Source organism: Mycena indigotica (assembly GCF_014461135.1).
Source record: "Mycena indigotica strain 171206Taipei chromosome Unknown Mind.scaff0005, whole genome shotgun sequence".
NCBI classification, from domain to species: domain Eukaryota; kingdom Fungi; phylum Basidiomycota; class Agaricomycetes; order Agaricales; family Mycenaceae; genus Mycena; species Mycena indigotica.
Window position 1 is genome coordinate 4,271,974 of NW_023503004.1, and position 120,332 is coordinate 4,392,305.

At 50.5% G+C, this 120,332-nt stretch overlaps 31 protein-coding genes across 31 annotated transcripts; 15 read left to right on the forward strand and 16 right to left on the reverse strand.

Annotated features, from left to right (window-relative positions):
* Positions 1–8,292: 8,292 nt before the first annotated feature.
* On the reverse strand, positions 8,293–9,915 carry MIND_00637500 (Glycoside hydrolase family 31 protein; the record flags this gene model as incomplete). The annotated part of the gene is made up of 5 exons (XM_037363112.1): positions 8,293–8,388; positions 8,436–8,464; positions 8,510–8,646; positions 9,591–9,676; positions 9,730–9,915. 5 exons carry the CDS (start codon positions 9,913–9,915, stop codon positions 8,293–8,295), a joined length of 534 nt encoding a protein of 177 aa, XP_037221033.1.
* A 2,047-nt stretch (positions 9,916–11,962) lies between these two features.
* Positions 11,963–14,062, forward strand: MIND_00637600 (Phosphoglycerate mutase-like protein; the record flags this gene model as incomplete). Its single annotated transcript, XM_037363113.1, has 9 exons — positions 11,963–12,152; positions 12,206–12,611; positions 12,661–12,695; positions 12,743–12,796; positions 12,852–13,168; positions 13,223–13,298; positions 13,349–13,567; positions 13,618–13,691; positions 13,739–14,062. The coding sequence occupies 9 exons, from the start codon at positions 11,963–11,965 to the stop codon at positions 14,060–14,062; spliced, it is 1,695 nt and encodes a 564-aa protein (XP_037221034.1).
* Positions 14,063–24,196: 10,134 nt separating this feature from the next.
* On the forward strand, positions 24,197–24,990 carry MIND_00637800 (uncharacterized protein; the record flags this gene model as incomplete). Its single annotated transcript, XM_037363114.1, has 2 exons — positions 24,197–24,737; positions 24,791–24,990. The coding sequence occupies exons 1-2, from the start codon at positions 24,203–24,205 to the stop codon at positions 24,988–24,990; spliced, it is 735 nt and encodes a 244-aa protein (XP_037221035.1). The 5' UTR covers positions 24,197–24,202.
* A 1,608-nt stretch (positions 24,991–26,598) lies between these two features.
* MIND_00637900 (uncharacterized protein) lies at positions 26,599–27,941 on the forward strand (the record flags this gene model as incomplete). The annotated part of the gene is made up of 4 exons (XM_037363115.1): positions 26,599–26,761; positions 26,816–26,881; positions 26,939–26,962; positions 27,010–27,941. 4 exons carry the CDS (start codon positions 26,599–26,601, stop codon positions 27,939–27,941), a joined length of 1,185 nt encoding a protein of 394 aa, XP_037221036.1.
* A 479-nt stretch (positions 27,942–28,420) lies between these two features.
* Positions 28,421–29,762, forward strand: MIND_00638000 (uncharacterized protein; the record flags this gene model as incomplete). The annotated part of the gene is made up of 4 exons (XM_037363116.1): positions 28,421–28,676; positions 28,718–28,985; positions 29,046–29,404; positions 29,458–29,762. 4 exons carry the CDS (start codon positions 28,421–28,423, stop codon positions 29,760–29,762), a joined length of 1,188 nt encoding a protein of 395 aa, XP_037221037.1.
* A 660-nt stretch (positions 29,763–30,422) lies between these two features.
* Positions 30,423–31,982, forward strand: MIND_00638100 (uncharacterized protein; the record flags this gene model as incomplete). Its single annotated transcript, XM_037363117.1, has 7 exons — positions 30,423–30,451; positions 30,503–30,733; positions 30,785–30,817; positions 30,872–31,012; positions 31,063–31,200; positions 31,254–31,292; positions 31,349–31,982. 7 exons carry the CDS (start codon positions 30,423–30,425, stop codon positions 31,980–31,982), a joined length of 1,245 nt encoding a protein of 414 aa, XP_037221038.1.
* Positions 31,983–32,112: 130 nt separating this feature from the next.
* MIND_00638200 (CBP domain-containing protein) lies at positions 32,113–32,556 on the reverse strand (the record flags this gene model as incomplete). Its single annotated transcript, XM_037363118.1, has 3 exons — positions 32,113–32,288; positions 32,342–32,407; positions 32,457–32,556. 3 exons carry the CDS (start codon positions 32,554–32,556, stop codon positions 32,113–32,115), a joined length of 342 nt encoding a protein of 113 aa, XP_037221039.1.
* A 492-nt stretch (positions 32,557–33,048) lies between these two features.
* Positions 33,049–33,732, forward strand: MIND_00638300 (uncharacterized protein; the record flags this gene model as incomplete). Its single annotated transcript, XM_037363119.1, has 3 exons — positions 33,049–33,348; positions 33,409–33,581; positions 33,642–33,732. The coding sequence occupies exons 1-3, from the start codon at positions 33,064–33,066 to the stop codon at positions 33,730–33,732; spliced, it is 549 nt and encodes a 182-aa protein (XP_037221040.1). The 5' UTR covers positions 33,049–33,063.
* Positions 33,733–33,934: 202 nt separating this feature from the next.
* MIND_00638400 (D-lactaldehyde dehydrogenase) lies at positions 33,935–35,413 on the reverse strand (the record flags this gene model as incomplete). Its single annotated transcript, XM_037363120.1, has 8 exons — positions 33,935–34,122; positions 34,176–34,389; positions 34,448–34,527; positions 34,581–34,762; positions 34,818–34,878; positions 34,930–35,017; positions 35,067–35,207; positions 35,267–35,413. 8 exons carry the CDS (start codon positions 35,411–35,413, stop codon positions 33,935–33,937), a joined length of 1,101 nt encoding a protein of 366 aa, XP_037221041.1.
* A 1,725-nt stretch (positions 35,414–37,138) lies between these two features.
* Positions 37,139–37,804, forward strand: MIND_00638500 (uncharacterized protein; the record flags this gene model as incomplete). The annotated part of the gene is made up of 1 exon (XM_037363121.1): positions 37,139–37,804. One exon carries the CDS (start codon positions 37,139–37,141, stop codon positions 37,802–37,804), a length of 666 nt encoding a protein of 221 aa, XP_037221042.1.
* A 229-nt stretch (positions 37,805–38,033) lies between these two features.
* Positions 38,034–41,486, reverse strand: MIND_00638600 (uncharacterized protein; the record flags this gene model as incomplete). The annotated part of the gene is made up of 21 exons (XM_037363122.1): positions 38,034–38,047; positions 38,097–38,220; positions 38,270–38,480; positions 38,535–38,670; positions 38,726–38,752; positions 38,808–38,874; positions 38,923–39,054; positions 39,119–39,230; positions 39,290–39,408; positions 39,465–39,515; positions 39,568–39,702; positions 39,985–40,140; positions 40,189–40,414; positions 40,482–40,617; positions 40,663–40,689; positions 40,746–40,791; positions 40,841–40,972; positions 41,023–41,125; positions 41,178–41,287; positions 41,336–41,386; positions 41,451–41,486. 21 exons carry the CDS (start codon positions 41,484–41,486, stop codon positions 38,034–38,036), a joined length of 2,151 nt encoding a protein of 716 aa, XP_037221043.1.
* Positions 41,487–42,169: 683 nt separating this feature from the next.
* On the forward strand, positions 42,170–45,540 carry MIND_00638700 (uncharacterized protein; the record flags this gene model as incomplete). The annotated part of the gene is made up of 14 exons (XM_037363123.1): positions 42,170–42,352; positions 42,399–42,575; positions 42,628–42,736; positions 42,789–42,937; positions 42,988–43,278; positions 43,327–43,559; positions 43,610–43,749; positions 43,794–43,853; positions 43,906–43,979; positions 44,025–44,228; positions 44,274–44,466; positions 44,518–44,574; positions 44,622–44,843; positions 44,891–45,540. 14 exons carry the CDS (start codon positions 42,170–42,172, stop codon positions 45,538–45,540), a joined length of 2,742 nt encoding a protein of 913 aa, XP_037221044.1.
* Positions 45,541–48,259: 2,719 nt separating this feature from the next.
* Positions 48,260–49,187, reverse strand: MIND_00638800 (uncharacterized protein; the record flags this gene model as incomplete). Its single annotated transcript, XM_037363124.1, has 5 exons — positions 48,260–48,290; positions 48,339–48,389; positions 48,443–48,553; positions 48,603–49,016; positions 49,057–49,187. The coding sequence occupies 5 exons, from the start codon at positions 49,185–49,187 to the stop codon at positions 48,260–48,262; spliced, it is 738 nt and encodes a 245-aa protein (XP_037221045.1).
* A 2,601-nt stretch (positions 49,188–51,788) lies between these two features.
* MIND_00638900 (uncharacterized protein) lies at positions 51,789–53,484 on the forward strand (the record flags this gene model as incomplete). The annotated part of the gene is made up of 9 exons (XM_037363125.1): positions 51,789–51,790; positions 51,842–52,106; positions 52,161–52,183; positions 52,232–52,383; positions 52,434–52,701; positions 52,760–52,800; positions 52,849–52,871; positions 52,913–52,940; positions 52,991–53,484. Coding segments are annotated over 9 exons (912 nt in total). The 3' UTR covers positions 53,101–53,484.
* Positions 53,485–53,655: 171 nt separating this feature from the next.
* Positions 53,656–54,260, reverse strand: MIND_00639000 (uncharacterized protein; the record flags this gene model as incomplete). The annotated part of the gene is made up of 3 exons (XM_037363126.1): positions 53,656–53,841; positions 53,892–53,958; positions 54,007–54,260. 3 exons carry the CDS (start codon positions 54,258–54,260, stop codon positions 53,656–53,658), a joined length of 507 nt encoding a protein of 168 aa, XP_037221047.1.
* Positions 54,261–54,735: 475 nt separating this feature from the next.
* MIND_00639100 (uncharacterized protein) lies at positions 54,736–55,859 on the reverse strand (the record flags this gene model as incomplete). The annotated part of the gene is made up of 2 exons (XM_037363127.1): positions 54,736–55,178; positions 55,223–55,859. 2 exons carry the CDS (start codon positions 55,857–55,859, stop codon positions 54,736–54,738), a joined length of 1,080 nt encoding a protein of 359 aa, XP_037221048.1.
* Positions 55,860–56,232: 373 nt separating this feature from the next.
* MIND_00639200 (uncharacterized protein) lies at positions 56,233–57,716 on the forward strand (the record flags this gene model as incomplete). Its single annotated transcript, XM_037363128.1, has 7 exons — positions 56,233–56,371; positions 56,426–56,526; positions 56,584–56,657; positions 56,713–56,794; positions 56,848–56,963; positions 57,014–57,082; positions 57,137–57,716. The coding sequence occupies 7 exons, from the start codon at positions 56,233–56,235 to the stop codon at positions 57,714–57,716; spliced, it is 1,161 nt and encodes a 386-aa protein (XP_037221049.1).
* Positions 57,717–58,167: 451 nt separating this feature from the next.
* On the reverse strand, positions 58,168–59,848 carry MIND_00639300 (F-box domain-containing protein; the record flags this gene model as incomplete). The annotated part of the gene is made up of 4 exons (XM_037363129.1): positions 58,168–58,896; positions 58,943–59,159; positions 59,211–59,710; positions 59,762–59,848. 4 exons carry the CDS (start codon positions 59,846–59,848, stop codon positions 58,168–58,170), a joined length of 1,533 nt encoding a protein of 510 aa, XP_037221050.1.
* Positions 59,849–60,363: 515 nt separating this feature from the next.
* Positions 60,364–62,607, reverse strand: MIND_00639400 (alpha-1,2-Mannosidase; the record flags this gene model as incomplete). The annotated part of the gene is made up of 10 exons (XM_037363130.1): positions 60,364–60,766; positions 60,813–60,905; positions 60,953–61,067; positions 61,115–61,215; positions 61,258–61,400; positions 61,444–61,462; positions 61,508–61,582; positions 61,627–62,177; positions 62,230–62,493; positions 62,545–62,607. The coding sequence occupies 10 exons, from the start codon at positions 62,605–62,607 to the stop codon at positions 60,364–60,366; spliced, it is 1,827 nt and encodes a 608-aa protein (XP_037221051.1).
* A 7,488-nt stretch (positions 62,608–70,095) lies between these two features.
* Positions 70,096–72,465, forward strand: MIND_00639500 (Glycoside hydrolase family 30 protein; the record flags this gene model as incomplete). The annotated part of the gene is made up of 14 exons (XM_037363131.1): positions 70,096–70,179; positions 70,226–70,379; positions 70,436–70,470; positions 70,521–70,644; positions 70,732–70,841; positions 70,887–70,919; positions 70,966–71,032; positions 71,088–71,161; positions 71,219–71,270; positions 71,321–71,403; positions 71,459–71,837; positions 71,892–72,071; positions 72,122–72,219; positions 72,280–72,465. 14 exons carry the CDS (start codon positions 70,096–70,098, stop codon positions 72,463–72,465), a joined length of 1,659 nt encoding a protein of 552 aa, XP_037221052.1.
* Positions 72,466–72,642: 177 nt separating this feature from the next.
* MIND_00639600 (uncharacterized protein) lies at positions 72,643–73,756 on the reverse strand (the record flags this gene model as incomplete). The annotated part of the gene is made up of 2 exons (XM_037363132.1): positions 73,629–73,756; positions 72,643–73,570 (listed from the first exon to the last, which is right to left on the reverse strand). Exons 1-2 carry the CDS (start codon positions 73,736–73,738, stop codon positions 72,643–72,645), a joined length of 1,038 nt encoding a protein of 345 aa, XP_037221053.1. The 5' UTR covers positions 73,739–73,756.
* An 8,466-nt stretch (positions 73,757–82,222) lies between these two features.
* Positions 82,223–82,817, reverse strand: MIND_00639700 (Heat shock protein 70; the record flags this gene model as incomplete). Its single annotated transcript, XM_037363133.1, has 2 exons — positions 82,223–82,410; positions 82,568–82,817. The coding sequence occupies 2 exons, from the start codon at positions 82,815–82,817 to the stop codon at positions 82,223–82,225; spliced, it is 438 nt and encodes a 145-aa protein (XP_037221054.1).
* A 112-nt stretch (positions 82,818–82,929) lies between these two features.
* MIND_00639800 (putative SSC1-mitochondrial HSP70 member) lies at positions 82,930–83,430 on the reverse strand (the record flags this gene model as incomplete). The annotated part of the gene is made up of 1 exon (XM_037363134.1): positions 82,930–83,430. The coding sequence occupies one exon, from the start codon at positions 83,428–83,430 to the stop codon at positions 82,930–82,932; it is 501 nt and encodes a 166-aa protein (XP_037221055.1).
* An 8,409-nt stretch (positions 83,431–91,839) lies between these two features.
* MIND_00639900 (uncharacterized protein) lies at positions 91,840–95,654 on the reverse strand (the record flags this gene model as incomplete). Its single annotated transcript, XM_037363135.1, has 10 exons — positions 91,840–92,422; positions 92,475–93,047; positions 93,110–93,570; positions 93,622–93,762; positions 93,806–94,750; positions 94,807–94,813; positions 94,866–94,897; positions 94,950–95,442; positions 95,489–95,576; positions 95,624–95,654. The coding sequence occupies 10 exons, from the start codon at positions 95,652–95,654 to the stop codon at positions 91,840–91,842; spliced, it is 3,354 nt and encodes a 1,117-aa protein (XP_037221056.1).
* Positions 95,655–102,015: 6,361 nt separating this feature from the next.
* MIND_00640000 (5'-3' exoribonuclease 1) lies at positions 102,016–107,057 on the forward strand (the record flags this gene model as incomplete). Its single annotated transcript, XM_037363136.1, has 16 exons — positions 102,016–102,019; positions 102,066–102,076; positions 102,130–102,146; positions 102,207–102,262; positions 102,317–102,355; positions 102,406–103,428; positions 103,481–103,944; positions 103,991–104,144; positions 104,192–104,313; positions 104,365–104,509; positions 104,557–105,201; positions 105,247–105,791; positions 105,839–105,884; positions 105,944–106,370; positions 106,423–106,650; positions 106,697–107,057. 16 exons carry the CDS (start codon positions 102,016–102,018, stop codon positions 107,055–107,057), a joined length of 4,287 nt encoding a protein of 1,428 aa, XP_037221057.1.
* Positions 107,058–107,574: 517 nt separating this feature from the next.
* MIND_00640100 (uncharacterized protein) lies at positions 107,575–108,104 on the forward strand (the record flags this gene model as incomplete). The annotated part of the gene is made up of 2 exons (XM_037363137.1): positions 107,575–107,971; positions 108,022–108,104. 2 exons carry the CDS (start codon positions 107,575–107,577, stop codon positions 108,102–108,104), a joined length of 480 nt encoding a protein of 159 aa, XP_037221058.1.
* A 651-nt stretch (positions 108,105–108,755) lies between these two features.
* MIND_00640200 (uncharacterized protein) lies at positions 108,756–110,151 on the reverse strand (the record flags this gene model as incomplete). The annotated part of the gene is made up of 9 exons (XM_037363138.1): positions 108,756–108,782; positions 108,831–109,086; positions 109,141–109,276; positions 109,332–109,358; positions 109,456–109,645; positions 109,696–109,807; positions 109,857–109,960; positions 110,009–110,059; positions 110,107–110,151. The coding sequence occupies 9 exons, from the start codon at positions 110,149–110,151 to the stop codon at positions 108,756–108,758; spliced, it is 948 nt and encodes a 315-aa protein (XP_037221059.1).
* Positions 110,152–110,536: 385 nt separating this feature from the next.
* Positions 110,537–111,749, reverse strand: MIND_00640300 (uncharacterized protein; the record flags this gene model as incomplete). Its single annotated transcript, XM_037363139.1, has 4 exons — positions 111,703–111,749; positions 111,366–111,633; positions 110,864–111,304; positions 110,537–110,815 (listed from the first exon to the last, which is right to left on the reverse strand). Exons 1-4 carry the CDS (start codon positions 111,708–111,710, stop codon positions 110,537–110,539), a joined length of 996 nt encoding a protein of 331 aa, XP_037221060.1. The 5' UTR covers positions 111,711–111,749.
* A 206-nt stretch (positions 111,750–111,955) lies between these two features.
* On the forward strand, positions 111,956–113,661 carry MIND_00640400 (uncharacterized protein; the record flags this gene model as incomplete). The annotated part of the gene is made up of 10 exons (XM_037363140.1): positions 111,956–112,024; positions 112,075–112,125; positions 112,178–112,281; positions 112,342–112,429; positions 112,481–112,612; positions 112,661–112,715; positions 112,767–112,793; positions 112,838–112,979; positions 113,032–113,317; positions 113,362–113,661. The coding sequence occupies 10 exons, from the start codon at positions 111,956–111,958 to the stop codon at positions 113,659–113,661; spliced, it is 1,254 nt and encodes a 417-aa protein (XP_037221061.1).
* A 49-nt stretch (positions 113,662–113,710) lies between these two features.
* MIND_00640500 (uncharacterized protein) lies at positions 113,711–116,387 on the reverse strand (the record flags this gene model as incomplete). The annotated part of the gene is made up of 16 exons (XM_037363141.1): positions 113,711–113,822; positions 113,873–113,911; positions 113,947–114,120; positions 114,177–114,197; positions 114,275–114,309; positions 114,368–114,502; positions 114,642–114,719; positions 114,768–115,206; positions 115,253–115,296; positions 115,356–115,484; positions 115,537–115,704; positions 115,758–115,925; positions 115,978–116,042; positions 116,092–116,142; positions 116,188–116,255; positions 116,311–116,387. The coding sequence occupies 16 exons, from the start codon at positions 116,385–116,387 to the stop codon at positions 113,711–113,713; spliced, it is 1,803 nt and encodes a 600-aa protein (XP_037221062.1).
* A 732-nt stretch (positions 116,388–117,119) lies between these two features.
* Positions 117,120–119,212, forward strand: MIND_00640600 (uncharacterized protein; the record flags this gene model as incomplete). The annotated part of the gene is made up of 8 exons (XM_037363142.1): positions 117,120–117,190; positions 117,247–117,259; positions 117,316–117,330; positions 117,381–117,603; positions 117,654–117,726; positions 117,773–118,551; positions 118,601–119,113; positions 119,169–119,212. The coding sequence occupies 8 exons, from the start codon at positions 117,120–117,122 to the stop codon at positions 119,210–119,212; spliced, it is 1,731 nt and encodes a 576-aa protein (XP_037221063.1).
* Between the last annotated feature and the right edge of the window lie 1,120 nt (positions 119,213–120,332).

The following is a 120,332-nucleotide window of genomic DNA, read 5'->3' on the forward strand; positions in this document are numbered from 1 at the left end:
CCTTGAACGGTCCGAGGCGCTTGTGGGAGAACTTCTCGGAGGGCCGAGTCGTTCTAATGTCAGAAGCGTCCAACCAAACCTTATCACCAACTTGAATATTCGGAGCGTCCGAACGTTTCCGATCGTAGTACCGTTTATACTCGTCTTTGGCTTTAACGAGCACGGCCTTTGCCTCAGAGACGCCGTTGGCTATCCGATCGCGAAACTCGTTCACCGACGGCTCGAAACCCATTCGGGGGAGCCGACCAGTGTCCGTCATAAAGGGTACCTGTTGAGTGGAGAAGTGAACGTGGTTGTTATAGGCGAACTCAGCGGCAGGGATGAGCTCGTCCCAGTCATCTTGTTGGTAGTTGGTGAAGATCCGGATGTACTGTTCGAGCTCTTGGTTAACGCGTTCGGTTTGTCCGTCGGTTTGCGGGTGGTAAGCCGTAGAGGTGGCCGGTTTGACGCCAATTAAGCGCCAGAGTTCGCGCGTGAAGTCAGCGATGAACTGCGAACCACGGTCCGAAATGTACTTCTGGGGGGTTCCGTGGTGCCTCCAGACATTCCGATAGTACAACCGGGTGGCTCCGACCGCGTCTATTGTCGTATGGCACTCAGTGAAGTGAGCGCGTTTGCCAAGAGCGTCGACGACTACCATGACCGCGTCGTACCCGTGAGCCTCGGGGAGCTCGACAATGAAGTCCACCGTGACGGTGTGCCAGCGTTCGGGGGGACTTCGGTCGGGTGTAGCTCTCCGTGCGGGAGCCTTCGGAGGGCCTTCGTGCGGCAGCACAAGTCGCAGGTCACGACGTAGCGTCCGATATGGCGGGACATCTGTGGCCACCAGTAGTTGCGCGAAACCAGCTCTAGGGTTTTGAACGACCGGCGTGTCCGGCGACCCGCGTGTCGTGGCAGAGCTCGATGATGCGCCTCCTTAGGTCCTTGTCTTTGGGGACTACGACCTTGCCGCGGAAGTACAAGAGATCGCCCGAGACGGCCCACTCGTCCGAACGTGATGAGCGGGGGCCCCGGACTTGACCTCGGACCTTCAAGAGTTGCCGGGCCGCAAGCGCGACGGGCTCCTCTAGGTCAGGCTCACCGGACCCCGGCCCAGAGACAGTGACGGCCTCAAGCGCGCGAACGTGGAAAAGCTCAGGGCACAAGAGGGTGACATCCGAGTTGTCTTCGGAGATGCCGTGGTCAGGCCGGCGGGAGAGAGCATCGGGGCGGCCCATCTGGCGACCTGGGACGTGGTGCAGCGTGAAGTCAAACCTAGAAAGGTACAACGACCATCGGGCTTGCCGACGGTTAAGGTGCTGTGCCTTTCGGAAATACTCCAAATTCTTATGGTCAGTCCAGATCTCGACCGGATGCACGGCGCCCTCGAGGAAATGCCGATACTCCTCGAGTGCGCGGATGATCGTGAGCATCTCCTTGTCGTGAATCTCGTAGTTGCGCTGGACATCATTTAAGCTTTTGGAATAGAACGCTACAGGGTGCCACTTCCCGTCCGGGGCGGATTGTTGTGAAAGAACCGCCCCCGTCGCATAATCTGAGCTGTCTGCTTCAAGTCGGAAAGGCTGGGAGTCGTCCGGGATCGCTAAGACGGGCTCTGAGACGACCGCGTCTTTGATAGCTTGAAAGGCGGCGGCTTCGGCGTCTCCCCAGGTCCATTTCTGGTCTTTCTTGGTGAGCGCAAAGAGAGGCTGCGTGAGGGCCGAGAAATCCCGAATGAACCTGCGGTAGAAATTAGCAAACCCCAGAAACTGCTGGACATCCTTCTTGTTTTCGGGCGGAGGCCATGCGGAGACTCCAGCGACCTTAACGGGATCCATTTCGACGTGGTTGTGAGAGATGATAACCCCCAGGTACTCGATCGACGATTTCTCGAAGACGGACTCGGAAGTCGCACTTCTCCTTGCGAAGGTACAGCTTGTGCATTCGGAGTCTCCGAAGGACTTCGCGGACGATCTCGCGGTGCTTACGGAGGTCCGAATGTGCAATAAGGATATTGTTGAGGTAGATCATAACGTCTCCTGAAAGAATGAGATCCTGGAAAATGTCATTCATCATCGTCTGGAAAGTCGCGGGGGAGTTCGTCAGGCCAAAATACATCACCAAAGGTTCGAACAACCCTCGGTTAGTCCGAAAGGCCGCCTTCCACTCGTCTCCTTCTTTAATCCGGATGTTATTGAAGCCCCAACGAACATCGAGTTTAGTGAAATAACGGGCACCCTTGAGCCTGTGGATAAGGTCATTAATCAACGGGAGGGGGTACCGGTTCTTAATTGTCATTGCGTTGAGGGCGCAGTAGTCCTGGACAAACCGAAGTCCTCCGTCCTTTTTCTTAACGAAGAAGATGGGGGAAGCCATCGGAGATTTCGAAGGGCGGATACGGCCGGTAGCAAGTCCCTCCTCGATGAACTCGTCAAGTTCGCGCTGTTCGAGGGGGGAGATCGGATACACCTTGCAATTAGCGGGCTTTGCATCGGGAACAAGTTCGATAGCGTGGTCCCAAGCCCTGCGCTCTGGTAACGTGTCGAAGGACTCCTTGTCAAAGACGTCTTGGAACTCCTTGGCCCAGTCCGGAATTTCCGAAGGCGGGGGGGCCGAGTTACGGGCGAAGGCCTCTGCAAGGCGTTGGGACACGGTGCTCCCAGCGCGAATCTCCTCGATTGGGCGAAAGGAGGTGTAGAAGATGCGGTCGCCGTCTTCAAGATGCTCGTCGTCGTCGAGGTCTGGCGAGGGACTCGGAGGGTCTGAATTAGCTCCGAGTTCGTCGTCAGCATTGTCTGGACCGGCAATATCGATAGTGCAAACGGTGGGGAAGGCGCCCGAGAGCAAACACGATTTGAGGAGTCGGAGGCGCCGAACCTCAGCGCGCTCGGTCCGTTCCTCGTCGCGGCAAGTGGAGCAGCTTCGGGGGCATCGACTCATTTTCACCTCTTTCGTTTCCCAGTTGATCTCGGGGTTGTGTTTCTTGAGCCAGGAGTATCCGAGTATCAAGTCCTGTTTCCCAAGGTGGGTTACAGCCAGCTGAACACGTTCGGAGTGTCCGTTGTACCGTAGAACGAGGTCCGCGATTTGGCGAATAGACCCAGCATCATTGGGGGTACCGTCGACATTGTAGACCGGTATGGGTACTGAGAGATTTCGGACTGGCATGTTGTTTCGGTTGACGTATTCTGTGTCGATAAAGTCCGAAGTGGCTCCGCAGTCGACCAGACCTGAGAGGGAGAGCTTGAGCGCGTTCACAGTGGACTCGAGTTCGAGAGGGAGGTGGAGCGAGTTAACCCCAGGAGCGGCAGAGATGGTATAGCTGCCAGGTAACTTTTTCTCCCAGGCAAGTCGGCGAACCCGAACGGGGGCTTCGGAGGGGGCAGGGGGTGCGTCTTTCGTTTCAGGCTCGTTGTAGGGCAAGGGAGTTGATTCATCATACAAACAAGTGAAACGATTTATGGACGCGCACACCAGTCACTCGTCGCGGGGGACAAAATCCTCTGCCGGAGCCTCCGAATGCGCCTCCGCTAAGGCCGCGGTATCGGACAACCGCGCAAGCAGCTCTCCCAGCATCTCGTCGCCAAGTTGCTGGATTACCTCGTCAAGGATGTCCGGTTGGGGTCGCCACATCTGAAGCAGCCGAGCCAAGTGGTTGGGGTCGCCACATCTGAAGCAGGCTCGACGAGGGGCGCCCCGAGCCCTAGTACGATCCAACTCCATAGGGACGGGAGCCGGAGGTACCGAGACGGGGCCGCGGGCCGCGGGTGGCGCGGGTGCGGCCACCGGGCGGATGGGGAACGGAGTTGCCGAACGGGCGATAGGGAATGCGCCACGCGGAGCCCCCGAAGACGTCCGCAGGGTGGTCCCTTTGATGAGCTTCGCCCGTACCAAGGCTTCGTATTGGCGGAAAGCCCGAGTGCGCCAGCCCAGATAGTCACGGAGGTCTGGGGGGTCGTTCGAGGACGTGATGCCATTGTTGATCAGGGGGTCAAGTCCATGGCGGTACTTGGTCACCTTAACCAACGTGTCTTCGAATCCGGCAAGGTCCATTAGGTCCTCGAAGTCATCGGTGTATCCGTAGACGTCCCGCGTTCCCATGTGATAACCCGCCGCTTTCCAACTTGGCGAGCGCGAGGTCTTGCTCATTCTCCTCAACAAACCGAAGGCAAAACTCGGAGAGGAATAGGTTCCACCGAGGGAAGGGGAACGGGGTTTTACTTCCATGACGCTCTGCCCACTGCTGGGCAGGTCCCTCCGCCATATAGGACATGGCCTAGCGGACGGCCTTTTCTTCGCTCGGCTCTCCGTTGACCACGAAGGCCTCCGGGGCAAGCCGGGCGTAAGTCTTGACCGCGTATAGGAAGGTGCGGCCACGTTTGCGATCTCCGTTAAACGCAAACGGGGGGTTTGGCCGTAAGACCAGTTTTGAGGCGACAGTAATATCACCAAATAACGCATCCGCGTCGGGGGCATTCGGAGATGCCGAAGGCGGTTCGGGAGCTGCCGAAGGTGGTGCGGCAGCAGAAGCCTGGGAAGCAAGGTGGGTGAGGATATTGGTGAGGTTGTCTAGTTTCGCCTCAAGTGCGTCCATGCGCGCGTCAGTGTCCGGAGCAGCTCCGGTAGACATAGCGGGCGTAAAGACGACAAGAGCAGAGGAGGAGGGGTCAAGTGGCAGGGGCGGTGACGAGGGGGGTACGGACTTGTACTCCGAGCCTGAATCAGCGCCAAACCTGGCAATCTTGACCGGTTAATCCCGTAGAGAGTTTCTTCTGCTGTAAGGGCAACCCTGGAGACTCCGACGAAAGCCTAGCAGGGGAGGATCCAAAGTGTGAATAGAAGCTACGGGAAATACACGGAGGGACCGACCTAGCAGGGGAGGATCCAAAGAGAAGAAACTCTAAGGGTCCGCCTGCTAGGGCGCCAACTATATACTGGTCGTCCGTAACTGCCGACGTAGAGCGCAGAAGGCCTGAGCGGCGTCGCGGGCTCTGTCCCAAGGTGATCGTTGGGAGGGTCTTGACGGATCGGTGATTGTGCGGGCAAAGGAGGCCGTGGACGATGGTCGGGGTGGGTCGGAGCGTCCGAGGGGGCGCCGGTCGGATGCACCTCGGATGCGTTCGGAGGGTCCGAAGGAGGCCGAAGCGGGGGTTCCCCTGACACTTACCATGATTGTAGATCAAATTGATGGATATGATTGAATATTATCTTATATAGTTATCTAAAACCATCTTTCAGAAATTCCTGGTTTCTGCCTGTCAAAAAGTTGCATAATACTTGTTGAAAGTTGCATTATAAGAGATTGTCAGTTGCTAAAAGTAAGTTACAAATTGCAGATACTGAGTTGCAAGTTGCACATGCATGTGTAAAGTTACAAGTTGCATGTTAAAAGTTGCAACAAGTAGTTCTAAGTTGGAGCATCTTCCTATGAACTTGCTGATGAGAGGAATAGTTGTCAGCCATGAAGTTGTGCATAAAAAGTTGCAAGTTGCACCTGTAAAAATAAGTTGTATCATTGAATTTAGGGTAAAATCAAAGTTGTACCTAAATTTTGACTGTTTTTGGGAAGAGTTGTTGTAAAACTTTTGATACAATATACTGCCCATAATACAACAAGAAATATGGTACAACTTCATATTGACTACAACTCCATGTTTGTCAAATGCAACTTTACCATTCACATGTACAACTTGTCTAAGTACAACTTTCCAACATGAGACAACTTTTTTGAGGGCATTTACAACTTTAGGGGATGCAACTTTCTTGGAAGCATGTATAACTTTCAGAATCACAACTTGTCCAGAAACAACTTTTCATTTAGCCAAAGACAACTACAACTTCTAATAAGACATCTTTGGCCCTAATTCAGGTACAACTTTTTCCTGGGTGGGGCAACTTGAGTCTGGCTGTGACAAGTCCAACTTGGGCAAAGACAACCTGACATTGCATACAACTTTCCAAAATACAACTTTTTCTCAGTACAACTTTTTTGGGGTACAACTAGCCAGTTAGACAACTTTTTCTAGTACACCTTTAATTCTGTATACAGCTTATTTGGATGCAACTTGGACCTTTTTGGCAAGCCATCACTGACATCATCAGATATCATCAGTGGATCAGAGAAACAGATTAAATATGCTTTACTCTACCTATGTTGGCTAGCAAGTTTACATTGTGATGTAGTATGTAAGGGCAACCTCGCGAGGCTCGAAATCAGAGTCCTGAGCAGAGGGGGAATCCTTAGTGAACTACTACAACAGGAAGGGACGCTACAGACTCACCTGAGCAGAGGGGGAATCCTTAGAGAACAAGCCAAGGAGCCCTCTGCTCAGGTGCACTACTATATACTAGTGACCGGAGTAATGATAGAGTGACTGCATAGCGACGAACGACGCATGGGAGAAGTCAGGTGTCGCTAATGGACCCTAGGTGAGTGTCGAGTAGCCCTCGAAGCTCCGGAGAGGCAGGTTTGGGACCGTGATGCCAAGGGAGGAGCCCAGGCATCCTTAGAAGGCCTAAGAAGGGCTTCGGGAGGTCCAGGCTGCCTCTGAGCGTCTCCGCTTGTGACCGTGACCGTGACAACCCGAATCGGAACCGGAATCGGAATCGACTCCGGGTGTGTGACCGTGACGTGACGGCCGGAAACGGAGAGGGAAGGCGTGGAGCGGAAAGGGAAGGAGTCTGGTCCAGCCCCAAGGGCTGGGGAGTGTCGGAGAGGACCAATGGGAATGGCGGCCAGCCATGACCACTGGAGGGTAGCGACAGGAGGGTCACTCGGAGACGTCCCCGGACGTCTCCAGAGAGGTGGGTGTGAGGGCGTGCAGCCTGGGGCGCTGCGGTAGGCACGAGCCTTAACGGCAGTAGGCCTCACCCAAAGGGAGACCCGATGACGGGGGCCGTGGTGGCGGAGTGGGAAGCGGAGCCATGGCGAGGCTCAGCCATCCGAACGTAAGCCCGAACGCTGACATAGGTTGGAGACACCTAAGAGGTCCAGCAGGTAGAGATCGTAGGGAGACCTTGATAAGTGACAGCCCAGAGAGGCTGGCAGGCCATAGGCTCAAGGTCTAGAGGGAAGTGGTGCATCCACATCCGGAGAGGTCTCCGATGGCATTAGTGATCCCTGATGGTGACTCCGGAGAGGCTCCCGGAAAGGGGTGGCCAGGGAAGTCGAAGACTAGGGATTACTGGATGTGGGATGTGGTGCGGGCAGTGGAGGGAGAGCGTCAGGGTGTGGAGACACGGAAACACGAGCGGAGACGTGGAGACGCGAGCGGAGACGCGGCGCTTGATGGGATCAAGTGACGGCATCAGGGTTTCCCCTGACATAGTACTACAATACAACCATGCCAAATGATTTCTGCATAGATTATGTATTTTTTCAAAAATTGATTGCTGTCGATGGCCGCTGATGGCAAGTGATGGAGGAACGGAAGTTGTACATTGCCTGAAAAAAGTTGTATCTAGGCCCACAAAAGTTGTACCAGAGGCCTTGACAACATGTATCTTGGAAAGTTGTGATTTACAAAGTTGTTGCATTCTAAGTTGAAGTAGCTCTTGAAAAAGTTGTACCTCAGAAAGAAAGTTGTACTTGAAAAAGTTGTACTCAAAATGAAAAACCAAGTTGTATCCAAGAAAGTTGAAGATGTTGCTGGAAAAGTTGTCTGTTGATTATAAGTTGTAAATAGTCAGAAAAGTTGGACTTGCTAAAGTTGAACATGTCTCCAGAAAAGTTGTCATCAAGTATAAACATGTCTCCAGCCAGAGTAAAACATGTCACTAGAAAAGTTGTCTTTGGGGTTGACTTGCACATGTCCACAGGGTGAAAAGTTGTATCTAATTTTTAAAGTTGTATGTAGAAATTGTAAAAAAGGCAAGTTGTATCTCCAGAAAGTTGTATTCATTTCAAAACATGTATCAAATACTTTTTTTACAGTATGTCCCCCATATATTTGATACATGTTTAAAAGGGAAAAGAATTTTTTGAATTTCCTGTATGACAATAAACTTGAAAGCACTCACAGAGATGTATTGCAGGTTTTATGTTACCTCCTCAAAATAAAGAAAAACCATTTAGAAACATCAGGTACCTGGTACCATTTTCTTTTTAAAAACAGCAATAATAACAATGATAATGGCATGATATAGAACAGTTGTGTAATATAGTATCTAATACATGCTTTACCACTCAAAAGGAGCCACCCTTCACAGGTGCATTTTTTACTGCACCTGTTGAGCCACCAGTCACTGTCAAACCTGCAAAATTCCATGTTCTATATTGCCATTGAAAAGAATATCCACTTATGTCATTAGTACTTACCCAGTACAGCTGCTTGTGCTTCCACAGTTAACCTCCACACGCTTAGCTGAGGAACCAACAGCAATGGTGTTGGTGCCACTGAATGTCACTCCCTATTAAAATGTGAGTAATACATGGTCAGATAAATTATATCACAAACATTAATTATGACACCAGTACCAGGAGTTCCTAAGCATATGAGATATCATTAGAGATGACTAGTGTGTCTCATACCAAGTGTTGAAGGATAGCTCTGATCAATGAGTACCCCATATCCAGTGATTCCAGAGAGTTTATTATTTGAATAAACCACATTGCTAACAGTAGAGCCAGTTGCAGTAGCATCTGTTTTGATCCGCAAGCCATTGACACTAAAATGTTTAATCAGTAATAGTTGCAGTTTTGATACATATAGATATACTTATTAGTAACTGTATTGCCTGTGATTTGTATGTTGTTAACAGTTACACTGCTGGAAATAGATCCCTGGGCATCATACTTCAATATAGAAGATCCGAAAAACCAGAGGATTCATACAATGGAAATTCCATGGCCTCCACTACAAGTATTTCCTGTGAATGTGATGTTGCTGCCTTTATTAATTGCAAGACAGTCATCTAGGTGGGTGAGATAGAGGTATAGGTGAGCATATGAAATGACCTTGATTTTTAACAGTACTGCTCTGAACAATAACATTATTGGCAGAGATGTCAAAACCATCAGTATTGTGGCCTTTGAAATGGGTAGTATCAATGAATTCCAGGAAGATGGGAAGTACCAGCTGCAGAGCTTCCTGACTTGCTGTTTGGTGCATCACCAGCCGCTAAGTATTCATATTGTCAGATATCATGATCGATATCAACTTGATGATTAAAAGGAATCAGCTCACAATTATCGATATTTAACCCGCTAACAGTCAAAGATGAACCACCAATCGCAACAGCACGTGCAGGTGTGTTCACAATCTTAAGATTGGAAAATGTTCCACCCATATTGATACGCAAAAGTGGAGCTGGCTTGGTGACACCACCATTCCCACCTTGCTATGAATATTTTAGTAAACTTAGGACATAACAATTAAAAGGATTTAAAGCATACACCATCCCAGTATAATTCTCCTTGTCCAATCAGCTCATGGCCATTGCCATTGACTTTTTGAATTAGTCTCATACGCCATCATAAGAGCCGGGTGAAATGTACATACAATTGATATTGTTTCCTTTGATAACCATGAGAGGACCTGCCCAGTTCTGCCCCACAATTTTAAACAAAATAAGTAAGGCTGAGCTTGTTTCCACTCGCCGCAAAGCCGAACGTTAGGGCACCAGTCAAAGAAATGCTTGCGCCATCAGGCGGAGTGAGGGTAAAAGTCTGGCCTGCCGGCACAGTAAACCCGCCAATCTACACATATGAGTTGCAGTCCAAGAATTTTCGAAATGACATCGTCGGCGCACCACAATGGTTGTGCATTGTTGAGCGGCATCCACATCAGCTAGACTGGAGATCTGTCCAGTACAGCGCTTTCCGATCTTTCGGGGACCATTGAGGCCGTGCGTGGTGTTGCCAAGAAACTCCGTTTCCGAAGCCTGAAGAGCCACAGCAGAAGCGAGGAAAGCAGAGAGAACAGTCAAGACGAGCATTCTAGTGAGTATAACTCAGACGCCAAGTGATCAAGGGCAAGCCAAGACGTCGACAGCTTATAAGCCCTGCGACGGTCGCCCGCTGTGGGGTGCTCGGGAAATTCTCGAACCCACCTGACAAAATATTTTCCCGTTGACGCGTCTCGGGCCGCCATATCCATTTGAACATCAATCCGATCCAGAATTTGCCGGAAGATTCACATCTTGTTTCTACAAGTTACGGAGTCGGAGTTGAAAGATGGCTGGGTCCGCTGGCTGTCGTGGGGATCTGCTGGAGCTAGCGCGCTCAAGGTCTGCTGCACTGCTAACACAGTAAGTAGTGGTAACCCGGTGCTGTAGCGGCCCGCGTCTTTCGGGTAAAAAGCCTCATGACGCCCGGTCATGACTAGTGCCAGTGGCATGAGAATCCGGAGAGAAAGCAGTCAAGCGCGAGATAACCTGCTTGTGGGAGGGTGTATGGAACAATATAGTCATGATGTTAGCTGCTGGCCCATTGGTTCCGAGGCAAATCGGAAACGAGTCGGGATTGTAATCATTTGCACTTGTTATATGTCACTTATTGTCAGAGCACTACAAAGCTAGTGTAAAAACAAACACAACGATAGACCCAAAGAATATATGGGGATAGACATGCGTGATATCCGCAGCATTTGGTTTGTTTGAATTGCTGGTCGAATTGGAAGAGCCCGAGGGCCCCGATCCAGAGCCACCAGATAACGATGAGCCGGAGCGTGTCACACTATCGTTCTGTTCAGTATAGGTAAAAGCCCAATCTGACACTTACACGACACTCTCAACCTCGAGCGACCAAGGAGCATTCAGTACAGCATTAGCCCGCTTGCGTGCACTACTTAGGACACCGACACTAATGACCAAGGAGTGCATTGCCTTTTCTGAGAGCCCCGTTCTGGAATAGCCAAATGTGCAGTTGTCAGGGGGGGCGGGGTCGAAGTCGAAGCCGTAAAACGTCGATTTCCCATCGAGATTAATGACGTACTAGTAGACAGCATTATTTGTGGCCAGAGATACATAAACGGCGGACCCTGGTCAATATTCATGCATCAGCGGAAAGTCATAAGCAATGAGCACCCACCAGTAAAGTTGTGCGTCATCTTAAAGGTGCCGAAAGGAACTGATGAGTTTCCAGAGCTGCGCTGCACATCGGCAGCGGTACTCGTAGAACACGTTGAAGACGGGGTTGTCTGCCAGGCGCCGGTGTACGTGACATCTTTTGACGATGAAGAGACGTCCACGACTGTGTTTGTTGAGCCCGAGGGCGGGTCTGGCACAGACGTGGGACCGGCGGCAGCGACAAGTAGGAAAGACAGGAATAAAGCGAGCGCAATTAATCGTTGCATTGCGGTGGGTCGGAGCTTAAGAGGGGTGTAAATCGTCGTGGCCTTTATACAGGAAACTCGAGCAGCGTAATATATCACACCACAGGTGATGCCCGGAAGCAGAAAAGACGATTTGTCCAGAGATTGAGTTGATACAGACGAAAATGGGTGCAGATCCTGGAAACCTAGACATGGTAAGCATCGGAATTGAGGTGGATCCAAGGAGAGAATTACGCTAGTTAGAGCGCGACCACGTGAGTCCTCTTCGTCGACGCCGAGTTGACAACACAGCAAAGTGAATGTACATACTGGCCAATTGGCCCGACCCGGCGAACCTTTATGATACTTTGTAATAGCATCTGAAATAAATAGGATTCCTGTGCTGGTAAGACCAGCTCGCGCAAATAGTCCGGTTCCCCGTCCGATTTGGCATTCCGGTCAACAGGACTTGTCTGAAGAATCGAAAACGAACCTGTGGACCATCATTGTTTCTTCCCAGGATCCCGCTGGTCTATTCTGTATCTGGACGTTGACAATTCAGTTTGATGATTGTTCATCCTTGAACCCTCGCCCAGGTCTGCGAGGAAGGCGAATATATTGAAGCATCGCTTGCCCTGGGTCATTGAGAGCCTATTAATATTTGAGACAGTCTTCATTTAAAACGGTGGGGAGAACTTGAAGGTGGGACAACTGCAAACTCACGAGTCGCGATGCGAGTCAGCTCGATCCTCTTCGTCTTCATCGTGGAAACGAGCGTCAAAGCAGCCAAGACTGCAACACGCGCCTCGTCATTTGCAGGCTCTACTACCGCAGCGATCTTTCCGCCAGTTGGAGCCGGCACCACGGCGAACTCGCTATTCCCCGATCCCACCGTCGTAGGCTACGCTGGACCAACAATCAGTGAGTACCATTCAGGACAGACAACTTACGCATGGTAACTGACTACGCCAAAGCGGGGGACGAGGCTGCGGTATTGCAGACCGCACCAGCTGCCCCGTTTGTTGATTCCATCGTTCCGCTCGTTGAACCGCAACCGCTAGAGGCAGCGCCGACTTCCTCGTTCGACATCTTGACACATCTCGGGTCATTGTCACCGTTTCGGTCCCTCCCGCCAGCCACGTTCGGTGTCATAAACGCCTCTTCAGTGGTGCCGGACGACTGCACACTGACACAGGTCCATTTACTCCATCGCCATGGAGCGCGTTACCCAACCATCGGCGCGAACGAGGTTGCCGCAGCCGTGCATGCAGCGGCAACAAGCGAAGAAGGCTTTGAAGCAACGGGACCCCTCAAGTTCTTGAACACATGGACATACAAACTCGGAGCTGAGATCTTGACGCCATTCGGGCGGTCACAAATGTGCGCAAAGTCGACTATTTCGCGAATGCGAGGAGCTTAAATGCGATAGGTTCAACCTAGGCATGGGATTCCGTGTTAAATATGGTGCGTAAAAAGAGCAAGCCCACTTACAGAGCATGATACCTTCGTAGGCGAATTGCTAAAAGAGGCGACGGAGCTGCCTGTGTTTCGAACACTTTCTGAAGGTTTCAATAAGTTTCCGCTATCCTACTCGTCAAAGAACTTACCATGATGAACTAGAACGTATGGTTGACTCCAGCCTTCATTTCGCTGCAGGGTTTTTTGGTGTCCAATCTTACTCGACATCCTACCACCAGCTCATCGAGATAGAAGACGATTCGGGTTCCCCGGACTCGTTCATCGGCAACAGTACACTCTCGCCCTTCAATTGTCCGATCCTCGATTCAGATGTCGGCAGTTTCGGGGGGCAGCAGGCAGAGATATGGGGACTGAAGTATCTGAATGCGACCCAAAAGCGTCTGCAGAAGTTCATTAAGGGTAACTTGACATTGGACGCCAGCACAATCTTCGCAATGCAGAGCCTTTGCGCATATGAGGTATGTAGATAAAAACAAAATAAGCGACTCACCTATGATTGACACTCGGAGTAGACAGTGGCGCTGGGGTATTCTTCATTTTGTGGTCTTTTCACCGAAGAGGAGTGGAGGGGATATAACTACTTCTTCGGTTAATACGTGCCTTTGCACATCCACAGATCGACACTCACCCTATCGTAGACCTCGACTTTTGGTACTCGTATGGCCCAGGCTCACCCTACTCAGCGGCGCTCGGTATCGGGTGGGTCCAAGAGCTCGTGTCTCGCTTGACAGAGACCCGTCTCGGCCCTGCCAACTTCACCACCTCCCTCAACGCCTCAATCGTCACCAATCCGACTCTTTTCCCCTTCGCTCAACCAATCTACGTGGATGCGACCCATGACACAGTTGTTGCTGCGGGTAAAGTCGATGTATTGATGATCTCTTGAAGCGCTGACCAGCATATGAAGTCGTCACTGCCCTCAATTTCACCAGTCTTGCGGGAAATGGGCCGCTTCCGACAGACCACATCCCTAAGAATCAGGTCAGCACATTTGTTCATGTACAGAACACTTACTGAGCCATGGACAGACGTACTTTGCGCAACAAATATCCCCCTTTGGCGCAAACCTAGTGGGCCAGGTCCTCTCTTGCCCCAGCCGAAGTCCTGCTTCCTCTTCAAGTTCCGCGTCGGCTTCCACCCACATCCGTTGGTTGTTGAATGATGCAGTGGTGCCCCTAACGGGTCTTTCTGGCTGTGCATCCAACGAAGCCGATGACGGACTCTGTCCGCTGATGAATTTCGTGGCCGGGCTCGAGCAGCGCATTGCTGAGGTGGACTTCGGGTTTGCTTGTTTCGGGAACTACGGTGTTCCGACGCCGGATAACATTATCGATGGCCGTTATCCTCAGTAGAGTGAAGACTTACTGGTAGTTGTGCTGTATTTCCTGGCCTTCCCCCACAAGGTTCTTGCTGAGTATCCCTTGGCTTACGTGATCGCACGTGATTATCTCGGCCTGACCTCCGCCATCATCATGATCAACAAACATTCGGAAAGCGAAAACACACGACCTGTAGCCAAAACATCGCTCTCGATTGCACTCTTCCTGGTGGATCCTCGAACAGGGGCGCCTAGACGCGACCGCGCCGAGCTAGGCGGCGCTCGCTGCCCTGAAGCGTCAAGGCAAAGAAACCCCGTTATGAGAGAGCTGCGTTCTTATCGTTCCCTAAGGCTGGAGGATCCTCTTGACTTCCTGTTGGTCTGCTCGGCGCCTTGCATGCAAGCTTGACTCTCAAGTACTACAGCGTTTGCCAGTGGCGTCGGGGGTTGGGAAAACCCGATGTGCGCGGGACCGCAAATAGTGTTAATCAGGACTGCAAGCTCCGTCACTTGCTTTCCTAACCCACCCCTTGCTCAGCGGGTGACTCGGGCTTGTGTTTTATTCGTATTTGCTGCTGCTCATGCTCAGGAGGGCCAGGGAGGCGGACTCGGACTGCAACTGAGGTCCGAGCTGGGAAATAAGACTCGCCAAACTCATGGAAGCGCGTCCATCTCCGCTGCAGCTCTTCATGACGCTCTACTGGCCATGATATCTCAGCTGCCGTGTCACGATCTGCGCTTCTCCCCCGAGCTCCCCACCCCAACAAATTGCTGTCACATCGACCGACAATGAGTAGGACTCTATTCAGCATGTGACTCCGGCAGGCACTGGTCATGGCTGTCGTGCGGAGGTGCGTGTTCCGGTGGGTGCAGACTTGCGGACTTCGCACTGACTCGACACTGAAAAGCAAACAGGACGTCAATTAAGTAACGCGTATCATGAGAGGATGATCGGCGCCCAGGCTCCGTCGCTGAAATGCCGACGTGCTGAGCAAAGAACTCCCTCATTGTGTGTATGTCCTTGGAGGTGCAAGGCGCTTCAGGCGCGTCACTGAGTGGAGGTATTAAAGCGAGGCAAGCGTTCCTTTTCACTGTGCCTCGTCTCCTCAATACCGGTTAATTTGGATCACAATGTCGACAGCCTCGTCTTCAAGTAACAGATATCGGCGCACAATAATGCCCTGCTCCAACTGTCGCGAGCAAAAGATCAAGGTGCGCTAGCAGCCCCGCCTTGTTACTTCAATACTAATTGATGGCCGTTTTCCGTAGTGCGTGACCTCTGAACACCCGCCCGTCAACCCCTGTGCGCGCTGCAAGAAGAAGAACCTCGTCTGTGAATATCCGATTCCTGCCCGGCTCGAGCACGAATACGCGAGCATGAGCCGCCAGTCAAGTCACAGCCCCAGCAGTTCCCAGTCCAACACGCCCGCCGCCAATGCACCGACATTTCCGGTGCCACCCGGCTGGCCTGCTCACAATACCCAATTCAACCCGACTATACACTCGGCTCCGCCCCTCCCGTACACCGGCCCGCCTGCCGGCCGCCCGCGCTACTCCGGCAACGCGTATCCCGATTTGGGGTTGCACGCACCGAACATGACGACCCCCCAGTACCATGCGTATCTCCAGGCATACTCCAACAGCCAGCAGCAGCAACAACAGCCGACGTATCCTTATCAATATAACCCGTCATATGGAGGGTACGCGGCGGAGTACGACGCACAAAATGTCTATAACCTCGATGAATGGGCGGACGGGCCAACTGGGGAGGGCCATGGGCAGACTCCAGGGTCCGTTGAGTTCAATCTGCTTTCTTTCTCCGGTTTCACCTCAGTTGCTAGATCGTCGCATCGACATAATCCGCAGCATTAGAATGCATGGATTGGTGCCAATGACTACACCACCCGGGCCGTGAGGACGTGGGTGGCTGCGGACTGCGCTCAGCTTGCAGCCAGCCGTGAGTTGTGCATGCTCTCCTCGTCCGCTTACCGATTCCCCACATTGATGCTTTCGACAGATGAAATCTTGCCTGGAGGGGATACTGTAGTAAATATGGACTACTACTTGTTGTTTAGATGTAGCTTTGTTGTTGTTATTATATTTAATAGATATGTTCCTCTCCTCATGTTTCTCAGCTGGGAGTGTGAGACAAGCTACCGTCTAGAGCTGAATTTACTGTAAGGCTTGAATCCCATTGCAAACTCAGTACTCGTACACTTCAGTCAATTTTCAAGTTCTCACTCATCCATATCTGCCTCAGTCGCGCGAATCCACATCCCCGCCTGAAGCGATTAATCAGCACAACACCCACGCCGGACGATGCGCTAGAACTGACCGTATACATGGTCAAATGCATCTTCGGTCTAAACCGATCGACGCCCTTTCTTCCTTTTCCCTGAGCCTCCGTCGCCCACCGCTCCGGCGCCAGCGTCCCCGGAGAGAATGCCGCCTCCTCCAGCGTGAACGCCGAAAACGACTGCAGAAGCCGGATGAGAACGAACGACATCTCGTTGTACGCGAACTGCTGGCCGAGGCAAATACGTGGCCCCGCGTTGAATCTGACAAATATTATAACCACGGAATAGAACACGGGAGAGCAGAAGGAAACACACGGGAGGAAAGCGAACGCATTGCTGACGAGGTATTTCTTGACGCGCTCGTCGATAAAGCGGTCAGGGTCAAACTCCTCCGCTACACCAATAAGTAAAATTCGTGTAGAACCAGAGAAAAATAGACGCACCGTCCTCGCCCCATAGATCCTTGCGTCTTTGCATCAGCATTACGCTATAAGGCACCTTCGCGCCGGCGGGAACGTATATGGGCTTCTGGGCCGGGTCAGGCGAGGCGAAGGTGGTCGACTCAACGCATTCCCGGACATTGAACGGTCTGACAAGGAAATTATACATGCTGAAAGCCTAAAGCGCGAGGTGCTTGCAGCTTACACGGAAGGGTAGAGTCGCATCGCCTCTAGACATTCATCAGTGTCAGTCAGGCTGAATGAGGAACAATGAAAGCAATAGACGCGCCATTGATAACTGCCCGTAGGTATTTCATATCTTTGATATCATCGTAGGTCGGTCGGCGAGCAGCTCCGACATGCGATAGAACCTCGGAGCGGAGGCGAGTGCAGATGTTCGGGTAGGTAGCCAGGCTGAGTCGCGTTGTTATCTCATGAGCGCGGGAAGTAAAAAAATAAAACTGACAAATAAATGACGACAGTAAGGATGTGCATTGTCGTGTCGCGACCAGCTGGGGAACATGAGCTTTTGACGGAAACAGAAATAGAGAATGGACTAGCCTAGAAGAATATTTAGTCTATGGCGAAGTTAGATACATATGGACACAAAAGGAGCAACACCTACGTCTCATCCTTCAGTACCTTAGGATCTACAAGTACAGTCAGTTGTCAAGGATTGGTCGATGGGTATGCGCATACCATCGGTCGATCTCAACAACTCTTCCAGTAGCGACTGCGCCTCTTCTTCTTGCGCCGCTTTCTCTTCTTCGGCCACACGTTTACTCCTTTTCTGTTCAATCCCCGCCTGAACGATGGGCTCGATAAAGGCGTTGACGACCTCCATCGGCTTCCGCGTCTTATCCTCCCAAATTTCGAATAACGGCCATATATCTCCCAAATACTCTCGTTTTGCAACGACCTGCATGCTCTCGTTGAAGGCCTGCACGAACTTATTCGCCGTTTCGGCTTGGGCGGAGGACGACTGCGGCGGCGGGAATGCGACGTTGTGTCCGTAAGGAATGTTGGCTTGTAGACTGTTGACACAAACACCGAATAGGAACTCGGTTGCCGAGTCCATCGTGAAGCGCCCAATCAGGTCCTGAAAATCGACAGCAACGCCGGTGCGAGTGCGTGACCGGAGAATCGAGACGAGCGTGTCGGCGTGGTGGTCAAAGATATCGAAGTGTGAGATTTTGTCTTTAGAGAAGAATGGGCGCGTCATGGCACGGTGGAATTTCCACATTTCACCTGTGTGAATCAGTGTCCGGGCAACTGAGAAGTAGAACGCAGACGCACCATCAGAATTGAAGACGCCCGTCCCAAGAACGCTGTCCATCTCCGCTTGGAATCGCTTCCCTATGTGGTCGTAAGGATCAGGCTTATGGTGTGATTGTTCGGAAGAGACCTTTCTCGAAGTGGTTGAATCCGGTCGCGAGAATATGCTTAATGTGGTCTGGTGAAATCTGTGTGCCAATCAACAGGTGATAAGTTTCCATTTCAGCAGTGCAACAACGCACGGTGAACAATGCATCCACGCTGAGGACGCGGAAGTTGAAGACTGGGCCATAAACCTCGACCATCTCCCGCAATCCATCACCTGGATAGCCGTGGACACGATTATGCAGCATAGTCTGCAGCCAATCGATATTCCCGAATTTCTTACCCTCCAGCCTCGGCGCTAAACGAGCACCGAGCATTGAGGCCTCGGCACGATGACGGCGGTTCTTCGCGTGGATTTGATAAGCAATGGAAAGCGGGATGGTTAGCAGGGCGGCGATGAGGGTTGCCCATGGCGGAAGTGGGAGGCCCCTGGTACGGGCGGCGTAATGCGTTGCAAGGCCCACGATGAGGGGTTTACTGAGGACGCGTAGAGTCAGACGAATAAGGAAAGGGACCCCGGGGCCAAGCAGCATTTTGACGCGCTGAATGTGGGGAGGGTGAAAACCATAGCCGTTTCTCAGCAAGAAGATGACGGCGGTCGGCAACACGGGTGCGTCGATCCGTCCAGGTTGTCAGCAGCGATGACATGAATATCAATTACGCCCGAGCCATTGATCTAATCAATTATCAACGGTTTCTCCACATATCTGGATTTATTCGAGTTGGTAATAAATGGTACTTACTACTTAGTCGCGGCAACTCTCGGCAACCGTTTCATCAGCCAGCATTAGTCATTGCGCCATTGGCGATAAATTTCGAAGCCAAGCATTGGAAAAGGATCCTCGGTCCCTAAACCACGACCAAGCCGTGGCGGGTGCTCAAGCTTGTGTATTGCAACAGAAACCATTCAGTCACATTTTTGACGTGTGTCGAGCGTTGCCGAGTGTTAGGCGATGCATGTGTGATAATAAGCCAAGCCATCAGGCCCCCAAAGTTGCCCCACCCGCCAGCGGAACTCACAAGTTTTTGGGCACTGCGACTTCTCATGGCCGCAATCAACTGAGAGCCTGCCCGGGTGCTAGGCCAGCAAACGAACAACCGCGCCGGTCCGCGCGCAGCTATTTGCGGAACTCACCGCTGTCGCCAAGGGCCTAAGATGAAAGCCCACGCCGGCAATGCTTGGAACAATGCGGCCGCGGCGGATGCGCTGACAAAAACTACAGCACACAACTTGAAGTGCTCAGCAGCTCCCCGTTGCCGAGCCCAAAACGTGGCGATTCCGCGCTGGGTCCGCAAGTGCCACCTACTGGTGGCGCGTGTCGTAATCCTGGCTTGGGAATCAATGAAGCGAAGCAGCAGTCTGCCAGCAGATATAGCTGACGCACCTGGGGAAGCCCGAGACGTTTTCAGGTCCCATAGAACAGCTTCGCTCAGGCTGGAGCCGAATTCCGAGCAATTCAATGAGCTGAAACAGTTTTGGCAATTCGGCACACTCACCACTGGCATTGGCAACATATATATGTGTTCGCGGACCGCCGGACTAAAACATGTCCCAGGGTACTCAGGCTGAACAGGCCAGGACACGCGCCAAGCACAAGCCCCGATAACACAAGGGGCGAAACCTGGTGCCGTGCCGGTATGAAATTGGGCCAGACAGAGGGTGAGGTCATCTGGCAAGCGCGGCAGTGCTTCCTACTACCTGCGCATGTCCGAGTCGCTTAACGGAAAAACATAAACTGAATACACTCACTGGTTTACCGTTCTTGAATCTTGTTGAGATATGTGAGATATTCAGGGGAATGCACCAGAGGTTACAGCCCGCTCGTCTGCGCTGTCCAGCTGACCATGGTACCGGCTCACGATCTCAACGCTAATAGTGACTCGTGAGTGTGTCGGTGACTAGAGACAATGATTAGTAGTATTGAAATGGGTGCGCATCAAAATCCTTACCTGTTCTCCACACTTGATAATGTGTTCCCTGCGCCGCTCGCAGCGGAGCCATCACGCCCGGTAAACCGTCCGACTTTCGTGAGCGCTCACATCTGCTGGCCTGGGTGCCAGTTCCCGCACTGCCAGAAGGTCGGCCCACTTCATCAGTAAAAGTGTCAAAAAGTCTTTTAGATCTTTAGTCTTTACAGAGAGTCTTTGGTCTTGGGGAACAGATCTTTTCAATCTTTGGTCTTTGGCCAGCAGTCTTTGGTCTTGGAAGGCAATCTTTGGTCTTATTCTACAATGATCTTTGCAGTCAACAAACCCAAATTTTTTTGCATAGGTGTGAGAAGGTGAGGAGTATATCATAAGTCAATAGGTTTGGAAGGTCTGCAGTTTTACACAGAATTAAAAGGCTTTATTGCAACTATTGAGCTGTAAACTGTTTTCACGAGTCCCAAGTCATCCATCAAAATAAGGCCCTAATGTTCCATCATGTTGCCATGTGAATGACAGATGGCTGATTGCTGTCGGCGACTCATCACCGTGTTTCTTCCTTCCTTTTCCCCTCATCTCCCGCCCCCATAGGCACCCTCCCATGGCCTCAATTCCGCTCCTCAACGCTCGAAAACCTCAATTCCATCAATACACAAGGCCTTCCCCCCTCAATGGCAAGTTTTCATGCCTGACAGAGCAAGGAAGGCTGCGAATGCACTCTCAAGCCCTTCGTTCAAGTCTGAATGGCCACCACGACGGCGAAACAACTTGAAACCTAGACAGCAACATTCCACACCTTCCGAACTCGCTCTAGGTGTTCCACTGATGGTTAAGGCCATGCTCGACGTCGAAGGTGCTGTCAAGAGGTATGCATCTCTGAAACTCCCGACATCAGGTCAGAAAAGTGGATTAGCAACTGCTGGACACCCCCCTCCCTGTGTGACATCACGCCACGTGATCGCACGTGATGTCCCAGAAAGGGAACTTCTTGATGGGCACCGGAAACTGGTGAGAATCTCATGCAGTACTACTAATTGGCTCTATATATATTGTCCCTTCTTGTGCCCTCCACCAACATTCACCCTGCCGGCATCATCGCAAGACCAATTTTGGCCATGGGCAGGTGTGACTTGGGTGTGAGGTGGCCAAGGCATCACCACCCAAATAGGAAATTCTCATCAAAATAATTGTACATGTCTCAGAACAACCCCAAAATCTGCTTTCAATAAGAATTATATATATTCTGAGACCATTAATAGCATTCCCAGCCACCTGTACCATACAAAAAAAAAGTGAATTAAGGCCACCAGACCACCCCCCTCCCCTCCCCCCTGACGTCTCGGCTTGGACCGGTGCATACCCCTTGGGTGCTGTAGCTTAGCTGGAGGGGATTGCGGCTTGTTGTATGGTCGAGCCTTGGCTCTGTACGTCGTCGGTGTTCTCCTACAACATCCTCTGACTGCCTCCCAGACCTTTGTCGCCTACCGATCACTATATCATCATCGTTGCTCTGAACGCCATCGCTCAGCCAAGACTTGTTCCCCACCTACCGCAAGCGATTCTTGCCCGTTTCGCGCCATCTTCGGAGGAGCGTCCGGGACGCCCCTCCGCTTCCCGAGGACCGAAGACCGAGCTCGTCACTCCCGCCGTTCCCGCTCGTCGGCCGATGTACCAGTCAGACTGGACCGAAACCTGTCCCGCTCACCCTGCGCTCGTTCCTGGGCCAAATCCCGCCAAATTCTACCCACCTCTCCGCCTCTCCCTCCGTTCCCAACGACGTGAAAACGGCGGCCAACGACCGACGCGTTCCCGCCCGCCACAACTTCCTATTCCTGCCTTCCCTGCCTTACCATGCCACCAATTTTCGGTCCTTTTGCGCCAGAATGCAGGATTTGGCGCAGACGGGTTGCTCCTGCAATCCGTGAAGGTTTCAGCCCACACGGGCCAGCGCTTGTCTCCCGCTGACCCGCCCGCCTCTTCTGTGTCCCTCACGTTCGGGGTTGGACTGGCCGAAGCGCTTGCGTTTCGGTCAACGATTCCCGGCCCTGGCCCGGTAGAGCGGTAGTGTGAGCGTAGTTATCAAATTGTATTAGCTATATTGAATTTATTACTTTTATTCACTCTTTGCATTGCATCTTTAAGAGTCTTAGCAGGTCTTAAAGCAGGTCTTAATTGTGTCTTTTGGGATCTTTGGGAAAGATCTCAAGTCTTTCCCAAGACCAGGACGCTGCTGGAATAAGACCCAGCATCTTTTGAGTCTTTCAGGTCTTTCAGGTCTTTTTGGTCTTGCCCAAAGACCTAAAAGACCTGAAAGACTTTTGTGCACTTTTACTGATGTTGCTGCTGCTACTTAAGCTGAGACAGCGCGTGGGCCGCGGTAAAGTCGCCAAACGGGCAGTGCTATAAACCTAAGATTGAAGCGGCGGTCATCGTCCAGGTTATGACCGATCCGAGTTAGGAGCAAGCGGCGGCGATCGTTAGCAGGGCGGGACACGGAGGCACCAGAGAGGCGTAAAGGCCGTGTTGGACCACACCAGTCAGCTTTACTTAGATGAAACGGTAAAAAAAAGTAAGATTTGCATGCTCACCTATCGTCAATAGTATTAGTGACTCGATACCTTGTCTGACTCTCCATACAGCGTCAATTGGGGCCATGGAGAGATATGATTGTAGAGCGCACAGAGGGTTCCAGTTTGTCCGAGTCATTGCATGTAGTGTCTTTGTTAGGGTCGCCAGAGATCGCAGCACCAGAAAAGCCAAGTGCCTTGACTATTGTAAAATCATCGGCGGCAAACGAGCGAAGAGCCTGAGTGCCAGTGGACTCTTGACGTCAAGTTCTCACCTGGCAGTGACCAGTAGCGCTACAATCGAACGCGCGAGATTGAGCCAGAGGTCGGAGTCCATCTTACATCGCGTTGGAGCATCCAAGACTACTTCCGAAGCTCGTTGACGGGCGGGCCAAACATCGCGGCATCAAGAGAAGGCGAGACATGAGCGGCGAGCAAAGTTTGCCGGCGGGTTGGTGAGTAAGGATAGAACACCGTCAAGGCGGCGCACTCGCAGCACAGGCCGCTCTTGTATCGTTGATGCCGGGAGCCCAGTTGCGGGCCGGAACGTGGTGCTGAGAGAAGGTGTGCGCTGGCAGGATCGGTGACGTGTAGTGTCACGTGCTGTCGGCACGGACGCCGAAGGTACCACGGTGGCCTGGGGTCCCTGCTTGGCAGTCGGCAATCGTCGCCACACGTCAAAAGTGTGACTGAATGGTTTCTGTTGCAATACTTGTGATCGGATGCCGGGTGTAGCCAAGCATGGATGTGCTGCTTTCGATCTTCCGCAAGTCGGGACCTTGAGGCTCGTCACCATCATCAATTGCTCCGATGATTGAGGACCGGGCCGCGACCGTGGTCACTGATAGTATTGATTGCTAAACACAGATCCGCACGGCATCGGATCGGGATCGGCCTGCGACACGTTTGGCTCGGCCGAAGGGCGTACTAAGAGTGGGATGTGGAGAGGGCGGTCAATGCCCAGACGGCCGCCCAGAGCCAGACAGCCAGAATAATTTACCTTGCGCCGGCCACCGATGACTTACTCGGCCCTGAGGATCGATGTGGATGTGATCATCGATATCCGAGGGGACGGAGAAACTGGTCACCGCAGATCTTAAAGCAACGCGTAATCCGCAGTTGTCATTGTGATCGGCGAGCGAAAAAGAGAGCAAAAAGAGGGGGAAACGGGTCGCTGCTGCGGCCGGTGGCTGCATTGAGCAGGGAGCTCGAGGGACTACCGCGCCCGTGAGGGCGGAGAAACGATCAGGCAAGTAAAGGGCCAAACACAGAACGCGCCGCCGAAGAAAGGCGCCATTGCTGAGCTTATGATTGACGGGTAGCGTGCCATGTCAATCACTTTGGCGTACGTCGATCCTCCGTTTGGTTCTGCGGGCTGGGCGCCAAATCTAACCCCATTTCGGCGATCGTTGTTGCCGCAGAGGAAATCGGCTGCTGTCCGGGAATAACAATCAGCGGGTGTTGGCTGGTCCGTGGTAAGCAAAGGGTCAGAGGCCGCTTTATAACCGTCCGTGCGAACACAGGCTGACAGTTTGCACCCTTGTCCGCTTCTTTCATCCTGACCATGACCACCTCTGCACCAGTTTCGACGAACCTAGTTTCGCTCCCCAGCATCCATGAGATGTTTCCCGAACATCTAATGCATCTCCAGCGACCATATACCCACAACATCCAGACGCCGCAGACGGCGCCACTCAAGCCATACACACGCCCACACCCTTACTCCACTAACGCACAACGCCCCACAATCGCCTTGCTGGATGTTCTGAGCAACAGCAACGAGAGGACAAATTTCCATGCGCATTCGCCCTCTCTATCGCCCCCAATGACCATGGCCGATTTGCGCCGCGACCCTGAGCGGTCACGGTCTTCGCGGCGTTCGCCTTCCCGCGGGTTGTCATCAAGCTCACGCTCCCAGTCCCCTCTGCACTCGGAAACCAGCTTGGATGCGGAAGATGGCTCACTTGACCTCGCTGATGGGGACATCGACGATGAGGCTGGCATGTCCGCTCGGAAACACATTTGCCCGACCTGCCAGAAACGCTTCAACCGTCCCAGCAGTCTGCGCATTCACATCAACACACACACGGGCGCGACTCGTCAGTCTTTCTTGCCAACTGTCTTTCTTTGTTCAAGCTGACTGATCTCACAGCCTTTCGCTGTCCACACCCAGGCTGCGGGCGAGCCTTCAATGTCAACTCGAACATGCGCCGACATCTCCGGAATCATGTTGGCTCTCCAACGTCCCCTGGGACGTCGACAGACGCAGAGATGTCGCCCACCAGAGACAAAGACAGTTCTCTCCTTGCAGCGACGTCTGGCAAGCCTTCGCGTCCACGTGCCCGGCGATAAGGCCATTTTCTTGAACGTGACTAGACGGCCCGGGGAACTGCAATACCCCCGACCGGCGCCCGTATCCACTCACATCACGGCCATGCTCCGATCTACAGCGGGATTCGCAGGAATTCGCGGTTGATTCTAAGTTGATTCACAGTTGATTCGCAGGTTCACTGAAAGAGAATCTGATGTCTACACCCACGGCGCCGCCGCATTTCACCGCGACCTCGCTCAATTTGCGCTCAATATCGAAGGATTTTCGGCGGGTCAACAGGGGTGTCCTTGCCGTATTTAGTTTGTTAGATTGAATAGAGATTGAATAGTACTATATCATCGACAGCGGAACGTGCACACGATGTAGATATATTCGGGATCTGAACGACGTATAATTGTGTCGATCATTTTGCGATCATGGTGACAGGCCGCACCGGGGACCTCGGGGATCTGAAAAAGTAGCGTCATTCAGGCGCTGTTTCAATCCATGCGGATGTCGATATCGATATCGGTGATGCACATCGCTCGTGCTATGCCCACCGTATATAAGCGAGGATAACCTATACAGAGTGAACATAGCTTGCGGAACAGTGCACCATCGCCATCGTCGTTACCACCGGGGGTGCGCAGTTGGCATCCGACGGCTTGCGGAGTGTGATCCGTGTGAGAGGGCGCGGAATGCATGCTGAGTTGGAAAGAACTGCCGTCGGAACAGTCGGTCAAGAGCAACGCTCAAACCCGGGTCTGCCGCACCGTGTCTCGTTGTGTTTTCTAGCAGGCAGCGCAGATGCTGATCGATGGCATTCCATAGACACAATCGCGCCTACTTATGACGACCGAACGTATAACGTTCACGGAAGGCCTTGAAATCCCTGTGCGAGAGCGAGTTATGGATTTATCAGAAGCTCGCAACTTATTGAGATTACTGCTTTTCCGAAAGGTCAATCAGCGCAAGATAGGCAGGCCACAGAAAACCAACTACCGAGTAGACCAAGGGAGTGGCGGAGGCGCCTGCATGTGCCCGCATGGCCCTTCGATCCAACAGCACCCTCAGCGGCATTTTACGTCAAACGAAAACCTCAGCAAGTAAAGGGTGTTGACAGGATCACTTCTCTGAGATCGAAGAGCGTCTTGTGCCATTTTCTCTTCGATTTCCTGTGCAGAGATATCAGTGCAAGGCCCAGGAGTCTTCGGCGTTGACTCTTTCACGTGGAGTGGTAGCTCGACTTTGAGGGTTCCCGAGATGTGCGATTGGTATACAGCGTACGCGTAATATTCATATCCAATGGTCTACATTGACAACGTCGCATCTGCTGGTCATATTTAACAAAAAAAAAAAAACGGGTGCCACCTATCTCCTCAGATCGTGGAGCAGGTGGGATTCAGAAACCACAAGTATTGAAGCTTGGAGACTGATACTTACAGTAAAGGATTTTACGCACCAAGTTTTTTGAAAACAGAGAAGAACAGAGATTGGTTGTGTGACAGCGTCGTCATCGTCGTCGTCACGTCACACTACGCCATCCGTTTTGCCAACAGCAATGGAGGCGCGTATGAGACATTCACCCGCGACGGGCCTTGCCTCCATCCTCCATCTCGTCAAACCTACCCCCCTTCTTTAGCTCGCAAATGGACACTCCTACGCGTCCTCGCATCAATTGCCCCGAAAGCTCTGCCCGCGAGGCGTTGGAGTCGCCAGGTCCAAAGGTTCCTGGGGCCTTCCCGCTTGACGCTGAGGGTGCAGGAGGCATGAGCAAGACTCGCTACAATGATGATTTCCCCATCGATGAAGGTATATCTCCTGTCGTGCCTGCACGCCATTCATCTGACCTCGCTCTTTTTGCAGCGTCCATTTCGGCGCGATTATTCGCAGTGGGGCTCGATGGTCACGGTACAGGCGACCTAGATTCCTGTGCGTATATACCGTCTACCTTTCACTCTTCTTCTCTGAAAAAACTTTGTGCTCAAGGTGCCGACAACGCAAGCGACGTTGGTGCGTTGTCCAAATCATATCACTTCACCAACTTGAATACCTTTTAGAATCATCTGTTACTCCTCCAGCCTTGGAAGCCCCGAATCCCAACGCCGCCAGTGTCGAATCCACAATGTCTCTCTTTCTTGTTGCTCCCAACAACACGCCCGCAACTTCGAGCATGGGAGAGCCTTCGGATAGTACCTCCCCTTCTCGTCAACCAACCTCGTCTTCCCTCGCCCCAAGCGAGTTGTCTAGCGACACCGATAGTCAGTCCATGAAACAGCCTGCCGAACTTGGCTACTCGCCCCTCGGTTCTCCTCCATCCATTCATTCCACAAACAACGACCAGCCGCCCATCACAAACGAATCCATTCATGACGGTCAAGCCCCTCCGCCATTCACACCCATTCCACCAGTCACTCATGCTGGAGCTTATTTTCCTGTAAAAATGGACGAGGGAGTCACGATGTCGCCTGAGAATGAGCTTGAGAGATCATCCGGGACATTGTGGATGCATGCCAGAGAGAAGGAGTTCGTTCTGGATGGGGACAAACAGGAAGTGAAGGAGGAAAACGTGGTGGCTCAGATTCCGACAAAGCCAGCGAAATTCCGACGGGGGTCCGTTCGCTTCGACACCTCGTCTCTTGATGATTCTGCCGATGGAGAAGCCAAGGACAAGTCGACTGCCAAATCCCATTCGCATCGTTCTTCCGCAGACCTTGGTCAAGCCATTGATCTTGAGCAGCCAAAAACCCCTCTAACGCCCGTTCCCGTTCCTGTCATTGCCGAGGAGCATCCGATCAAGCCCTCAGCGGAGAAGACTGCTTTCGATTCTGCGTCGACTTCAATTTCTGCGGAAGAACTTGATGGAAAGCACGGCTCGGAGCGGAACCGCGATGGTTTCTTGGGTGGAAAGGGATCGAGACTAGTCCAAAAGGTCAAAGAAAAAATGCACTTGTCGACGGGAGGAGGCCACGTTGCAGCGAACGATGGATGAATAGACAGACACCGATCCTATCTTACCAGTTTTGACGTTGACGATTTGTAGTTATAACAGACACCGTACGCATTTCAGGACGAAATTGTAGAGTATGATAAAGATCTTCGAGACTCTAGTGACACGTGTGTCTTTGCTCTTGCCCTTCCTTCATCCTCTAGTCAGCTCTAGTCCACATGGCCATGCTCAGCTATGACGCAGAGAGTCTTCGTCGGGTTAGGTACTGGAATTGACCAATCCTCAAGCACGATTGAAGGCGTAGATACAAACCGTACCTCGTTCTTGCCGCTTTCGTTCGCAATCCGATCGACCCGACACGTCCGAGTCCCCTGGATCGCCTTGGGATCGCCCGGCATTTTCGATGACGGCGCATTTTGGAATTAGTCCATCAAATCCAGCACACGGACGGACCCTTGCTTTCAAAATATATTCGTTCTTGTTTGTGCTGGCTCTGCTCTCTTCTTCACCATCGTTTTCCTATGCGCGTCCCCGTCCTCGCCCCCACGCTCCTTTTCCCTTCGGTCATGGCGGTGACGCTGACCAACTTGACCGTCGACGACACGGACCTGAACTACTTCTGGTGGAGCGATGCTGTCGCCAATACGCCAGCGTGGACTGCGATAACGCCGGAAACGCCCTGTAATTTCTGCTCCGCGCAGCCTCAACCGAAAAGCATCCACAACAGAACGTGGCATGACGGGACACAGGGTGGCGTAGGGCAGTTAACTTTCATTGGTGGGTCTGGTATATCGCCCATAACGCACGCTAATCTGTAGGCACTGCCGCGTGGATATACGGGATCGACCTAGCCAACGGCGGGAATATATCGTTCAGCGTCTCTGGCGTCAACAAAACGGACTCCCATTATTACAACGGAGACGAACAGTTTGTATTCAACTCCCTGTTGTTTTCCGTCACGGATTTGCCCACCGACCCCGACGGGAACCCCAGAAATCATACTATCTCGTGGCTTGTGGAAAAGAGTAGTCGCAATGGGACGACAGCGTTGTTTGACTATGCGGTGATCAGAGTCGCGGCGCAAATGTGTGTGTTTACACCCCATAACTATTACTGAAAGGTTTTGCCTGACAAGGAGCTCAATAGGCCATCTAACTCTTCTAGCTCAACAACTCCCGACTCCGGGCATTCGAAACCCAATGCTGGGGCTATTGCAGGCGGTGTCATTGGAGGATTATTTGGCGTCCTCCTAGCTATATTGGCGCTCTTCTTCTGCAGGCGGCGACAACAGGCATTGACGCGAGATATGCCGAGCAAGGAAGATGTCCGGCCCTACGTCGATGAGCCTAGCGAGCTTGGAGCTCCGAGCGTCTCGCTCGCAGCGAGAACCAGGCCACTCTCCACCCCCACACAAGGATCTTCCACGTTCGCTGGAAGCTCATTTCTCTCTGCTGCCACTATAGGGAAATCAGCGCTGCCGGGAACCGTAGGCAGGACCAAAATGTGTATGTCCCATCGTCTCCCTTCGTTTGAGTCGGGATCCTTATTCTTGCTCCAGTCGATACGAGCTCTACGTCGCCTTCGGAATCCCTGCCTTCAACTTTCGTCGCTTCGGCATCTACTAGTACTTCCGCCAACGTGACGCCTTCGACACCAACGGCCCCGCCCTCAGCCTTAAGCTTCCTAATATCGCCGACTGACGAGGGCGATCATGAGCGGCGGACGATCGCGCCAACAGTTGTGTCCGCTCGGGAGCAGTTCCTGGAGCAGAGACTCGCGGTCTTGGAGGAACATGTTAGAGAGTTGAACAGCGCCCAGCCTCCTCCGGCGTATGAGAACCAAAGTAGTCCAAGTTCTGCTTAGGCTGCTTAGGAGTAATGGTTTATATGCCACAGTGTACATAATATATGTCCTTGACTCGGACAAACTCACGGACCGCTACAAGGCTGCAATGTGCAAGTTGTCCCAGGTTCAATCGAGGATTTGATTGTGAGCTTGTGAGATGGGCAAATTGGAGGTAAATTAGTCTAGGTCAGGGCCTGGCGCCCGGCCAACGCCGTTACGCCCAGTGCCCGAAGTCGTCGGCCGGTCACGGTATTCTTCCACTTTTCTGGATTCCGGTTGAGAAGCTATGTAAAGCATACTCAGATTATTTCCTTCCTCGATTCCGAAGGTCTTTGGAAGTTCAAATAGCTGAGGAGGTTTTCGCGGTATCGACCAGCGAGTGATCCGCAGACCAAACAGTCCTCAACAACCTTTCTTGACATGTCCCTGATTTCCACACCCCAGGATCTACAACGGTCGCGACTCATCTGCCACAGCGCCAAGCACACTGGTTTCCATGCACCTCATTCACTGCACGCGTTCAGATCAGCAAGTCCATTTGCTCTTCATACGAACACGTCGAAAGCGTTGAACGCCCTAGCCCGTGTTCCTTCCCTCCTACCCCCACCGTCTACCCTCCCCGCTCTAGTCATTCCCAACCTCAAAGCGTAGCTGGTGTACAGCAGCGGGCTGCTTTCGATGCCCACCCTTCTTCGGACATTGCTTTTGTGCGTTGCGGATTGTCCACTTGTGCCCTTATTGAAGGATCTACACTTTAGCGTGCTCTCTGCCTGTGCTCAAAGCCATGCACTAACGCTGACTCTGACTGGGGACCGTTTTCCCGTCGGCAACATCGTTCTTGTCCAATGGTCACGCGACGCTAGCGACCCCCAGTCGTTTGGCGTCATGCAACGAAGTTTGCAAACCGACAGTGTTCTTGCGGTCACCCCTATAGCAAACCCCAGCGGCGAGAGCAGTGGGACGGTTGGAGTAGTCTTCAGGACGGCTGGGTGCGTGCTTCCACTCTCTTCACCAATCACCTGTGTTAAAAGCTACTGCAGCCAAGTGTTGCTCGCGCCGATCTCCCAGCTATCGTGCGTTATTCTACTAGTTCTTCTGTGCTCAATATACCTATTCCAACGCTACAGACTCTCGCCTGGAGACACTATCACTCAGCTAGAAGCGGGGAAGCAGCTGACAATCGTCGATTCGGGCTCTGGTAACTCGGACCACCAGGATTCGAAGCCGGGGCCTCCACCAGAGGAAACGACGACGGAAAAGAGGCCGCCGTATGTCTATTTGCATGCATCATGAATTCCAGCAACCTCATATCCGTTAGAACAACGACAACGACGTTGTTGGTCACGACGACAACAACAACCAAAAATACCTTAAGTGCTATTCCGACATCTAACACGGGTGCAGCTGGCACAGCTGGAAATGAAAATACGACCCTCATAGATGGCATAGTCACCGAGTACGTCGCAGTCCACCAACACAGACTGCATTTACTGATGACTAATTTTATAGCACTAAATCGACGACGACTTCAAATCGCGGCTTATTCAAGTTCGTTTATTACAATTCTTGCAACTCGCTACAAGAAGACTTAACTCCCCTCGCAGCTCCTTCGTTCTTTCTGTAATCCCCGAAGCCTCGACCACCCGAAGCAACTCTCTCCCCGCCTTCAAAACTCTCCCTGCATCACCATCTTCTTCACCCAGCAATGAATCTCCTTCCACGGAGTCCAATTCAAATGCCACATCTGGTTCGAACACTACAGGTCGCAATCGGGGGCTTATTGGACTTGCTGTCATCTTGTCCCTCGTTTTTGCCGCCCTTGTCGGTCTCTTCATCCTTCGCTTTATTCTTCGCCGTCGCCGGGAAGCCCAGCGAGCTGCCCGCATGTCGCGTTTTGGCGGGTGGAACACAAGCGATCCATATACCAGCCCGAATCGGGGCAGTTGGAGTAGTAGTGGCGGCGGAAGCAGACGAGAACGGGCGACGATTGCGTCGTTTGGCTTTGGGACAAGCAGTGGCCAAATCCAAACACAAATGACCCAAGTTTCGCAACCAGAAACAACGTATGGGCATCGGCCTATGGACTCCGGCGCGTGGTTCTACACGGACAACGCTCCTCTCCAACTTGGGCCAGGAGAACTTGCCAGTCCAGGCCGGGGACCTGCATTCGACACAGGCTTTGCAGGAGGCGAAGGGCAGGGGGCCTATGCCTGGGATGCCGCCCCAGGTCATCGATGATCTGTTTTCTCGCGTGGCCCATCCTTTTAATACGTCGACTGACTCTTCCCTTTCTGTATTCAGCCGACCATGTACACTACATGATTAGATTTGTTTGTATCATCGCCCTCCAACGATACTTTGTCATACACTAGAACAGTCCAGCAATGTCCCCGCCAATGCTTTCGAGGCCACTTTCGACGGAGGAGGCGGCCTTGCCGATGGCCTCCGTGACGCCGAACTGCTCAGCGCATCCGTTGCAGGATGGTGGAAACTGCTTCACATCCTTGGCCGCAGCGATGAGGCAGCCGGCGTCGGAGAACGGGTCTGTTGGTGTCGAGTTAGAGAATCGGGCGGCGGGTGGCGTTTTCGTCACGCACCGGCACCAAGCTGAGCAATAGCAGAGGCGCAGCCAAGGACGCTGGGTCCAAGATCAAGGACACAACCTGGATTAAGTGAGCTTTGGCCATCGAGAGGTGACCAAATATCACTCACTCTTGATATCGCATGTCCCGTCCCGCAAAAACAGAGGCGCAGGTCCGGCAACAACGGTCGCAGCAAGGCTAAGAATGGCAGCAACAATTGAAAATTTCATGTTTGATTGAGGAACGATTCAGAACGAAAGGTAGGAAAGCACGTCAAGTTCTGGTGGAGAAAGATAAACGGCTCTGCCGGATGAAGGGAAGAATGGAGGGTCCGTGGAAGCTGACTGTGAGCATTTATACTTGTGCGTGGGCGGTGGCCTTGTGGTGGCCCGTGTGGCACTACTTAGTGGCAGTCTGGTGCCGGACGAGATGAGGACGCAACAACAATCATTGATGGACGGTAAAAATGGACCATGGCTGCAAGAAAAGTATATTTAGGAGGCAATAGTCGGGAGCATGTGTCTATAGTAGGCAACAATGGAATAAGTACCATCTGCCAGTGTTTTTTCTTTTGTGGGGGTCACGGACCGAATCTGAATCTGGCGCTCGCATCCGGTTCCCCGACAGAGCTGTCATGGGAACGGGGGTGAAATTTGAATTCGAGGACACAACCGCGACCCTGACCACCGTGACAGTGACAGTGACACCACGCGTTTTTTACTCTTTCACTTGACTCTATGGCTGGTACGAAACGCGCTTCAGAAGAAGGCACAGGCCCACGCAAGCGTGCCAGATCTAATACCGACTTTACCGACGCAAAAGAGCTTGTCGAGGCCGTGCTTGACGGCGATGCCTCTGACGGTCTTGGCGCCGCTGACGCTCTTAAAGTGGCGAAATATGTTCGATGGTTGGAAAGCGCTGTTGAACAGAGCAAGCCAGAGGAGCAGAGTCCTGCTGAAGTTGCTGGACGGGCGGAAAAGCTACAGAGTGCTTGTGTGTCGGGGATCAAGAAACAGATGTCGGTGTGTGCTCTCCTCAGGCTCGCACTGTTCCCTACGTTTTGCTAACCCCGATGTTCTTAGTGGAAGCCCTCTTGCAAGACCGGCACCGCCAAGTGGTCGTATGATGGCGTATGTCCAGATGCCGCTGTTTTTGCTGCACTGCTCGGTCTTTCTGCCCCACCCAAATGGAAAATGCACAAATACACCGTCGCGGAATTTGAAGATATTATCGGCAGAATCAAGGCCTCCGCTCGGTACGGCTTTCCTCAACTTCCTGGACCCTGCGACTGACAGAGGCTCTTCACGAATCACAGCTACAGCTCACTCTACCTTCGAGGCTCCGTTAACGTACGCTACCAGCCGGACGAAGGGACCTTCAAGATGAGCGGCTCATATGGATGCTAATAAGTAAGAAGCTCTGAGTTCGTCCATCGCTTCACGTCAATATGATTATCCTCCATTCGAGTACTACTCCTCATTATCATAATGAAGTACTTATTCATGTCCATACTTACTTATTCATGTTCATACTTACTAGCAGCTTACTGGTTGTTCTACTGTACATACCTAGTATAGGTATTACTACCTACTGCATACTGCACTACGATTATGCAATCCACCCCTTCTGCTCATAGTCCTCCAACGTATCCTTGGCTGTTTGCTCCATCGTGCGATAATCCAGACCCAGCAGCTTCTTTGCCTTTCCATTTTCAAAAATGATCAAGTGGACAAAACTTTTCCCTGCCCCAGGTGTTCCTTTCTCGTAGTTGGTGTTCGAAGCAGGGACAACGTCCACTGTGGAACCTCTTTAGCGAATGAACCTTCGAAGCACAATTGCAAGTACATACGCCAGTCTTGCCAGCAGAATGGCCCTGCGCACACAATAATGCGTTCTCCCCCAGCCGGCTCGTTCATGAGCGCTTGCACGTGAGCCGTGGCTAGATCGCGGACGTCCACAAATGACCCGCTGCCGACAGCTTTTCCGGGCTTCGTGAAGGCCTCCCACATCATCAATGCAGATGTGTTGAGCGCGTCAGGGGAGGATACGGCGTGGATGACGGGCTATAGCAGCGTATTTAACGTCTTTATGTCTCCATACAAACGTTCGAATGGAACATACACCGAGGACCAGTGGCGGGTTTAGACAGACGAGGTCCCACCCAATTTGTGACTTGTGTTCTTCCATAAACTTCCAAGCCGCTACCAGAACGTTGGCATTCATCGTTCATTGTTGACAAGAGCAAATTACTTACCGCGCTCGGCCAGTGTCTTTGACGCTCGATATTTCGATCCATTATTGGCCTCCTTTCCCTTTTCTGCCACCTCGGCGACCGCTTGGTCATTCCAGTCGCGCTCGTCAAACACCTTTGGCTTATCGAGCATGCTTAAGACAGCTGCAACAGAGGACGTGACCACAACACGCCTCACAGTGGGTCTGTGAGCAACCAATCCCATGTAAATCAGTAGTAGATGCAGCAGGATGAACATACGCGTGCTTCATGATGCTATAAAGGATTCCCTCTGTTCCCTTGATCGCAGGCTCAAGCAGTTCTAGAGCCGAAGCTTGTCAGAGCGAAACAACCCGGTAAACGATTCACTTGCCCGCCGGGTCATCCGCATTCATATGAAACGGCGATGCAGTGTGCTCAACAGCATCCACCCCTTTGACCGCCTCGTCAAAAGCGCCTTCCTGAATTGCAATAACATTAGCCTGCGACGAGGGTGGTCAACAACCGCACCTTGGTAATATCCGGCACTATAACCAGCTCAAATTTTTCGCCATACGACGCAAACAATTGCTTCAAATGGGCGCCCTTATCCGCAGACCGTACAGCCCCACGAACTGAGAAACCGGCTTCAAGCAGCGAACGGACCACCCACTGTCAGGAACCGTGAGCCATGCATCCAGCAATGAAGGCCTCGGGAAACGGATGCTCACAACTGCAATGTAGCCGTTGGCTCCAGAGACAAGGACTTTCCCGGTTGCAACGGCAGGCATGGTGGTGGTGGATGAGTGAGAAGGTGCGATTTGAAAGCAAAGGATTTGCCCACTGACGACGTCGGGCCGAGATTGCCGACTGAGCATCTCTTCTCTTTGTTATCTGGACGGAAGCAAATGTACGGATATGGCTGGCTATAGAGGGAAGACGCATCTATCCGTTCGGGTATACAACTTCGGGACAGTCCAAGGCCCTGCAACACGCGGAACCGCTGGTGAGGCTCCAGCGAGATTCGACACCGTGATCGTCAACCTCAACCACCAATTTCTTCCGATGCACCAGTCCCTTTCTTATTTGTGCCGCAGCGTCTTAGCTCTGCCACCGCTCGTAAGCTGTCGATTATGATGACTCCAACAGCTGAAGGATGGTAAGCCTTTCGTAACTTGACATTATTTCGACTACGCACTTGAGGCGTTAAGCCAAGTATCTGGGTCCAGGGATATATCCATCTCATGCTGTCAGGTCCATAGTTCCTTGAGTTTGAAAGCTAGCAACTTTAAATCAGCGACTAAAAAATTATAGGTCAGAGAAGAGGCAGACAAGTAATAGCAGGAACGCACGGATAACTGCTATGTAATTCCCCACGAGGCTAGATGCCGCAAACACTACGAGGTGAAAACTGAGCGAGCTGCAGACAGTCGAGTGCGTCGAAAAACGTAGGCATCCGGACTATCAGACTTGTTGTCAGACGAGAATAAGCATAGTCCCAAAACTCACGAAGCGAATGTGGTCTTCCAAGAACGAATGCTGGTGCAGAAATAGTCGGGATGGAGATGTTATAGCAGGGCGACGATAGGATTACGCGGCACGGTCCCGCTTGAGAACGCCGATTTCCGGGAGTGGTCCGATGTGAGGAATGAAGGGAGGCTCAGCCACTAGGAGAGGTCGGGTTAGTTGACGCCACGGCAGGAGCCAAGGAGTAAGCACTCACCTTCACATTTTCGAGAGATGTGCTGTTCCTTCATGAGAAAAGAATCAAAACGAGAACGATGACGGCGAGAGCATAAAGCTAGAGGCACACGAGTTCGACTCCTCGCGGTCGTCGCTGTCGGCGTCGTCGAGGTGAAGGATCGTGACCGAAATTCGTCACACCATCATTTCGTCAACAGCAACTTCAACTCTTCAACGACTTCAAGATGTTCCAGCAAGAATCAAATGACAAATATACAAACTCTTGCAGGTGTGCTGGACCCTGGCCATATTGATATCGATGACGCGTCGCCTGACCTCGTACCGGACCATGGGCGGAACACCAATCAGTATCAGCAAAATCAGCGCATCGGCCATTTGACTCCAAGATGACTCGCACAATTTGCTCCACTCTGGCTAACGGTGCTGAAGAGGCGCTTTCTACTTCTGAATTGCTGGCCACCCGCCACTGTCAAAAGACAACAACAGAGTCAAGAAACACGATGCTCGCAGTCTTGCCACGCACTGTCCCTCCCTAATGCGGTAATCGGACTTTCACCGCCAATCCCGCACAGCCGGAACGGTGACGCAACGCCGACTATGCTAGCGGCATTGACATTCCATGGCCGTTCTTCCGGCCTCCGACTGTCCTCCGCTCCACAAAGTGGCAAAAGCTGTGGAACGTGCAATGTAAAGGAATTTACACTGTCAACGAACAGAGTGGGGGTTGCGGCGCTAGATCTCCATATGGGTCCCATCCGTCTTGTGCTCACTGCGCTTATCAAGGCTGTTTTTGACACAGCAGTCGGGACATATGATAGCGTCAGAGCTTAAAAGCGGGCATCTCGTGGCCCCGTTGTATCATCAACCGCCCACAGAGGCTATTTTTCTCCCCCAAGTGCATGCCAGGAAGACACGTCCGCTTCTCCACTGAAAACACATACTACTCTCCGCAATTGAAACCAACCAGCCTCCCGCAGTCTTCCCCTCCCTCTTCGACAAGATATGGCGGTCCCCGTCGCGCACATACCCTTTCGGCACCAAGCCATCGCCATCAAGCAGTTGCCCACCGAGCTATGGCCTATGACGAGCACCCGCTCCTCCACTATGATCTCACGTTATCGCCCTCCACGATGACCAGCCACACCTCCCAGCTCCCCGCATCTGTTCTCTACGAACCTGCAACCTACCCACCTCAGAGCACGCTCGTGCTCGCCTCATCCCACCTGCCCTACGCCATATCCATTTCCGCCTCGGCACAGACGGGCTTTGTCACCGTCGCGGACGTCCTCAGCGGCCTATATACCGCCCTCCGCGCGCACGTGTCTCGCGAGGAGTACGAGAAGCTTGGCAGCGCCACCGCCATGCGCCGCGTCCGGGACGCATATGCCGCCCGCTACATGCGTCTGCGCGGTCATCGAGGCTATGAAGAAGAAAAGGCAGGCGGTCTTCGCCGTGTCGATCTTCTTATGGGCCATACCCGGTTCCGCGGCTTGTCCCCACCATCATCATCTTACTACCCGTCAAGCCCTGGCCAGCCTGAAGTCTGGCGTTTCCATACCGCTTGACGGACAGCATGACCTAATACTTCTTAATTCACCTTACTTTTAACCATCTTAATGTCTGCACTGATAATTCATATACTTTGTACTACATACTACTCGATTGTGTTCTTTAACTTCAGCACTGTTAGCTTGATGATATTTTTGAGATTCTATACAACTTCCAAGCTAGAATCGGGCCTAGCATACTTTCTATCTATACCTGGCATACCCTCCCGCTTCGGCGGAACAAAACTCAGCTCGACATCACTATCCTCTGAGTCAACTCTCGACACGCAGGAGGGTCTGCGCTTTGTACTATCTCTGTTCACGAGATAATTTGATTTTGCGCCAACAAAGACACAACTAGTGGCGTCGGAATGGGTAGATTTGCTGGCTCGTGGTTTTGGTCGACGAACTTGAAGGTTGTGTGTGGGTGAACCCTAAGGAGAATATTCAGTTTGCAAGAACGGCTACCAAGCGTGCACCCACTTTATCGATGAGACTAGGTTGGGAAGACAACGCGACGATATCGGAAACACCACCATGGCATGTAGAGGGCAATTGCACCCCAGGGTCGATGCGCGCATTAATGGACCACATGACCGAAAAGGCCCAGATGCTGCCGACCGACAGAACCCCCGATGGCGGAATTTGCGAGAAATGAGGCAAAGTCACAGTCAAGACGAAGTTGATGACTGTTCTACGGAGCGTCAGTATATCATTATGACTGCAAGAGCGGTTCAGTGGTGCCTACACAATCGTTGCTGGGGCGGCAGTCTGTATTATCAAGACGATGAGCCTGGTCAGCACAGTAGCCGTTGTAGGGTGAACATGCCGACGGAAATAGAAGAGGAAGATGGCGGTTATAAGTGTGAGACTGAGATCGCAAACTAACAGGGATACAGTCAGTAAGCCTGGCGCGTCTTGGATTCGAGGCAGATTTACCAATAACTAGCGGATAAGCGGCAAATACTGCGCATTTAATTAGTTAGCAATGTACGTGGAGAATTTTAGCTTATATACTCACAGAACTTTGTTGCAAGCTCAACTTCGGAGTGGGCGGTGACAATGGCAGGTGTCATAAAAAGTGATGCCTGTTACCGGCTTGTAAGTACTTAAGTGAACTCGAGGAATCCAGTTACCGAGAGCACACTTAGCAGATAAGATGTGAAGGACATGACGCTAATAGTGATCGCAAGGGGCCGGTTTTTGTTCGAAATGATATAGAGTCGATGGATGTAATAAGCCTGCGAAGTGCAAACGATAGTGATAACCTAGTGGACTCAGATGTCAGCGAACAATCGCACATGGGAAGGGCTGTTTTAAGAAGATGCTCACAAGAATAGCCAGCACTCCGAAGAGATGGCGCTCGACGTCGTTGACCATGAGCAAAATACTTGGATCTTGAGCCTCGCCGAAGTGGACGATGACGACTTGCCACACCAAGGCACTAAGTATGGGCACAGTTAAAAGAAATCGACGATGCGCAAAATACCGGGCGGAACTCACAAGTTTAAACTAGACTTGCACCAAATCAAACAGGCCAACCAGGCCACGTAAACGCGAAGGACCAAGGGATCGGCCAGTCGACGACGCCGATGTCGATGTCGAGCCCAATATTTGGCAATCTTGCGTGGAGAGTTAGGATAACGAGGCGCTAGAGCTGCCAGCGGCGAGTACACACTTGACCAGAGACTAGTCCCAGGAGCAGAAGGTCAAGCGTTGTGCCGACGAGCTAGACACAATTGTTAGCAGTTGCAATTTGGACTGGCCCGGATCTAACGCACTCGAGCGCCGACAGTCTGGGGTATCGAGGGAGAGACTATTGAGGTCGACATGTACCCAACGGGAAAAGAGAGCCAATCTCCTCGACAGGAGGGGCCCCAAGCGCGGGTTGTCTCAGACAGGATATAGAATGATTTCTGAGCCAAGCAGTATCAATGTTACCGCGCGCCGGCGAATGGTCTTGCACCATTCTAACATCGCGTTTGTTGGAGTGGAGTCCGAGTCGAAAACTGTGGAAAAAGACAAGAGGAAGAAGAGATGTGAGTCATTGTGACATCAGGATTCACACGTGCAAATTTTCAAATTTATTATATTCTACCTCGAGTACAGCTACGACTACTGGCGGCGGTTGTGTACAAAGTTAGTACATATGTAGACCAGCACAAGTACTTATGATTCAGAGTCATCAGTCACCTAACTGGACCTGGTTCCGATATCCCCTTCCGAGCCACAGGTCCACCCCCAACAGTGCAAGCTAACGAGCTAATGTCGCTGACACCATCGCTTTCAAATATAGAAGGTTCTTCTAGCCTCGTTGGCTGCCCAGTGGACATCGACTCGTTCAAGTCGGATTCCTGACGAAGGTCAGATTCGGTGGGTTGGGCGGAGCGGTTAATGCAAACCGTAGCAGTTCTGCTAGGACGAGCGCCTGATTCTGTCCGGAAACGTATTGTCGAAAAGACGGCACGCGAGTCGCCCACAGCGAGAACATGTGTCGAGTTCAAGACGGAGCGACGGAGCCGTTTGCGAGTGGTACTGCGCGCGTTGAGGGTCCACAGGATGGAAAAGGCCCAAACTTTCCCAGAATCATGAGACTCCCACCAGGGATCTGCGACGTATCGGGCAATACTGCAATGAGGACAAGGATGATGGTGACCAAATTAGTGGAATTGCGTGAGACGGTCGAATAACTCACATGAATGTCCCTGGAGCAGCGGTTTGAAATATAAAGAGGACGAGGGAGCGGACAGTGTTGGCTGTGTCCGGAGAAGCATCGTGGCGGAATCGAAGGAGGTAAAAGGTGGTCGATAAACTAAGGCTTACATCGGCGACTATACCAATGCTTTAATGGAGTAGCAAATGACGATTCCGCGTACCGATTACGATAGGATAAGCTGAGTAGTCTGGAGGGGACAGTATTTGAGTAAGATAGTTGATACAGCAGGGTTGAATGACGAACAAAGATTTACGGCGGTGGTGAGACCCCTGCCCACATAAAGCGCACACTAGAGGCAGTATGAGAGAGATCTCAGGCTGTGGTTGAACAGTTCCTACCGCCGTGATACACAATACGCAGGAAATGAATGCGCTGCTGGCAATGGCGATGACAATCCACCAGTTCTTATTCGACAGATTATAGAGGCGATAGAGGTAGTAACCCTGGCCCGACCATACGGTGGTAAACGCCTTGAGCAAGAGAAGTGAATATCATGCACTACATATGCGCAGCGACGTACGAGAATTCCCAATATGCCCGTCATCACAATCTCTAATGGTGTAGGCGCCTTTGCATTGTCGGTTTCATCGAAATGGAGGACAATTTTCCGCCATGAAAGCGCGCTGACCGGGAATGAGTGTCAAAGCACACTGCTTTCGAGTTAAAGGTGATGACTTGCAAGCTGAACGTCGACGCCAGACACTCCAAGCCAGCCAGCCCACACACACATATAGGCGAAGCGCTCTGGGATCGTTCCGACCGAATGTATTGAAGTAGCTGACAATCTAAACGAATTTTTAGCTCAGCAGCGAAATCGTTATATGGCAGCGTACTTGAGTCATGACGAGACCAAGAAACAGGGAGTCCAAGCAAGTGCCAACTACCTGGTCGACGGTGAGTTAGCCAAATTTAGCACGAGTGTGCTAGCTTGCTACCAGCGGAACGCACCCACGACCCAATTTGATCTTCTACCGACAAGGCCATCTAATGCTAAGTGGTCGCAATGAGAATGAGGAAAGGGCCGCGGCGGGTGTCTCACCGATTCCCGAAGTGTCCTGTGACGAGTCTTAGCACACTCAATGAGCCAGAAATGAGTAACTCGCGTGTACTGTAGGAGTTCAAAGAGGCCATCCAAGTCGCAGGTGAGCGGATGAGTGAGTGAAGGAAAAAATGGTAGGGCAAACCACAGGTGCAAACCTTGGTCGTGGTGGAAAAATGATTAGACGATCGGATGATGGCATCGCCTGATATGGTGTATGTAAGCCCAAACTCCAATTTGGACAATTACCTATGGAGTCGTAGTATGGACATGGGTTTGACTGGAACTTGGTGAAACTGATTCTTCCATCAAGAGGGCAGTCACCAGTGCTTGTACGTAGAAGAGCGTGCGACTTCTTTGGAGATCAGTGGACTTACACACGCTGTACGCCGTAGCGGTTCAAGTACACGGTTGTTCTTCTCGGTTTCTTGCGTGTGGATGTGCACATGCGCTGCATTCCACAAGTTGAGCTCCTTGCGCAGCAGCGCTATTTCCAGCCATCTTCGCGCGCCGTGATGGATGATAGAATCACGTCACATACATCCCGTCCGTCAATACCTGGTCAGAACGCCGATGTAGGCGGTGCATCTTAGCTCCCACCGCTCCCTTTCCTTTCCATTCACGGGCCATGCTGCCCTTGGGACTGCTCCTCCTCTCTGAGGCCTTTCTTGCGGCGGCAGTGGTCCCGCAAACCTTCTTCCCACCCGCCGTTCCTCTCGCTGTGCGTTCACCGGCTTTGAACACATGGCTCGATACGAGGGGTGGAGGGAATCCGATGACAACCTGGCCAAACTTTTGGAACGACCAGCATGTAAGCTATCGCTTTATGCTTTCTAGCCTCTTGCTCAGCGTGCTAGATTGACGGCTGGGCTGGTTACATTCGCGTCAACGGTGTCGCATACCACTGGCTGGGGAGTCCCGTACCCGGAAAAGCTGCGACGTGGGTCTCGACTTCCATAACCCCGACACGCACCATTCTCAACATCATCGCGGGCCCCATGGATCTCAACGTGACGTTTCTGAGTCCTATCGAGGTAAGCTTCCCTGCTTGTCGAATATAGACGTGCTGATGGATCCCCGTTGCAGCCAGCCGACCTTGCCCGACAGTCCTTCCCGTTTAGCTATGTTTATGTCGATGGGGTCTCGACAGACGGGCAAATTTACAATGTGCAGCTCTACGCCGATATCAGCGCGGGTAAGGTGTTGTTCGGGACCGTGCGCTTGATTGCGGACTAACCCGTCCTTAGAATGGGTAACGAATGGCATGGGTACAGCAATCAACTGGCAGACCCAACAAACGTCCAATGCAGTCTATCTGCAAGTGCAGTCGACCTCGCCATCGTCCATATTCCAAGACGTGCCGGAAGATTCGACTGCGTTTCATGCTATCGCTTCAGTCTGTGTTTCCGGTACCCTTTTCCCGTTGTATCGCTGAATACCTTCTAGAATCAGCCTGGCCGACAGACCGTCATTGGCACGGATGTGCATGTTCGGCCCATTCTGGCTACCAACGACACTGCAATCACACTGACCTCTGACTTGACTGATACCTCGTCTGGGCTAGTAAACAACGGTGGCAAGTTCCCCATACTCGCGCATATGGTGGACTTGGGCAACGTGAGCACGATACCGACTGTGGCTTGGGCGGTGGGTGTGTTACGAGATCCAGTGGTGACATACGATAAAGTCGCGAGGCATGGATATTGGTGGTCGAAATATGCGACCATAGGAGATGCGGTATGCCTTCTTTCCTTGCCAGCGTCGTATGCTGAGTTGGAGAGACAGATAAATGCCTTCATAATCGACTTCCCTTCTGCCAAATCTCGGGCCATTGCCCTCGATCAGAAGATTCTCTCTGACGCAGGCGCTGTCTCCACCGAATATGGGGACATCATATCGCTGGGGCTTCGCCAGGCATTGGCCGGGATCGAAATCACTGTCTCAAACAACCTCAATGGGATGGGCGGGTTTAATACGAGTGACGTGTTGGCGTTTATGAAAGATGTGGGGAACACCCAGTATGTCTCCGGACCCTACCTCTCGTTGCTCATTATTCAGTTGTTACCAGGCGGGTTAACCCCACGGAAACCATATATGCGCTGATGCCTGCCCTTGTATACCTCAATTCCAGTCTCATCGGGCTCCTCATTGAGCCGTTACTGCGGTTCCAAAGCTCTCATCTTGTTGGCTACGCCGCCCCAGATTTAGGTAATCCTGCTCGTTTGCCAGCCCTTCTCGATTGACGCTTGTAGGGTCTTCCTATCCAACGGCGCCGGGAAATACCGCGAACACTATGGGAGTTGGGTTAGAGCGTATGTATCTACTCAAAATCGCCGCATTTGCTTTTGATAATGAAATACTCAGATTCCGGCAACATGATAATTCTCGCACTAGCACACGCTCGGGGCAGTGGAGATGGGTCTATACTTGCACGATATGTAGGCTTTCTTTTTTCTTTCCATCGCGTTCTAAGCTCTTGGCAGTATACTCTCTTCCAGTCTTATGCCGCCTTTCTCACGAACCACACCTTTGGTCCCGAGCAGCAATCGGCGGACAGCACTGAGCCTATACTTCATCAAACCAATGGCAATAACACAAACCTTGGAGTCAAGGCCATCGTCGGCCTCCGGGCGATGGCGCAAATCAGCGCAGCAATTGGTGATACAGCATCGCAAAAGAGCTATACGGTATGATTCATCATCTACAACGAACACTAGATGAACTGGAATCAGGACACCGCCCAGCGTCTTACACAAACGTGGACTTCAAGGGCAATGTACTCCGCTGGTTCAACAACCGGACTGGCCTGGGAGTATAACCAGGGAGCTACCTCGGGCCTGATGTATAACCTCTTTGCGGATCGGTTATTGGGTCTTGGCGCTTTTCCAGACTCAGTATACCAGGTCCAGGTATCACAACTGTCAAGTATGTTATGGATTCTTGCTTTCTATACTCACCCTCATAACCTTTGTCTAGACACCGGCCCTTTCGGTGTCCCTCTCAGTAGTGACAGCAACTCTATAACGCGTTCAGGTATGCAACCATTTCCAATCGCATTGTGTCGTCTGAAAATTTGCAAGACTGGACTCTGTTCACTGCCGCGGCTATTTCATCTGTCTCGTCGCCCACGCGCAACACATTAATATCTGGTGTTCGAGCACGAGCATCTCATAACGAGACCAATGGCACATTTGCCAACATTTACAATTACCAAACCGGCGCGGGTGTCGCGCAAGGAGCCTACCCGAACGGATTTGCGACCCCCGCGCAAGGTGCTATGTTATCCGTTCTGTCCCTTAGGTGTGCATATATCGTTCTTTGCAGAGCTCGCCAGACTCATCTCTTTCAGTGTACCCAACAAAACTATCATTGTTCCGTCAGGAATTACTTCCCTTCACAGCAACGCCCGTCCCCAGCAAGGCCAATGTTGGTGCCATTGCCGGCGGTGTTATTGGCGGGATATTCATCCTCACTGTATTTGGCATCGCCCTATTCTTCTTCCTGCGGAGACAGAGACGGCGTCGAGAAGACGAGGGAGGGTGGAATGACAATGCTGAACGAAATACGACCGTGCCGCGGCCATGGCGCCCACCACCGAGTTTGCCCAGTCTTGATGCGACGGGCGGTCGGACAACGCAGGGTTCTACGAATATGTCGGGGAGGTCTCCGGAATCCACGGTCCCCGTTTCGATAGGGCTCCAGAGTAGCATCCCGCCCCAGGGGCGGTCGTTTGTTCCAGGCCAGACAACACCCCTTCCATTTGCCATGTCCCACGAAAAGTCTGCGCAGATCCTCGAGCGCGACCGGCTGCTCAACGAAGAGCCTGCGTCGGACTCGCAATACGCGCATTCACGATCACAGCCATCCATCAGCGGGAGTGGGAGTGGGGTCACGACAAGCGGGTCCGGGACGGAGGAGTTGCGGTCCGAGCTGGCGAATCTCAGGAGAGAGATGGCACAGTTGCGGGCCCAGACCGATGCCCCGCCTATGTATCAGTAGCGCATTGGAGATTGGAGGTGGACATCACATATTAGCATGCATACACTGTTGCTACTCAGTGTCAGTTAGTGGATTTCTGTAATTATAAAATGCTTTTTATAATATGCACATTCTGGGATACTACCAACACCCAGGAATCTTTGCATGGCTCCTCTGTATTATTAGAGATAATCAGAATATTGGGTAGCAGAAGATATAGATCTCAAGCTTCTTTATACTTACTCTAATTTAAGTTTGAGCTTTTGTCAATGAACTGATTTATTCAAGACATGTACAAATATCTCTGTATAGGAAACTTGCCTTATTACCTAGGAGTCCTAGCCCAACTGCCTTAAAGCTGTCTTATCAGACTTGTCTAGTATCTACTGCAGATACAGCAATCCTTAGCATCAGTCTACTTAGTCTACTTGACTTTACTTACACCCAAGTGAAACTACTGCAGGAGGAGAGGAAGAGATTTCTACTATTGCTAATTCTTTGAGTATAATTGCCAAAACACAACTGTTGCTGGAGCCACAAATATCATATGGTCTTTTGTCCACCTTCTCTGGTTAGTTGTCAAGTTCTAGGTTTAGAACATTAGAAGAATTTTTCCATTTTGTACTACTGGTAGCAAGTTTGCAATATCATCCAATAGGGGAGTTCACAGTAGGCGGGCAAAACTCTGGGCAAGATGCTGGGCAAGTTTTTGAATAAATAATATTTTATTTCTTGCCCAAAATCTTTCCCAGGGTGTTCATGGTGGCCCCACCAAAGAAATGAGTGGTTATTAGTATTTTGGGTGTTGGGCAAGCATTTAATATAATTCTTGCCCAAAACCCAAATAAAAAGCTGCACACCGAATTTCGGTGTTCAGGTTGGGCAAGTCTGAAAAACTATATTCATTTAATTTCTTATTTCTTGCCCAACAGCTTGCCCAGCCTAGCGTGAACTCCCCTAATATGCTAGTGCTGGCCATTATTATATTATGATTCATTATCATGCTATATTATTATGAGTATATTATGCCTGGTCACCAGAATAAATAATTATATTATTCTATATTATGTTATATTAATATTATGGCTCCAGCATAATATATATTATAAACTCAGATGTCAGCCTGAAACTCACAAACTTTGAAACCAGCCTATATCTACTTGATACTACTTCTATGTTTGTTCTTGTAGGTCTTCTTGCTCATATTGATAACACTAATTATTACCTGTTGGTAGTGCTGTCTAAATACAGACATGATATGCAATTTTGTGAATTTTACTTATACTGGTATCATATCTTGAGGCTCAGAGTGTATCATATTAGTACTGGTATTGCATCAATATCATATTGTACTCATATCACCATTATATCTATATTGCAGGCAGCCTCTGGAGCCATATTACTGACCCATTTCAATCAATTCAGCGGGCCTGTGATCTGTGACCATTTGGCCGAAATGTTCAATTTGGCCACAGGCTGAATTTCGTGTGACCTAGTACCCAATTAGGAAATTTAGCATGCCGCAGGTGTGGAAAATTTGAAAATCTGCCCGATTGGGACACTTTGGGACCAAAATTTTGGCTGTGACCTGTGACCCACCGAAATATTTCGGCCAAAAAATCTGATGTGACCATGACCAGCCTAATTGAATGAAATGGGTCAGTATATCCACTCAATAATACTGTCAGTTGAGAAAGACTTACATATCTCACTATCACGCACCAGAGTGAGAGGATATTCCACCTAGATAAATAACATTCTCTTTCAACATACTATTAATATTGTAATGTGGCCATAAATTCCAAAAAAAAAAGGGTAATATACTGAAGATTTGTGACTGAAAGGTATCCTCTAAACATAGATTTGGGAAGCCAATATTCTAGAGCATTATATGGTATTGCTACTAAACCATATGCTGAAAACCAAGGTTGAAAATATTGAAAGTTTGTTGTAGCAGGATCATGTATTATAATGTATTATAATAAAATCAATAATATAATATTCCACATTATTGTTATATTATATTATATTATGGATATACTGTATCAATTTATTTAATTCAGCAGTCATGTATCACACTGGTCCTCCAGCACCCAAACATTTCAAAGTATCACAACTTATCATTCAAATACCCAATGTCAGATGACCATCAGAGTGTCAAAAATTTCTGACAGTCTTCTGGACTGCTAAATATGCTGAAATTTCAATTTCAGCACCAATGTCATACAGTTTTTTTATGCCAAATTGAATAAATTGTTGCAGTATTATACTGCTAAGGACCAATTATAATATTCACATATTTGGCATAATAATATCATAATAGGTCAGCACCATTGCCCATTTACCATGTTCGTGGAATCTAATAGTGCCTAGCAGGTCTTGATCATGGTCAAGTAATCAACACTTAGTAAGATACTGAGAGACAAAAAACAAGGAGGAACTGCAAAGGAGTTATATACACAGGCGCAATCATCAATGTAATGGCTACATCAATGTAAAGGCCAAATAATAGGGGAAAAAATGATCAACACTTAGATCTTATATTTCTTGTCATGATATTGAACCATGCTAAATATAAATACTGAACATGATTCAGTTGCTTTAGGGATAATGATGATCTGGGCCTGTATAATGTAAAGGTATGATTTCATTTTCTCAAAACTTGGGGTTGTTAGACAAATTATAATAAAATTCACAGGCAGTGCCAGCAATCTTGTTCAGTTGAACAGGATCATCATTCTTATGTGGAGGTCCAATCACCAACAACAGCACTGGTGACACTTGAGATATTACTAAATAATCTTTAATTTGACACTTACTTCATGGTTGTCATACCGCTGAAAGCAGCACGATATGCCCCAAACTTAACGCTGCAATTTTTTGAATAAACAAAGTTAAGTTGAGGGTTATATCCAATACTCACTATCCTTTCCCAGTTCCCATTGCACCAGTTGCTGAATAATTAATTACTTGAAGGCCATTGTCATCTCGGGTGACCTTGTAGGAGACCTTGCCTGATGCACCAGTCTTTCCACTAAACTTTTGTAAATCGATGTAAAAACTGACAGACAATAATAACTTACGATATAGTGTGGGTGACTGTAGTTCCATGATAATTGGCAATAGCCGTCGTCGGGCATGCTGCAGATCCGCAGGATGATTCCCCATCTCCACGAACATAATCATGAATGGACACCATATCATTGACCGCATCAAGAGTGATCACTGGCGAGCCGGCTGTATCATCAAATAGCTGCATGAGATGAAAAAAATGTGTTGAGGTGCCGGTGGATGCATAGAGGTATTGCTTCCATGCATACGAGAACGATGCGCCGAGGGCAAGCGTGGGGAAGTGAAATTCATCGCGTTGGCGGGGAGACGAAGGGAAACCGGGGTCGAGGTTGACCGTTGGATCAAAAGAGAAAAACATAGAATAACAATCGACAATGGTGCCTTGGGTGCAGCCTTTTGAGAGAACACCTGGCCATGGTAATACACTGTCAGTAGCGTATTTATGAAGATGAAGGCCAGACAGACTGACCCGCGGCTTGCCAAGTCAATCCTTCAATCGTACCAGAGCCCTCGGCGCTACCGTTGTTGATAGACTGGGCTTGAGCGGCAAGGAAAACAGCAGAGGGCAGGAGGACAAGCAACTTGAAATTGTGCATGATATTGTTTGGTGTTGTTCGACTCGGCTGTTAGAGAAGTGACTCGACTGCAACGTGAAGTACGCCTTTGTTTAAAAGCAGTTGCCGGTGAGCTTCGACGATTCAGTATGTCCCGAATTTGTTCCATGGTATTGGGTGCAACACATTGTATGCGTGATAACCGCGTGAGACACGGGCTGGACACGGTCATGGTGTCCTCTTCTAAATATAAGTCATAAACATTGTTACCCCGGGCTGGGCCTAACATTGTTACAAGAGGGTCGAAAGACGATGGGATTGTAGCGGATAAATCCTTCAAAATATTTGGACATCCACTTCTACAGCTACATGAAGTTGTCTTCGGATTTCGGAAGCAAAAACATTGGCTTCAGCTGCCTTTTCTCGCCTTTTCCTTGCCCGTCGTTTCACAGCCTCGCTCCGGGCTGCCGTGTCTTTCGAAGTATCACTGTCTGAATCGTCGAAGCTGAGGAGGGACTCCTCAGGAAAAATTTCGACTTTGAGCGACTCGAGTGCAGGAAGTAGCGCAACGAGGGCGAGCATTCGACGAGCTTCGGCAATGGAGTGGAGGGTCAGCGTCAGGTGATGAACCGGATTGAGGGTTGGCACGACGGCGAGTATTGTCGGATGGTCGTACCAGAAGCCTTCGTCTTCACGAGAGTTCCGAAGGGAAGTTCCCAGTCGCCGCGGCCTCAAACTTCGGGAGCGGGCACGGACAACCGGCGCCTTCAACGGCTCACTTGCATCGCCTGATGGGCCGCTTTCGAGGGTGAGCGAAATATGTTGCACAAGAGTCGCAATGAGTTGTAGATCCGCCGTAAACGGTTCAACAAACTGGTGGCCTGGTCGGCCGGGAAGCGAGTACAATATATTCCGCAGATTAGGTGATGTTATTAGGCTCGGGAGTGGACTGGGCAAGATTGGAGAGGCCTGGCGGTTGAAACAGTCGGTTTCCAGGGTGGTGATTCCCTGATGGCTGAGAGGAGGGAAGAGGTTGACAGGGGGGCTCTTTTCCTGCGTCTGCATTCGGTACAGATACGAGCTGGTGTGCGCTGTGACGATTGTTTTCACGGTTGTATGCCGGGCCAAAAATTGGGTAATATGTGATCCATCGTCGGAGGGGAAGTGCAAGTGGACGGTATGGAGGTTAGGAAGGACTGCATAACCGAGTACGACCGGGATGACGGAGCCACGGAGATCGTTTCGCGAAGGATAAAAACTGATGAAGTCGATGGTGACGGCATCCAATGTTATCAAGGTAAACGCTCGCTGGTCGAAGTGGGGGGTGCAGTCGATAGAGGCCGAGGATAGCGTTGCCAAACGAAAGACGTATTTCTGCTCTCCGTTGTACATCGTTGCCTCCGTCCGCCGGAATATGCTATCGTCATCGACGAATTCATGGTGTCGTTTGCGTTGCTCCTTCGTCAGTGGAGCGGTCGTAGCAGAGAATTGCCCGCCAAAGGAGTGCAAATTCCAAGATAGGATATGTTCTGGCCGACAGGGCCACATCTCTTGGTCGAATAGAACGACCACTGGTGCTGATACTCTTTGTGCGACCAAAGCCAGGATATCGGTAAGGGAATGAAGAAGACCAGCACGGTCATCGATTGGGGCCGTCAAGAGATCACAGTCAAACTTCAAGTCAAGCTTTATAAGACTTTTAGAAGCATTAACTACCGCGTGTAGCAAGTAAAGGTCCCTGCGCAGTGTCGCGAGCACCAATTTGACGGTGATGTGGCGGACAGCGAATGTGCTGAATGACAGGTAAAGGATGCGTAGTTCGTGGGGAGTAGGGTGTAATTCTTCGTCCGTATACAAGGTTGGGCCCAAACCCGACTGCCGCAAAGCAATCCGGATGGCAAGTGAGTGGAACAGCCGACAAACTGTTGCTAGGGAGAGAAGCTCGCTATCCACAAGATCCGCTTGGAGAACGAGGTCCCAAAGCTCGACTGGAAGAATCTCTCGAGGCGAAACCGGTATCCTGCAAGCCCGCCTGCCGCGGACTGCCTCGTACGGAGCCATATGACAGACGAAGGAAAGCGAGATGCGTGACGTAATGCCGGCTTACCATGAGGACACGTCAAATTTGATATTTCCCGACTCGCTCTATGACTTGGTAAAAACACTCATCTTCCATGACGGACAACTCTCTGAGCTGCACTCTGAGTCCGGGTTGCCGAGGGAGACTCTTCCATTAACGCTATCAATGACGAAGATTGAGCGGGTAGCTCCTGGCTTCAAGGTGATAACGTTGCGGTATCGGTACGTATCGAATTTACCTCCTTGTCGCGTTGATTCAACTGCCGCACTTGTCACTAGCACTTGCGCAGCCGCGGCGTACCCATCTCATCTGGTGTGTCAGTGGGTTCCATCTTCTTTTATTATGTACTAGTATTTCACTCAGGCTTTGGATTCCAACGAATGTTCAGGTCATCCGAGTCCATCTTCGCCGTGTAAACTCTACAACAAATTCAATGTATGCGACGGACCTGGCAGATAAAAAATGGCTATTTTGGTGAGATCAGTGCAAATTGCAATCATGACCAGTGTAATAATGCTTCAACACAGTTATGAACTGACCGCTTCCCGCACTTGAACGTTTAAATGTGCTGCCGCATTATGATGTTCCTGATAGGTCTGATTTTGCTTTCCTCTAGGCCAAATTTGCGCGCAGGGCGGTATACTAGTATCACCTCCGCGCGTGCAACAACAGTCCTCTTCCTTTTCTCCCATGAGCTCTTTCAATCCGCACCTTACTCTCGGGACGCCAACCTGCTTCTTCCTCGTAATTCAGCTAATAACCGCTCAGGGGTGTATCAAATCGGTGTATTATGCTCATTCACCCTCTTTGGGATAACATGCACCCAGGCCTACCTCTACTACAGTAGATATCCAAATGATCACGCGTGGCTTAAGTACTTCGTTCGTAACCAGGTTCTTTTGTTTCTCAACTTGACGCGCTGATCTCTTGCTGAGGGTAGGTTGCATTTGTGTGGCAAGTCTGGATCAATAAGTATTCCAAAACCGATGCTCACATATTCTCATAGCATTTGTGAGCTGGGACACGCAGCTTGCGTCGGTGGGAGCCTCTACGAATACACGATCTCCTCTTACGGGCAAGATTTGAATCCCTTCTTGACGCCAATCCCTCAAAGTCTCGGAGGGGCTGTTCTTCTATCGGGGATAATTGGCCCCGCTGGTGCGCGCAACTCCCCTTGTGGCCCACTTGGATGATAACCTCATTCCTAGTCCAGTCATTCTTCTCCTTCCGAATATCAGTCCTGGCGCCGAATGCCCGACCCATTTCCGTAGTCATCTGGCTGCTGGCCCTGGTGCAGCTCGGCATGACAGCGACGTTGTTTGGCCTGGGGCTACACATGCGCTCCCTAGAGAGCTTTGCGGTACAATGGCATGGCATGTTGGACACGGCATGGGTGGTAAGCGTGGGCAACGACATCATCATAACCGTCACACTTGCGACGGTTTTGTATCAGGCAAAAAATCGGATTGCGGAGGGGTAAGCATAGTCAAAAAAAAAAAAAAAGAAAAAAATTACACACTCTGACGCCACACAGCTCGCTAGCCCTGGTCGACCAGCTCATAAAATGGACTGTGGGTGAGTGAACGCCGTCATCGGAGATTGTGCTGCCACTTACATGGACAGAAACGGGTCTTTTGACAAGGTCAGTATTTTTTCGGACGGACTTCTCCCCAATAATTGCATGCAGTTCCTCTGGAATCATACTGCTAGTCTTCGTAAGCCCCAAACCAGTACTCATCGGGACTCGATCTAATCATCGTCATAGTTTTTAGTTATGAAGAACAGCTGTATGTACTCCTCATTCTTGGATTACTAACGTCTTTGACATCTTCCAGTCGTCTGGCTTGCGATGTTTGCTATTGGTGCTCGACGTAAGTCGCAGCAAACTTACAGCCATTGTTTGATGCTGATTTTACTCTTTTCTTTCAGTTTTTGCCAACTCCTTGCTTGCCAGGTATGGACAGCACTTACCAAGTCGGCTCTTATCGAGCAGCATCTAGCCTTAATTCGCGCCGTTCTTCTCGGAAGACACTTGACCGCACGTACACCCAGAATCGGGAGATTCCTCTGCGGACCTCTTCAATTGTGGTGAGCCGCATTACACCTTGCGATGGCCATGCTTGAAATTCGTAGCTTCGAATCCCGACATCCAACAACTTGAATGCGTCGTTCGAGCAAGCACACCGAGGGCTTGAGAATGATGCACAAAACCAGGAGCCGGAGAAGCCCACTCGATTCCCGTCCGACTCAGAGGAATGATACAGACGATGAAGAGCAAAGCCATGTAATTTATAAGTATAAGATAGTTGGGGATTATGATGGTCGTAGGTGTAGGCCTATTAGTGTACGGATATGGAGGTATTATATTCGGTGCTACAAAAGACTGGGTCAATACAGATCAAGGCCGATGGGGTGCAAGACACACCACAACTAAGTTTGTCGCTCTATCCTCCTCGTCTCCGAGTAGAGCAGCAAGAGGATGAGGAACTGGCGCTGTGTCTCATCGGCGACAGTGCGTGCGAGCCGAAGGACGGGGAGCGAGTTGAGGTTCTGACGGATAATGTGTTCGGTTGCGGAAGAGAGGGAGGCGATGAGGGCGCCTGTCGACGAGCTGACCTGCCTGGCACTTAGTACTAAACTGGTGTGTAGGGCAAACCGCCACGCACCGTCCAGCTGCCATCAGAATATTTGACCTTATATTCTTCGCCGGTGCCCCAGCGCCAGTAACGCGAGCTATAAGAGGGCATTTCAGCAATACGAAAAGACAGAGATAATACACACGTGGAGAACGTGGGGCTACGCTTCAGGCTATCGACCGACTTTGTTGTCCCAGCACCGGTCCCAATCCGGAAGGTTTTCGCTTGCCAGTCGATGACTGCCTCTGTTGACGTCGGTTGGTGCTCGAGCACAGTCTGCTGGCGCGAAAACGGCGCTTCTGAAGTGGTTCGCGTGGTGTAGACACGCGCCAGGTATGTGTCGCGTAAGGCGTTCTGGAGGATATGGGCGGAGTCGAAGGTATATTCGTGCATCGGCATCGGAGATGAGAGGGGAGAGGACAAGAGCAAAAAAACGAAAGGCGCTCGCTCTTCACGTTTTGAGTTTTTGCTTTAGACCCAAATGGCTGTATCACTTTTTTTTTAGCTCCGGCGGAAATGAGTCAGTGGCCATGGCACCCACGAGGCAGATAGCAGCAACGTTTTGCCGTTGTTACTTTTCTCCCGAGCGTGGCCCACTCGTGTCCATCCGCGAAGCTGGACGGACGACTGAATGCAGGGGAAAGGGAGAACGTGGAAAAAAGACAAGGTGAATGGGGCTCGGTCCGGGACCGAGGATCTCGGCTACGGCAACGCGACGCGAATTTTTTTCGTCGTCATGTGGAAACCGGGCAACCCCGCGCAGCCCGTCCAATTTATGCCGAAATAGCAGCTTCTTGGCGCAAAAACGCGATGACGTCGGACGAAAACTGGCGACATTGATCCGCCGTGTTTGGACCGAAATTGTAAATCGAGTTCAAATGTTCATTCTGGATGGACACGGTCTACATACATTTTGTGTCGCATGCACCGTACCTTCAGCATTCCGCGCGTTTCGAGCTCCGGAAGCTCCTGTCGGATCGACTTGAGAACATGCTTCACGTCCCAGGGGCCAGGGCTGGGTTCGCATGGAGGCAATGTCGATATGGGCAGCGACTGGCCCGACCATCTCCGCGGCATGGAGCAGCACTGTTTGGAAGTCCGAATCGTAGAGCAGCTGGGCGATGGGTTGTGCGATCTTGTACAATTGCAACTCAATCGCGACGATACGGAGGGGACAGGTCGGGAATGCTGTCGAGATGAGGGGTACTGCAGTGAGCCGGATGGGGTTGTATTCGTCTCCGAATCGCACAGGACGCAACGCCATTCGCAGTATATTGAGCGATGTAAGGGCGTGGAGATCGAGAAATGTTGTCGTCCCTGTGGTGTGTTAGTAGAAAGCTACTTTCCTCAACTGAGCTTACCTGTGTAGAGAGACAAGTCCATCCTAAGCTCCCTTAGATTAGTCGCCCTTTCAAGAATTTGCTGCACTTCTGCTTCAATGCCGCGGGAAACACAAATATCGAGGGTTTGCGTCCATGTAAAGTCTAGCATTGGCTTGAGAGTTTGGAACATGAGAGTACCAGGGATGCACAGCGTGAAAGATCGCGCTCTGCGTTGAGTTACTCTACTCTCCACAGTTCTGATTGGCGAAACGTTGTGACCGTCGTTGCAAATCTCTAGATTCTCAAGTTCCAGAAATTGCAGCTCCGGCGGGAGCCCGTGGCCGATGACAGTCCGTACATCCTGCATTGTAAGAAACACCACGCGCCAGAGACTAATCGTTTGGATCGTAGGCCGCGCGAGCAGACTTTCTATGACGGAAATTATGGGGGGTGAAGTACATAAACAGCGGCGAAGGGAGAGGCGCTGTATATTAGTCAGCATGGGCAGCAGCAGTTCCACAGAGTCAAACGAGAATATTGTCTCGCCGCTAAGGCACAGGTGCAGCACTGCCGCTGGGAGATGTGCCGAGGACGAGAATACAGCAAGCAGACGGTCAACAGGGCATTCCATGTGCTCTTCGTCAGAGTCCGCCTCCATATGACTCTCGTTCAGCATAAGCGTCTGGAAAAGAAGTCGTTGGCTGGTCGGGCGGAAAGAACGGGCGACAAGTGAGCAAGCAGGAAGGATTTCTGGAGTCACAAGTTGCAGAATCTCATCGATGAGTTCTTGAGGAAGCCGGGAAATTGAGCTTGAGCAACTATGAGAAAGTCTATAATCGCATAATCCGCCTACTAGACCATCCGCAAGCCACTTTGCGATGACCGTGGTGGGAGTGATGGAGAGAAGTCGATGGCAGCGTGCGAACATGACTAATCACAAGTGGCAATCAGACCAAAAGTGACGGCGTCACAATACCCTTTTGCTCTTTCCCCTCTTCCCCTCATCTGCACACCGGCCGGATTTTTCTAAACCTTGCTTCGACACACTAATGGCACGTGAAACAGACGCGCCCAGGGTCAAAAACGCGTCTCCACTTGGGATTCGTGACGCGACTCCGAGTCGTCAACCACTGGCAGAGGCCTGCCTGAACTTGAATGCCCTCCCTCCTGAGCTGAAGTTGCTCATTTGTACGTGCCACATACATCATGATTCCCGACGTTATTATCTACTACTGCCTACAGACTCGTATCTCGATCCCGTTCATCTGGCCACCGTTGCGCGTGTATCGCTCTTCTGGCGCGCGGTGGTCTTGGCCGATCGACGATGGGACTCATGGGTAGCGGCACGTCATCAGTTTCTCTGTAGTCGCCAAGAACTGCCTAACACGCTTCTGCTGCAGATGCTCAAGGACACTTCCTCCGGCAAATCGCTGATGGACACGCTCTATTCCTATCAAATGGACCTTTCGCCCAGGCATGTGTGGATCGTTCTTCTCCGCGGTCTTTAGTGCTGATGGATGGCAAACCAGAATAATCGTCTCGCTGTGCTTCAACATCCAGTGCTCGTCTTGCGGCAAGGACACGGACCAACTGTTCCTCCCGCTTCTCCAAGTGCGTTTACTAGTATATAAGCCCATGACGACAGGCACTGATAGAACCTTCAGCGCGTGTGTACATTGTGTCAGGTTAAAGAAGTGTATTCAGTCGCTGCTCTTTCTTCTGCTCTTTCGGCTTACGATGTGCGACCAAAGGAGGCTAAGGATGCGGGCCTCGTTGTTCTGTGAGTTGTTCATCTTATGTCCCTGTGCGTGTCACCACAATCTCTACTAGAGACATGTCTGAGAAATCTCTGTCGACCAATGCTTCCAAACTTGTCAGTGTCACTGCCGTCAAGAAAATGTGGGTTCCGAATCTACTACTAGTACATTTCCTGCTTACAATAATCTAACTTAGTGCTCTGGCAAAACACGCAAACGAAGCCGCTTTGGAGGTTCACTTGAACAATCGCAAGGACCGCTTACTCACCATGCATAACACCCGCTCCTCTACTTCTGCTCAAACGACAAACCAGCCCCCACGCAAAAAGATCCGTCTTCTCCTTCAAAGGCCTGCCGCGCTCCGAGACCTGCACACCCCGCTCGACTATACGCAAGCTTGCATTGTTTCGACCAACTACCTTGAACTGAGCACTGAATTTGCGCTCGACCTCTTCCCCGCCGCCCACGCCAACTCAAGCTATACCTACACCCAAGTCGTCGCCAAGGAACTCAAGTCGTGTCGCATCTGCCGCATTGCGGATTGTCTTCGCAATGGACTAGGGCTCGAAATTGCGACGCTGACTGACTTGCGCGGCATGGAGAAGATGGTACCGGCCGATCTCGCACGGCACCAGGAGGTTGTGCACTACGGACGCCGCGCCGCGCGCTGCCAGGGTCTCGGCGAGGACGAGGAGACGTGTCCAGCGTGTTCGAATCGTTTTGCCTTGGAAGTTGAGCAGGACTTGAAAGAACTGGAGGAGGAGGAGGAGCACTGATAAGAATAGTGTTGCGGCCATGACAACGGACTATGAAACATGTATACTACTTGTAAAGCTTTAGGGATTGCTGTGCTTATCACCGAGCCCCGAGTCACTGGAATTTCTGTTTTTCTTATTTTTCCAAAAAACAAAAAACAAGAGGACGACCTGGCATACAAGATGGCCGCGTGCTCTTTAGATCCCGTGCCAGGTCGTGCTGTCCACAATTATATCATGCCGGAATATATGTGGAATATGTTCAAATAAATAGGATGATAATACTTACTACCTGCATATTCATTAGGTAAATATTCCTTGGGTAAATGTATGATAGTTTACCAACTCATGCCCCATTTTCAGATGAAAGTCCTCCATAATCATGATGTTGTTCTGGACAGATGACCAGCACAGTGCCTTGGAATCATATCCAAGTCCTGATTGAGATTAGATTATACTACATAGTAGACAATCATTCAAAATATAGCAGAGTCAGCACAACAGGAGTTCCCTCTGCGTCTTCAGGCGCTTTTGGTACGAGGCTGACCACGGTCGGACTGTACCTTGCCAATGCACAAGGGGTCCCGTACTCCGAGCCGTCGCCTGCACTGCGGGCATGCACAGGCACCACGCGTGGCCCGCGCATCCACGACAGCCCAGCTCCGGGGTGGACGACTGTGTCCACTAGCTGCCCCCGCGCGAGCGCGTACCCCGCAAAAGACGTGTCCGTGTCGAGCACAGATGCGCGCCACGCGGCGGTCGGCGCGTCGAGCCGGATCGGGCCATTCCCGCCGCCCGGGCCGAAGACGTACGTAAAGCTCCACGGCAGTGCGATCTTCTCCGCAAGCGCGCGGGCGTGCGGTCCACGCGCGGCGTGATAGGCGGCGAGCATCTCCGCGGTGGGGTTTGCGTGGCGCGCGTGCGTATCAACACGGAGGCGATAGCGGCCCGCGTGCAGCGGGTCGGGCAGGCCGGACACGAATAGGTTAGCTAGCCACGGCGTGGCAATCGTGTGGCTGTACGCCGGGAGGATGTAGACAGAGCCGAGGAGCTCGGAGAGCGGCGTGGCCCAGTCGTGCACGGATCGCCAGACAAATGCGCGGAATGGGTAGATCTCGAGCGTAAGCGACTCTTCCAGGGAGAGGAACTTGGATGTCCCGCTCGCAATGGCGATATATTCGCCGAAGATACAGTAGTCTGCCTAAATAGTGTCAAACGAAAGGATCAACTTGGGAAACAACACCCACGAGGTCATTTGCGGGACGGCGCAGCATGGCGAATCGTGCGCGCCGGATGTCTACCACTGCCAGCTCGTAATAGTCGCGTGATCCGGTGCGGAACACACAATACTGTGTCGGCGTCAGCATGAGTGTATGCTGTGTTTGGACCGCAACAGGCAGCGTTGCGACCAGCGTTTCTTCGACAAGCCGCGTGGTCTGTGAGTACTGCCAGGCCTTTATCTCCCTGTCGTGTACTGAATCAAACACAAGAAGAAAACGTGACCTGGACTCTTACGTGTACGCGCCGTCAAGCCCCGCTCTATTCGCAGCCACCATAATTGCCACGCCGCCCTCGGCCGACACGTCCACCGAGAACGGCAGGTCGCCGGCGCGCTCGGCCGATTGCCAGACACACTTGCCCGACGCGAGGTCGACGAGTTGCATCACGTCGAGCATGTGCGTGCGGAACACGAGGAAGCGCCCGCCCGGGACGAGCTCGACCGGCGTGTATCCATTCCCGGTGGGCACAATCGCCGGCACGGACAGCGTGACAGCACGCGTTGTGCTTGGCGTGGCCCCCGACTCGGACCGTCCGGGGCGCAAGATAGGGGCAGGCAGCCAGCTGTGCGGCCCGATTACCGCGTGGCGGACCATCGCTACCAGCTGTCGAGTAGACAGTGCGGACAGCGGGGGCTTGTGCGGCGCAACGTCGACCAGCCCGCGGAGCGCCAGGTCACGCACCAGCACGACCCAGAGCGACTTCTCCTTCGCCAGCCGCCGGACGTCCCGGGAAACCTGGAGTAGAGTCAATCCCAAGTTGATGTTCACATGTGGAGGGTTTTGTACCAGCATAAGCCGGCGCAGCACAGTGTAGACGTCGCACCACGCGAATATCTCGCGGACGATGTCCACGGGCAGGTCGTCGAGGTGCATGGTGGTGGTCGGTGTCCAAGATGGGCGGCATCACGTGGGCGATTCAAGCCACGTCACCGGCCGACACGGGAATTGTCGGCGACATCAGTCAACCGAGGAGTTTGCTCTGTGTGAAAACTTGCAGCCTTGAGAGGGAGACTTTCAGCTTGGAGACAGCTAGTGTTGACTGCACTGAAGCTACCTCGAGATCTAGACCGGGGATACTCATGCTAAGTTATAGGGCTGAGAAATAAGTATACATACTTACTTACTAGTATGTCAGTGTACCAATTGCTATAAGCCTAAGTATAACCAGTACGACGCTTCAGAATAATTTATCATAAGCATATATTGTGCTATTGTCACTTGTACCACTTATATTGTGTGGATCAATCTGTTATAAGAGGAATGATTCCATTCTACTACTCCAAGGTAAATGTACACAATGACCTAATACGCAAGAGACGAGAATAACAATACGAGTACGATACGATAGCAAGCAAGATCTGTATTTTTTTCATGTCCTTAACCCCCGCCTAATCATCCGCCATGCCCGTGGGCACATACTCCTTCTCGCTGAACTGCGGCTTCACTTTGTTCGGAACGAACACGGGCAGCGGGTGCGCCTCGGTGTTGAACACAATGCGGTCCAGGTCAAGCACCGCCTCGTCCGCGAACGTGAGGAATAGGTACTTGAGCGTCTCGCTCAGGAAGAACGTCTCCTGCTTGTTGTCGTACGTCACGTTGATGTCGTCGACGTCCATCACCGTCGCGTACCCGCCCTCGGGAAGCTTGCAGTACCGCTCGATCGCGCTGAACAGTTTCCAGGCGGTGGCGCGGTAGCGCTCGACGCCTGTCAGTCGGTAGGCGAGGAAAATCGACTCGCTGATTTCGGGCCGAAGCATGTACCGCGCGTCATACGGCGGGTTTTGGTATTGGCTGGGGATGATGAGGGAGAAAAAGAAAGTGTGGTAAATGCACATACTGGGCCCCGTTGATATACCAGTCGCGTTCAGGGAATTCCTTTGGGCCAGGCTGCTCTTTGGTACGGAAGGTTACGCCTTCCGGAGAAAGTCCGCTACGAGTAGGGTAAGCCGGATATTTAACGCCATAAAATACGCTCACGTAGCGGTATTAAGTGTGTCCATGCATCCATCCAGGATATCTACACCCGCATGCCAGTCTGCTTGGCCAGTTGGTGTCAACTCAGTCATTAGCGGTGGGCGAGAGACAGGTTTAGCTGCAAAACGTGAGGCAAAATCAAGAGAAAGAGCAAAAGGTACATACTTGGATCAACCCTATGGACTTTTGTGGCCCCCAGCATCAATGACCCAGCAAGGAAACAGGCGAGATGCTCCTGCTTGGGCTGTGGAGTCCATGCATCAGGCCTGAAGGTTTCAGCAAAAGTAGCGGTACTAGTAAAAACATACGCTTTCCAGTCGCTGCTGCCGCCAGAGGGTTTAAGCTCCGCGATATAAGTTAGCTTTTTTGCTGGCGTCGTCTTGAGGAGGTACTTGCGGATGCCTGCCATCGCATCGGCGTACATGGTGCGCAAAACGGGTTCAGTTTGAGACTGAGGCTAAATGAGCGTGAAGACTACATCATTGAGGACAGACCGTTTGCAAATATTGTTTCCTGGTAAACAGTTTATAAGAGCATGCAGTGGATGAGGGGGCTTACAGCAGGTATTCGTAGTATGAGTCGGCATTACTGCCCATACGAATCGTCGTCTGAGAGAACGACCCGTCGTACATACTTTAAAAGTGGTTATTACGGTTTACTCATAAACGGCGACATACCTCACGCCATACGGCACCAATGCGCTCGGGAGCCTTGCTTTGGCCAAAAGTTTCATGACCTTCTCCACCGGCCTCCAGAACTCTTCACGGCCACTCGCTTCCGCGAGGTACCTGAACTCCAGTTGCAGTGTTGCGACTTCGCTGACACTGAGTGCTGACCCGCCTCCACTCTTTCCTCCCAGGTTGACGGTCGAGTATGGCATGCCAGAGGAGGTGTCGAACACGGACAAGAACCGTTCGCCCAGGTCGGTCGCATGCGTGAGGTACATATTGTCTCCGCTGAGATGATACGCCGACAGCAGCCCGCCCAGAACACGTATAGTTGTCTCGAATGTGCTGAATTGACCTTGACGGTCAAATGTCAGGTGTTCCTTGACCCATTTTTTCGCCTGTGCGTACTCGGGCTTGAGGTCCATAAGCAGCATGGTGTCAATTGCGTCAACGATTGTGTAGCCAATTCCGCCTCCTCCACCGAGATTGTATCCGCTGTGGGTCATCGGGTGGTATTCGTCGTATCCAAAGGCGTCGGTCGCATAGGCTGACCAGGCGTACTGTTGGTGGAGGTTAGCAAAAGTACGCGATTTTTCTTGAGATGACACACACCTGGAATGCCCTTACTACCGCGTCGCGTTTCCGTATGTCGGCCTGAAGCAGTGTTCTCTCTACGGCAGCCGCGTCTCCGCCCACACCTCCACTTGTCCCCTTACCAGGCGGTGGCCGTTTAGGCGGAGGATATGGCCTCTTCTGTCCCATGCCTTGCTCGTGGTGTTGCTCGTGTGCGGCGTGACCGTCGTTGCCCATCGGTCTGTAGTCCAAGTCAAACCACTCTCCATCCGTCCCCGAGAAGCTGAAGGTTTGCGAGACATACTAGCACGCGGGCTCGTCAACGGGAACCGGTAATTCGAATGGCAGACGTACGAGATGTATGACCAGCGCAGAGCCGGCCAGCAGCGCTAGGATCTGGATACTCCGCTTGCGCATTGCTGGGGCCGCGGTGGCTGTTAGCACGCGAGGGAGAGAAAGAGATGAGATGATTCACCGAATGGCCACGTGTGACCAAATGGGGAGACCGGCCTCCGCCGTTGTTTAGCAACGGTTTTGGCCTTGGTTTTACTTAGCGCAAATGCGAGCCCAAGTTAAGCCTGGGTGGAGGATGTGGATATGGAGAACGAGCAAAAATCTAGACTGTCGTCTGGATTGGCAGCCAACACCTATTTGTTGAGTTGTTCGAACTTCTCAGGATTTCAATCAACTTTTAGTGCATCATTGCGTTTTGTCCTCTCCCCACTTCAACTAGTACTTGCCCTTCTGGCCGATGCGTCTGCCGGTTGAACGGATGGGATTTTCAGCGTCATGTCAATCAGCGGCGGAGATTTAAGACCTTGCGGATGGTTTTACAACGACTCCTTTTAGGCTTTCCAAGTCAGACACCTCTTCACACATCCCAAGATGCCCTCACCGGCAGACAAAGCTTTTGGGCCTTGGGTATGTTTCCCCCCGCATCACGCGCTTCTCTCAATCATCTATCCTCTCTAGTTCGTCTGCACTGCCGGCGAACTCCTGCTCCTAGGTGTCCTCGCCACGCAGGTATGTGTCGCTCGTCACACGCCATCGATATCGACACAGACTTATACGCTTGAAGATCACCCACTACTTCCATTGTTCCGGGCGCACTGATCCCCGCTGGCTGCGTTGGTATGTACTTGGCCTCGCCTGGCTGGCGTGTCTCAAGACAGGCCTGAATCTGTACGGTAACGAAGGTCATGACCGGGGCACTCGCTGATAAGGCCATTCTTAACAGTGCACTCATTTGGCACAAGATCATCACAGGCTTTCACCTATCCGAGTACGACTTGAGCAACCCGCGCACAATTGCATCAGACCCCGTCGACGTCCAGCTAACAGCAATGCTTGCGATAGTTGTGGGTCCACCTGGATGCCCGCGTTTCCGACACTCAACTATTCGACAGATCCTATCCACTGTGCTGTACATCCAAATTTACTATATCTACCGCCTCTACATCATGTCGACCAAGAACTACTACCTTATTACTCCCATCGCACTTGTCCTGCTTGTTGGGTGGTCACTCTCCATCTACAGTGTGCGCATGCGTTCCATATTTTCTCTCTCTCTCTCTCGCTGCTAACATAAATATTTGCCGTCAGGTAAGCCAATTCAACAAAGGCGGCCGCAGTATCCTGCGTAGAATCCTTGTGCTATGTATGTCAATGCTCTACCAAAGGTTGTTGTCGCACGCTCACTGTTGTCCATCCTCACAGACTATATCTACATTCTCATGATCCTCCGTATGTCGCTGTTATCCCGCTGGCTCTCAAAACTGACTGGCCTCAGTCGGCGACGTTGCCCTCACGCTCGGGACCGTTTTCTTCCTCCTGCGCTTCCGTCAGAACGCGCTCCCCCGCAGCGCGACCGTTCTTACCAAGCTCATTCGAGTGATCTTCCAGAGCGCAGCGCCAGGCACACTCTCGTTTGTCGCTCAATTTGGTTAGTGTCTCCCGCTACTTACCATTGACAGGATGATGCTCACGTTCCTCCTCACTTGTACGCTGGTGGACATGTCACAGGCCCCGCCCGCAAGCAGCATGCTCGTCTCGAAGGTCTGGGCGTTCTCCCTCATGTGGACGCTCAACGCGCGGAGCGACCTCCCATCGATAAACGAAAGCTACGGCGCCAGTGCGCCGCCGCAGTCTGGCTCTCGCGGCCAGTCTCGCCTTGCGACGATCGAGTTTCGCTCCGCCAGTGCAGGGTCTTGAAATATCAATTCGATGCCTCGAAAATGATTCACTGGGCAGTTTGACCGGTTGTAATTTGCTTGTGGGTACCGGACCCCGGTATACAAGTCCATATTTATGGCGGAAATTGTATAGTAGTTAGTATGCCAAAAAATGGTTCCTAAGCAGAATTTATTTGTAAGAAATAGTGGTCCAAAACAATGACATTTTTTGCTGCTTTGATTAATATGCAATAAAAGATGTAAAAATTATATCTGATTTACAAGAAATCAAGTTGTGTATTAGGGTATCAAATATAACATATATTGTGACTACCCCCCCTTCCTGACCATGTTTTGGCTGTCAGCCTCGTGACATCCTGCGACAAGTTGTGTTGCAATACTTACACTGTAGTGTTCCTCAGTATATAGATTCATAAGCACTTAACTGAACTGAAGGTCTATTGTGAGATCTAGCACTATTTAAACTCCCCCCCATTTTAACTTCTTGTAAAAAACAAGATTTCACACCACTATTGTTAAATTAAAATTTGAGTGTGAATGAGTACATAAATCTTTCAGAAATTTTATACTAGAGGACAGGTATGCTAAACTATTCCTCTAATTTTCAGGCCAGGCTATGAAGAAATAAAGCTGAAATGCCAAGGGGGCATCATGATGTGAATGGTGGAGCACATGCCAGTTTTTGTTTTGAAACCTTGGCCAGGCAACCAACCAACCAGGTGACCATCAGATAAGATAAGATATACTATAAAAGGAAATATTTCATTACAGATGTCTATTAAGGTGGGTGCTGATAAGATTGGCAATACCTGTCAGGGGAACCTCCCGGTCCATCTCGCCCGCACAATCACCAATCCGTCAATGCCCTCCTGACAGACAAGCAGTATATAGTCAGCTACCTAGCAGGTGGACCCTTAGAGTTTCTTCTCTTTGGATTCTCCCCTGCTAGGTTAGCCTCATTTGTATTTGCTTACCAATGTTTGCGCTTTGGATCCTCAGGCTCTCCTGCTAGGACCTTGATCTCAGACCTCCGGGGTTGCCCTTACAGCACCAAGGTGACATGCACAGATCTATAGCACTTGCAGTCTCTGCATTCTAGGCAGGGATCCCTGCCCAAAGCCCCAAGGACATGGATATCTTTCTGCCCTAAGGCCACCAATGCCACTCCGGTTGCCACTCTCACAAGCTGAACTGCCAGTCCATAATCAGTACTAGCAGGATTCTGGCAGGTAGGACAGAGGTCACAGACTACAGCTTGACAATCCATCGCACATTGAAGAGCGGGCAATGCGGCGGGTGGTGGACAGTCGAGGGAGGGTGCGAAGAAGCGAGGAAGGGGCGAAAGGCAAGCCAGAAGCGCTGAATAAGGCTGAGTAAGGCTCAGCTAAGCCGCTCACCTAAGGCTTACAAATTGTCAAGGAAACGGGGCAACGGAGGATAGCCTCGCGAGGCGGTACGAGCAACGGAGGCGGTACGAGGTGACCGCAGCACTGTGACAGAGTGACAAGCAAAAAGGTATATATTGAGGGCCTTTTGTACCTAGATAGACAGTGAATTCCCTCCCCGGGTTTCCCTCACCACTTTGCGCCTCTTTTGATCTGACTAAGCGAGCTTACGCATTACGTTTACAATCACGGCCCCGCGGGGTATTATATTGAGGAACACCTGTTAACGTCAACGTCAGCTGTCAACGTCAACGCTGCCGGTCTGAGGCCGCCTATGATATAGGAGTTGGCTCAACCTGCGAAGACTATGACTATGCTGCTTGGACGCGTCTTGCCTAACATGGAACGTCGCCCCTCTCATGATGGAGCGACCCATGTCTGGAACATTGTTGCCATATATGGCATATTGATTGATGCTCTTGATGCTGGCTTCAGTGCTATCCGACACAATAATAAAAACAACAAATAATATATCAACAACAATAAATATATTCAATGTGACAGTGGCTGTGACTGTTGCCATATTAGGAGGAGGTTGTTTTGGTTTGGGGTTTAGTTGCATATTGGGTTGGTGGTTAGAGAGGGCAGGTCCTTCCTCTTATGATATGGTGAGCAGGTCTTATCTACCTGTCAGACTGCGGGTCGGGCCGTGCAAGGACCTCTCCTAAGAACGCGCGCCCGGAACAGAACAGACGAATAGTTGGGCCCACAAGTACGGCGGGCGGGGTAGATCGAAACCGAAAGGGCCCGTGAACTCGGTCCCTTGTCGCTGTTGGTGGTCGAAGATTCGAATCGGGTCGTGTCGGGCCCGATGAGTCGATAACGTCTCCTCGCACGGAGTAAGGTAGTTCTTCAGATGATCTAAGCGATAGAGTACAGGGTACACTATCGCGCCTTATATACGCGGGCCCGCAAAGGGGTGATCGGACACCCTGGCCTCTCCTCCTCCTCCTCGCTCCCGTTCCTGGCCGCAGAGGGGACGATCGTACATCCCTTGCGGGCCAGGCGCTACTCCTAACCTCCTAGCACTCCTCCCCAGTCCCCTTGTGTCGAGTTGGGCTCGGCGACGGCTCGACACGTTGTTCTCGGTCACGTGCTTCCCACATGTGCGTTCCTCCTACTGGGGCGCATGTTCCCCATCGTCACGTGCTGCGTGCTATGGGCCCGCGATGGCCCGACACCAGCGCCGGAGCGGACGGGCCAGGTCTTATCCGTGACACTACCCACACCCACACCCACACCCACACTCACATCTACACCCACACTCACATCTACATCCACATTACCTACATCACCACCACCATCCATCTATCTATGGTTTCCACTCAGCTTTGCCATCATCACTTCCTCCTTATGGATTGCAGCATGCATATACTTTGCATGGAGCCCCGACCTCACCCGCTTTGATCTGGTTGTTTTGGGTGTTTGTTGGGTTTCCACTTTCCCCACCTACTGCCGGATCACACGCATTTCAACATGGTAGCTTTTTCGCCAATGAGAAACTTGATAGAGCTGGCACATGGACTTTCTGTTGGCCTGTGATCATGGTACAGCTTGTCGAGCAGTTCCGGGTCCATTTGACTGCACACAGTAACACCTTGGCAAAAGTGATGCACTAGTTGGCACAACTCACTATCGAGTGCAAGGACCTTGGTTGTTTTTCCACTCTTCATCCTACCAGCACTGCTGCCGCCCCACAAGTCTTAAAATTTTTACACTTTTGAAAACTTATTCAAACACTTGACATTCTCTAGGTTCAGAAACACATTAGAACTTTCCAATTTCTTGTATTCATTCATTAGGCTGGAAAATTAGTCAAAAGACTCACAGCCGTGATTTAAAAATGTTCAAGTAGGAAAAGTTACAGGGAATATAGAAAGTTTTTTCTTGCCTAAAAACTCATGGCAAAATATTAAATAGTTTGGTCCTGAAAATCCTTTCACCCCAGCTAAGTAGGCATTTTTTGGGCTGAAAAACTCAAAGTCTTTTAGAAAAAGAATCATTTTAAAATTTCATATATTCCCAGTAATGTTTCCTACCAAAACATTTTTGAATCACAGCTGTGAGGAGTACTCTTCTTTTTTTTAGCAGCAAAACTCATTCCTATACTTCCCCCTTTTAGCCCTTATTCTCCAACCTAGTAGATAAGCTCAATGTTTTATATCACTTTGTAGCTACACCAAGATACTGATTTGTAAGCATAAGATTGTGCAATAAAGTTTTATCGCCAAAAAAAGACTCACTCTGTAGGGTCAAAGAAGTTTATTACAAAACTTTGCCTTTACCCAGTGAACATTTCTGAAACCTGGCTGTGAGCTGACACTGCAGGAGTTTGAGAATAAATGGGGCCTGTTTCAATCAATTATATGTGTACCAAAAAAAGGGGAAAAAAATATACCTCTATTTGCACAAAAGATATTCACTTATATGATAAATACTCACTTATATCATATATGATATATATCAGGGCCCTGGAGCATATAAGTGAATCTTTCTTGGGTGTAAATGGAGATAAAAAAAATCCTTTTTGGCATCTTAATCTTAGGCATATAATCGATTGAAACAGGCGCCGTTTATGTTTGAACTCCCCCAGTGTGATAATTGATGAGGGATAACGAAATCAGTGGGAGTGGGACTCGTCCAGTCCGCATCACTCCCACTGATCAGTCCCAGTCCCACTGATCAGGCACTAAGCGAGTCTGATCAGTGGGACTGATGCCTTTGCGCTTGACGTTGCGTTACGACGGAGATCAAGCCAAGCCCTGCGCAGCAGGCCTCCGTGGCGAGCGGCAGCCCGCGGCAGCGTGGGGTCCGGGGCGAAGCCCTGGTCGGGGTCCGGGGTGGAAAACCCCGGCCGTCGCGGCCGGCGCCGCAACCCAGTGCGGAAAGAGAAGTTTGAGCCCGGGGATGTTAGAAAAAGCCAAGAAGGGGAGATAATGCTCCGCGCAGCGGGCCCCGCGGCGAGCGAAGCCCCCGGCAGGGTGGGTCCAGGGCAAGGCCCTGGTCGGGGTCCGGGGTGGAAAACCCCGGCCGCCGCGGCCGGCGCCGCAACCCGCTTGTCCGCGACAGGTCCGCTGATCAGTGGGACTCGTGCATGCGTCACGTCGGACGGCACGAATCCCACTGATGGGACGTGAATCAGTGGGACTGGGCACGAACAGTGGGATTGGGCCAGTCCCAGTCCCACTGATTTCGTATACACTCATAATTGATTAGAATGTCACCGTCACCTTCTCGGGAACAACACTGTGACGAAATAGTGTCACGTCATTTTCTTCTCACAAGCCCTTCATGCAGCAATGCCATCGCTTTGGGTTCCGATGCTCTTCGTTGCCGCTGGTGTTTTCGCGACGAGAATAGCTGACGCTGGAGCACCGTTATTGCGGGGTTCCGCAGGCTGCTCGTGCTTCGGGGCCGGGGCCCACGACGATCGGGAATGCAGCTGAGCACCGCGGCTCTGGAGTCTGAATTTGCACTTCGAGCTTATGTTCCCATGCTGGGCCACGGCCAAGCCCGAGTACTGCTGCCAGGTCAAGTTCTGTGCTCGAAATCTGGACGTAGCGTCAGCGGCGCCGGGGCGGTATCGAGGACTACCTAGGGCCAATGAAGAGACCCGAGTTAGAAGACTCGGAGCGCCGGTGTTCAACTTGCGTAGCTCGCCTCAGCTGACTGATCGTCTCGTTTTGAGATGGACGAAACCACGCTGTGGAGGTGGACGAGAGGACTACTAGTGGTTCAACCGGTAACTAGCGCGGAGCTTAGGTTACTCAGCATCCGCCATGTGTCCCATACGCATTCCGCCGGCTCTCGTCCCGTCCTCTGCTGGCGTCCCGGCACGTGCCCGTGCTCCACAGGCTTCCACTCCCCCGTGATGTCGCTTGTTACTTGGAGATGGAAGCGTCTATCTATAGCGTCGATCAAGAAACACCAATAGGCGTACGCGGGTCATGAGCATTCAAGTCAGTATCAACCCTGCTACGCGTTCCCTTACACTAAAATGCTTCCGGCTCATCACTTCCCAGAAAGCTCCCGGAGCTCGCTCTCGCCCAGCGTATTTCCGCTGCCAAGTTATTTCACCCAGCCACTGGCAGAAGATCCCCTGTCTTGATTGGTCGCGTCACGTTATGTCGTTCTGCGTTCTTCTTCTTTTTCTGTGAGAAGGCAGCTCGGCTTAAAAGGCACGTCGTCTGCTCCCTGACCGCAGGTCTCCTCCTCGCCAATCTTCCATCACCCCCGCCACTCTCTTGGCCTGCACCGTCCTTCTCGCCATGCTCCTCCCTCATTGTACGTTTACTTTTGCCACACTCGCTGTTGTCGCCCGCCTAGTGGAAGGGCAGCAAATATGGGACATCGTGCGTCATGCTGGTCTTCTCTTCTAACGCTTAAATCGCTCGCCAGTGGCAAACGAAATGGGACCGCACGAAGCTCTTCACCTCGCTTAAGCCGAATCCGCCCATCAACTTCGTAGACCCCAGCGACGCCGCTGCGGCTGACATCGTCGTCACCGAGACGAGCGTATTCCAGACAATGAACGGTTTTGGAGGCACCCTCAGTGCGTCTTTCCTGGTTGCCAATGACATCATGCTTGCCCTTGATACCCAAAAATAGCTGATTCCGCGGCACTGACGTTGAACAACCTCAAGGTGATGATTGTCCGTGAAATATCCGAGGTAGCCGTTAACTGTGCCTCCAGAACACCAACTCGGGCAACTACTGGAGCATCCTCAACTACATGTTCTCTGCGCAGGATGGCGCCAACGCAGCCGGGCTCTCGTACGTCCGGGTCCCAATCGGAGCGTCGGACTTCTCGGCAAAAGGTGAGTCACGATCACTGCCCTTCTCTTCTTCCGCCCATCTTTCTTCCCCAACGCACGGTTGCTAACCGCATGATTGTTGTTTTCAAGCATACAGCCTGGACGACGTCAGTGGCGACACGTCCTTCAACTCATTTAACATCAACAACGCCCCTTCGTACTTGTTCTCGGTGTTGCTGGACATTATCTCTGTCAATCCGGTGCGTCACCAGGTCCTCCCTTCACGCCTTATGACTCGTGATTAGGCGGTGAAGATCCATATCTTGCCATGGAGTCCGGTGAGTGGGCTTATAAGCTCTGTTTTAGGTACTCAATGGTGGCCAGCCGGGTTGGATGAAGACAACGGGCACGATGAAGGGCGGGTCGATATCGTCAAACATGTTGTCGGTTTGTGCGTTTGCTTCTTCAATCTTCGGCCATTATTTTCACGCACTTTCCTTGGTCAGATCCGAAATATTTGTTGAAAGCCGTGCAAGGTTTTAACTCGAAAGGGATCAACGTTTTTGCGATATCGGTACAGGTGCGCCTTGGTCATTTCGATTGGTGTTCATCAACATGCTGACAACCTGTTGGACAGAACGAGCCGGAGAACAGCAACCCGACTTATCCGACCTGTACCTGGACCCCTGGTGCGTGGGCGAGTTTGGTTTGTTGTGTGGCGGCTCACCACAGATGACAGCACAAGAAGGCCAGGTTGGGGCGGCGTTAAGAACGTTATTGAACAACAACGGGCTTAGCGGCGTTAAGCTGATTGGATATGAGGTGGGTGTCAAAATTTTCGAGGCTCGGGAATCGGTTTTCTCACCCCTGGCTACAGCACAATTGGGGTGATGCCAGCGGGTACCCGGTCACGCTAATGAACGACAATGGGGACTCGTATTCAGGCGTGGCATTCCACTGTTACTCTGGGTCGTACACGAACATGGCGGCCTTCCACGCCGCATGGCCGTCAAAAAATATGTACTTCACAGAATGTGCGGGGACTATCGGGTCGGACTGGTGGGGTGACATCAAGTGGTATATGAATAACCTCTGGATTGGGTCGGTCAACCAAGGCGCCGATGTCGGGCTCATGTTCAATATCGCGGCTGACTCGGATGGCGAGCCCCGATTGCCTGGCACGAGTAGCTGCGGCGGAGGCTGTCGGCCCATTGTGACAGTGGATTCGGATGGCAGTTTCGAATATAACCAAGAGTGTACGTTGCTTGATTTGCTTTCTTCTTTCCTCTCGGGGCTAAATATTTCATTAGTCTACGCACTGGCGGCAGCCTCTAAGGCGAGCATTCCGAAGGATGCAGGCGGGCCATGGGGTCGCCGGATCGGAGTGTCTGTTCAGGGCAGTCAGGCATCAAAGCTTGCGGTCACAGCGTTTGCGACCAAGCGAATCAAATCGACAGATTGGAATCGGTATTCGATCGTTGTGCTCAACTGTGTGTCCCCTTCTTTTGCAAGATGTGAAACTGATTAGAGTGCTTCTCAGCGAACGACGGGCAGCCATCGACATGGAATCCGGTAGACGTGGCTGCTACGATTGAGTTCCGTGGGATGCAGGCCAGTTATACCTTCCCAGTCGGTGTGGTGCGTCCGAGTCCTTTCTGTGTCTCATATCTCGGTACAAATTACTGAGAAAACATCCAGACAACCCTCTGGTGGTATGCCCCGCCCAATGCTCAGGGCCAACTTGAAGGGGAGGTCGTGCTCACCGAGCCGGAAGCGCAAGCGCCATTCAACGTATCGCGGTATTTCCAGTCTGCGCGGAAGAGCGCGCATAATTATACCATCATGTCGAACGCAACCAGGGAGGAGAATTCTAGAGGGCGTTGAGTTGTAGAGATATCACGATCCGTGACGACACACATGGCTAGTTACGAGCTTATATACCTTTGATCTGTAATGTTACGAGGAATCGATTTGTAGGATTGATCTGTGGCACAGTACTCTACTCAACTGGAATGATTATAGCAGGGCATTTCGTTTGCGTTTGTACGGTTAAACAAATTATCAACCACTCCGAGTCTCAAATTCCGACCAGTCTATGAGCCAGTCTCTGGCGTCTGTTGGATCCCGCGCATATATTTCTTTGCGACGAGCGACAAATTCCTCTGCAACAGCCCAGAAGTCGCACTGCCGCCTGTCGCTTTGCGGCTCCTCGTCGAGCCAGCAGTTTATGCGGCGATTCATCTGCCGGCCAAAGTTAAGGAGCATCACGAAGCGGATGTCCCCGTCAGCGAAACCACCGTTACCGGTCGGCAGCGCCGCTAGGTGGAAGTAAACGAGCTGGCGCAGCTGGGCGTCCCGCTTATTTACTGTAGAGCGAAGGACGAGGACGAGGAGGCGCGGGCAGCGTTCTAGCAGGACATAACACGGCTGGAGTGGGATGCTGCCGTCGTCAAAGGCAAGATGGGTGAGTGCAGGGAGAGACGCGATTAGATGGATTTGATTGGTGTCTGCCGTCGGGAATTCGCGGGTGGCGCGGTTCCATGCGAGTGTGGCTTCGCCATTGCAGTCGTGCAGGCAAAGGTGCGTCAAGTGGGAGAAATTATGTGGATGGTGGGAGATTTGTGTAACTTGGCCGTCTTGAGCGTCCCAAAGCGTAGTGATGTCCACTTCAAGTCGGGTCAAAGCCGGCATGACGGCGTGAGCACCGGAGGAGAGAAACGAGGGTAGTAGCCTGGTGTGGCTTGGGAATGGATATACGAAGAGGGTTGTGAGGTGGTGGAGGTCCGGTAGGAGCGCGGTCACCAGCGGCTCGGGACCACAGGCTAAGACGATGCAGATGGACCGCACATGCCGCCCCAGAAAGGAGCGGCGTTCAGTTGACAACGTACTAATGGCGGCGGAGCGCAGGTGGGCCGCGCGAGGGAAGACATGCTTATCAGCGACTCCATGATCGAGAACGACAAGTGACTCGTGAAGCAGAGGCTCAATCCTAAACGTTGAGAATGTTTTTCATTGGCCATGACACAAGTCAGAAATAGAGCACGCACCAGATCTTGACACGTCGAGCAACCAACAATAATTGGGGTATACATTCTCTTGTGGTCACCGCTGCACCTTCAAATACCACTCGTTCCAACTCAAGCGGCAGTCTTGCCATCGTAGTCGGCCAAAAGGCGCCGTTGGCAGCGTGAGACAGACACAATCATGATGCATCATCGAAACTTACACAAAAATGGTCCCCTGAGTAGAATTTATATATAAGAAATAGAAAAACAATGGCCTTTTTCACTGCTTTGATGGATATGCAATAAAAGTCACAAGAATTACAAGAAATCGAGTTCTGTATTAGGGTATCAAATATACCATCCATTATGACTACCCCGCTCCTGACCATGTTTTGCAAACAGTAAGTGCACCTCATTCAAGCCCAAATTTTTGTCAAAAAATGGTGTCACATTATGAATCATGATTACCTCAATTTGTCATATATAAGGGTAATTTGTCATATATAATGGCAATTTGTCACTTATTTCTGACATATTAGTGTCAGGGGAACCCCCACTTCGGCCTCCTTTGGACCGTCCGAGCGCATCTGAGGCGGCTCCGACCTACCCCGACCCTCGTCCTCGGCCTCCTTTGCCCGCACAATCACTGATCCGTCAAGACCCTCCCAACGGTCACCTTGGGACAGAGCCTGCAATGCTGCTCAGGCCTTCTGCGCTCTACGTCGGCAGTTACGGACAGCCAGTATATAGTTGGCGCCCTAGCAGGCGGACCCTTAGAGTTTCTTCTCTTTGGATCCTCCCCTGCTAGGTCGGTCCCTCTGTGTATTTCCATAGCTCTTATTCACGCTTTGGATCCTCCCCTGCTAGGCTTTCGTTGGAGCCTCCAGGGTTGCCCTTACAATTAGGTAGACTTTAGTGCTGGCCCTGATTATTGATATATAGGGTCGTATATCCTGTGGCATATTTGGTGCATTTATTTGCTACAAATCATAGTTATAAAATGGCTCTTACTAATCAAGTCTACTCTCCTGGAGTTTTATTTGTTATCTTTCCAAGTTACCAAAATATATATTTTTTTACATACTATCTATTATAAATAAATCCTACTTCAGGGCCCATTTTTTGGTAGGAACCCTTCTCAATTTTATTCTTTCTTTTTTTAGATATTAGGATCTGGGCCCTTTGACCTGAATCATCTTGAGGGTCAATTTAGGGCACTGATTGACAGTGATTGCTCTGTACTTGTTAAATATTAAATATTATACTAGGCTAGTACTATCCTATGGGTTTCAGCAGAAAATAGCCCCCTGAGAGGTCTTCATAAAGAAGAAGGAAAACAGTATTATATTTGACTGCTTCAGAAAACATTAATATGCTCATATTAAAGCCCATCTATGTAGATGCTTATTCAATCACACTAGTTATTGATCATACTTACTTACTCCACAGTTTACTGTGAATTTGGCACTCAGAAGTCAATTCAAAAAGTACTAGTTTTTGTTTACAAAATTTTTTTACTGAAAAAGAAATGGTTTCTGAAATGAGAAAGCAGTTTTGTTTTATTGATTTATCATAAACCACTTTTTAAAAGTAGTTATTTTACAATAAGACTATTAGAGGAGCCCCTTTTGGCTCCCCTGAGACATCTCTGGTCCATCTATGTTCTCAGTCTGACTCTCTTTCTTGCCTGCACCATCATGGATTCATCAATGCCCTCCCAATGGTTGCCCTCTGGCCTGCAATGCTTGTCAGGCTTTGGGTTAGGCCGTGCAAGGCTTCTTCTGAAAACATATGCCTAGAACAGAACAGACAAATCATCAGGCCTGCAAGCTAAGCGAGTGGGGTCGAGGTCAAGCTGAAAGGGCCTGTTACGGCAGTCCCTTATTGGTATCAGTACGAGTATCAAATTGGGCCATTGGGCCTGATGAGCCAGTGGTTTCTCCTTTGTCACAAACAGAGCTTGATCAAATGATGGGTCAACTGAATGAGTGATCAAGTGATGGCTCTGTAGAACAAAGTAAAGGGAGGATTCGTAAGATGGTAGGAGTTTGTTACTAGTGTGACAGACTCCCAAACAGGTAGGTGTGTTTGGTGTAATCAATGAGAATAAAAGGACTAGGGTACAGGAGATCTAGCAGGCTACTTATATACCGTCTGCACCTGTGACGTCACATACTAGTGCAACAGGTGTCAGACTAAACTAGACTGTAAGTAGCTGTTTCACCATGGCACTTGTCACACTACTGTCAGAGTAAGGCTATGCAACAGGACATAGACATTTGACAGGAACAGTGACAAGCGGGGATGTCATCAGGGCGACGATTGGATCAAAAAGGATAGGTATGTGGTAGGAATCAACAGGGTGTGATATTACCCCCCCTCTAGGTTCGATGTCCTCATCGACTAGATTAGGGAAAGATCAAATCCACCGTTGAGAGGGAAATAGTTGAGGTTCGAGTATTCAGGAATTCATCAATATATTCCTGAGAGTTGGTAAGATTCCGTCGAGGTTCCCAGGTATTTTCACTATAAGGGTAGCCTTTCCATTTCACAAGGTATTGAACTCCCTTGCCTCTCTTTCGAGATTTAAGGATTTTCTCTACCTCATATTCAGGTTTTCCTTGAACTGTAACAGGTCCTGGGCGTTCTTCTTGACGATGAGGTGGTGGTTCATGATAGGGAGACAGCAGTTCTTCATTGTACACAGGGTATCGATAGTCGAGGCCTGGTACCTTTAATTGGTAGGAAGCTGTCCCCACTTTCTTCAGGATTTCATAGGGTCCAAGTCGTCTATCTGACATCTTTGCAGAGGGGCGACCTTGATCTACAGTTTCATTTGCTTCTAGCCATACTTTCTGTCCAGTCTTGAAATTAGGAGCCGGAGTTCGTTTCTTGTCATAATATTTTTTCATCCGTTCCTTTGCCTTTCGCATGGCTATACTGGCATCATCTCTTATGGCTTTCATCTTATCTGCAAGCTCTTGAGCAGATTCATTTCTAGATTCAACATATGTCTCTATTCCTTTCCATGGATGATATCCATGATCTAGATAGAAAGGTGAGGTCTTTGTAGATGCATTAACCTTGTCATTATATGAAAACTCTGCAAGTGCAAGCCAATCAGACCAATCTGACTCGTTGAAGTTAACATAAATACGCAGGTAATGTTCGATCTCTTGATTCATGCGTTCCGTTTGTCCATCTGTCTGAGGTCTGTAGGCTGTACTTGGATTCATTTGTGTCCCAAGTAGCTTGTTCAGTTCAGTCATGAACCCAGACAGATAACGTGGATCTCGATCAGATATAATCTTCCTTGGTACTCCATGGTACCGAATAATTCTGTCCCGAGTAAGTCTTGCAACTCCTTCACTATTGAGCTCGGTCGTTGTTGGCTCAACATGAATCCGTTTGGTAAATAGGTCTACCCAAACTTGAATTGCATTGAACCCATTGCTCGTGGGAAGGGGACCAATCATATCCATGGAGATGGTTTGCCAAGGTCCTTCAGGCACATGATGTGGATTCAGGAATCCATGTGTGTGTCGTCGATAGCGAGTTCGTTGACATGATTCACAGGTCCGGACATAAGCCTTGACATCATTGCCCAAGCGTGGCCACCAGAAATTGTGTTCAATCAATTCCTGAGTTCTATATTCTCCTGGGTGACCAACCATTGGCACATCATGATGCTGCTGAATAATCTCTTCCCGCAGTGTCTCGTCACGGGGTATATAGATTTTGCCTTGATAGAGAATGATATCACCTTCACGACTCCAACCGGGTAATGATTTTTGGAGTGCAAGCTTGACCGAAGTGTCAATCACCTTGCTAGATTTGATTTTCTCCAAAATCTGAACATCTACACTCTCTATCTGGAGGTCTGTTGCTCTGAACAGTTCTTTCTTGAGAAGTGTGACATCTTCATTATCATTTTTTCCCTGGTCATGGTCCGCTCTGCGTGATAGCAAGTCAGCTTTACGGTTGAGTGCACCAGGGCGGTGATGGAGAGTGAAGTCATATTCTGAGAGCTCTGTTAACCAGCGGGCTTGTCTTCGATTAAGCTTCTGAGGTTTTTTGAAGTATTCGAGATTTTGATGGTCGGTGAAAATTTCGAATGTCTCATTAGCTCCCATGAGCATTGGTCGATACTCCTCAAGAGCAGACATGATTGCAAGCATCTCCTTGTCATAGATCTCATAGTTCCTTTCTGTCTGATTGAGACTATGAGACATGAATCCAATAGGACGCCATTGGTCATTCTGTCTTTGGCTGAGCACAGCACCAACTGCTCCTTCAGATGCATCAGCTTCCAATCGGAACTTTCCGGTATTTGCTGGTAAGGCTAGGACAGCGTCTTCTGCTATCCGAGACTTCAGACCTTGGAAAGCATCTCGGCGCTCAGCACCCCAGCACCAGCCAGACTTGCCAGTCAATTTTGTAAGTGGTCGGGCTACCTCACTATATCCTCGAATGAATCGGCGATAGAAGTTTGTAAAACCAAGGAAAGCTTGAACCTGTTTGACGGAACGAGGTTCAGGCCAATCAAGAACTCCTTGAATTTTAACTGGATCCATCTTCATTGAATTGTGTGAGATAATCACTCCCAGATACTCAATTGAAGTTTGTTCAAATTGGCATTTCTCTGGTTTGAGATAGAGCTTATGCTTAGCCAAGGTTTCAAGCACCTGGGCCACAACCTTCCGGTGTTCTTCAAGAGTTTCGGTGAAGATAAGTATATCGTCCAGGTAGACAATAACATGTCCTGCATTGATAAGATCTCGAAGAATGTCATTCATCATAGTTTGAAATGTTGCAGGAGAGTTGGTGAGTCCAAAGAACATAACAAGTGGTTCAAACAAGCCACGGTTTGTTCAAACGCAGCTTTCCACTCGTCACCTTCCTGGATTCTCACATTGTTATATCCCCAGCGAATATCAAGCTTTGTGAAGTAATGGGCACCCTGAAGTTGGTTCACCAGTTCAGAGATTAGAGGAAGTGGATATCGATTTTTGATAGTCATTTCATTCAGTTTCCTGTAATCCTGTACTGGTCTGAGGGTCCCATCCTTTTTCTTGACAAAGAAGAATGATGATGCCATTGGTGATTTTGATGGTCGGATTCGGCCAGTTACCAAATTTTCCTCCAGGAACTCATCTAGCTTCTGTTGTTCCAGGTGAGACAGAGGATAGATCTTGCAGTCAACAGCTTGTGCTCCAGGCTTTAACTCAATAGCATGATCCCATGGTCGGCGTTCAGGAAGAGAGTCAAATGATTCCTTGGAAAAGACATCTGTGTAATGTCGGTATTGCACAGGAATCTCTGCTGAGTGTTGGTCCTTGCGAGCTTCTTCAGCCAACCGTTGAGATTGTGTCTCCTTGGCTCGAATATCAATAGCAGGTGCAAAGTCAATCAGAAGAATTGAATCTCCTTCCTCCATTAGAGGATCATTGCAACCAGTTCCATATTCAGTGCCAGTCATGTTGCATTCTGCTGGACAGCCACTGAATGTTAATTTGTGGGCTCGCCAATCAACCTTGGGATTATGCTTCAAGAGCCAGTCATATCCAATGAATACTCTTGATTTCCCCAAACCTGTCACCAAGAATCGTTGCTTCTCCTGGTGGGAGCCAATCTTCATCTGAAGTTCAACATAATGAGTGATTCTCCCCCTGGAGTTGACAGTTCCATCAGCATTTCTTGGCAGGATATGAACATCCAGCTCCTTCATCTCAAAATTCTGTGCAACTGCATAATCTCTGTCAATGCATGTTGAAGTGCAGCCAGAGTCGAGCAATGCATTCACAGAACGGACTTTGCCTGTGTCAAGCATAGTCAAAGAGATAGGAAGCATGAATTCATGCCGGTTCCTGTGCTTGTAGAACTCCTTGAGATCTTGTGACAGCTTATCAGGTTTCGTAGTGTGCTGGTTAAGTGCAGCTTGTCGAATGCGTGTGGTGGATGGAATTCGTGTTCGTTTATATACTGGAATTGGCGCTTCCTCCTTATCCAAGGATTGAGCCATCGGAGTCTTCTTGCTCCCCTTTTGTTCTTGAGGTTTCATTCTAGTTGTCGAGGCAGCAAGTCTGCCATGGGCCTTGCGTTTGGAATGGATATGGAATTTGAAATGGTATTAGGTGGGGAATTAGGAGATGAATCGGTATTATCAACAAGATCTGTATCCGTTAGTTGTTCAAGAATTGTATATCTTCCAAACTTCTGCTCAGCTACCTTGGCCATTGGCACTGAGCGCTTCAAAAACCCCGTTCTCTCAGCTTTGTAGCGAGAGTCTGCAGAACTTCACTGCCAGTGTCCAAGCCATCAATCTCAGCGCAAAGCGCTCGAAGATTGAATCCTTGCTTGTGGGGTTCACTGCAGTTTCTGCTCAAATGTCCAATCTTGCCGCAATTATAACAAGTGAAAGGCTTTCCTTTTTGCCTTTGCTTGTCCACATCCATGGGTACCACTTGGTCTTGAACTGACTGAGAGGTTTTCTGAGTCAAGCCCACTGGGGTAGGAGTAAACCCACGGGGAGTATGATGTACTGCTCGTGGTTTGTGTACTGGAGATGTAACTTGTCGATTGCGTCGAATCTTGCTTCGCTGCAGATTTCCATCAATCTGTAGCAATCGTTCCTTGAAGAGCTTGTATGTGGAAGGCAGGACATCCCCTCCAACATACATCTGACTGATGATATCTTCATTCACATTGTCCTCTAGAAGTTCCACCAGGAAGGCATCATAGTTACCACCCTCTGCATGGGGTGAGTAACCAGCCTGTTCTGCATGAATTTCAAACTGTTGCAAGAATTCAACAAGTGACATACGCCCCTGGCGATTACTTGTTAATTTCAGATGAGCAATCTGTGAGAGGTTCTTATCCTCAAAGGCAGATTCTAGCTCAGTGATGAGTTCTGCAAAAGTATAGGAGGTGCGAAGAGTACCATCTGGATTCAGAGTACGCTTCTTCCAGTTGCGGACCCAATCAGCTGCTACACAGTCTGAACCATCTGCCTTTCGAAGAAAGGATACTGTAAAGAAGATCCGCTTCTTCTCAGTATTCAGTTCACTGTCGTAAGCACCGATATAGGTAGTGAGAGTGTCGTAAAAGTTGTTCCACTTGGCTGGAGTGCCATCGAAGAACGAGGGAGTAGAGGCGAGAATGACTTTGGTAGTCATGGTGGTATGATGAGGGTGGCGGAGTAGAGGTAAGGGATAGGGGTAGTGGTTGGTAGTTGGTGGTTGTTGGTAGTTGTTGGTACGAGGGTACGAAGGTAGTCCTTTTATTATGTCACAAACAGAGCTTGATCAAATGATGGGTCAACTGAATGAGTGATCAAGTGATGGCTCCGTAGAACAAAGTAAAGGGAGGATTCGTAAGATGGTAGGAGTTTGTTACTAGTGTGACAGACTCCCAAACAGGTAGGTGTGTTTGGTGTAATCAATGAGAATAAAAGGACTAGGGTACAGGAGATCTAGCAGGCTACTTATATACCGTCTGCACCTGTGATGTCACATACTAGTGCAACAGGTGTCAGACTAAACTAGACTGTAAGTAGCTGTTTCACCATGGCACTTGTCACACTACTGTCAGAGTAAGGCTATGCAACAGGACATAGACATTTGACAGGAACAGTGACAAGCGGGGATGTCATCAGGGCGACGATTGGATCAAAAAGGATAGGTATGTGGTAGGAATCAACAGGGTGTGATATCCTTGCACAGAGAGAGCAGTATAATAGATGATCTAAGTGATGAAGTACAGGGTACGCTATTGTGCCTTATATATGTGGCCTGCTGAGGGGTAATCAGACACCCTTAACCTCTCCTGCTCCTCCATGTCGGAATTTTTTTTCTTTGCCTGAAAATGCCAAATTAGGCAATTTAAGGCTGGAAGGCAATTCCGGCTTAAAAGGCCGTTCATATTTCATAAGATCGCATCATTTTGGCAAATTGACATGATCTTGCCAAGATGCGGTGATCCTGCCAAATTAGGCCAACTTTATATGGCATTTTATACTTTGACGTCCACTTACAATATAAGCCAATCTTTGCAAGAAAGTGTATTCTTATAAGGCATTTTAAAACTGAGCTTTATTAAAAGGCTATATAATGTGTCCTGTAGTTATCAAAGGGCCAAAAAAAAATCAAAAGGAAAGGGCTCCTTTTTGTAGTCATTTGTTACAGTAGTGATCTTTATTTGTTATACTGAACCGAAACCATGTAAGGAAGTAATGAAGGAGTAAATTAAGGACTTATGATGTGTTTACAGAAGGATTCGAACCAAGGGTACTACAATACAGGAAAGGTAAAAGACAATCTAGACTACATATTAATTTCTAGAAGAGGAGAGCATAGCACTATATTGCTGTCTGGGGGTGGTGTACTCATTGATAAGCAACAGTCAATGCTCTCATACAAGTGGCAGCTCACACATGATGTTCACTGCTAGTTGTATTTATAAGTAGTTGAGTGGGGGGGTAAGTATTTAAGGCTACAGGGGTGAGATGTAGCAAAGTACTTTTGGTGTCTAGGTTATGCGTCATGCAATATAGAACCACGTCGAGCATTTACTCCTTCTTCTCTTCCTTCTTGTCGTCGTCCTTCTCCTCAGCGGGAGCTCCCAATGGCGCGGCATGCTCAGCGTTGTTCTTCTCGTAGACTTTTCAGAAGAGTTCGGAAGAGTCCGAGCGAGGCAACCTGGGTTTTGTCCATCTTGGTCTTGATGGCGGTATCGAGTTGGTCCTTTAACTCGTCGATCGACTTCTCCGTGTCGGCGCAGAAGGAAAAGGCCTGGTTGGACATTTCGATGAGATTGTGCGGCGTTCCTTGTCCGACTCAGCGTATTGCTCATCTTGTTGACGTCATCCTTGCTCAGAGTTGAAGAAGAGGCAATGGTCATAGACTTGTCATTTGGCAGAGACATTGACAATACTAGTAACATGTGAATTGATTTAGATGGCGAAAAAAGAGAGATAGACCTACCAGCATCAATGTTAAAGGTGATTTCGATTTGGGGAACACCTTTGGGAGCAGGAGGAATGCCAACCAGGTTAAAGTTACCAAGCAGCTTGTTGTCCGCAAGTTCACGCTCGCCCTGGTAGATCTTGACCTCGATAGCAGTTTGACCGTCAGCGGCAGTCGAGAAGACGTGCGACTTTTTGATAGGGATGGTCGTGTTGTGAGTGATAAGCTTGGCCACGATACCACTGAGAGTTTCGATATCTGTGATCATCCTGTCAGTTTAACTCCAAAAGACAGAAATGGAGTAACTTACTGATTCAGAGGGAAAGAGGCGCAACATCCAAAAGCAGAACATCCGTGACGTTGCCGGTCAAAACACCACCTTAGATACTAGCGCCAATAGCAACAGCCTCGTCAGGGCTAACACCCTTGCTAGGCTCGCGACCGAAAACGCTCTTGACAGTCTCCGTGACATGGGGCGTACAGGTCATACCACCGACAAGGATAACCTCGTGGACATCGCTGGGCTTCACGCCAGCATCGGACATGGCCTTCTTGCGGTGAGCGACAGTGCGTTGGATGAGGGAAGAAGTAAGGGCCTCAAACTGCGAACGGAGCAGTTTCGTGTTGATATGCTTGGGACCAGCTGCGTCAGCGGTGATAAACATTTGAGCGGTTGCAATCTTGGCCTTCTCTGCCGCTTCACGGATACGCTGGATGGCCATCTGATCGCCAGTGAGATCGATACCGTGCTCAGATTTAAATTCCTTGAGGATGTGGTCAACGAGGAGAATGTCGAAGTCTTCACCACCAACATGGGTGTCGCATTGGTGGACTTGGGACGTTGTTGTGCATTTCGAGAATGGAGATATCGAAAGTTCCATCACCAAGATCGTAGACAGCGACAATTTTGGCTGTTACTGTCTTTGTCCAGTCTGTAGGCGAGAGCCGCCACTGCCCGTGCGGCCAGGTTCGTTAATGACACGAAGGACATTCAGCAATTTTTCCAGCATCCTTAGTAGCTTGTTGTTGAGTGTCGTTGAAAGGCATCAATGTCGTCCTCAGGAACGACTTGACGTTTGAGTGACGGAGCAAAGCCTGCTCTGGGCTCAGGAGACGACTGAGGGCGAGGCAGGCGAGATGCCATACAGGTTTAATCGAGGGTGGTCAACGAGGGCGACACACAACGGAACGGAGTGGCTTGTTGATGGCGAAGAGCATGCGATTTGTATTACAGCGCGTGTTTTGTTTAATAGATTGGGGGAATATGAAGATGGGATGTGTTCTTGTCGAGAGTAGCCGTCGTTTTGGGCAAGGACGTGGTCGGCCTGCCGTCACCCTTGCTGACGACGGTAAATCACCTACAAACCGATTCAGAGTCACTATAATAACGAAAAAAAACAGATTGACGAACACACACCAGTGTTTTAATTCGGGTCACCGACACCTCCTTCTCCTTGAACTGCCTCCCAATAAGATGCTTGAATCAAAGACGGTGTTCGTCGCATTGACATGACAATTAAAGGGCTTGGTGCTTCGCGGAGAGACCAACCAGTCACTCGCCATGCTTGACAAAAGCGACAACAGAGGGTGCTGTGCAGGCTCCGAGTTCTGAATGACGCGAGAGGTCTCGTCTTTAAATTGCACGATATAAGCGCATGAGTTGTCAATGGTCGTTGCCAAGTTGAACCAACGACTGTCGATGGGCCTGGTTGCAAAGTTAGAAAGAGCAGGAGAGAGTGCTAAGCAGCGAAAGACAACTACTTCCGCCTGGCTCGCAGGCACTGATCAACATCTGACCCCGAACTTGCTCTCGCCAAGTCTGAATCCAGTCCTCTGTTCTGCCCCCCTGCGGTCCTATTCGTCGTGTCTTCTCCTTCCCAACACTTCCACCTCATCATGCAGCGCCCTCGTAGAGTATCGACGTGTGGTGGTGGTGGTCTGTTGACAAGCAGTGATTTGATTGAAATCGATCACATGCGCTTTGTCATTGACAAGGACGCGCGCTTTGAGAAGATGGTCAACGTGTCCTGCGACGCGAGTATATAAAGTCTCGCTGTTTCGGCCTGCTCCCTTGCCCTTGGGCTTCCCCCATGTGGCCTTGGCTAACTTTCTGGGATGCTATTTGCTACAATGTGGCCACATTGTTGCAGATGCCGTCTCATAAGTTAGCCCCCAGCTCTTTGTCTCTGTTGAGGTTGGAGTGGCCACTCCAGCTAAGATAGTCTCAAGAGTTGGTGCAGTGGACTCCCGGATAGTACGTGCTACACCGAAATGCCGGTATCTGGTGCTACACCAGTCATAGTCTACTTTTTGTGCCAAATCGTGTACATTGCGGATATTACGTGCTACACCGAACTGCCGCCATATGGAGCTACTCCATCGTACTCGAGCAATGTGGTTTAGATGCACTATAGCCTCTCTCCAAGCCACTTGCAAAACTTCCAATTTTGGTTCAATGAACGCAGTTCAAGTCTTGTTATTCAAATTCAACAAAGTAAGTCAGATGCACACGTGTATTGATTCTACTGAGAAATTAGAGCTCCATCATTTCAACCATTAATCCGAACCCTCGTCCATGACCACAAGACGTCGAGGAGCAGGTCGGGCCCGTGGAACGGGAACAGGTGGGTCACTCTCCGCCTCAAGCTCGGCATCAAAGACCTCGTTGACTTCTCGTTCCTTCCCTTTTCTACTGGTCCCGGCGGTACCCTTGCCACAACCCCGTTGCTTACCACCACGGTTTTGACCTCCCCGACCTCCTCGACCTCCCCGACCTCCCCGATCTCTGTTTTTCTGGGTTTGACTTGGAGGAGGGATGGCAAGAGCTTCCGCTTCTCCTCCATCACTGACATCGCTCTCTGGAGGTTCCGTTAAGGCGCTCATGACTGACAGTATTGGCTGGGATTGGGTAGGCATGTTTTGTCGAGCTGGGTTGGAAGACGGTGGCGACGGGTCCACTGCAACACCAATATTCGACGGCTCTGTGATGAATGAGTAATAGATCAATGGCGAATACTGAACGCTTACCCGGCTCCTGGCTTGTACCTGCAAATTTGGGACTGTCGTCCAACCACAACCCAAGAGAAGGGTTATAATACTCGGCTGGTGTAACTGGTGGTAACGATGGCTCAATATTGTCTTCGCCCAATGTGATCTCTTGCATCATGACGTAGAAGTTTTCGTCCTCATCCGTATCATCAGGTTGGCAAACGCAATGGCCCTCCAGAACGGCACAATTTGATTCTGCATCCAAGGGGTGTCCCAATTCATCAGCAAGTTTCGGACAATTTTGTCGAATATAGCCCCCAGATTTATCTTGCTCTTCCGTCCGATTTCCTCGAAATTTTTCGTAGTGTTAGAGGTTTCGGTGTAAACGATATGAATGACCTAGATTCTTGTCAACTAAGATTTGAGAGCAGAGAATAAAATGACTGTAATGGCTGTAAATGCTATTCCGCCCACTGTTGGATCTTTGGAACCCCATCTAACTCCCAAAGTCTTGGCCGAGGGGACGCTTCGACCATCACCCTTCAAACTGGCATTGGAAAAGAGCATGAACCGAAGCACCTGCAAACAAATTAACCAAGAGCCTAGGATATAAATGGCTAACATACAAATGGACCCAATGAGTTGAGGTAACGATCCGTCTCCTGTTTTCCCAGGTTCCGATGCAAAAACGGTGGGAAGGCGCTTTTGGGCGGTTGAGTTGTGTCTTTGTTGTCATGGTATAGAAGCTTTTTGTAGTCGATAGACTGGAGGCCCGCAAGCTCTAGAAGTCGAGGGAAGCACTGTCGCAAGCCATTGATGACATTGGATCTTTCAGCGCTTTGATGATGGATAAACTAGAATAATGTCAAGATGAATTGGATACCAGTGAACGAAACTTGCCTCCTTTGCGAAGCCAGGGAATACCGACGCATTTACCAGCTTGTGGAGTTTCTCGGGGATAGCCAGATAGAGTTCTTCCGTTCGCCGTTGCGAGAGTAATGTAGGATTTGCATATAAGGCCTTAACCTGCGCAGCCCCTTGGATCGATGGAGGATGAGCCGGACGTTCCGTGAAGTTTGGCGTTTTGAGAAAAGGATAAACAAGAATAGTGTGCTTTTTTCCAAGATCCATCGCCGCCTTTTTGTATCCATCGATATTCCCGTCGTCGTCATTGGAGCTGCTGGTCTCTATTTCCTGTCCAGTAGATATTGACGCCGCATTGGTAGAGGATGTTGAGGGTGTCCGTCTGGAGCCAGGGCCAGTAGAGGAGGCCTGGAGAGCCGCCAGCTGTTGCTGAAGAGTATCGATAGTCTGAAATTGTCAACGTTGAGATCAGTTTTTCAACGCGCAATAACTGTTGACCTACACGTCAATAGTCATCCTCTTTTGCACCTGGCTTTGGCTGGGTGAATCGATGATCCAATCGGGGGTTAGAGGGCATGAGCAAGCGGTTGGTGGTGGTTGAAGCACAAAGGGAAATGAAGTGTTGATGATTCAATCAAAATGATTCCCTGGACCTACACATGTCTAATTATAACTAATATCGTTGCTTTCTCCGCTGAAATTTTGGGATTTGGGGATAAGGAGGCTAAAGCAAGACGGGAATCTAAAACAACTTAAGTTATTGTTGTTACAAGTCTCTGGAACCAAGTGTAAAGAGTTCATTGTACCGATTTAGAGTTGGCAATTAAAGAGCTTTAAATGTCTGAATCAGCGATGGATTGGTCTGACCAAACGGTTAAGAAGTATACCTGGATGGTCGAAGTACAGCACCACTGGTGTTGAGATGTCGGCAAGCAGAGCAATGAGTGGTCGTGGCTGGACCAAAGATTCATTGACAGATCTTGAGATAGTCCGAGTCGATGATCTTGAAGCAGATATGTTTTTGCCAGGAAGTGTTGGTAGAGTGCGAGAGGTTCCAGGGAAGACACAAACAGTCTTGTAGCCAGCATGGAATCCAAGATAGTCGATGCAGAGAAGAAAGCAAGTGATCTACGTTGATGCGCATGTGATACCTTCATCTCCGTTGACCCGACTCCATGTTGGCCGCAAAGGACTGCCCGTTGGATCCTGCTGACCACCTTCGTCATATCTATCAGCTCTGCCAACAATCTGTACGGTTTCAAGGTCTAGGCAGCCACTTGAAAGGATGCAACAAGAGAGCGGAAGAATAACGAAAGACAGCTGCGTTTTTGCGAGCCCTTCGGGCAGAACGTATGTTCTCTACAGTTGAAGCTCGTGTACCACGCAAACTAACAAGGTTTTCAGCTCCTCCAGTACACTCCAGGCCTCCAAAAGGTCAGTCTCTAACTGCAGTTTCAATTTTGTTCGCTCACATGAAATTACAGATCTTGAAACCAATCACGATGATTCAGACACGGAACAAGATCCTCCTCTGCACGATATAGGTAGGAACATCATAGTGCTATCAATCATGGCTCAGCTCTCCAGGTTTTACACAAGTTTTCGATGAACCTCGACCTACTTCGTTGCCCGAAACGTCTGAATCACCACCACAGAAAGACGATATCAAACGGGAATTCCATCCTGACAGTGGTTTACCACCACAGTCCATGGAGCTTAGCGCATACCTCCAGCTTGAGGCATTGGGAGCGACAAGCCGGCCACCACCAGTTTTGCAGCCATGGCTACCATTCGAGACACGACTAAATTACGAGTTTGCGGACTTTGCGAACACCAACATGCTCAATAGGAAGGCAGTCAATACCTTGATAGCACTTATCAACCGTGCCGCCGCAAGCCCTGCTCAATTTACCGTCAAGAACTACAATGACCTGAACAAGTGTTGGGAAGAAGCATCTAAACTGTGCACAAGCGTGTGTAAACACTTATATCATTCCTTATTCTGTTGCTCACCCCTGCTTAGTTTGTGGAGTACGAGATCGAAGTGGCTTACAAAGGCAAACAGAAAAAGTTCGAGATGCATGCTCGGCCCTTGTGGGACTGGAGCCTAGACTTGGTGCAAGACCCTCGGCTGGCGCCTTATTTCTTCTGGGATGCGGAACGACGATTTCGTTATGATGGGACGTCGTGGATTCCATTTTACACCGAACCTTGGACTGGATCAGCATACTGGGATGCACAGGTAGGCCATTTATCCGATTTTATCTGAGTTGGCTTCACTTATGAAATAATCCAGTCCGCTATCGACTCTGACCCCAGCTACAAGATATTACCATTCATCCTATATGCGGACAAGGCAAAACTTTCGACATTTGGTACCCAAAAAGGATATCCAATCATCGTGCGACTCGCAAATGTTACGGTTGGTATACAGAATGGTACTGGTTGGGGAGGCGGGCAGATTGTGGGGTGGCTTCCAGTCGTGAGTTGCCTTTTCTGTTTTCTTTCCATTCGAGCAGCTGAATTACCAACCAGGTTGAGGAAGATGCCAAGGAGTCCGGGAAACCAGGCTATACCAATTTCAAGAACGCCGTATGGCACGAGTCCTTCTATAAGCTACTGGAGGACTTGGCGAAGCACTCCAAAATCGGTGTTTGGGTTCGATGCGGGGATGGCAAGATGCGCAAGCTCTTTCCCATGATTCTGATACTTGCAGCTGATTACGAGGAAGCGTGAGTTGTTTCCGTCGATAAATGTATCATAAATGCTCAACCACCAATCTCAGCGCTGTCATGGCTTTCATTTGGGGTGTCCGGGCCTTGCATCCTTGTCCCATCTGCTTGGTCAAGGCAGAAGACCTCTCCAAGCTCGAATTAACGGCTCCATTGCAAACAACAGAACACTCTCAAGCAGTCTATCGTAAGGCTGCTTCCCACCCAACCATAGAGCGCCGAGAAGAAGAACTAAAAGCTGTTGGCCTTCGTTACGTCGAGGTAGAGTTCACCATCACTTAAATCTGTCTCCGAGCTGTATTCCGGACTTAAGCTCAATTGCAGAATGTTTTCTGGAAGATTGGACTTCACAGTGGCCTGGGGGGGGATCATCTGTTCAACCAGCTCAAACGACATGTTGAACTCCTGGGGGCTCGGAAAACCGCTATGCTCGACGAGCAGTACGGACTGTCCAACAATTACGACCAATTACTCATCTCAAATGGCAGATTCAACGCACTCCCCTGCTGGCAGAACCTTAATCACTTCAGCGCTGTTTCGACCGTAAGCTTCAACGACGGTAACAAGCATCGGAAAGGGTATTATCTTTGCCGCACACAACATTCTCACAGGTCCCCTGGGTATATTCCTTCTTCAATGCATTCACAGCTATCTGGTGGTGGATACATACCTAGACTTTGGGGTCCAGACTGCAAACGCGGTGGAAGATGGTCGGAAAGAGCTCCAGCATTTCGGTCAGCTTATCCAGGTAAGTTTAACTTCGAAAGTCATTATGAGCCAATTGATGTTGCCTGACTACGGTTAGAAATATTCAGAGAAGTGCAAGGATACACAAATGGAGAAGAACTGGACCTTCCCAAAAGCACACCTTCAAAAGCATGCATTTGACGACATTCTCCGAAAAGGCGCAACCAAAAATTTCGGGACCAAGATCGATAAGTCGATGCATGGTCCTGTTCGAGACGCCTACCACAATTTGACCAACGGCAAGGATGTGGCTCCACAGGTGTATCTTTTGGTCCCAAAACAATATAATCATACTAACAGTGTCAATATCCGACCAGATCCTTCGTTTTGTCCACCGCAGCACTGTTGGCACATATATTTGTAAACAAATCGAAGACCTAGACGCGTTAAACGAGCCTAGGAAACCGACAGAAGATCCCGAGGCTTCAGAGCCAGACGACTCCGAGTTGGTTGGAAATAGTCTTCTAGGCGGAAAGCAGAAAAAGCTCTCGTTCTCAATGCTTGAGCAGGAGCACAATCAAGATATGGGTTTTCAACACTTCCGGACGAAGTTCACTTCCTTTTTAAACAACTTCCTGCGTGCATTTGGCCATGCAACAATAGACGAACCACCTATCAGTTTTTTCCCAGAAGATCATGTCAGTATTCTGAATCCTCGTTATTTGATTCAGATAACACACACTGAAATCCGTTCTGCTAGATTCTCCCTTATGATTTCATCCAAGTTCATTTCCAATCTTTAGATGACTGGATGGAAACTGACGACTATCTGAGATGCTCTTCGAATTTCCATAGGCACCCTCGATATGATGCTGTCTTTGTTGGAACAACAACAAGTGTCGTCATAATGCGGTTGGTCTACATTTTTTCCATTGAACTGAAACAGAAAACCTTCCCATTTGCATTGGTTCAGCCACTTGATGCTGTCGTCATCAATCAACCAGAAAAGGACCGACTTCTTGGGCTACACCGTATTCGGGCAAAGCCTCAAAGAGAAACCGAGTTTATTTCGATCCATTCAATCATCTGTAGTGCTTTATTGGCACCTGCTTTTGACACTGAGAGGGGGAAAGGCGTCGAAGAGTACATGATAATGGATGTAACAGACCCCGATATGTTTTTGAGAGCTAAAAATATGTAGTTTCGCCATGGCATTGAAACGATCCAAATCTAAGTCTAATGTGACATCAATATTGTGTCACAGAAGTGTTCTCACTCAACGACGACCAAACGACAACGTGAAGGGAGACTGGTTAACTGACATAGTGAGTATAGGACTATGCTATAATATATGTAGACTAAACAAGAAGGAATTATAAGGCAGCAAGGTGATCATACAAGGCCTTATAAGGCGAATATAAGGCTATTGCCTTATAAGGCACCAATTTTTTTTCCGACACCCTGCATCCCTGTCTCTGGCCATAGAGGAGATGGTTATATGTCTCTTCCGGTCTGGGCACTACTGTCAAATTTTATTCAATTCGAATGCCAAAAGTAGTGTGACATCTAATACGAATTATTTCCTAATTAGGAAGTTCTTGGCGCCAGCCCGGAACTGTCAAAAATTGCCTTTTTGGGAGAGGTTTTCGAGCAAAATGATATGACATGCAAAAAAAAATCGAATTTTATAGCTAGTGTGACATGTGACATGCGAACTGAATAAAATGCTACAGTACTCCTAGCCTTCTAGCACTCCTCCCCATTCCCCTATGCTGCAAGTTGGGCTTGGCATTGGACCTGACATACACCACCAACCCAACACAATATTGAACTGATGTCAGTCCTTGATGTTGTACAGATGTTAGTCTTGATGTTTGTTGGATGTTGGCATAACTTGCCCTGGATATCTAGGTATAATATCCAGTAGATGTTAATAGGGGATCAAGCTGATGTCAGGCAGAATGTAGTACAGATGTTCATTCCTGATATTGGGACAATATGTACACAAAATTTGCATAATTAATAAGTACGTGTCCGTTCTACAGGTACCCGAGCACTCCTCCGGGGAGCTGTAGCTGTCCCTTGTATCTGCTGCCGCTTAACAGGTGAATAGTCTCTGTCTTCCATGTCATCAACAAACGGCACTTCCTCTTCCTCAACATCACTTTCACCCTCAGGTACCAGCTCGGGAACCTCATCTGGGTCCACAAGGTCGAAGATATCCTCACCCGACCCTTTCTCGGCTGCCTCTACCTCAGCATCAGCCTCTGCGGCAGCCTGCTCAGCTTGCTTCTTTTTCTCAGCTGCTTTTGCTCGTCGCTTCTCTGCGGCTTTATCGCGATTTGTCATTCGAAGCTGCTTGGCTTTGGCAGCGGTCTCGTTGTGAAAGCTCCAGCGATCTTCGTGCAGTGGCTTGAGGTGAGTAAAATGTGCAGGTAAAAATGCGGCGAAGCTCCATAAAGTTGTATAGGCCCGCCAAATTGAGAATAAAATATTCATCATCTGTGTGCCGAACCAACAGCTTCTCTCGAGTCGTTTCCTCGCGTTCCTGTCGTTCTCTTCCCAACACCACTGGTTTGCATCTCCCTTGTCGGCAGTCATGCTGAACAGAGCACATAAACTGCAGCGCATCCGCTGCAAGTACAACAAATGACTCAATGCCATCTCGGGTGATGTCCTCGCCCCGTGGCCGCCTGATAACTGGCCAACCAAGATCGGCATGCAATTGTTCAGTGCAGACAAACTGTTCGATGCCAACAACGGTCATTGCCCCCACAAGGATCTCCACAACACGACCGAGAATGGGCTTCCCGAACGCATTTGACGCATAGACCCAGCTGCCCGAGCGGATAACATCACCGTTCTTGGCAATAATGGTGAGTGCAAACCGCCATTGGCTATTGGCGACTGGCTCATCTCCGAGATTCACGCGCCAGTGTAAGCAAGACTTGGTCTGTGACCACATCACCGGTGGCTGCTTCTTCTCCGATGATAAACGAGTTTGCCCAGGTTGGATAGGCTTCGGAGGAGCCCAGCCAAGATGACGTTGGAACACTGGGTCATCATGGAGGAGACGCAGAACAGCATTGCCAGCATGTACCCAAACATTTCGTCTTGCATCATACCATGTCCCGCCACATAACACATGCCGGACACGCTCGATTGATGCAAATTTTGTGGCAATATCACGACTTGGTGAGAGACGGTTGCTCTCCGGACAGAGCAAGCTCTGAAGATGGCATTGCAGGACTCGAAGATTTCTGTGGCGAATCGGATCGCAGGTCCAAACCGGCGGATATTGTCAGGAAGGTGCGCCAGGAGATGCAATTTGATTTTGACAAGGATTCGGAGTGGATCGACAGCATCAAATGCATCTAACAGATTTGCGATGGCGATCTTCAGGTCGGCGAGATAGATGTCCATGTCATCAATCTCTGGAATCCAGAGACGCGCCCCGAGGTCACCCGCTGCTTTGATGAGACCAAATTGCTCTGGTGAGCAGATGTCGTGTACAGCAAACGCAAGTGTCTGCATCAACGTCTTGAAATGCTTGCCAATCAAGCTGTTGCGATACTGGATGATGTAGGCGGCGCGGATTGGCGGAATTGTGAGGCCCGAAATGTCTGTCGACTGCAATCGGATTGCAAGCAAGCAACGGTCGGACTCGGACCACTGTTTGGTGTTCATGAAGTGCCAGATGTACTTCATAACGCCAAGCAGCACCGTATGCAGCACCTCAACGGGGGGTGTCTTGGGATGGATCGAGGCCAGTGATATTGAGGAGGGGGTTCATCTTGTCACCTCTGCAAGTGTACGATCAATCCAGAGCTGGGTCAGCTTGTCCTTGGTGCCGGTGCTGGTCTGCTGCTCTTTGATGGACTTTAAGTCGCCCTGCACAGCAAGCGCCAACTGGTTTTCAAGACGTTGGACGTGTTTGCACCGCTGTACGTTTGACATCCAACGGCAAATGGCAACAGTGATAAACGTCCTCGGATGTCTTCTCGATTGTGCTCCCGCCCCAATTGCATTTACGACACGGATAGTTGCCGTTGCAGCCAATGTGGCTTGATTCTTCGGACTGTTGGGGGTTGTCGCCGGGGAGACTTGGCGGGCGAAGAATAACCACTGTCTTCTTCCGAATGTGAACATTGTAGCAGTGAATCGGATCGTCTTCAGTTGCTTTGACAATATCCCGGATTGCAGCAAACTGCTCGGCACACGATGCATGCTGGGAACTCGATACAAATTTGACATTGAATTCCTGTTGCAGCAGTCGCCCCGGAAGATTTCCATTGCGAACGCAAGTCACTAGGTGCTTGTCCCACTGCTTCGAGACGTTGCCAGAAGTGTTGTCCTGGAAGATATCGGCCATGACAACGACCAGATCCTCATCTTCGGCAACCTTGGCGCGGAGAGGATTGGGCATCGGCGGAGCTGGACTGGACGCCGATGACCAACGGAGAGCACCATCTCCCTCTGCCGCCAGCATCTCGATCACCAACGTGAAATCCCAGTCGAGTTCATCGACAGGGAAACTCTCAATATGTGCATTTTCATTGTAATGCCAGCACCCGTCGACTGAACGTGTCACCGTCTGGGCATCGGTACTGAGCACTCCGTTCCGGACCACGAGACTGCGTGGAATTACAAATGAGCCGTCATGTCGCCGCGCCAGCTCATCGACCCAGAAACGCCGTTGACCGCGAGAAAACATTGGTGTGAGTTGAGTTGGCTCATATTCCTTCCAGCGCTCTGCCTGCCACGTTTCGGAAATTGGCTTCCCTTTGCTGACATCCTCGGGAAAGAGGTGAATGTGCTGGGCGACGACAGGGTTTGCAAAATCCCTCGCAATTGTCGCGCGAATGTCGTTGATATAGAAGATATTTCCGAGAGACGTGCGGATCTTTTGTGGCTCAGAAGCGATGGTATTCTGGAAGGAGCGTTGGACTGTTCGAAGACGCTTGAGGCTTGGTACATTCGGCATACCGAGACACTGAGCAAAGCGGAGTATTACACTCATTTGAGTGTTGCTGAAACGGCATCACGCGAGATTGTCCATAACATCCAGCAGCATTATCTGTGAGTTGATTTAGATTCCTCTGCCAAACTCACAAATGAAAGCCTCTCACTGTCTTGTTCGGATAGGGAAAGCAGTTGTTATTGCCCTCGTCAGGATCGACAGTCGAATCCTCGCTCTCGAGCGGGTCATCATCCGAGGCTTCGTGATCGGAATCTGTCAAATCTCCCTCTTCCTCTTCCTCCATCCCGAGCTCCCCCCGCGCAATCGCGGCGGTCAACAGGCGTCGATAGCCCTCCCGAATCGAGTCCTCACCCGCCAGAGCCTCTTCCTCTGCCTGCGCCGCTGCCTCGGCTGCCACGTCATCGGCCCGAACCTCCATGAGCCGCTGCAGCTCAAACGCGGGCTCCGAATCATCGATTTGCATTGCGTCGTGCAAGTCGCCGCTTGGAGATGGGAACATGGCAAGATCCTCGTTGCGCACCGCCGAAACACTGTGGGTCCGGGGCTCATATGCAGTGAATGCAGTGGCGATGTACGGGCGCGTTGAATCGCTGCGCTTCAGCTTCTTCTTCGCGCGCTCGGTCCCGATAATTGGTAGCTGCCTGCACATGGGCGCCAACGGTCAAGTGTTGCTTGCCGCTTGTGTACTTGATCCAGCCACCAACCCGCCCCTTCCCTTCTGCATGGCATATTTTGCAGCGGACCCGCAGCCCATCTGAAGATTCCTCGAATATATCTGGTAATGATTTCAATGTTATGTCCTCCCAAAGTTGACTAACATACCATCTGGCGCCTTCCAAGGTGCCTTCGGCATTGTAGCGCCTGCGCAGATGTGGAGCAACGGTGGTCTGGGTGGCGGAGAGTGGGTGCTGGAAGAAGATGTGACGAAGAAGGGGTGATTGTGAGAGAGGACAATGCGACGCAAATGTGACGCTCCCTTCTCAGACTTGCACTCAACCTTCACCAAATATCACCATGGTCTCCCTTCTCGAGATGCAGCGGCGTGCCAACGCATCCCAAAACGACCAAACCCTCTCACCGTCGTCGCCTCTGACACCATATAACAGCGGTGGACGATTGGCAGCCTCTTCTTCCACTCTGTTGACGCCATCGCCATTCCTGCCACTGTCCCAGGTGCCCGAAACTCAACGTCTCCCCCCGCTGGTGCCACCGGCAGCCTTGACGCCTCTGACCATTGCCCAACGCGTGGCATTTGGTGAACGGGCGCTCAAGAAGGTCAAGCTCTCCGAGGAGTCGCTCCCAGTTGTTCGCGAGTTCCTTGAGGTGTGTTGCTGCTGCGCTTCTCGCAAATCGTTCATTTTTCTCTTTCATAGACGTTGCATCCGGAGGAACGCGAAATCCTGTGGTTTATACGCGATACCAAGGCCCAAGAAGACTTGAAAACTACGGCCATCAAGACCGCCGAAAACTGGAAGCCCACAACCGCGCAGAATGTACGAAAACTCACGGCTGTTCGCAACACAAACTAATAACGAGCTCAGACTACGATGCGGATATATGCGCAAATGCTTGTCATGCTCCCCGATCTCCACTTCTTCCATGCCAGTCTTGGCAAAACCATTGCGGTGTGTGCGCGTTCGTCAGCTCGTTGATTCTCACTGATATTCTATACACAGGGGGCAATTCTCCTGAAGAACCGATACGGCTTTCCCACTGATCAGAATGATGCATATGACGCCTTCGTCGCTGCCTGTGATCGCCAGGCAACTCTCGCGAAGAATGCATTGAAGTCCAAGGTGTGTCTCCTCTTTGAATCAATTGCTTTCATATCCTGATGTCGTTGTCCGGAGATTCTCGTCTCCATCATGAAGAAAACCCCCATCGCTCAGCTCGCCGATGAGCTTATCCGTGCATTCGGCCCAGAGCTTAAACACACACTCGAGCTCCACCACCGTGTCGCATTTATCGTATGTGTTGTCTTTGATTCATTCGCATCACCTGATGAAATTCAGCGTATGCATGTGGAGAATAAGCACCCACCGTACAAGTTCTGGTCTACGGTTGACGACGACCTCGAGGAGCTGTATGATGCGACACCAGAGGAATATGTACGGTAAGTTTAATTGCTTAAACGGTGTTCCACCTTCAAGTCTCAAGTTTGTTGATGGAGTTCAGGTCGTTTCAATACGGTTACACGCTCAACAAACAGAAATACCCCACCAAACCCGGTTCCAAGTCCGACAGTTATCCTTTCGGCGATGGCGTGGGCGCGACGTCTAAGCCCTGGGTCCAAAACCTCAATTCAGCAGCCAAAAAAGTAAAACGCGGGGATCCGACAACGCAGAGCCGGGCTTTCAAGCGCAAGGTTGGGCAACGGGACGACACCGACGATGAGGAGGATGGTGGGTCAGGTGGTGGTGATGTAGACACGGGGGTTGAGGATAGTGCACATGAGGACCAGCAGCAAGATGATATTGACGATGCTGCAAGCTCCTCGGCATCCAGTGAAGCGTAGAATATATGGTACTTGTCGTTCGTACTGCATAATGCAAAAACACGTGGTCATTTCTTTCAAGCCGCTATAAAAACAGGGAAAAAATAAGAAAAAAAATATTCAATTTGTGAAATGGTACTGGGTACTATCAGCTACCAATCACAGTCTTGATGTCCTCTCAACATCCTCTGTCGGCACGACATCACACAGATCCAATATTTGGATTCTGTTCAGATATCATGCCGACTCACGTCCGACATTATGGTATGATGTTGTGTGACATTTTGCCTCGACATCCACTAAATATCACCACAGGTTGGTGGTGTATCATTCTCAGTCACGTGCTTCCCACATTGAAGACACTGACTATGACTCAAACTATGAAAAACTTAAAACAGAACTTTAGCTTTGAAACTAAAACTCTACTCTAACCTCCTCATAACTCAACATCCTAGACTGAATACCATGCAAGTTCAGGGTGATTCAACACAGAAAATGTAGGAAACACTATTGCACTTTCAAACTCAAATGTACTCAAGTCAAACAAACGAGATCAAAATATTAGATCAAGAGATTCAGTAAATCCAATAGATGAAAAAAAAAATCAAACAATTAAACAGTTGTAAATTTCTCAGAAGAAAGGTTGGTTTGTACATCTGCAAGTCTAGCCAGTTCTGACAAACAGATTTCTGTTCCAGTAGCCAATCAAATTGGGTTTCACTTCATTGGTTGCCTTTCCTCTAGCTACAAGCCTCTATATATACTAATTTCCAGTGCAAAAGGCTGTACAGTCACAACAAATATCCTAGCAACAATACAGGAAAGCACTGCTTAGTTGTCTTATCTTATCAACCAGGGCCAAAATAAAAGGTTTAAAAGGCAAAGAAAAAGGTTTCTTAAACCCAGGGTTTGACAATAAAACCTGTATTCCAAGGCTGTGAAAGCTCTCTGGGGTTTACACCAATTTCCCCTGGAACAATTAGCGGGCCCAGGATGTACCACCATGGCGGCCATCCTGCAACTATACAATGCTCCTCCAAAAAAAAATAGCACAACAGCTCCACTGTTGCCTAGCAAACACATAGCATTGCTATGCCACAGGTTATTACTATGGTAAACCACAGCTCTATTCTTATTCTTATTCTCCTAGTGATAAAGCATCTGAATGCTTGGACATTGGTATATTTAAGATTTAATCATTCCTTCATATCCTTGTTTAATCCATTACTTAGTATTTGGATTGACTGACAGTTTTGGACATAATTTCAGCCCTCTGAGATGTCAACATAGTATTGTTCTCTAGTTATCTTGGGTGTCCTGTGTATTAACCAGGAATACCATGAAAATATTATAATTGAAAATTTCACAGTATGCTCATTTTGCCATCCCATCAACATCTGTGTTGCCCCCTTCTGAGGTGCCTATTCCCCATGGGCCATTGTCATGTGCTACATGTTGCCGGCCCTCAGTGGCCCAGCACTAGCGCTGGAGAGGAGGGGCTGGTCTTATCCATGACAATACTGCCCAGGCCTTCTGTGTCAGCGACAGACAAGCAGAATATAGTCAGCTACCTAGCAGGTGGACCCTTAGAGTTTATTCTCCTTATAAGGGCAACCCTGGAGACTGTGACAAAAGCCTAGCAGGGGGAGGATCCAAAGAGAAGAAACTCGTCCACCTGCTAGGGTGCCAACTATATACTGGTCATCCGTAGCTACCAACGTAGAGCACAGAAGGCCTGAGCAGTGGCGCAGGCTCTGTCCCAAGGTGATCGTTGGGAGGGTTTTGACGGATCAGTGATTGTGCGGGCAAAGGAGGCCGAGGACAAGGGTCAGGGTGGGTTGGAGTGTCTGAGGGGGCCTGGGTCAAATGCACCTTGGATGCGCTCAGAAGGTCTGAAGGAGGCCGAAGCGGGGTTCCCCTAACACTCTTTGGATCTGTCACAGATAAGACCCGGCCCGTCCACTCCGGTGCTGGTGTCGGGCCACCGCGGGCCTGCAACACGCAGCATGTGACGATGGGGAACATGCACCCCAGTAGGAGGAATGCACACGTGGGAAGCACGTGACCGAGAACAACGTGTCGAGCCGTTGCCGAGCCCAACTCGACACCAGGGGACTGGGAGGAGTGCTAGGAGGTTAGGAGTAGCGCCTGGCCCACAAGGGGATGTATGATCGTCCCCTCTGCGGCCAGGAACGGGGGCGAGGAGGAGCAGGAGAGGCCAGGGTGTCCAATCACCCCTTTGTGGGCCCGTGCATATAATGTGTGATAGCATACCATGTACTCTATCACTTAGATTGTCTGAAGAACTACCTGTCTCCGTGCAAGGAGGTGCCAACGACTCATCGGGCCCAACACGACCCGATTCAAACCTTCAACCACCGACAGCGACAAGGGACCAAGTTAACAGGCCCTTTCGGTTTCAATCTACCCCGCTCGCCGTACCCGCAGGCCCGACGATCCGTCTGTTCTGCTCCGGGCGCACGTTCTTAGGAGAAGTCCTTGTACGGCCCGACCCGCAGTCTGACAGGATCCTCCTCTGCTACAGTTGGGGACAAGTAAAGCCAGCAGAAAGAATATAAGTGATAGAAATATTATGAAAAATTTGTGGGAACCCACCCACAAATTTTCAGCCAATTTCATCATGCTGTTGGGTCACAGTGACATGATCTTTCATTGAGCCAATCAAATCTTGGCCACAAGCACTTAAATCCTATAGATTTAGATCAAACAGGGTACCATTGGAATCATCTCAATTAGTAGAGTCTAAATTTGCAAAAATTGAGGAAATTCAATATCACACTGGCCCACAATAGGGCCATCAATATCTGGGTCACATAAGTAACACTTCTTAACATATTGTGAGTACCTGCTGGAAAACATGAGGCTGCCACATGTTTGAGCAGTGCAGACAAGCTCTCTCTTCCTCCTCTCATGCCTCTAAAGAAGAAACTCAAAAGTAAGCTACAGGATATTAGACACAGGCCTGCTCAAGTTCAAGACAGTGACTCTCCCACATCTGAGATCGCAGAAACAGCAGTTACAGCACAGAGGTGTCTCTCTCCCAAAGTGCAGCAGCAGCTTTGGATCAGGCAGCAACACAGGCTGGGTCTACTTAATATTGCCAGGTAGAGACAGAGGTACACTTAATTTATGTTCCATGGGTCCAAAATTTTGGCCAAACACAATGGTACTTATATTAAAATATTATGTAAGGTATGTATATAGGTTTTTTGAAAATTTTTGGGGGTCCCTGAACCTTATAATTTATGTAAGCTAAGGTAGGGGCTGATGTACTTGTAAGAGGGTACAGCTTACTTTCGCTGACAGTGTGAGGTTGCTCGGTGGGACCATATGAGCTTGTTATGTTGGGCTTAGGTTCAGATAGATTAAATATATCATTTAAAATGTATATTTAATTGGGCAGCATTACTTAAACAAATTTCAAATCCCTTACGGCTGAGGGTCCGGTCCTTTGCCAATATTGGTAGCAAATAGTGTCAGTTAGCATGGTTCACACAACCCTACTCGGACCCAGAATTGCAGTAGCTGCTAGTCGGTGTCACAGTGATAAGTAATCAACCAAAGATCTCCGCGGCCAACCGCTAGGCCCAACTTGAGCGCCATCACACATAAGTTTCCTCCTTTCCTCCATGTCCTCCAGCTCCTCAAAGCCCAAGCCTGTGGAACGTGACCGTAATACGGACAATACCGCTCGTTTGGCCAAGTTATTGGAAATCCCACCAGTGCCATGGGCTACGCACATCCGAGGGGATGTTCCGCAGACGGATAAGGACATAATCGCGGCCATTTTCGCGTTCTTCATCAAGGGCGGGGTCATGGAGGAGGCATTCGCGAAGAGCATCGGCGAGCGTGTGAAGATGGTCGAGATGCGCGTAGACGGTGACGGGCAAGGGACGAGTGGGTGGTGGGAAGTCGAAGTTACCCAAGGTACGCGGAGATGCATATGACAACACGACACCAAAGAACTTGAACAACAGAGATGTGTAACGCGTTTGGGACAATGCATGGCGCTTGTGCGGCCTTTCTCATTGATCAGTTAGTCTTCTCCCTTGGGCCTTTGTTTTCACGAACAAGTTGAATGTATCACCAGTGCGACACTGGGTACCAACGTCTTTCTCGGCCGTGTTCGCAATTTCGATGGCATAAGTATGACCACCAACATGAACCTTCATTGGCATACACCCGCTGTAGTGCACGTCCTTTCCTTTCCGTCGTCTCAGATAGTTACTTACGCTTGATTCAGAGGAGATAATCTAACTGTTTATGCGACTACTCTATTTGTTGACAAGGCCGGGCGCGGCACCCGCGTTTCGCGATGTGAAATAACAGAGAAAAACACTGGTCGGTTGGTTGTCAGTGCGACGGCAGGCGGGGCTGCGAGTGGATTTAAACTATGAGAGTCAGATACTTGTACCTTGCTCTTTTCGACGTATAGATGATTGAATTCGAGGGATTTGATGGGATTGAAAGTGTGAGCCAAATGGTGTTCCCTCCGGCTGAATCCCAGGGAGGTACTTACCTAGAGTGTTCTGAAATCACGTCCTTATCGAGAAATATGCATTCGATTCCAACAGTGTCATGCTGCGTAAATCTTGTACTTGTGAGCTGCAATGACGAAGGAAGGTGACGCGTGTCACAGACCCCCAATCGCTTTACGCGCTCCTACCACAAGCCCGCCTTCCCGTCTCCCCATACCACGATGGGTAAGTCCTCCTCAGCATGCAGAATTCTGGTCTTGACGACCCCCAGGTATCCCCAAGGTAAAACCTCGTGTTTGATGCACTTTTGCTGACAGACTCTTTTTGGGAGCTAGTTTTTCCGCTACATCTCGTACGTGGCACACTCATATGCTTGCAACCTTCGCTGACTGTAATTGAATACTCTTCGCAGAGAGCGCTACCCGCTGACTTCTCAGCTGATCCAGGAAAACAAGATTCCAGAGTTTGGTGGGCTGTGGTTGGCACTCCCAACAGGCGTTGGCTGACTTGTGCACATCGCAGACAACCTCTACTTGGACTTCAATGGCATCATACATAACTGTGCGCTACAGTGGCATACCTTCTCTCCCCGGAGCTGACGATTGTGGCAGGCTCACATCCTAACGACGGGGACGCCCATTTCCGACTGTCAGAAGAGCAAATATTCACCTCTATATTCTCTTACGTGGACCTGCTCTTCGGGAAAATCAAACCCAAGAAGCTGTTCTTCATGGCCGTTGACGGGGTTGCTCCGCGAGCCAAGATGAATCAACAACGGGGTCGGCGATTCCGCACAGCGAAAGAGGCCAGGGAACTTCGGGAGAAGGCCGAGGCGAAGGGAGAGGTCCTGCCAGTAGAGAAGGCATTCGACAGCAACTGCATCACGCCAGGAACACCGTTCATGGCCAGATTGTCCGAACAGCTGCGATACTTCGTCAACAAGAAGATTACGGAGGACTCAAATTGGCGCGATGTTGAGGTCGTGCTATCCGGACACGAGGTACCTGGAGAAGGAGAACATAAGATCATGGAATATATCCGTCATGCTCGAGCGCAACCCAACTACAATCCCAACGTCCGACACTGTCTTTACGGTCTCGACGCGGATCTCATCATGCTGTCCCTTCTCAGCCATGACCCCCACTTCTGTCTCCTCCGTGAGGAGGTCAAGTTCGGGCCTTCTCGCAACAGCAAACGGGGCAACGCATCACTAGACGCGACCAACTTCTATCTTCTCCATCTTTCTCTGATGCGAGAGTACCTGGACCTCGAATTCCGAGAAATTGCACCGGTACTCGGATTCGAATACAACCTCGAGCGCATCATCGACGACTTCATTCTCTTGGCGGTCTTCGTGGGGAATGACTTCCTCCCTCATCTGCCGGACTTGCACATTCATGAGAATGGATTACAGCGTCTGTGGGATGTCTATCGAAAGGTTCTTCCTGGAATGGATGGATACATCAACGAGAGCGGAGTCATCAATACAAAGCGACTACAAGTCGTGCTGGACGAAATGGGGGATTGGGAGCTGGAGGTTTTTGAGAAAGAATATGCGGATCTAAATTGGTACAAGGGGAAGCAGGCGAAGGTTGTTAAAGAGATGGAGCTGGCGCGAGCGCGGAATAAACTTGGTATGTGATCGGGCCTTACATTTGCTGGCCAGCAACGACGTCCTTTTCGCAGTCGTCACAAGGTCGCAGCGGGAGATATTCGACAAAGTGAAGACATTCGTGGAGGAGAGCAGAGGCAAACGAGGGACTGCGATACTGTCGATGCGGAACGAGTTCCCAGCGAGAGATAGGGTGTTCATCCTCAAACTAGCGGAGGACCTCCATCTAGGACTGAGATGGGATGAGTTTGACGAGGAGGACAGGAGTTTGGTGACATGGCGCTTTCCAGGACATGCAAGCGAAGAGGACCAGCCTAACGGTGGTCATGACAAGGATAATGATGAAGATGAAGATGAAGGGGAGTGGGAAGGCACGGACTCAGAGGATGATTCAGAGGCGGAAGCGGCAGTGGAGCGTGTGCTGAAGAAATATGAGAAAGCACCAGTCGCGGACGACGATACAGATGGCGGATTTGACGCGAGGCATGCCCGCTCCGTCAATGAAAAGATGGACGAGTGGAAGCGAAATTACTACAAGGTGTGTCGACCTGGTATTCTGATCCTTGCTTACCAGCTTCCTACAGGGCAAACTGGAAATCTCGTATGATGACCCTGAAGAAATGGGCGATCTGGTCTATCGCTATGTCGAGGGGCTACAATGGGTTATGCTTTACTACTTCAGTGGTGTCGCATCCTGGGGATGGTTCTATAACTATCATTATGCGCCACGTATCTCTGGTAAGACATCGAGTCTTCTTACCCTTGTGGACTAAACCTTGTTACAGACTTGCGCGGGATCGACAAGATGGTATTTAAATTCGAGCTGGGACGACCATTCCGGCCTTTTGAACAACTCATGGGGGTGCTTCCTGTGGCCAGTAAAGACCATATCCCCCTCGCATATCAGGTCCGTTTCGATGTTGGTCCTAATGAGTTTACCTGAGGTGTTGTTACTCAGAACTTGATGTTTCACGTTGACTCGCCTATTCGCGACTTCTATCCTCTCGAATTTGAGCAGGACCTCAATGGGAAGAAGGCGGAATGGGAGGCGGTTGTCAAGATTCCCTTTATTGACGAGAAAAGATTGCTAGAAGCAATGCAGCGTAAGCCATCTTGAAACTGTAGTCTCTTTCTAATGCTCAATCCACAGCCCGAGAGGAAATACTTACAGCGGAGGAGAAAAGCCGCAATTCATTTGGGACAAGCACGAAGTTTAGCTACAGCCACGGCGAGCCGACACTCTACCCATCCTCTTTGGAGGGTTTCTTCCCCCCGATCAATAACTGCACATGCGTCATGGAACCATTCGATCTCCCCACTCTTGACGGGTTACATCCGGTTATGGGGCTCGTTGATGGTGTTCTCATGGGCAAGGCTGCGCTTGCCGGTTTCCCTTCCCTCAACACTCTTCCTCATACTGCCGTGTTGGGTGTCCACGGAGTAAACGTTCACGGGACAGAGAGCAAAAACAAGTCAATCGTGGTGAATATCCAGAACCCACACGAAGCGCGCAAGACGGAGGACATAGCCAAAGAAATGATCGGCAAGCGGACTTTCACTGGGTGGCCATTCTTGCGGGAGGGAATGGTTGTTGCAGTTTCAGACTCGCACTTCAAATACGATAAGATGTCGCTGATCTCTGGAGGGCCCCAGCGGGTCATATCGAACCCGCATACACCACATGGACTAGGTTATTGGAAGATGAAGGCCGAGCGGATCGAGACAACGTATTCGAAACGGAGCGGTGTTATTACCGGCATGATAGATGTCTTGCTACATGTCCGTCCACTGAAAGGTTTGTGTTCTTTCATTCCTTCACCTTCCCGATCTCACTTTTTAGGCATGAAACGTCTTGAATCTGGGGCTCTCGTCAAAGACTATGAAGACGCGGACAAGGAGCAGGAGCACGCAGTCCAGATGACCATTTCAGAAGTCGCATCCGAAGACCCCCGATTTCTCGAGCGCGCGGCCCCGCCATTGTCGGAAGAGTTTCCGGACGGAAGCAAGATTTTCTTCTTGGGCGAGCATGCATATGGCGTCGCCGCGGCCGTCTCTGCAACGACAGAAACGACACTCTCAGTTATACTCGCATTCTTCCCGACCGAGAAAGCCGAAAACGACCAATTTAAATCAATTGTCGAGGCGCGCAAATCCGTTCGGTATTTCCCCTCTTTCCGTGTCGCGGACATGCTCGGTATTTCCGGGAGAGCACTCTCGAAAATCACCTCTAGCTTCCTCGTTATAACGGCAGACGGACAAAAAACCAATCTTGGGTTGAATCTCAAATTTGACGCGAAAGCACTCAAGGTCATCGACTACACACGCAAGGAGCAGAAACATTGGGAGTTCAGTGAGAAGGCGATTGAGCTCATCCGGGATTACAAGGTATATCGTTTTGGCTGGTTGTCCCCCGTTTACTGATGAATATATAGAATAGGTTTCCAGCGATCTTTTACTCCCTTGACGCTGGTGGAGACGGTAAGTTACAGGTTCCTTATACAGAGGCGTTATTCAAGTCTGATCTTTGGCTCTTATAGCCATTGGCAAAGCTTCCGATCTTCTACAGGTCCCGGACCCAGACAGTGTCATCCGCGAAGCCAAAGCATGGCTAAAGGCAACCGGCATACGGGATATGGAGGCGGTCTCGCTCTTCTGCGACCAGCTGGGGAAAGACACAGTTATGGAGATCGAGAAGCTTGCTGACAGCATCTCCGCAAATAAGGTGCCCTCAGCAATCAAGAAGGCAATCGTCAAAGGCATCCCACGACAAGCTGTCCTCAAGCCCGCACATGCAGTCTATCGACTGCAGACCCAACAATTTGCGCTCGGAGACAGAGTAACGATGGTCCAGGACTCTGGTGCTGTACCCTTATGTGTGAAGGGTGTGGTGATTGGCCTGAATGCAAAGACGATGGACGTGGTCTGGGATGTGCCCTTCATGAGTGGGACGACAATGGGCGATAGGTATGTTTGGTCACGTTTTGTATTTGTCAACGCTGACGCTGTTCTCTCTTAGGTGCTCCCAATACCGTGGATCTTCTGTTGAATTCAATACCTGCCTCAACTTGACGAATCCCCAATTCGTCACGTCCACGGCACCCAAAGCTGGTCCAGTACCCCCACCAGCTCCTCGATCCCGCTGGACTGGTGCAGGACCCCAAACCCGTCTTGGGCAGATCGCTACTAGTAGTCGTCAGGCACCAATCTTGTCCCGCAGGGATGACGGACAAGCGACTGAAGCCTAGTACGCCTCACAAAGCAATCTAAAATGACTACTAACTTGTTGTTAGTCAAGCCCCAATCGCCATCATGACCAATCCTAACCGTGGACGAGGAGGCCCGTTGCCTAGCCGAGGAATTGTCAGTCTCAATGGCCATGGAAACGCTTCGCTACCAAATGCGCATGCGCTGCCGTTTATTCCTCGAGGAGAGGGTTCGGCTTTGGACACGCATCCTCGAGGTCGCGGTGGTGCATTACCAACGGGAACACCGGCTATACCACCTTTCCGTGGGCGGGGAGGAGGCGGAGGGCTAATTGAGCGGGGTGGGTATAGAGGTGGGGCCAGAGGTGGTGCTGGTGCTCGTGGTGGGTTCCGCGGAGGAAGAGGCAGAGGGAGGGGAGGGCAATTTTCACCGTCCGTCCCGTCTTAAGAGAGTAGTTCTTACGGTGTTGTGTTGTGTAGTGTACTGAATTCTGTATTGCTCATTCCTGGTGCAGAGCCAGCTACATAAAGCAGGCAGGGGCCAATTCAAAATAGCTTGAACGGTGAGTGTTATCATTCAATGTTACAAGACACTGACTAGAAGAAACGGATTCCTAGATGAGCTTTAAACTTGGATCTTTTCCTCCCGGGCTTCCTTCGTCCCCGCATACTTTTTGTCACCGCTTTCCGGGTGGGGCGGTGTTCATGGCGTAGAGAACTTGAAGGTATTCATACTCTCCGCAGTCCTGGAACCTGCCAACGATGGCAAAGAAAACGGCGAGCGGTAGACGCAGTCATCTTGCATGCTTGATTAGTTGGTGTTGCATGGGAGATAAGTGTGTTCTTCGAAAGTTACCGTCACTTACTTAAGTTTGGAATCTGACTCCGGCTGTTACCACGTGGATGGCTAAAATTAGCCTTCCCAGCATTTGCGTTGCTCTCCCATTCTCGGGCCCGCTTCCCCAATGGCTCCAGCAGTCCACTGCTCTATTGACTGCTTGAACGCAGCCACCACTCAAGTTGGACGCCACTACTTGCTCGACAACTTGAGCGGGGGTGACATGGGTAGTAGTGCGGTGAAGAGACCGCCGGTCCTGGTCGACGTCCCGGGAAGTGTCCTCTCATCCAGTGCCACGACAAGCGCAAATCCTTCGCCTTCACCCACCGGAATCCACAGCAGTGGCGCCGAGCCGCACCATCGCCACTCTACGATTCTGAAGGCGGCCATCGTCGGCGGTGTTCTTGGCGGGCTGTTCGTGCTGCTGCTCATCCTCATCCCGGTCTGCTGCACACCGTCAAAGCGTGCCATACGGAGGAACCTCGCAGAGGTGGAGGCCGCGGTGGAAGCAGAGGGTGTTGTTGGTATGTTATCCTCCACTGGCCGCAAATGCGATTTATTCGTCGCACTACAGAGCGGAGAGATAAACGTCCGGCTGCCAATCTGCCTGTCGTAGAACCCAACATGGATGATAGAAGGCTGGACAAGTTGGAGTAATGGAGGACCATGCACTGGCAAGTCAAATCAGTAACCTGCTCTTTATTTGACCTTCCCGCACTACGTAGCTGGTCCATGAATCATGATGACTAGGCATTGCTACTCAGGCTGTCCGCCACCTACTCCAATCCTATTCAGTGGGGCCAAATTGAGGCAAGTCCGCCGTGGCACAGGGCTATACTAGTACAAATACAATAATCATGTACCAGTAGCTCAGGCTCGCTACGGAATGAACGGTCTCAACCTCAAAAGTAATCTTCAGTCAACCCGACGAGGCTCAAGTTGCGGAATAGAAGCAAAGGATGGACTCTCCGATTTAGATAGCAGTCTTTCGGGCCACCGATCATGGCCAACGGCGCATAAGTATTGGATGCTATCCGGAAGGTGAAGATAAGTACTGCCGCTAATGGCCCGAGGTTTGACTGAGAATTCGAGGTGAGCGTTAGCGACGGGGGCACATAGGACTCCGGAGAGCATTAGCAGCTCATACTTAGTGGTGATAGTCAAGCACAGTTGAGAGCAGCGCAGCCAACTTGTCAATCGTCTATTATTATATCAAGGGTTTTTCGTACAACTGCGTCTTCAAGTTGATCTTACAGTATCTTCAGTGCTGCAAACGGTCGCAGTCAGGTGGAAGTGTGGCATCCTCCGCTATGCGATCGACTCGCTCTTCAGGCACTACGCAGATATGAGCAACTCGACGAGGAGGAAACCTAAGCCACGGACCGTGCACTCAGTCAGAGCACCCGACCGCGCTCTGAATTGTAGCGACGCGGAGATTCGGTTTTCACGGGAGAGTGTTGGCGTTAGCGCACCGCCTTCGGTATCGCACACAGATTGGAGCTGGACACGGTGTTGACAGCGTGCATTGAGTGTCCACATAAGGGAAAATGCCCATAATTTGGAGAGAATCATGCTGCTGGCGGGTGGGACCTGCGAGGTCTCCAAAAATGCAAGGGTGACGGAAAAGTTGACAACCATGCTGCCAAGCTTCAGTGTATGTAGAGCTAGCTATTTGGGGTCAAATCGCACGCACGCTGACGTTCCGGGAAGGGCGCTTTGGAAGATGAGCATTATGAGTTTATTCACAAGGCAGGCACTGCTGGGAAGAGCGTTTTGGCGGAGCCTCAGAAGGAAGAAGATGGTTGAAAGTGTGAGGGTTACGTCGCCGACTATGAGACAACCGGTTAGTTGAAAGGGCTTCGGCTGTGCTGTGGAGGCACATACGGACAAGCATTGCAAAGTAAATGTAATCTCAAATTCCGTCAATAACTGAGTGATAATGGAGCATACAACTTGCTTACAGAGTCGGAAGACTTTGCGCAGGACAGATCGACCACCAGTTAAGTACAGGCTGTCCTAGTAGACAAATATGTTGAGCCAAGCGAAGCGAGTTTGAGGGCACGCACAGTGTACATAGCTAAACACCAGCTCGAGAGGAGAACAAGGGCAATGGGGGCGACTAGATAGCGATTCCTGCCAGACATTGTGTACAGTCGGTAAAGATAGTAGCCTTGAACGTAGCAGACCGTGGATACGATCTGTGGAAAGGAAGTTACAGAGGTTGAAGAATATATCGAAGACGAAGCACCAGAATGGCACTTATACCTATCAGCTTGACGAGCACGAGGTCTGGCGGCACCACAGTTGGAACGCCATCCCATAAAACTAACTGCACGACAATTTTGCGCCAGATCAACGCGCTATAAAAGAACATAAGCTGTCGAGGAGGAAATGTACAGGCAAACACACAAATTAAAACATGATTTAACGCATGTTATCGAGGCGAGCCCAGCGACGTAGGACAGAAGCCAGCGAGGGTCACTTTTGCCAAAGTTGTCGAAGTAGCGGACAATCTAGGATTGAGTATAAGCTATGTGGATGACACGACATAAAGCGTATACCTGGGTAGATATTACACCCAAGAAGAACAAGTCAAGACCGGTGCAAACGAGCTAGACCCAGGCTCAGTATGCAGCAGGTCGCGGGGGCGGCCACGTACCCACGGGCCAATCGAATCTGCTGCTGAGAGCATCCCAGCCAACATGGTTAGGGCAAGCGATAGGGATGTCCTATGTCCTTACGAGAACAGGATGTACTGTATGAGAGTGGTGGAGCGCATTCAAGTTGGCCATTAGGAGGGTCTCGGATATACTTCGATAGCCGCACACGCGCGAAGTAGGAGCAAGTAATTCTGATCCGGATTTGCATTCTTGTGCCAGTTCAAGGCACTGGTTTTCTGGAGGTGAATTGAGATGACAGAATGTTGACTGTTTGATTGACAGCATCGTCACGTCACAGTGTTTACGTCATTCGTTCTGTGGCAACTTGCAAGCTCAACGACGACAAATAAAGGTCGACGACCACCTGGCAATGATCTTTATAGAGGGCTCCCATGAGTCCAATGCTATACACAGTACACAGTTTTTTTCTTATACAACGGGCCCACTGGCTTTCTTCCCATCCACATCCAGCGAGTTGAAGACAATTCGTGCTTCGCTACTGTCCCAAATGGGCGAAAAATCCTGCTCGTACTCGCCCCCGAAGTCGCTCAATAGGCCATTTACAACCAGGGGATCTGAGTCGTCCCCATCTGGGCGAGGAAACACCAATTGGTTGACAACGTGCATCCATCGGGTCACTTCTGGTTTGTGGACGCGTAATACGTCCAGCAATGCGAGGCATTGATTCCGGTCGTAGGTCGTGTCCCGCTAAGATTGTTGTTAGCTGATATGGATATCAACGACTTCAGAACTCACGAATACCCCGAAACCGACTATAGATTCCGGCTCGTCTTCCTTCGCCAGTGTGCAAACGCGCAGTCCGTCAAGGACCTGGGGGTCTGAATGGTAGACGCCAACATGAACCGGGACATCGTCTTGGTCAAAAATTGTCTCGATTTCGGAATCTGAGTCTGTCTCTGGAGGCGCCTGCATGTAGGCTACCTTCCCCGTCTCCTGAACGGTCTTTGAAGTTGGCCCACGGGTTCGGCGAAGGAGGACGATGCTGTCATTCAACGCTCGTTGGGGAATAAAAATGCGCGTTTCTGCGGCAAAGGCGGTCAACGGGCCTGCATTACTCTCCTCGTTCTCCTCTGGGTTTCGATAGACTGCCCGCTGGTTTGTCCACGGCTGGCAGGTTGAAATGGTGAGATTGTTTGGAAGGTCCCATGAATGAGGCGATTGCTTGGGGTCTAAGATCTAGCGATGAATATAGAATCACAGTCAAATTGAGGACAGAGACGCATGAGGGAATACGTACAGATGTAAACGTTCCTCCCGAGAGACTCCGACACGCTCCAACAAGCGACGTGCTTGTCGCCACCGCCAACTGCGACTGGGACAACATGTATAGGCCGCAAGCTGCGAGGATGACAAGTATCACGGCGCGAATTTGTCGACGACGAGCTGCTTGTGCTTCCTTTCGCGCGCGGTTCAATGGGGGACGTGGGGTGAGCACTTTGCTTGAGCTCATCGTCGCGTTGGTGTCGCACAAACGAGATGGAAGGAGGGAATAGAGGCTCAGACAACTTTTGTGCTGGCAATGTGAGAACGCGAAGCACAAAAAAGACGAGGACCACATGGCCCGATGTGCTCACAGGACCATGTAAGTACGCCACGGCGACGCTTCCGGCGGACCAAGTTCGGTCAAGAGCATCAATCGAAAGGCATCACGTGGGGCACTGCCTCTCGTATCCTCCTCTGGACACCATGTCTCGCGGTGTAGCAAAACATTCTACACCCACCCTGTTTTTGGCCGCCCGAGACACTCTCCAAATCGGATACATCCGCAATGGGATATGACGGGCCCGCTCGCGACCTTTGAGACACAGACCTCTTCCCCTCCCCATCATGTCTGCAGCTATGCCTATGCCGCCGCCTTCCTTGGCCCATCCAGCAGCGTACATTCTAGGTCCATGGGTGCGTTGAATCTTGCCCCGCCTTGGGTCATACTAACTCGGCCGTTCCAGCTCATAGGGACCTGCCTCGAGTTGATTCTCCAGGGCGTCATCTCGGGACAAGTTCGTCTCGTCTATGATACCTCCCTTACAACCTGTTGCTGAATCTCGGCAGCTCGTCAAATACTTCACGGTTTTCTCCACCTCCGACCCTCGGTCCCTACGGATTTATGTTGCTTTCCTGACATTTCTAACGGTGGTCAAATCGGGCCTGAATTTGTGCGTCGACTTGTGTCTTCTTCTATCTACATCCACATTGTTCTGACCTCGTTCTTGTAGTGGACTTCTTTGGCGCAAATGCATCATTAACTTTGGACGTCTCAATGACCCCTCCGACAGCGACCTCGTCGCTATTCAAGCCATGCTCGTAAGTCCCATCTTCCTTTTGCTTCTCTGCCTAATATCCAAAATCTTTCAGATGGCCTTCATCGCTCTATATGTTCAGGGATGGTACCTCCACCGCCTCTTTCGATTCTCCAACAGCAATGTGTTAATCGTCATCCCTGTTGGACTCGTGTTGCTTCTCGGCTTCATCATGACCATTGTCGCAGTAAGATCCCGCTTGTTATTTCCTGTCAGCATCATTAATTTGTTACAGGGTGCCGTCCGCATTGCGAGCTCAGGCAGAAGATTCAATGCCATCGTCACATACTGCACGTTCTTAAACTGCACCTTTATTGCATCGAGCTGACGATTGTTTGCAGATGCTATCTATTTACCACTCGTAATGAGTATGTCCTTGGTCTTGTCCTCTGTTTCCACTAAAATTTTGCAGGTGGTAACATCATATTGACCTTCGTCACTGGCTACCTTCTGGTTCGCCATCGCAAGAGCCACAATGTTCTTCCCGAAGACGAGCACCTTGTCACAACCGGATTGCGACTCAGTCTCCAGACTGCCGCATTCCCTACCATCCTGTAATTCTATCTCGTCCATATATTCACAGGTGCTCACAATTTCTCTCAATAGGTCTATCATTGCGTTTGCCTTCTCGCTGCGCTTTCCCGACCCATATCCGACTGCACGATCCCAGGCCTGCATCGGAGTCAACATGGTTCTCTGCAAAGTTTGGGCGTTCTCCGTCATGTGGACACTGAACGCACGCGTCGACGACAAGTTAGTGCCGATGGACGATACGAAGAGTCGCACGTTCCTCGAGAGCAACAATGGAGCGGGTGATGACCACGGAAGGTCCCATAATCGAGTCGAGGAGGGGCGGGGCATGGCATTTGGCGCTAGGGCTAATAACGACCTGGTATGTTCTATTGCAGATGCTAGTGCTCGCTGACTGGCTGGCAGGATGATATCGATGACGACGATGAAGAAGATGTTGCTGAAGACGGTGAGCTGGCCGACGAAAAACATGCTGGAGTGCAAGAGGTCAGCATCGCGAAGCCGGAGACGGCGGCGAAACCTAAGGGTACCCATCCAGTGAGGTTTTCTGTAGAAGGGAGCAGCACATGCGCGAGCACCACGCCTGAAGAGGGGAATCAAAACGAACATGAGGAGAAGGAGTTCAAGGGATTGGAGCATGAATTGAATTCTGACGGGGACTCGGAGAATGGGGAGGAAGATGTCGAAGAGGAACCACGAGTTTGAAAGGGTGTCATGCATCTTGGAACGGCGGCAAACACATCTTCTACACTATCTATCGTTTCGAATTCGACAATAGCCATATGGGATGGGAAATATATTTATCTGCCTCTTCCGAAAGCCCATCTTGTGATCTTCGCGCAAAAGAGGACACGTAGCAAAAGTAGCTAAAGAAAAGTCGGTCTTTCTGTGTTGGCCGTGGTGAGGACAAACACACCTTGACAGCACAGAAACGTTCATATTCCCTTGTCCTTCGCTGAAGCTTGACCATATACGTGTCCTCTGACCCACTCCCCCGCCCTGTCTTCCCACGTCCTGGCTTCAGCGACGAGCGCGCCGATTTCGTGATTCCATCGCTCTTTGAGGACGGCACTGAATGGCGTCGGCGAGATTCGAGATGCGGCTGGTGGAGGGGCAGTCATTAGTGCCGGTGTGGTCGTCAGCCGGGTGGAGAGGATGTGGAGGCTGAGGCCGGCTGGTCAGAACTGCTGGCTAGGGAGGCGAAGGGAAGGGGCTAGTACTCTTTGCGGTGTTGTTCGGTGCTGCGCAGACAGGTGAGTACTCGCGAGTGCTCGGGTTGGGGGGGTTGGAGTTGGAGGACGAGGGAAGGGAGACTTACCGCGTTTGCATGACGGTCGAGTAGCCGTAGTAGAGCTGTTGGAGGGGACCTTCGGTCAGCACACGTGGCAGTGGAAATGCGGATGGAGCTCACGCCGCCTGCGACCAGGGCGCCAGAGACGGGGCCTAGAAGAAAGGACATCGTCTGGAGGATGAGGGAGCGAGAGGGAAATGTGATGTCACGTGAAGAGGAAAGTGCGGACCTGATTGTAAGTGGGTTTGCGCATGGCTATTGTGGATAAATGAGCTACCTGACTCCTACTCTGAGCCAAGTCAACCACAGCAAAGGAAAAGGACCTCGAAAGAAATTTTGCTACCGACTCCATTTGGAAATGGAATTACATCGAAATATTTTTATGCTTTCTTACTACCTCGATGTCCTCTAGGTTTTCGCATTCTCTCTGAGCAAACGCGGTCCGAGTTTGGTTATCTCCCGGCCAAACCGCCTAGTAGCCTAGTCAGCCAGCTGGAATGGAGATGCTGATGAATGTTACCCGTTTAGCATGCATGTCTTCTTCTGAGCGCTCAGCAAAGAGCATCTGTCCCTCCATCAGAGTCCCAGCGTCGGACAATGCGAGCGAGTTCATACTCGACTTCCGACGAATAGTCCCACTACGCCGAGCCGTATGGCTTGAATTGGAATCGGCCATTGACTCATCCTCGACGGATGGAAGTTCAGGTGTCAAGTTATCTCTTGAAGGTGTGCGCGCAGCCGAGAACGCGGCTGCGAAACGCAGGCTCATGACGCTGGGCTGGCGCCCGAGAGAAGCCGCTGCCGCAAATGTCCGTGGGCCAGCGCCGCAAGTGCTAGTGGGAACTGGGTTTCCGGAAAATGCGATCGTGGATTCGGCCAAGGTGGTAGCATCGAATTCGGTCGGGTAAAGACGAGCGAGCGCTCTGTTGTTGAGAGTAGCGAGGAGTGTGTTCGCGTAGCTATCCACAACTTAGTCCAAAATAGAGCAACAAAATTATACCATACATGCCGGGTAGCATCATACCAGGGCAAATCCAATAAGCTCGGGTCTAGAATATGCCATGAGAGCCTGTTGAGTAATCATGATGTCGGGGGGTGCGACACATACCGGATATACGCGCCGCAGCACAAACGCTACAATTTCCACAGACGCAGCAATGGCAGTCGTCTCAATCGTCAGCCATATAAGATTCTTCATCAGGGTTTTCGTCGACGGGGCCACACTTGCTGTCAAGAGCTGCAAAGATATCAGGGGGGGCAATACTGTTCGTAAAAAACGTGAAACGGACAATGTAGGTTATTGTGCCAGTTGTGAGAACTGCAGCTATAACCCCGCATATCAGCCAGAAGTCGATGAGGTTCACATAGGCGGCATGTCGGGGGCTCGTTACAGCACGAGCCCCAATGAAGTAAAATATACCACAGGTTGCCCCACACGCGCATTGTGCTGCAGAAAACTTGTTATCGTCAAAATGTCGTCGACTGACATCGGACTCGGAACAGAACGAACCAAGGCGGAGAGCAGGGCCATTGGCCATGCCTTTGCCCGCAGGGCGACAATGCGATAGCAGAAGAAGAGTTCCACGATAAGCAACACCAACGGTCCGATAATGGGTGTGTATACCCGCAGATCGTGTGGGTTGACGAATCGGCGAATGTCCCCGAAGCCAGAAGCAAACTATAACTCGACATAGCAACGAGATGTTCACCAGCAGATTAACGAAACTTACCCAGAACTCGACTTCTGTCCCCGTGAGAACCGTACGGGCGAAGATGAGTAGGAAAACCAGATAGACTTGAGGGTGTGTGTGAGCAGGAATGTCGGCAAGAAACAATGATCACACCTAGTGCCTTGATACCACGCGGGTCTCGAGGGAAGCATATATGATAGATGTCTACTGTCTGTGAGCTTCACCAAACCTCATGGAGAGTGGACCCACAAAGTTGGACGGTGAGCATACCCGCAAGCAGGAATTGCAGCAAGGAGCCTATCAGCTGTGGAGAGACCCTATTTTATGATTTCTTTCAGTTGTTACATGGACTTTAGTGTTTGGATAACTGACGTTGGGCCATAGTTGGGTGGTGGTGTAGAAGGCGGAGTAACTGGGGGACCGGGAGGATTACTACCGAGCGATGCCATGGATGGGAGCCGTGAAGAGGGTGGTTTCGTGTGGCCGCCGATGACCGTTTCCGAGCTCCATAGCGGAATGTCTGAGACCCAGCTTCCAGAATCAGATTGAGAGGATAGAGACAACCGCCAAGAATGTGACAGCACGTGATGTGACTCACCACACGCTTGACTTTCATTCCCCTACCTGCGGTTCTAAGTATGTGCTTACCTGGTAACGAGTATTAATGAACCACGCATGGGCGCTCTCCAAAAATCCCTCCGAAACATCTCCTCCAAACGACTGCGGCGGGTGCGCCCACTGAAGTCCATGATTTTCTGTCAATGATTCCTCATTGTCGTTGACTGCGGCACCCACTTCCGTTTGCTCCATGATTTTCGCTTCTTTTCATTTTGACGGACAAGATAGATTGCTCGCAACAGCGCCAGCGCATCGCGGGCAACGCTGCACAGCCCTGCTGACGAAAGCATCACGGGTTGCTGCGATTCCTCATCGTCGTCGCGTTGGGCCTTACAGAGCCTGATGGCTACGGGGTCGTGACCTGCTCATCGCCCTCGATTCATGCGCGAGCGCCAACTGCTGCGGACTCCGGAGCGCACGCTATGGCTGCAAGCGCCAATGTCGGTGCTCACCAGTTGCTCGTTTGAGGACCGGGTTAGCGAATACTACTTAAAGCTTGTTGATGCTCTCTGCATTATTCGCAAACCTCTACTCCGAACTTGAAGATCACATCACTTTCGTTCATGGCTTCAGACAGCAATAAAGCATCCGCCGTTCGCCCATTGCGGCGCGGAAAAGCCTGTTTTAATTGTCGGTGAGTGAAGCTTTGGCTCTATGATCAATGGAAGCTCTTGATTAACTTCTTCGTAGACACCTCAAGATAGTAAGTATCCGTTTATCGGCCATCCATCGAATTTAGGCTTACCATCTTTGCTTTAGAAGTGTGATGGCGAGGTGCGGAGAACTTCCCTATTACCAGTGGTCACTTTTAACATTTTATGTAGCGGCCCATGTGTGGTCCGTGCATCCGAGTTCCCAAAGATGATCCTTGCGAATATGCGGACACAATGTCCCGTACCCAAGAGTTACAAGACACTGTTCATCGTCTTCAATCTCGTATCGATGAGCTCCAAGCCCAGACCGGTACCGCTGGTCCTTCAAGGCTTTTTTCTCCCTATCCATCTCATTCATCCATGCGAGGCTCTCCTTTCAGCGAACACTCGGCTGGTGAGATTCGTTGCCATTCAACCACTGAATATCAGTGCTCATTCAATCAGGTTCACATCGTTCCTACATGTCGGACGATGCACCGGACTTCGACGAGCCCCCGTTCCCAATGATCCAGCTTTTGTAAATTTACTGTTACCGTTCACTCGAGGAAACTGATCGACGGCAGAATCCAATCCTTCTTACCGCATGCTCTTCAATTCGGCTTTTTCCTTGACATACAAAGATTCCACGATGCCGCATTATTACCGTTGCCAATGGGTGACCCTTTGCGGCCTTCCCCAGCCCTGCTTTGCGTCGTATATCTCTGGGGCGTGCGTCTTTCCCAGCTGCAGCCTCTTCTCGCTTCTGAACCGACATTTCTTCGGAGAGCACAACAACATATTTCCACGGCGATATCCTCAGTTCTAGAGTCATCCTCGACTGTAATTTACACCATCCAAGCTCAAATTCTCCTTTCAACGTACCTTTTCCGCGTCAACCGACTTCTGGAAGCCGAAGTTCATGTCAACGGTGCTGCTACATTGGCCTTGAGATATGGCCTTCACCGAATTCGTTCTAGCCGAGCGCACTCGCCTAGTCTTTCCGCCCAATTATCACTGTCAATGACACAATCGACGGACGCCGTCCATGAAGGCGAACGTATTCGAGGCTTCTGGGCTCTCGCATCCCTGCAGTCTCATATTTGTGTTACTCAGAATGGAAGTAGCACTTCTGCGGCCTTTTGTGTTCTGGAAGGGCCGGCCGCGGACATTGATACGCCTTGGCCTCTGGAAATCACAGACTATGCGAATGGTGGTTTGCATTCTGGGTATCGTGGACAGGAAAGTATTCGGCACCTGATGACCGACGACACCTTCAATGCGGGCTCGCCGGTATCATTGCTGCTTGCGAAAGCTAGTGTGTTGATGTACCGCGCTACGAGATTAGCTGCAACGAAACTATCAAGTGAGTGAAAGCTATAGTGCTTCTTAACAAGCTCATGCCCCACCGCTAGATCTCTCTCCACAGCAGACAACTTCTCATCTCGCTGCTTGTTCACTCTTGGATCGCAGGCTTACACAGTTTTGGCAGTCTCTTCCGCCTATTTATACTGTCTATTCTGACGGCTCCTCCGCCCGCTGCCTGGCTATGACACATGCACTCACAGCTGGAGCTGTCCTCAAGGTCCACAGTTCCTCGTCTAGATCCACTGCGACGCGGGGAGCATCAGTGAACACATCTCATCAAAGAACATTATTCGCAGCTCGCACCATCCTGGAAGCCCTGGGAGACATACGCATCCCCGATCGCGCTATCGCCCATCCAGTTGTGGGCAGTCTTGGATTCTTTGCGTGCAAGACGCTCATCGAGGAATTTCAACGAGTCCGGACGTCAGACTGGTCCATCCGCACGCCAACTACGGCCCATCACGGCCAGCATTATAACTCGGAGGTGACGGCGCTCATGGTTGAGGTGAATGCGGGGCTCGCCACGATGCAGGTGTATGCGGCTGACAGCCCACTTGTCGGTATGCAACAAACAAGAAACTCTGTTGACACTTTCGAGCTAAAATTCCCCTCCAGATCATCAGCTACAGCAGTTGAGACGCGACTATGACGGCTTGTAGTTGCGGTTTGGCAGGATATATCCTTACTCTTCGAGATTTGGTAAATTCCACTGTCATGCTTAGATATTTACTCCATAGACGTGAATCGCATTCGTTTGAATGTCGCAATTGCGCAACCTCGTACTACTGGTATGAGGTGGCGTATTTTATACCCGCCTCAATGCTTCAGAGCATTGTCTGCGTATCCCACTCCTTCTCGATACTGAGGACTCGTATGACTGGGTAATTCTTCGGGTCCACGAAAAATAATACAGTATTATACAGAATTTGCGCTTCCAGATCTATTCTCTCTCTCTCTATGGGTTCTTGTACCCCCCGGGTTTATACCTACCTCAGCATCAGCCACACGCACTGTAATAAAAGAAAGGACTTACCACTGCCACCCGACGGCGACAAACGGCAGCGCGAACCCGAAGCCAAGGTAGGCGATACATTTAGCCGCGAACGCACGCCGATTTGACGTGTCGAATGGAATATTCTGGCCACAGTGGTGAGCTACGGGCAATCAAGCTCGGAGAGAAGACCTACATGGTATTCGCCGGCGTGTGCGTGTGCGAGGCGCCGGCCCGGGGTGGATATGTGGGCTCGGGAGATGGTAGAGAGGCGGACAGCCGCGCGCGAGAGGGTGGCCATGCTAGGTTGAGTGTGGGTGGTTTGTTAAGTGAGGATAGCCCGCTCTGGATGGACGCCATTTTATACCGCGGAGGGCTGACCCAGATCGCGCACTGCCGGAGGCCTGGCTCTGTATGCGCTGGACGGCTGGGACCCTGGAGTTGAGGCATTGGCAGATGCGCGCGGTCTGGAGCCGCAGGCGGGGTGTTTGCAGGTTCCGGACGGCCGGGCCGGGGCCGAGACAGCGCACTAAATCGGTCTGGAGTTGATATATTCACACGATGTCCCAGGAGGTCTGGAACCTATGGCGGAATCTTTCAGTGGCAGGAGCTCAGAACTTGCTCGTTTGTTTATTTGCTTGTAATATGGTAGTACTGCCTTGATCATGACCTTTCTGCAGTGAGTCAGTGACTCAATATTCATTGAACATGACTACTCACCATTTCCCTGTTTGCTTTTGTGCTGATAAAGACTATGGCAGTAGTGCACCAAGAGATTAGATTTTCGC